The 126650-nt window shown below is 47.8% G+C and overlaps 7 protein-coding genes across 17 annotated transcripts; 4 read left to right on the top strand and 3 right to left on the bottom strand.

The window, feature by feature from the left end:
* Positions 1-28859: 28859 nt before the first annotated feature.
* Positions 28860-33606, bottom strand: Atf5 (activating transcription factor 5). Of its 2 annotated transcripts, none has more exons than XM_004672212.2 (3): positions 33361-33606; positions 31926-32213; positions 28860-30174 (listed from the first exon to the last, which is right to left on the bottom strand). In XM_004672212.2, the coding sequence occupies exons 2-3, from the start codon at positions 32095-32097 to the stop codon at positions 29489-29491; spliced, it is 858 nt and encodes a 285-aa protein (XP_004672269.2). In that variant the 5' UTR covers positions 32098-32213; positions 33361-33606; the 3' UTR covers positions 28860-29488. The 2 variants fall into 2 exon arrangements, with proteins under 2 accessions (XP_004672269.2, XP_044989414.1); XM_045133479.1 differs by lacking the exon at positions 33361-33606 and adding an exon at positions 32483-32758.
* Nup62 (nucleoporin 62) lies at positions 33306-47051 on the top strand. 2 transcript variants are annotated; one of them, XM_004672213.2, is made up of 2 exons: positions 33306-33444; positions 44644-47051. In XM_004672213.2, the coding sequence occupies exon 2, from the start codon at positions 44720-44722 to the stop codon at positions 46292-46294; it is 1575 nt and encodes a 524-aa protein (XP_004672270.1). In that variant the 5' UTR covers positions 33306-33444; positions 44644-44719; the 3' UTR covers positions 46295-47051. The 2 variants fall into 2 exon arrangements, with proteins under 2 accessions (XP_004672270.1, XP_044989413.1); XM_045133478.1 differs by lacking the exon at positions 33306-33444 and adding an exon at positions 38486-38506.
* Il4i1 (interleukin 4 induced 1) lies at positions 33352-62983 on the top strand. Of its 2 annotated transcripts, XM_045133476.1 has the most exons (9): positions 33352-33444; positions 48712-48802; positions 54067-54202; positions 57949-58148; positions 58648-58760; positions 59961-60162; positions 61030-61098; positions 61283-61419; positions 62047-62983. In XM_045133476.1, exons 3-9 carry the CDS (start codon positions 54166-54168, stop codon positions 62975-62977), a joined length of 1689 nt encoding a protein of 562 aa, XP_044989411.1. In that variant the 5' UTR covers positions 33352-33444; positions 48712-48802; positions 54067-54165; the 3' UTR covers positions 62978-62983. The 2 variants fall into 2 exon arrangements, with proteins under 2 accessions (XP_044989411.1, XP_012807606.2); XM_012952152.2 differs by lacking the exons at positions 33352-33444; positions 48712-48802; positions 54067-54202 and adding an exon at positions 57775-57862.
* A 348-nt stretch (positions 62984-63331) lies between these two features.
* Positions 63332-76057, bottom strand: Tbc1d17 (TBC1 domain family member 17). Its single transcript, XM_004672214.3, has 17 exons — positions 75810-76057; positions 75295-75393; positions 75077-75151; positions 71592-71715; positions 70703-70910; positions 70071-70182; positions 69821-69982; positions 68648-68776; positions 68464-68567; positions 67785-67879; positions 67325-67441; positions 67151-67251; positions 66967-67066; positions 65047-65144; positions 64534-64650; positions 63998-64084; positions 63332-63906 (listed from the first exon to the last, which is right to left on the bottom strand). Exons 1-17 carry the CDS (start codon positions 75828-75830, stop codon positions 63709-63711), a joined length of 1947 nt encoding a protein of 648 aa, XP_004672271.1. The 5' UTR covers positions 75831-76057; the 3' UTR covers positions 63332-63708.
* Positions 76058-76155: 98 nt separating this feature from the next.
* Positions 76156-81702, top strand: Akt1s1 (AKT1 substrate 1). 5 transcript variants are annotated; one of them, XM_045133482.1, is made up of 5 exons: positions 76156-76297; positions 78990-79372; positions 80183-80260; positions 80336-80505; positions 80857-81702. In XM_045133482.1, the coding sequence occupies exons 2-5, from the start codon at positions 78997-78999 to the stop codon at positions 80998-81000; spliced, it is 768 nt and encodes a 255-aa protein (XP_044989417.1). In that variant the 5' UTR covers positions 76156-76297; positions 78990-78996; the 3' UTR covers positions 81001-81702. The 5 variants fall into 5 exon arrangements, with proteins under 5 accessions (XP_044989417.1, XP_004672273.2, XP_044989415.1 ...); XM_004672216.2 differs by having other exon boundaries at positions 76161-76900; XM_045133480.1 differs by having other exon boundaries at positions 76163-76681.
* Positions 81703-82913: 1211 nt separating this feature from the next.
* On the top strand, positions 82914-88170 carry LOC101607631 (polynucleotide kinase 3'-phosphatase). Of its 4 annotated transcripts, none has more exons than XM_004672217.2 (16): positions 82914-83125; positions 83608-83654; positions 83800-84111; positions 85505-85584; positions 85670-85727; positions 85833-85940; positions 86142-86213; positions 86706-86754; positions 86825-86892; positions 86961-87053; positions 87141-87237; positions 87320-87381; positions 87477-87586; positions 87660-87747; positions 87862-87923; positions 88003-88170. In XM_004672217.2, exons 1-16 carry the CDS (start codon positions 82975-82977, stop codon positions 88118-88120), a joined length of 1575 nt encoding a protein of 524 aa, XP_004672274.2. In that variant the 5' UTR covers positions 82914-82974; the 3' UTR covers positions 88121-88170. The 4 variants fall into 4 exon arrangements, with proteins under 4 accessions (XP_004672274.2, XP_044990438.1, XP_044990439.1 ...); XM_045134503.1 differs by having other exon boundaries at positions 85854-85940; XM_045134504.1 differs by having other exon boundaries at positions 83986-84111.
* A 461-nt stretch (positions 88171-88631) lies between these two features.
* On the bottom strand, positions 88632-95501 carry Ptov1 (PTOV1 extended AT-hook containing adaptor protein). Its single transcript, XM_012952153.2, has 13 exons — positions 95316-95501; positions 92714-92851; positions 92542-92624; positions 92413-92470; positions 92219-92326; positions 91554-91709; positions 90769-90858; positions 90619-90692; positions 90469-90526; positions 90247-90351; positions 89159-89356; positions 89011-89077; positions 88632-88742 (listed from the first exon to the last, which is right to left on the bottom strand). The coding sequence occupies exons 1-12, from the start codon at positions 95484-95486 to the stop codon at positions 89066-89068; spliced, it is 1251 nt and encodes a 416-aa protein (XP_012807607.2). The 5' UTR covers positions 95487-95501; the 3' UTR covers positions 88632-88742; positions 89011-89065.
* Positions 95502-126650: the final 31149 nt, after the last annotated feature.

Raw genomic sequence — 126650 nt, forward strand, 5'->3', positions numbered from 1 at the left:
ACAAAGAAGACAGCTGAGTGTGGCCACATGCATCTGTAACTCCAGTACCCAAAGTGGCCAAGACCTGACAATCACCTGAGTCACTAAAAGATGGCAAGTTGGTGGCGTGGAGCTTGGGTGGGTGCAGGTGGGGAGCAACGGAGCAGGATGCTCCATGTCCCACTCCAGCCCCTGCAGGCCTCAGGCAAGTGCAGGGGCACCTCAACAGGGGGCACATGCATATGGAGATCCTTTGCAGTGGCTGGAGGCCCTGGCATGCCCATTCTCTCCCAATCTCCCCCCCCTCAAATAAATAAACAAAATTTTTTAAATATTGTTATTTATTTGCAAGCAGAAAGAGATAGAGGCAGAGAGAGAATGGGCACAGCAAGAACTGTAGAGACTGCAAACAAACTCCAAGTGCCAAAACACAAATTTTAAATTGGATAGACTCAATGCATTCCAGTCACCATTGCTACATTGATATCAGCTATACATATTTGATTACATGTATTTGAATGATAAGAAAACCTAAACATATTGCATTGCAAAACAACTCACAGTCAGATTTTTCCCCTATGAAGGTAATATTGAATATTCAAATCTATCTGAATGTTTTCAATGTGCTCACGGATAGAATTGTTATGTTTCTCGAGCATTTTGGAGGGACAGTGTATGTATGATTCATAAACAGTAAAGCACTCAGTCAGGAATTGGTGGGAGCCAGAAATTGGGAACTTATTCGAAGGGCTGAAGTTTGGGGCATATTCTGGGGACTGTGTCTAACTATAACTGAAGGTGTCATGGGCTGATTGTCAATTTTATACTTCCTCAGTAGTAACTGGGAAAAACTAATGTTGAGGGGCTAGAGAGATGGGTCAGTGGTTAGGGGAATTTGCCTAAGGACCCAGGTTTGATTCCCCAGTACCTACATAAGCCAGATGTGCAAAGTGGAACATGTGTCTGGAGTTCATTTGCAGTGGTTGGAGGCCATGGCATGCTCATCCTCCCCCCACCCCCTTATCTGCATCTTCTTCGCTCTCCCAAATAACTAAATAAAAATAAAATGTTTAAAAGAAACTAATACTGGTGAAGGAAAGAGGCAAGATGACCAGAGCCAATAATCTATACTGAGCTGACAATTTTCCTTATGGGACTGCCTGATCCCTGAACTCCGGGTTCCTAGAAGAATGGGTTCTCCCCCATCACATCCCCCACTATCATAGATAGGCCCAATTTCTGTTGCAAATAGAGGTGACATCTTAGGGATGAATGGATGGCTTACTGGTTACATGTTAGTGACTTTGTCTCGTGTATCTGATTTTAGGTATGAATGCGGTCACTGTTGCAGTAAGCTTTGCATTGATGTCAGAAAACTCAGGAGCCATAGATTGTTACAAGAAAATTTTCAGTGCCAGGGATGGGATACCTTCCAGTGAGTTGTTGGCCATGGAGGTCCCTGATGCCCCCAAAACATTACAGGCCATTGCCAAGGCCCTTGGTTTCTCACCAGGAACAGATGGTAAGACCCTATTGCTGAAGACTCCACATACTTGGTCTGCAAGGCCACTGAGAAATCCTGCTGGAACTGAGCTGATAACCTCCTCCATGTAGACCAGCGGACAGAAAGCTGGAAGAAGCCGTTCTGCATGCAGTTAAATGGGAGAGAGTGAAATCACCAGTGAAGATACTCAACAGTGGACACCACAAGCCTTATAATTGGCCAGCCAGGCCAAATGAACCAACAGGTGCAATAGTGGGACATTTGTCATGGTGGAAACCAACTGCCCTCTAATTGGACTGGAGGCCCACTCCATGGGAGGGAATACATCCCTGATACTGAAAACTTAAAACAGGGGTAGTCATGAGCCCTAGGGATGTAACATCTGCTGATGTCTGGATAAATGTATATACTATGCTTATCAAACTGCCCAGTAAGCACTTCTCTTAATATTCATACCCTTATGTTAACGCTACTCTCACTTTGGGTAGAGAATCTTCTCTTTTCAGATGGCAGTGACCTTGGGACAACTCAGAAGGTATCATAGTGCTGGAAAGAAGTGACTGGAGTACTGAGTAACTCTCAATCACACCTTCCAAAGCTCAGGGTCTAATGCAGAAGAGGTGGCAGAAAGAATGTAAGAGCCAAAAGAAGGGTAGGACTCCTTACAACATGCTCCCTCCAGACATAAAATGGCCTGGATATCCATGACCTCATAGTGCCTGACACTACCTACACAAGACCATCATAAGAGGAAGAGAAGATCATGACATCAAAATAAAAGAGAGACTGACTGAGATGGGGTGGGGATATGAAGAAGAATGGAATTTCAAAGGGGGAAGTGGGGGCAGGGAGAGTATTACCATGGGATACTTTTTATACTCATGGAATGTTAATAAAAATTGAGAAAAAAATTAAAAACAAAATAAAATAATAGGGCTGGAGAGAAGGTTTAGCAGTTAAGGCACTCACCTGTGAAGCCTATGGACCCATGTTCAACTCCCCAGATCCCACGTACACCAGATGCACAAGGTAATGCAAGTGCAAGGACACACATGCTCATAATGTGGTTTATGTGTCTGGAGTTTGATTACAGTGGTTGGAGGTCCTGGTGCACCAATTCTTTCTCTTTCTCTCTCCCATAAAAAAGACCAGTCTCTTAGGCTTGACTCAAAAAGTAAAATAATAATATTCTAATGAAGAGGTCCAATAGAAACCCATATCTGCTATGCATGTGTACATCTTTTACTTAAAAGCATGGAGACAGGGCTGGAGAGATGGCTGAGTAGTTAAGGCATTTGCCTGCAAAGCCAAAGGGCCTCGGTTCAATTCCTCAGGACCCACGTTAGCCAGATGCACAAGGTGGCACTTGAGTCCAAAATTCATTTATGGGCCCTGGCGTGCCCATTTCCCTCTCTCTCTCTCTCTCTCTCCCTCTCTCTCTCTCTCCTCCCCCTACCCTCCCTCCCTCTTTCTCTCTCAAATAAATAAATAAATAAATAAATAAATTTTTTTAAATGGATTAGCTGGTGATTATGAATGGTATCCTCATGAAAATATGCAGGCACACTCCTGTTGCTATTGCCCACCTTATGTTGGTCAGGGGGTGATGTCCATCCTCTGCTCATGCCATCATTTCCCCTGCCATCATGGAGCTTCCCCTCGAGCTTGTAAGACAAAATAAACCCCTTTTCCCCACAAGCTGTTCTTGGTTGGGTGATTTCTACCAGCAATGCAAACCTGACTACAACAGTAAAATCGTACCGAGGAGTGGGATTGCTGCTAGACTCCTGACTATGTGGCTTTGGCCTTTTGGAGCTGATTTTCAAGAGGAATGTAGAAGGATTTGAAACCTGGACCTGAGAGACGCCTTGCAGTACTGTAAGTACAGCTTGATGGGCTATTCTGGTCAGAGTTAAAAGACCTGAATGCAGTAAGAACTATGGACTGTGAGATTTGACTTATGAGGATGAGAAAAAGCTTCGTTTGGACTGGCCTAGCAGTTTGTGTGCGAGGCTTATTGTTATGCCCGTCCTGCTCAGGATTGCTTTCTTTAGAAATGAACTGGTGTGAGCAGAGGGATACGACACAGAAAGAAAAATCTGGGTGAACTGCTGCCCATTCATCTGCAAATTGTTTCAAAGATAACAACTATTGAGATTGGGCTAGCTGACCTGCACTGGGGTAACAGGAAGAATGTAGACTCTTTTGGAGAGGCCTGAGTGCTCAAGGAGTGTCCTGTTCTTCAAAGTCTGCTTTATTCCCCCTTGGATTAACAAATTGGCACCCTACCTGGTATTGTGGAGTATAAGAAATTCAGGAAAGAGAGGGTCATTGAGTTGGCAACATGGTCTTGTGTTTTGGAAATGACCATGGGCAATGTGAAGCAGGTTTGCTGGATGCCTACATGGAGACCCCATGGAGCCATGAGGATGAACTGTGGCTTGCAGCGGAGACCCAGTGGAGACGCCGGGACCACGAGATGGCTGCTAAGGAAAGCTGCCGGCCCTCATGAAGTTTTCCAGGACTGTGAGTAGCCTAGCTGAAGGGGCAGAATTGGAATGCCAGAGGCTTGTTCCTGGTTAGAATTATCGGACTTGGAGATTTGTCACTGGTTAGAGTTGTTGGACTTGAAGTTACAGAGTTTGATGTTTACCCTGGTTGTTTTAAATCTTGTATTGCTTGAATATTTCTTTGCTATGCCCAATGCCATCTTTTGCAGTGTATTTATTATGTGACATTATGGGCTTTGGGAGGACTTTTTGGTATTATGGCTTTGTTAAAAGATCTTGGGGGCTGGAGAGATGGCTTAGCGGTTAAGCGCTTGCCTGTGAAGCCTAAGGACCCCGGTCTGAGGCTCAATTCCCCAGAACCCACGTTAGCCAGATGCACAAGGGGGCGCACATGTCTGGAGTTCGTTTGCAGTGGCTGGAGGCCCTGAGGCGCCCATTCTTTCTATCTCTATCTCTTTCTCTCTCTGTCGCTCTAAAATAAATAAAATAACAACAAAAAATTAAAAAAAAAAAAGATCTTGGACTATGGGGATGTTTGAACATCATTGGGATTGATAAAAACTATAGGGACTTTTCAAGTTGGACTGAAAGCCGGGCGTGGTGGTGCACGCCTTTAATCCCAGCACTCGGGAGGCAGAGGTAGGAGGATCGCCGTGAGTTCGAGGCCACCCTGAGACTACATAGTGAATTCCAGGTCAGCCTGAGCCAGAGTGAGACCCTGCCTCGAAAAACCAAAAAAAAATAATAATAAAAATTAAAGTTGGACTGAATGTATTGTATTTTCATCATGTATAGATGTCAGTTTATGGGGCCAGGGCAGAATGTGGTGGTTTGATTCAGGTGTCCCCCATAAACTTAGGTGTTCTGAATGCTAGGTTCCCAGCTGATGGAGTTGAGAATTAACCCCTCCTGGAGGGAGTGTATTGTTGAGGGCGGGCTTATGGGTGTTATAGACAGTTTCCCTTTGCCAGTGTCTGGCACACTCTCTTGTTGCTATTGTCCACCTTAGGTGGCCAGGGGTGATGTCCACCTTCTGCTCATGCCATCGTTTTCCCCTGCCATCGTGGAGCTTCCCCTTGAACCTGTAAGCCAAACTAAACCTCTTTTTCCCAGAAAAATAAAAAAGAAAATATGAAGCAGTATGCAAATAACTTAGTATTCCAAAATGCCATTTTCTAAAGTACTTTGTGTTCAGCTTTAATAAAATCCTATCCTGAAACAAATCAATAAAATGGCTTTGGAATAGATTGGCTAATTTGGCTCTTACCAGCTTATTCCAGAATAAACATGACAAAAAAAAATAATAATAAGCCTAGAGTGATAGCATGCTACACCACTCCCAGCTTCTTTCTCAAATTTAAGACAATGCTCAAAGGCCATCAAAGGGAAGCGTTTGGTTTTGTTGGGGCGGGGGAGTGGGGAGGTGTTTGTATTTTTTATGAGGGAGAGAGAGTGAGAGCGAGAGAGAAAGAATTGGGACACCAGTGATACAGGCACTGCAATTGAACTCCAGATGCCTGCACCGTCTTGTGCGCATGTGCAACCCGCTTGCATCACCAGGTGCATCTGGCTTAAGTGGGATCTGGATAGTCAAACATGAGTCCTGAGGCTTCATGGGCAAGCGCCTCAGCTGCTAAGCCATCTCTCCAGCCCAATTGTGTGCATGTGTGCGTGCATACGGTGTGAGTGTGGAGGTCAGAGGAGCTGCCTGCGCTCCACCTTCTTTGAGACAGTCTCTTACTGCTGCAAAGGAAGCTGGCCAGTGAGCTTGGGATTCTCCTGGCTCCACTTCCACTGTCGTGGGGCACTGGGACCACAGGTGTGCTGGATCACACACACACACACACGCACTCACAAGCACTTCCATTCTCTGAGTTTTCTTTCAGTCCCTTTCTGAATGTCCACATTGGCTAGTGAGTCCACACCCAGCCCTGTATTTTCAGCACTCCACTTGGTCCTCAGTGCTTGGTGGCAGGAAGTTTTCCTCCCAGCCTTTTCTCTGACTCGTTTTGCCCAGGTAAGGATGGCCCAGGTGTTCAAGTGTCTTCCTCAGTGTCTTCCCACATGGGAGGCCGCAGAGCTGCCTTCTGTGCTGTGGTCCGAGTGTAGCTATGACCCCTGGGACCAGACAGCTCAGGCGAAGTCCTGAAGCTTTCTTTACCAGCTAGAGCTGCCCAGCCTGTGAGTCCATCTGTGAAATGAGGGGCACAGAGAACCATGTGAGCAAATACTGACATTTTGAAACTTATCAGGGAGAGAATTTTAGCAGCCTGGGAGGCTGCATGGCTTTCTGAAAAGATCACTTGAAACACGTACGACATGGAGTATGCCTTTCAGCCACACTCAGGCATCAGGATGGGCAGCAGTACACACATCCACGTGCGTGACCATCACTCCATCCATGCCCACAGCCTCCTCATCATCCAAAGCCAAAACTGCCCTGTTCAGTAACCCTTCACCCCCTCCCTGGTGCCACCAGTCTTTCTCTCTGTGAATTTCATTATTCCTGGCACCTCACAGAAGTGGAGTCATACAATATTTGTCCTTTTGTGACTGGCTTAACTCCACTCAGCACAAGGTCTTCAAGGTTCAGTCATATTGTCCTGTGTGCCAGAACTGTTTAAAGGCTTGGTTGAACTTCCGGTTAAGATGGCAGCATAGGTACCACACCAAAGCAGCCTAGGGGGTTAAAAGCCAAAAAAAAAAACTCAGCAAAATACACACTTTTACTAAAAAACGAGGTGTATAGGAAATTGAAATGGCAGCAGAGAAGTAGGAGAGATCCAGAGCATCCAGAGCCTGCACAGGCCGGCAGAAGCAGCTCCTCAGGTCTGCATGCCAGCCAGCCGCCAGGCTCAGCTTGAGCCACAGGAAAAGCCAGGTGAGGGGATTTTCCACTCACACCAGTGCTCTTCACAAACTCAAGAAACGTGAAGGGAGAGCGGCAGTGAACAACGGAGGAGCAGATCACAAGGCAGAAGAACAGCGAGAGAACTAGAGCAGCATCAGCAGCCTCCCCTCCCCCACTGCCAGTGCCCAGCTCCAGCAAACAGAGCGCGGTCCAGGGACCCGGCCACGCCAACTTGAACCAACAGCGGGACCTACGCAGGAGCAGAGCTAACTGGGATTACACCAGGGAAGGGTCTCTCTCACCTGGTCACAAGCTGACTTGGAACCCTCAACAGATCAGAAATCTTAGCCTCCTTGTTGTCAGGATTAAGGGAGTGGTGGGGCACCACACACCCTAAGGGACAGTTAGAGGATCTGGTTGGCATAATACCTACTCTTGGATAAATACTCTGAGCTGTTTTTCACTTAAGGTGTACATTGTTTAGTTAAATTTTAGAAACTATCTGTAGTTGGTTCCACTCAGCCTACTTGAATACTCTCATACCAGGCAGACCCAACACCTAGGGTCACTTTTGTAGATACTCTGAGAGTCTTGAGAGCCACACCTAATGCCTTAAACTCCTACCCTGAAGTTATATAACATCAGATTGACTGATACATCTAATAATACCCAGCTAACTAGAAAATCCAATCATTAAATAATCCAGGGTGCAAAAATATATACATTATAACACAAGAAACACCAAAAATCAAGACAATATAAATCCACCAAAAAGTATTAATGCATCAGAAATGACCTCCAGTGAGAACAAGTTAGAGGAAATGCCTGAGAAAGATTTCAAAAGAGTGATTATAAATATGTTCAAAGAAGTCAAAGAAGAAATCAAAGGAATGAAAGAGAAGCCAGGCGTGGTGGCACACACCTTTAATACCAGCACTCAGGAGGCAGAAGTAGGAGGATCGCCGTGAGTTTGAGGCCACCCCTGAGACTACATAGTTAATTCTAGGTCAGCCTGGGTCAGAGTGAGACCCTACCTCGAAAAAAAAAAAAAGGAATGAAAGAGGAAATACAAGAAATCAAAGAAAACACAGTAACCAATTTAATGAAATAAAGAGGTCAATACTAGACATAAATAATGAAATAGAATAAAGAAAAACCAGTCAGAATTACTAGCAATGAAGAACACAGTTAATGAAATTAAAAAAAAAAAAAACAACTCTGTAGAAAATCTCACCAGTAAAATGGATGAAGGAGAGGACAGAATATCTAAGATAGAAGACCAGGTGGCTGATCTAATACAGTCCAACAAAGAGAAAGACAAACTAATAGAAAAGTATGAGTGGGAATTTCAAGACTTTCAGGACACTCTGAAAAGATCAAACATAAGAATTCAGGGCATAGCAGAAGGAGAAGAATTTCACTCCGAAGGCATAGTAGGCATCTTCAACAAAATCATAGAAGAAAATTTCCCCCGAATTGGGAAAGAGGTGCCAATGCAGATACAGGAAGCCTTTAGAACACCAGCCAGACAAAACCTGGAAAGAGCCTCTCCTCGCCATATTATAATCAAACTACCAAACACACAAACCAAAGAAAAAAATATGGAAGCAGTCAGACAGAAAAAGCAGGTTACCTACAAAGGCAAGCCTATCAGGATTACAGCAGATTACTCAACACAAACCTTAAAAGCCAGAAAGGCTTGGAGTGATGTATTACAAGTCTTGAAAGATAACAACTGTTAAAGGCTTAGTTGACAGTCTGTGGCATTACTGGGAGGTGGTATAACCTAAAGAGGTGGGAATGAATGGGAAGAAGTTAGGTCACAGTGGGAGCAGTGTCATGCTTTGATGAGGGGCATTGACACCCTGCCCCTTTCTGCCTCTCTCTTGGCATATTGACAATCATGAGCGACTGTCTTTATCAATGCTCCCGCCTCGGTGTCCTAGGCTGTCACAGGCCAAAACTACAGGGCCAATAAACCCCTGAAACTACACAACAAAATAAACTTTCCTTCCTTTATTTTTTTATTTTATTAAATGCACCTATCAGATGTCACTCTTCTCCAGATCTTTCAGGTAATATGACCAATGGGACTCTTCCTTATATTTTATTTATTTGAGGGAAAGAAGGAGATGGAAAGAGAGAGAGTGAACATGCCAGAGCCTTCTAGCCACTGCAAAGGAACTCCAGACACATGCATTGCCCTGTGCATCTGGCTTTTGCATGGGTACTGGGGAATTGAACCTGTGTCCTTGGACTTTGAAGGCAAGTGCATTAACTGCTAAGCCATCTTTCCAGCCCCCTTCCCTCCTTTTAAGTTGATTGCCTTGATATTTTGTCACAGGGAGAGAACGCTGACTACCACAGATGGAAACATTTCCTCTGTGCTGTCTAGTGTAGTAGCCAAGAGGCCAATGAGCAGCTGCAACTGACAAATGGATTTTGATTTGTATTTCATTTCAATAACAAAAGTTCCCACTTAAAGAGTCTCATGTGACTAGTGACTACCATCTAGACATTGCGAGGTGGACGGTAATTAACATATATCTTCTTCTAACCCATATTTAGTTTTCTTCTTTTACGTGTGTGTGTGTGTGTGTGTGTGTGTGTGTGTGTGTGTGCACGCACGCACACTGCAAATGAACACCAGACACATGTGCCACTTTTCTACATCTGGCTTTTGTGGGCAGTTTGGGAATTGAACTGGGGCCAGCAGGCTTTGCTGGAAAGTGTCTTTAACCACTAAGCTGTCTTTCCAGCCCCCATATCCAGTCTTATTTTGCTTTCTTTTTTTAAAGATTTTATACATTTTTTTATTTATTTGAGAGAGAGAGGCAGAAAGAAAGAACCAGACAGAGAGGGAGAGAATGGGAACATCAGGGCCTTCAACTGTAAACTCCTGACACACCCACCACCTGATGCATCTGGCTTACATGGGTCCTGGGGAATCAAACCTAAGTCCTCGGGCTTCACAGGCAAACACCTTCTAGAATATTTTCATCACCTCCCCTCAAAAAACAAGATACCTGGACTGCGAGGCTCAGCTTGAGCCACAGGAAAAGCCACGTGAAGGGATTTTACACTCATACTGTAGCTCCTCGCAAACTCAAGAAATGTGAGGGTAGAACCACAGCAACCAACAGAGGACCAGATCACAAGGTGGAGGATCACGTGGACCAGTGGGAGAACTAGAGCCACCATCCACAGCCTCCCCTCTCCCACCACCAGCTCAAGTGCCAGCAAGCACCAGAGACCAGCGATCCAGTGACCCAGCTGACCTACTTGAACCGAGAGCACACCAAAGAGGGACCCAAGCAGGAGCTCAACATAACTGAGACCAAAATCATCCCAAAAGGTAGCTGGGATTACACCAGGTCAGTACCCACCAAATAAGCCTGATATATAGGCTTGAATTGGAAGTGGTAATTGCTCCTTCCATGTCAGGATAAATTATATGTTAAATCTGATGGATGGTCAGATATGCCATTCTTTTTTTTTTAATGTTTTTTGTTGTTGCTGTTTATTTTTATTTATTTATTTATTTGAGAGTGACAAACAGAGAAAGAGGCAGAGAGAGAGAGAATGGGCACACCAGGGTTTCCAGCCACTGCAAAGGAACTCTAGATGCGTGCGCCCCCTTGTGCATCTGGCTAACGTGGGTCCTGGGGAATCAAGCCTCAAACCGGGGTCCTTAGGCTTCACAAGCAAGTGTAGCTAAGCCATCTCTCCAGCCCCAGATTTACCATTCTTAAATGAGCTATATTTTGGGCTTGCTATTTGTTGCTTCCTGATTTATAGTGGCTTTGTTTCCTCTTCTGTTGTTCATTAGGGAAGGGTCTCACTTGGTCACAAACTGACTTGGAACCCTCAACAGACCAGATATCTTAACCTCCTAGTTGAAAGGATTAAGGGTGTGGATGGAGTCAGAACAGGAACATGGGAGGAGTGACAGACTTGGGGCAGGGAAGATCCGTGATCAGGCATTTTCTTTTTCCTTTTTCTTTTTTTTTTTTTTTCTGGGAAAAAGAGATTTATTTTGGCTTACAGGCTCGAGGGGAAGCTCCACAATGGCAGGGGAAAACGATGGCATGAGCAGAAGGGGGACATCACCCTCTGGCCAGCATAAGATGGACCACAGCAACAGGAGGGTGTGCCAAACACTGGCATGGGGAAACTGGCTATAAAGCCCATAAGCCCGCCCCCAACAATACACTCCCTCCAGGAGGCATTAATTCCCAAATATCCATCAGCTGGGAACCTAGCATTCAGAACACCTAAGTTTATGGGGGGACACCTGAATCAAACCACCACATGTACTTTCAGGCCAGGCGTGGTGGCACACACCTTTAATTCCAGCACTCGGGAGGCAGAGGTAGGAGGACTGCCCTGAGTTCAAGGCCACTCTGAGACTACATAGTGAATTCCAGGTCAGACTGGGCTAGAGTGAGACTCTTCCTCAAAAATCAAAAAAACAAAACAAAAAAAAGTGACAGAACTTTGGTATGTACTTTCATCTAAAAAAATTGTAGGGGCTGGAGAGATGGCACAGCAGTTAAAGGCACTTGCTTGTGAAGCCTGGTGACCTGGGTTTGATTCCTCAGTACTCATGTACAGCCAGATGCACAAAGTGACACATACATCTGAAGTTCATTTACAGTGGCAAGAGGCCCTGGCATGTCATTCACACACTTTCTCTCACATATGCTCTGTCTTTCTCTTTCTGCTTGTAAATAAAAATAAATAAATAACAATTTTTTAAAATTTTTTTTGGCTTTTACAAAGTAGTATCTCTCTCTAGCCCAGGCTGACCTGGAATTTACTATGTACTCTCAGAGTGGCCTTGAACCCACGGCAATACTCCTACATCTACCTTCCGAGTGCTGGGATTAAAGGTGTATGCTATCACTCCTGGAAAAAAAAAAAATTAATTGTAAAGGCCATTTGCCTTGATGTGGAAAATTCTGGAAGGTCAGGATGAGGCCAATATAGATTTCTGTAATGTGGAATATCCACTATCATGCTAGGTGCTGTGTGAGCAATCCCTCCTGAGTACCCTTGACCATCCCGGTCAGTGCGTATGTTCTGTCCTGGTGAAGCACAGACCTCGAGAAGACGTGATCAGGCATTTTCAAAGGATGTCACATCTGTGCACAGAGACAGATGACAGCTAATGTGCTGCACCGGACTCATCTCGCTTCACTGTCATAAGAGATGCATGAGGAAAGCACTGTCGTTCTCGTTATGCAGGAGAGGAAGCTGCGGCCATAGAAGATCAGTCATGGCAAAGCTGAGCTTCGAGCCTGAGTCTATCCTCGGGTTAGGCCGGGACAGAGGATTCAGTAACTGTCTTGTCAGGAGTTTCCAGGGCACCCTGCCCGCTTCCTTCTGGACTCTTTCCTTCCAGGTGGCGCTCGCCATGCCCGCGTCCTCCACTGCCCGCCACAGCTGACAGGCTGGGGTAGAGTCTGAGCCAAGGACCCAGGACAGCTCCAGGTTCTCTCTCCTGGAGTCTAAAACTTCACCCAGGGACTCCGGGCTGCTGACAACAGGGCAGGACAGGGACTGAACGTGCTGAGCCTGGTCCATGCCTGTGGTGGTTTGATTCAGGTGTCCCCATAAACTTAAGTGTTCTGAATGCTAGGTTCCCAGCTGATGGAGATTTGGGAATTAACGCCTCCTGGAGGTAGTGTATTGCTGGGGGCAGGCTTATGGGTGTTCTAACCAGTTTCTTCATGCCAGTGTTTGGCACACTCTCCTGTTGCTATGGTCCACCTTATGTTGGCCAGGGGGTGGTGTCCACCCTCTGCTCGTGTCATTATTTTTCCCTGCCATTGTGGAGCTTCCCCCTTGAGCCTGGCTTAGCAGTTAAGGCCTTTGCCTGCAAAGCCAGAGGATCCCAGTTCAACTCTCCAGGACCTACATAAGCCAAAATAAACCACTTTTATCCCCACAAGCTGCTCTTGATTGGGTGATTTCTACTAGCAATGCGAACCTGACTGCAATAATGCCCTTGAAGTCTAGGGTGGAGCAGTGACCCAAGAAGGCCATTGGCTATCAAACTGGTCAAGTGTATTTACTGACAGAGAGATCAGCCTATGACACAGCACAATGCTCTCTGGGACTTCTGAGAAGTGACATTGTTGTTTGAGTGTAGAATGTCCCCCATACACTCATGCATTGAGAGAGGGGGGATGACGGGCACCCCAGGGCCTCCTGCCACTGCCAATAAACTCCAGATCATGTGACACTTTGTGCATCTGGCTTTACATGGATACTGGGAAACTGAACCCAGATGATCAGGCTTTGCAAGCAAGCACCTTGATCTGCTGAGGCATCTCTGCAGCCATTTTGAAGTCTCAGACATGAGCCTGGCCTCTAAAGCCACAGTGGAAGGCAAGTCTGATCACTGCCTTCCCCTTCCCACCCTATGTGCTTACCCGCAGGTCAAAGAACTTCCTGCAGCGCTGGTAAATGACCTCTGCAGAGCTGCTGGACCACGTGACACAAATGATGTAGACCTGCCAGGAGGGAAGGAGGGGATGGGGCGAACCCCAAGGCATGGGACATGGTTTGGCCTAGCTCTCCTTCATGTTGGGCACTTCATCCCCAGTGAACAGTGTCAGGAGGACTGACATTTAAGAAGTCCTTAAATTGTGCTGGAGAGATGGCTTAGCAGTTAAGGCCTTTGCCTGCAAAGCCAGAGGATCCCAGTTCAACTCTCCAGGACCTACATAAGCCAGATGCTCAAGGGGGCACACACATTTGGAGTTCATTAGCAGTGGCTGGAGGCCCTGCATGCCATTCTCTCTCCCTCTCTCTCTCTCTCTCTCTCTCTCTCTCCTCCCTCCTTCCCTCTCCCTCTCTGCCTCTTTTTCAATCTCAAATAAATGAATAAATATACTAAATATAAAGTTTAATAAAAGAAGTCCTTAAATAGATTAATAATATTCTCTCTGAAGTGGGTTCCCTATCATGAGAGGGTTTGTTATAAAAGTGAGTTCAGCTGCTAGAGGAAAAAGTAGGGGAAACCCTTCAACATGTTGGTCTTGGCAAAGACTTTCTGAATACAACCCCAATTGCTCAGGCAATAAAACCACAGATTAATCACTGGGACCTCATGAAATTACAAAGATTTTGCACTGCAAAGGACACAGTGAAAAAAGCAAAGAGGCAACCTACAGAATGGGAAAAAATCTTCGCCAGCTATATATCTGATAGAGGATTAATATCTAGGATATACAAAGAACTCAAAAAGATAAATAATAAGGAATCAAACAAGCCAATCAAAAAATGGGCTGTGGTGCTAAATAGAGCATTCTCAAAGGAAGAAATACGAATGGCATATAAGCATCTAAAAAAATGTTCCACGTCACTAGCCATCAGGGAAATGCAGATTAAAACTACTTTGAGATACCATCTCACTCCTGTCAGATTGGCTACCATCAGGAATACAAATGTTCATAAATGTTGGCGGGGATGTGGAAAAAGAGGAACCCTTCTACACTGCTGGTGGGAATGCAATCTGATCCAGCCATTGTGGAAATCAGTGTGGAGGTTCCTAAAACAGCTAAAGATTGATCTACCATATGACCCAGCTATAGCACTCCTAGGCATATATCCAAAGGACTCATCTCATTTCCTTAGAAATACGTGCTCAACCATGTTTATTGCTGCTCAATTTATAATAGCTGGGAAATGGAACCAGCCTAAATGTCCCTCAACTGATGAGTGGATAATGAAGATGTGGCACATTTATACAATGGAGTTCTACTCAGCGGTAAAGAAAAATGAAGTTATGAAATTTGCAGAAAAATGGATGGACCTGGAAAGGATTATACTAAGTGAGGTAACCCAGCCCCAGAAAGCCAAGCGCCACATGTTCTCTCTCATATGTGGATCCTAGCTACAGATGACTGGGCTTCTGCGTGAGAATGAAAATACTTAGAAGCAGAGGCCAGTAAGTTAAAAAGGAGACATAAAGGGAAGAGAAAGGAAGGGAGGAGGGTACTTAATAGGTTGATATTGTATATATGTAAGTACAATGATTGTGATAGGGAGGTAATATGATGGAGAATGGAATTTCAAAGGGGAAAGTGTGGGGGGTGGGGAGGGAGGGAATTACCATGGGATTTTTTTTATAATCATGGAAAATGCTAATAAAAACTTTAAAAATTAAAAAAAAAAGAAGTAAAAAAAATAAAAGTGAGTTCAGGGCTGGGGAGATGGCTTAATGGTTAAGGTGCTTGCCTGTGAAGTCAAAAGACCTAGGTTCAATTCCCCAGTACCTACATAAGCCAGATGCACAAGGGGGCACATGCATCTGGAATTCATTTGCAATGGCTAGAGGCCCTGGCATGTCCATTTTCTCTGTCTCCTCTCTCGCGCTCCTTGCAAATAAATAATTAAATTAAATTAAAAATTGTTTTGTTGCCTCCCAGCCAGCCCGCCCTTTGGTGCAGCTGCTTTTGTACCTTCGCCCCGCTCCAGACTGCGCTGCTGCCCCCCCGTTTTTTAAGACGACCAGCTTGGCTTGGTTTCTTTTGGTCCTCGTCGAGTCTCGGTTGCCCAAGGCGTCTTCAGTGAAGGAACTTTATCACATGATAAATATTTTCCTGACCTTGGGTGCTGTTATATTTATCTCAAAACAAAATTCTGAACTCAGGACATAGAAAGAAGCATGTCTTCTCAGTAGCTAGTCCTGATTCTTTAATCCAGCCACTTTCCCTGGTGAAATGTGGGTGTCTCTCGACATATTACCTCATTGGTTTGGAAGAGGAGGATGGCTTTTCTTTTGTCTCACCTCAGATTCAACACAGTGAAGCCCTTAGGATGCAGTTGTTCTGATAGCTTCTCCAAGAAGAAAAAACACAGCTGACCTGGGTCTTATGTTAAACTTGGCTATGGAAGGAATTTGAAACAGTTACTTACGTTGTGATCATTGCGAATTCTTTGCTTTGCTCCAAACAAGATGACTAAACAAATACTAAAAATGAGTAACTCTAGTTTGTTTTTAAAACGTCTTCCAGCTAATGTGATAAGTACAATTGAGACTGCAGCAGTAAATCCCAAATCTTCACCATAATTTGAAATGAGAGAAGCTATATATATCTTGGATCCTGGCTCATCTATGACACAGGTTTACCTGACAAGAACAAAATCTTGATGTGATAAAGCAGCAGCAAAACAAGCTACCAATGTTCACTTGATATGGGAATGAAACCACCAGGGTTTGTGTATAGACACACATTTTTACATGTGTAAATCCATTTTATTAACAAAAGGAGGGATTTTTCTCTTGGAAGCTGTTGTTAACTTTTCAGAAGGCCTTGGAAAAATTTTTGTCCTTCTTCTAAGGAAGGATCAGCTATCGTTGTGAACACATACTTGCACTTAGTAGAAAGAGTTTTACAAAAAAAAAAAAAAAATACAGGTGGTGCTGGCTTTGTAATTCCAATTTTAATATCAAGAGGATCAGAAGTGGGCTGGAGAGATGGCTTAGCGGTTAAGCGCTTGCCTGTGAAGCCTAAGGACCCGGGTTCAAGGCTCGGTTCCCCAGGTCCCACGTTAGCCAGATGCACAAGGGGGCGCACACGTCTGGAGTTCATTTGCAGTGGCTGGAAGCCCTGGTGCGCCCATTCTCTCTCTCTCTCCCTCTATCTGTGTTTCTCTCTATGTCTGTCGCTCTCAAATAAATAAATAAAAAATGAACAAAAAATAAATAAATAAATAAATAAATAAATAGAGGATCAGAAGTTTCAGGCTAGCCTGGGCCACTTGGTAAGATCCTGTCTCAAAAAAAGGGCTGGAGAGCTGGAGAGATGGCTTAGCGGTTAAGCGCTTGCCTGTGAAGCCTAAGGACCCCGGTTCAAGGCTCGATTCTACAGGACCCACGTTAGCCAGATGCACAAGGGGGCGCATGCGTCTGGAGTTCGTTTGCAGAGGCTGGAAGCCCTGGCGCGCCCATTCTCACTCTCTCTCTCTCTGCCTCTTTCTCTCTCTGTCACTCTCAAATAAATAAATAAAAATGAACAAAAAAAGTTTAAAAAAAAAAAGGGCTGGAAAGATGGCATAAGGTGTTTGCCTGTGAAACCTAAGGACTTGGGGTTTGATTCCCCAGTGCCCACATAAGCCAGCTGTACAAGGTGGAGCATGCGTCTGGAGTTTATTTGTAGTGGCTAGAGGCCCTCCGGCACACCCATTTAAAAAAAAGAAAAACATTAAAGGAAAATGAAAAAGTTTTCAAGTATAGTTTTGATCCAGATCTGATCATCTCCCTAATGAGAGAGGCTGCTGTGTTATAATTTGTTACACCTTTTTTCATGGAGTCATGAATATCATATGGGACTTTGGTTTTTCTGTTAAGGTGTGTGATGGATCCTCTAGTATTACTTGCCTTCAACTTAAAGAGTGGAGGAAAAATAAGAACCTTCCATAAAAATCCTTTCTTCTAAGAAAAGGAAGCAAAAAAGTCTTAAGTAGCATCATCTTGACTTTTTGCATTTTTACACTGTGTAGTTGCATTTTTATGAATGCATATATAACCTTCAGCCTAATGGTGGATAGTTGGATGTTTATTTTTCTAGGTGATTAATGTAACAAGGTTAGGCTGAAATGCTTGGACTCAGGTCACTTTCCCCTGTTAGAAGTGAAGTTTCTCCTCAGAGAATGGGCCTCACAAGTTATGCTCCCAGTTTACCAGCAGGTCATGATTAGACTTAGAAGAAATTCAGGATCTGAACAGAACCTCAAGTGTGGGTATTGTCGTTAAGTCACTGTAAATTTAAAAGAAACTCAGTACCTGGAGAAAAAAAAAATACTAAAAACTTATTCCAGTAAGAATTGATCTTTTTTTATAAATTAGATTGTTATGCTTTATGATAAATAGACTATCATGGAAACCTGCCTTGCTCCCCAAATCAATAGCGGTCCATTAATGAGATATCAGGTTTTTACATAAGAGGGAAACATTTATTCAATTCTTTGTGAGTAGAGAAAAACTTGTTAGATGAAATTAGGAAAGATAGCTTCGATCATGTCACTTCTGGAATAGTTGCCAAGAGCTGTGATGCAAGGGACATAAGGCAGATTTACCAAAACTTCAGTGATGGAAATGAGCAGAAGTAGGAATGGTCAGCAATCTAATGATTAGTCAGATTGGGCAACCAATGTGATTTGAATGAAAAGCTTTCCTACTATATATAGTACATAATGTAAATAACCTTTTTGTAAGGACATTTTGTGGTAAAGCATGAGAAGTTTGGATGATGGTGACCTAATTTGCTGGGCATGGTGGAAACACCTGTAATCCCCGCTGAAGGCTGGGGTACCTTGTGTGACCATCTAGAAAAATGAAAAAAAGTAACCTAAGTTTTTTTCTTAAGTACCTCTGCTCACTTCCTTTTATAAGACAAAAATAGTCTCCTGGTAAGCAGAGAATGTTACACAGATGCATCTGTCACCCATCACCCCCTTAGGCAACATTTTGGGCAAGGCAGGGGATATCAGCATCAGTGAAATCAGCTTTGGTCCACCTTTTTGGACAGATGTCAAATCCACTTCCTTTAGATGTTTCATATTTTTTTAGCTTAAAGCTCAAAAACATTGTGTAGTGTTCTTTTTCAAAGAAATCATTCTTATATATCATGCATGGTTGACATCAGATGGCATTTGACAACATGGGTATATTTCCATTTGTAGTTGCCCAGTATGTAATAATTTTCTGTTTCCTGGTGTGTTTTGGTTCTTTTTTCTTTATAGCAAAAAACTATAATTTTAGAACTGAAAAAAAATTGTTTTGTTTATTTTTATTTATTTATTTGAGAGCAACAGACAGAGAGAGAAAGAGGCAGAGAGAGAGAATGAGCGTGCCAGGGCCTCCAGCCACTGCAAACAAACTCCAGATGTGTGTGCCCCTTGTGCATCTGGCTAACGTGGGTCCTGGGGAATCGAGCCTCAAACCAGGGTCCTTAGGTTTCACAGGCAAGCACTTAACCGCTAAGCCATCTCTCCAGCCCTAAAAGTTATTTTTAAAGTGAGTTCAGCCTACTTGTCTTCTCTCCTGTTCTCATCCTTCCACCTGCTGGATGGGTTATGCACCACAAAGGACTTTGCCAGATTCCAGCCCCTTGATCTTGGCCTTCCCACCGTGTCAGAAATAAATCTCCATTCCTTACCAATTACTCATCTGTGGTAATCTGTTACAGCAATCCAAGTAAGACTTAGAAAGGGCTTTCATCTCTGGGACCAGGGGTGGTGGGAGGCACGGTCAGAAAGTCCTGTGCTTCGATTTCAACTCGTCCAGGGGCCAGACAGACCAGTCCCTTGCTGTCTCCAGGCCTTCAGCCCTCCTCAGAAATATGAGGTTAGTAGCCCCTTCCCACTGCAGAGCTGTGTGAGGACACGCAGAGGATACCAAGCACGTAGCTGTGACAGCCCAGCGCCAGCTTGGGGACAGCTGCTACTTTCCCGCTGTGAGGATATCTGGCTCCCCACACAGCTCAGAAAGCGACAGGGCTGGCCCCTCTGTCAACAGAAGTCATCAGAAGCCAGGGAGCCTGCGCCCTTAACCTCTTCCAGGTCCTGCACACTGAGCCACCCTACCAATGAGGGCCCAGGAAGAGTCAAATGTTCCCTCTGGGTTTTCTGCCATTGTTGCATGTTAATGCACATACAGGAAACAATACACAGATCAGAAATTTGGGGACACAGAGGTGTTGGCGGTCAGACACACATATCTCGATGAAGGTGATAACATTTAACAGGCTGGGGAGAAGGCTCAGTGGATAAAGACCTTGCCACAAAAGCATGAATACCTGAGTTTGGATCCACAGACCCCAAGTAAAGCTGGGTGCTACAGTGGGTGTCTGAAATCCCAGCACACCTACAGCAAGAAGGGAGACAGTGAATGGAGAATCCCCCAGAGGCTCTGAGCCAAACACAGGGAAAGAGGCAGGTGGAAAGAGTGAGTATGGGCACCCCAGGGCCTCCTGCCACTGCAGACGAACTCCAGAAGCACGTGTCCCTTTGTGCATCTGGCTTAACGTGGGTACTGGGGGATAGAACACAGGCCATCAGGCTTTGCAAGGAACACAAAACATCACAAATGAGTTCACTGCATTTCAAATAGTAGCTTGGGAAGTGAGAGACCCTGCCTCAAAGTGGAAGGTAAGAACCAACACCCAACGTTGTCCTCTGACTTCTACGCATATGCTGGGGCACACACAGGAACACACACACAAGCAGTGGGCCACCTGCTAGCTTTGCCCCATACTGATCTAGAACATTTCTCCTAGGGACCCCTTTCCCTAGCTCACCCAGACTCTCTTAGAAGAGGTATCATGTGCAGTGATTGGAGCAGAGGTGAGCATGTGCTGTGAGTCGAGCCAACCAGACAGCCTGTAAAAGTCAGCCTTGAGCCCTGTGTGGTGGTGCATGCCTGTAATCCCAGCACTGGGGAGGCAGAGGTAGGAGGATCACCATGAATTCAAAGTCACCCTGAGACTACAGAGTGAATTCCAGGTCAGCCTGGGCTAGAGTAAGGCCCTACATCAAAAATTTTAAAAATTAAAAAATTAAAAAAAAAAAAAAAAAGAGGACAGGGAAGGCACAGTAAGAGCAGCAGCTCTCATCTCATCACCTCAGCGAGGAGGAAGCACAGGGAAAGAGAACAGCAAGCAGGTGGGCTGTAGGACCTCAAGGCTCACTCCCAGTGACACCCTTCCTCCAGCAAAACTCCACTTCCACAAGGCTCCTCAAAATTCACAAACAGCACCCCCAACTGGGAATCAAGTCTTCAAGCACATGAGTTTATGGCGGACATTTTATATGCAATCACCCACACCAGGGTAGCTGCTAATGCATCTACATTGCATAAGACATTTACCCATAACAGGATTATTCTGACCCAAAACGTGAGCAGTGCCATTACTGAGAGAACAGACCTTAAAAAAAAAAAAAAAAAGGTCTGGAGAGATGACTTAGCAGTTAAGGCGTTTGCCTGCAAAGCCAAAGGATCCTGGTTCGACTCTCCAGGACCCACATAAGCCAGATGCACAAAGGGGCACATGCACCTGGAGTTCATTTGTAGTGACTGGAGATCCTGGTGTGCCCGTTCTTTCTCTGTCTCTCTAATTAATAAATAAAAATATTATAAAAAGAAAGAAAGAAAGAAAGAGGAAGAGGATCACAAGGACCAGCGGGAGAACTTCAGCCACCATCCACAGCCTCCCCTCCCCCACTGCCAGCACAAGCGCCAGAGACCTGGGGAAGGGAGCCCACCTACACAGCACCCACCCAGCACAGGCGATCAGAGCAGCAACCCACCGACCCAGCCAACCTACCTGAGCCCACAGCACAGCAGAAAGGGTCCCAAGCGGGAGTGCAGCACAACTGAGACCAAAACAATCACAAAGGTGAACTGGGATTACACCAGGTTAGCACCGGCCAAATAAGCCTGGTATGCACGCTTGAATCCGAAGTGCTGATTGCACCTCCCATGTCAGGGTAAATTATATGTTAAATCTGATGGATGGTCGGATTTGCAATTCTTAAATAAGCCATATTTTGGGCTTGTCATTTGTTGCTTCCTGATTTATAGTGTCTTTGTTTTCTCTTCTGTCCTTCATTGGGGAAGGGTCTCACTTGCTCACAAGCTTACTTGGAACCCTCTACAGACCAGAAATCTTAGCCTCCCAGTTGACTGGATTAAGGGTGTGGGGCAACACACATCCTTAAGGACTGTGACTTTGTTAGAGGATTTGACTGTCATAACACCTACTCTTGCATAAATACTCTGTGCTGTTTTTCATTGAATGTGTACAATGTATAGTTAAATTTTAAAGTTTGCCTGTATTTTGTTCCACTCAGCCTACTTGAATACTCTCATAGCAGGCAGACCCAACACCTAGGGTCACTTTTGTAGATACTCTGAAAGTCTTAAGAGCCACACCTAGCACCTTAAGCTCCTACCCTGAAGATATATAACATCAGACTGATTGATACATCTAATAATACTGCAGATAATTAGAAAATCCAAGCATTAACTTAATCCAAGATGCAAAAATCTCTACATTATAATACAAGAAACACAAGAAATCAAAACAATATGAATCCACCAAAAAGTATTAATGCATCAGAAATTACCTCCAGTGAGACTGATTTAGAGGAAATGCCTGAGAAAGATTTCAAAAGAATGATTATAGGGCTGGAGAGATGGCTTAGCGGTTAAGCGCTTGCCTGTGAAGCCTAAGGACCCTGGTTCGAGGCTCAATTCCCCAGGACCCACGTTAGCCAGATGCACAAGGGGGTGCACGCGTCTGGAGTTCATCTGCAGTGGCTGGAAACCCTGGCACACCCATTCTCCCTCTCTCCCTCTTCTCTGTCGCTCTCAAATAAGTAAACAAGAATGGAATTTCAAATGGGAAAGTGTGGGGGTGGGGAGGGAGGGAATTACCATGGGATATATTTTATAATCATGGAAAATGTTAATAAAAATTAAATAAATAAATAAAAATAAAAATATCTTGCCGGGAAAAAATAAATAAGTAAATAAACAAAATTTTTAAAAAAGAATGATTATAAATATGTTCAAATAAATCAGAGAGGAAATCAAAGGAATCAAAGAAGACACAGGAAACCAATTTAATGAAATAAGGAGGTCAATACAAGACATAAATGAGGAAACAGAAATAATAAAGAAAAACCAAGCAGTTATCAAAAATCTCCCAACTAAAAAAAGTTCAGGCCCAAATGGATTTGAACCCAGGTTCAATTCTCCAGGTCCCACATTAGCCAGATGCACATCGTGTCACATGCCTGGGAGTTCGTTTGCAGTGGCTAGAGGCCCTGGTGTGCCCATTATCTCTCCCTCTGTATCTAATAAATAAATAAAATCATTTTTAAAATAGTTGTTTAAAAAAGGCAGAAAGAAATGTGGTGTGGTGGCTATATTTTGAGTTTCAGGTTGGCCTGGGCTACAAAGTGAGTTGGAGGCCATTCTGAGTTACACAGTGAGTCCTTGCTTCAAAAAAAATAGGCCATGGTGATGGCACACACCTTTAATCCCAGCACTCAGGAGGCAGAGGTAGGATAGCTGTGAGTTCAAGGCCACTCTGAGACTACACAGTGAATACCAGGTCAATCTGGGCGAGATCGAGACCCTATCTGGAAAAAAAAAAAAAAAAACAGTACTGGGGAGATGGCCCAGTGATAAAGCATTTGCTGTGTGTGGTGGTTTGAATTAGGTGTCTCCCATAAACTCATGTGCTCTGAATGTTCAGTCCCAAGATGATGACAATTTGGGAATTGGATCCTTACTGGAAGAGGTGTTTTGTTGTGGGCAGGCTCCCAGGTGTTATAGCCAACCTCCCCTTGCCAGTGTTTGGCACACTGTCCTGCCATTACTATACACCTGATATTGTCCAGGAGGTGATGTCCAACCTTTGCTCACACCATGCCTTCCCCTACCATCATGGGATTTCCCCTCAAGTCTGTAAGCCAAAATAAGTTCTTTCCTCCCATCAGCTGCTTTTGGTCAGGTGCTTTGTGCCAGCAAGGCAGTGACTACAACACTGTGTAAGCATGAATACTTGAGTTTAGTTCCCCAGAGCCTTCATAAAGCCAGACACCATAATGGGCACCTGTAAACCCAGCATGTCATGGTAAGATGGGAGGCAGAGACAGGAGAATCCCTTGGAAGCTCACTGGCCAGCTAGCCTGGAGTCTGCTAAACACAGAGGGTGAACAGTGACAGACCCTGCCTCAAACAAGGTGGAAGTTGAGGACCGACATCCGAGGTTGTCCCTGTCTGTGGCACACACACACACACACACACACACTCAGGTGCATGCACACAAAAGCAAAGATTTATTCTGGAACATGATTTGAAAGGTTTCAGTTCATGGTCACTTTATTCTATTTCTGGCCCTGTAATAAGAAAGAATGGGTCAGCAAGAATGTGTGACAGGAAAGCTGCTCACCTCATGGCAACCAGGAAGCAGACAGGCAAGCTATACCCTTCAATGTCACATCCCCAGTGACCTACTTCCTCTGGCCCTGTCTCCTAATAGTCCATGCAGATATGAATTTGAGATTAGGACTCTCATGGAATGGAGAGATGGCTCAGCAGTTAGAGGCAGTTGCTTACAAAGCCTGATAGACTGGGTTTGATTTCCCAGTACCCACATAAAGCCAGATTCACAAAGTGGTACATACATCTGGAATTCATTTGCAGTGGCAAAAGGCTATGGTGTTCCCATTCTTATCCCCCCTTTCTCTGCATGCAAATAAATAAGATATATAATAAAAAAGACTTCATAGAGGAATAAACTATCAAATTAAAGTTTTTTTCAAAAGAAAAAAAAAGACTTCAGTCCTAATCCAACTATGACATTAGGACTCTTATGATCCATATTAGTTAAGTTTCTTCTCACTTGGACCAAATATCTGATGAGAAGCAACTTTAGTGAGGATTTTTAAAAATTATTTTATTTGAGAGAGAAAGAGGCAGAGAGAGAGCAAGCGAGCCTTCAGCCACTGCAAGTGAACTCCAGACACATGTGCCACCTTGTGCATCTGGCTGACCTGGGTCCTGGGGAATCAAGCCTGGGTCCTTTGACTGTGCAGGCAAAGGCAAATGCCTTAACCATTAAGCCATCTCTCTAGCCCAAGGATTTTTTGTTGTTGTTCATTTTATTTATTTATTTAAGAGCAACAGAGAAAGAGGCAGAGAGGGAGAGGGAGAATGGACGCCAGGGCCTCCAGCCACTGCAAACGAGCTCCAAACGCGTGCGCCCCCTTGTGCATCTGGCTAATGTGGGTCCTGGGAAATCGAGCCTCAAACAGGGGTCCGTAGGCTTCACAGGCAAGCGCTTAACCACTAAGCCAACTCTCCAGCCTGAAGGAGGATTTTTTTTTTTTTTTCGAGGTAAGGTCTCACTCTGGCCCAGGCTGACCTGGAATTAACTATGTAGTCTCAGGGTGGTCTCAAACTCACAGCAATCCTCCTACCCCTGCCTCCCGAGGATATTTTTCTTATTGACAAGTTTCATACTTACAGACAACAAACCTTGATTCCATCCCCTCCCCCACTTTCATCTTCACAAATCTACTCTCCATCATATCCCCTCCCTTTCTCTATTAGTCTCTCTTTTATTTTGATGTCATTATCTTTTCCTCCTTCCTTTCCTTGTGAAGATAGTACTAGGCACTGTGAGATCATAGATATTGAGGCCAGTTTCTATCTGCATGATTGCATTGTAAGCCACCTTTTCCACAATGGGCCTTAAGCCTTGGAAGGTGTGGTAGAGAGGTTTCAGTGCTGAGCACTCCTCCATCACTTCCTCTCAGCACTATGTTGCCTTTTGGTCATCCCAGGGGTCACCACCATCTGAAAAGAGAAGCTTCTCTAATCAAAAGTGAAGATAGTATTAATGTATGGCTATGAACATAAAAAGTGCTTACAGAGCAGTTTAGTGAGCATAATATATGCATTTAGCCAGACAAGAGCAGGTGTTAAACTCTAAGGCTCAAACCTCCCCAACATAGGCTTTTGATTAGGTTTTCAGTACCAGGTATGTATTCCCTCCCATAGAGTGGCCTCCAGTTCAGTTAAAGAGCAGCTGGTTTTCCCCGTAACAGACATTGCAGACCTGTTCAGTCTTTTAGCTTGGTTGGCCATACTTGAGGTTTGCAGTGACCACTGTTTTCACCGCTGATGACTTGTCTCCCATAGTGCTGCATGCATAGCTTTTTCCAGCTTTCTGTCAGCTTGGTCTACAAGGAGGTGGTTTTCAGTGCAGCTCCAGCTTGATTTCTCACTGACCTTGAAGCCCAGGCATGTGGAGTCTTCAGCAATAGGGTCTTACCATCTTTTTCTGGTAGGAAACCAAGAGCCTTGGCAATAATTTTAGGGCCATCAGGGACCTCCCTGACCAACAACTCACTGGAAGGTATACCATCCCTGACACTTAAATTTTTCTAGTAAGTCTATGGCTTCTGGGTGGAGGATTTATTTTGACTCAGCTTAGAGGATACAGTCCATCTTGGTGCTGGTAATGTCCACGGTAGTGGGAGTGTGAGGCTGCTTGCTCACATCTCTCTGGATCTGGAAGCAAAAGGAGCTTAGGTGGAAGTATAACCCTCCTCCCATCACTTTCAATCTCTGCCCCTACAAACCTATATCCACCAGCTAGACCCAAATCCAAAAGGTCCTACAGGCTCTCAAACCAGCTGGGGACCAAGTGTTCAAACACATGAACCTGTCGAGTATATTTCATATTAAAATCATGATGTGTGCACATTACCTCTCAATGACTCCCCCAGCTGCAGCCAAGCCTTCAATACATGAGCGTGTGGAGACATTTAATACCCAACCATCACAGCCAGACTCTTCAATTCTCTGCCCACTCCATCCCCACATCATTCTCTCTTTATCTCCTCCCCTCTCTCTCCTCCTTGGCCTGTGTCATATGAGGACACTTATGTTGAATTTTGGCTCAGAAATGGCAGGGGCCCTGAAAGGAGCTGTTAAGTTTCAATAAGAATTTTTCATAAATTCCTAAATTTTTAAAAAATAGTTTATTTTTTGAGAGAATGGGCATATCAGGGACTCTAGCTACTGCAAACCAGCTCTAGATGCATGCATTACCTTGTTCATCTGGCTTTATCTGGGTACTGGGGAATCGAACCTGTGTCCTTAGGCTTTGCAGGTAAGCATCTTAATCACTGAGAAATCTATCCAGACCCCCTTTGTGTGTGTGTTTGGGGGGGGGGGACAAAGAAAGAGGGGGAGAGAGAAAATGGATGCACCAGGGCCTCCAGCCACTGCAAACAAACTCTAGACGCATGCACCCCCTTGTGCATCTGGCTTATGTGGGTCTTGGGGAATCAAACCTGGGTCCTTTGGCTTTGCAGGCAAATGCCTTAACCGCTAAGCCATCCCTCCAGCCCCTTTGTTTTTTTAAGGTAAGGTCTTACTTTAGCCTGATCTGGAATTCATATGTAATTTCAGGGTGGCCTTGAACCCACAGCAATCTTCCTACCTCTGCCTCCCAAGTGCTGGGATTAAAGGCATGTAACCAACTTCTGTAGCCCTTTTTAATTTTTTTTTTTTTTTTTTGAGAGAAGTAGGCAGATTAAAAAAAACAATGGGCATGTTGGGTCCTATAACCACTGCAAAGGAACTCCTAATGCATATGCCACCTTGTGTAACTGGTTTTACATGGGTACTGGGGGCTCAAACTCAGGTCATAGGCTTTTCAGGGCAAGTGCCTTAACTGCTGAGCCATCTCTCCAGCCCAATCCCTATGATTTGTGTGTGTGATGTCTATGTGTTTATATGCAGGTTCATGTACATAGGCACATGTATATATGGGTGTGAGCATAAGTATGGAAGCAGGAGGTTAATGTCTGGTATCTTTCTTAATCACACTCCACCTTATGTATTTACTTATTTATTTATTTGCAACTTGAGAGAGACAGAGAAGAGAAAGAGGGAGGGAGATTGGGCATAACGGCCTCTAACCACTGCAAATGAACTCCAAATGCATGTGCCACTTTGTGCATTGGACTTTACCTGGGTACTGGAGAACGAACCCAGGCCATCAGCCTTTGCAAGCAAACACCTTAATCACTGAGACATCTCTCCAGTCTCTATCTTATTTATTATTTTTGGTTTTTCAAGGTAGGGTCTTGCTCTAGCTCAGGCTGACCTGGGCCAGGAATGGTGGTACATACCTTTAATCTCAGCACTCTGGAAGCAGAGGTAGGATCACCATGAGTTCAAGGCCAGACTGGGACTACAGGGTGAGTGCCAGGTTAGCCTGAGCTACAGTGAGACCCTACCTTGGGGAAAAAAAAAAGTGTTGGGCATGTGATAAGCATTCAACACACACACACACACCTTGCCACTATGGCGCTGTGGCAACCTCACATGCATGTGGACCCTGCCTCCAGGGGGCAACACAAGAGTCTTGTTAGAACTTAGTAAAGAGGAAGACAGGGGACTCCTTGGTAGCAGGGTGCTCTACAACTCTCACCACACCTGTCCAGATCCTCTGCTGTCTTTACTGGTGTGACAGGACCACCTCTGGCTTGTCCTTTTTGTGCTGCCAATGGACATAAGTGCCTCAGTCACCAAGTTGATCTTCAATCTTTCCTGGCTTAATTATTCCCATCTCACCTGTGTCTTGAAGGTGTATGTACGGACAAAGAATTACTGGTTAGCTTTTTAAATTTGTCTGTGTTGCCGGGCATGGTGGTGCACCCCTTTAATACCAGACCTCGGGTGGCAGAAGTGGGAGGGTTGTCATGAGTTCGAGTTCATCCTGAGAATATAGAGTGAATTCTAGGTCAATCTAGGCTAGAATGAGACCCTACCTCAAAAAAAAAAAAAAAAGGGCTGGAGAGATGGCTTAGCAGTTAAGCGCTTGCCTGTGAAGCCTAAGAACCCCGGTTCGAGGCTCGGTTCCCCAGGACCCACGTTAGCCAGATGCACAAGAGGGCGCACGCATCTGGAGTTCGTTTGCAGTGGCTGGAGGCCCTGGTGCGCCCATTCTCTCTCTCTATCTGCCTCTTTCTCTCTGTCTGTTGCTCTCAAATAAATAAATAAAAAGAAAAATAAATTAAAAAAAGAAAAAGAAAACGTTTGTGTGTGTGAATGCACACATGGCACGTATGCACCACTTAGAATCCAGCTTTACATGGGTGCTGGGGAGTTGAACACAAGCCAACAGGCTTTGCAAGCAAGTGTCTTAACTACTGAGTCATCTTCTCAGCCCTGGTTTGTTTTCTGTGTGTGTGTAGGGGGTATGTTTTGAGACAAGGTCTCAGTAACACAGGCTGTCCTGAAACTATGTGGCCCAAGTTAGCCTTAAACTCAGAGCAATCCTCCTGCCTCAGCCTCCCAAGTGATAAGAACACAGGCAGCCTCTATGCCTTTTCTAAATCTAATTTGTCTTTGTGATTGCCCTAAGGCTCTCTCTTCCCAACAACTCCCTCAAAGACAAGACGCACAGGCCACAGGCAATTCTGCATTTTATTTCTGCCCACAATCCCTGAAAGATCAGCCCCCTCACCACAATGCACCCCTCCCCCAACACCTTCACAAAACACTGATTCTCTCCCAGAGCTAAAATGACCCTCTAGTCACCAACTATAGCCACCCTTTCCTCCCCCTTGGCCTGCATATCCACTTGTTGCACATTCAGCTCCCTCCCTGGGTACATGTTCCCAAGGACCCTTGGCTGGCTTCTCATTTGTATTCTATGGGTGCCTTCCTTTAAACCCTCCCTGACTAATGTTTCCATGGGTACAGTCATCCTGCAGGGCTTCCTGCCTCACTTCTCAGCCGGGCCTAGTGGGCCAACTAGAACCACCTGCAAGAAACACTCATTTTAGATTCCAGGCACCAGGGCTTTGGCTTGCTCTCTGAATTCCTTGAGTGCCTCAGTTCCTCAGCTGCATTGAACAGGTGAAGATACAAAGGCCAAACATCTCACAATGAGGAGTGGGGGATAAATCCAGAAATGGATAAAAGATAAGACTGAACAGAGTGAATGGAGGCAGAGGGACAAAGGGGTCTTGCCTCCACAATCCTGCCAACAGCCTAGAACATGAGGAGCCCCCTCAGGACCTGTTCCCTGACCCTTAGCTGCTGCGGGTCCTCTGGCTGCGGGCCTTGTACACCTCAATGAGCAGGTCCTTCACATACTGAATCTCCCGCTCCACTGACTCAGCCCTCTCCCTCAGCTCCCGATTCCGTGCCTCCAGCCCCTGGCACTCGCCCTCCAGGGCCTCGCCCTCTGCCCTCTTCCTCTGGCGGTACCTCAGAGCTGCAGATTTATTCTGGTCTCTCTTCTTTTGCTTGCGGTCCCCTCGGACAGTGGCAGGACTGGGGTAGGGGCCTGGGCGGGAGGGTGGAGGTGGAGGAGCAGAGAGCTGCTGGGGCTGCTGTGGGGCGGGCAAAGGTGCCAAGCCTGTATCTACTGGCCCAGGCTCACTACGACAGTAGATAGCTAGCAGGTCCAGGTCCAGGGCAGGGGGCTGGGGGAAGTCAAAGGTAGGCAAGGGCAGGGGCAAGGAGGCCATGGGTGGTGGTGGTGGTGGTGGAGGAGGAGGAGGAGGGGGAGGAGGAGAGGGTGGAGGGAGGAGTGGGGCATCCAGAAAGAAGTCTTCCATTTGCTCCAGTTCCTTCTTGAGCAGGGAGGCCATGGCTTCCAGGTCAGGAGGGGCTGGGGAGGGTGAGGGGAAGGCACCTGAGGGCAGGGGGGACTCCAGAGGGAGGAGGGCCGTGAAGTCAACGCGCTCTGTCATCCAGTCAGAGAAGCCATCACCTGTGGGTGAGGGGACATAAAGACTCCTGAGTTGTGTCCTCCACCCACATGGGGTTCACTCATGTCTGTCCCAGTCACATGTTCAGTCAGTGGAAGAAGTGACCAGCAAGGCAATCAGCAAGCTCATAGGCCTGTGAACCACGGAAGGTAACCATGAGCCAGGCAACCAACTGACCCACTAACAACCAGTCAACTCATCAATCAATGAAACAACCAGTTCACTAGCCAACCAGTCAACCCACCAGCCAACCCTAACTAACCAACCAACCAGTTCAAACAATTCACATACCAATCAGCCAAACAACACAACAGCTCATCAGCCAACCAACTAATCAGTTTACCACCTAACTAACCAATAATCAACCAGCCAATGACCCACCCAACAATTAATAGTCAACTATTTCCTTAACAACCCTTGCACCATCTTAACTGAGTATCTTCTATCTGTCCTTTCTCTTGTTCATTTTATTTTATATTTATTTATCTTTGGTGTTTTGAAACAGGGCTTCATGTAGCCCAGGCTGGCCTCAAACTCCAAGTGTAGCCAAGGGTGACTCTGAACTGACTCCCCTGCCTCCACCTCCCAAAAGGCTGGAATGCACCACCACACCCAACCTTCATTCACTATTTTTGTTTGTTTTGTTTTCAAGGTAGGGTCTCACTCTAGCTCAGGCTGACCTGGAATTCACTATGTAGTCTCAAGGTGGCCTTGGACTTATGATGACCCTCCTACCTCTGCCTCCCCAGTGCTTGGGAATAAATGAAGGTTGGGTGTGGTGGTGCATTCCTGTAAATGAACAAGAGGTAGGAGGATCACCATGAGCTTGAGGTCAGCCTGGGCCAGAGTGAGATCCTGCCTCAAATAAACCCCAAAATAACTGTATACAAGTGTGTTGGATGAAGGTGCTGGACAAAGGGGTTAGAAGAGACTGACCCCAGATTTCCCATTAGTAACAAAATACACCGAACAGGCATGAAGATAAAAGTGCCACCATGCCCAGTTTTGGCCTTCATTTATTCTTAAAAAGCAAGCAAATAAGCAAGATCTCTCATACACACACCTCCTGGCCCATCTTTATTCATTTTTCTTTCCAGTTTCTTTTTTTTTGGGGGGTGGGGTTCAAGGTAGGGTTTCTCCCTCTAGCCCAGGCTGACCTGGAATTCACCATGTAGCCTCAGGCTGGCCACAAACTCATAGCAATCCTCCTACCTCTGCCTCCCCAGAGTGCTGGGATTAAAGGTGTTCCGCCACCATGTCTGGCTGTTTCCAGTTTTTGACACAAGGCCTTGCTATGTTGCCCAGGCTAAACTCATGCTCCTGAGCCTGAACAGTCCTTCTGCCTTGGGGTCTCAACAGCTGGGACTGTACACATGAGTTACTGAAAACCCACTGTGCAAGTGTTTTAGCAATAGTAATAAATTACTGTCCCAGGACCTGTAAACTGAGGCAGACCCTTATACCTTTTCATGGCTCCTATTTTCTCATTTGTAGGAGTCCTCAATCCAAATTTTACCTTACTGGAGAAGTGATCCTGGATAGATGAACTCTGAACTAGGTCCCTTTGTCATTTTGAAGCTCAGCTCTTGCCTGTCTCCCAACTATTTCATTGAGCTTAGGGATCAGTTGCTTTTGCTCCCAGTTGTATCCCCAGAACCTCAAATACGTCTCTCATGAATAAGTGAATGATTTTTTTCTTTTTCCTGCTCCCCACCCACAGCATTCTCCACTTCCATTCTCCACCTGCTCTTACCTGCCAGGGGCTCTCCCCCCCCTGGAAGCCCGCCCTCCAGGGCTCCCCCAAAGACTTCATAGGGGCCCAGAGGGGCAGGGGCCAGGGGGAGTTTTCCATAGTCTACGAGCCAGCCCAGCCCGCTAGCTGGGAGCAGGGCCCTGTCCAGCTCCAGGGTCGCCAGGAGTGACATGACTGAGGCACAGTCGCTGGGCTCCGATGGTAATAGGGGCTGCACCAGGAGCTGGGAGGCAGCTGGGGAGATTGCTCAGCTGGGTAAAGACAGGCACCAAGGCAAAAGTGGAGGACCTATGTACGAGACAAGAAAGAGCAAGGTTAGTGGCCACTTCATTCACCAGACAGCCGTAAGAGCATGCCTGTTGGGTGCACCTCCTCCTATAACCATGGCTTGGAATCAAGACTTGTCCTCCCAGAATCCTAAATCCACCCTTCTCTCCTCAAATCCTGAACTTCACACACTCCCGAGGGAATTCTGTACTCTGAAACTCCGCAGTCCCTCTTCCCTCAATAAACCAGTAGGTTTCCCAAGGGAATTAACTTAAGTCCCTCCTACCCACCTCATCATGTTCCTCTTCATAAAATAATTAGTCCCAGGAGAATTTTCTTCCGACCACGCCCTTTTGCAAAATATTCTTTAGGCTCCACCCCTTCTCCACATTAGTTCCCAGGGGAATTCACCCATGTTCGGGTCCTTCACCAATACCACCCACTCTTCCTTTGAAAGTTTAGGGTGGCCTTTATTGTCCCTACAAGTAGCCCCCCACATTTTTCCCTGTCCGGAGACCTCAGTTCCCGCTTCGTTGTAGGGGTTGGACTCTTTACGCCCTGCCCCTAACTAGGCCCCGGCTCTTAGATTGAAGCCCCACCCACTACCAACCTTCTTCCCTGCCAATCTAAGCAAGGCCCCACCCCACCAGGTTCCTGATTAGAGGGAAGGTTGCTATGGTTCCGAGCTGGAGAGGGCGGGAAAGGGCTCCTGACACCCTCCCTTTCTAGCGGCTCTCCTGAGTGTGAAAGCGCATGCTCCAACCTGGAGCAGTCCATTGCTAAGCCCCAGCACGCCTGGGGATCAGTGCGCATGTGCACACAATTATGGGCAGCCCTTTATTGCTCAGGACTAGGTTAAGATAATGCGCATGAGCAACAGAGTGTAGACTGACGTGGGGGGGGGGGGTGAACCGGAGAGAGGGATTGGTGCGCAGGCGCAACCCCACGCGTCAGACAACAACTCGCCGAGCACCGCCCCCACCCCTGCCACGGCTCAGTACGCATGCTCAGTTGCATGTCGCCCGCCATCTTTCCTCTCCTGCGCCTGCGCGAGACCGTGATTCCTCACTCACGTCTCTCCAACCCCAGGCCCGGTAGGGAGGCCCCCGCGAGCTCTGTGAAAGGGCGGGAAAGGCGGTTGAACAGGGAGGGGCGAACGGTTACTCACTCCATGGCTGCGGAAAAGAGAGGCGGCGAAGGCAGCGGCGGCCTCGTTTGAAGAGAGACGGTGGAAGCAGAGAGCGCAGGCGCGGTGAGCGCAGAGACCGGCTGGGGACACGACGGGGTCGCGGCTACAGAGCCATGGCTGGGGCTGTGCGGGCGGAGGAGGCGGCTTCGTGGCTACGGGAGGAGAGACGGCGATGTGAGGTCGGGGAATGAGGCGGCCCGGGGGACCGGGCACTGATATACCAAGGGCGGCGCAGCACGACCCACCCGGATCCCTCCGCGCCCCGCCCCACGTGGCCCCGACGGGGAGGCGACTGCGGGCTCCGCGGAGACCGGAGACCGGCACCCGGAGGTCGCCCTCTGCGAGCTCAGCTCGGGGCATCCGGCCCCATCGTCCTCCCTCAGACCGCGCTGTATTCAAATTACGGCGCCACCAGGGTGGCCTTGGGCAATTGTGAAGTTCTCGGGCCTCATATACCACTGCCAAGTGAGAAAAATCTATTCTTTGGTGGTGCAGCCCTGTAACTCTAGCACGTGGGACAATGAAGCAGGAGGTGGTAAAGTCCCAGGCTAGCTTAGGCTAGGTAGCAGTTCAAGGACAGCGTAGGCTACATAGTGAGACACTGTCTTAAAACACACACCTAACCCTGGTGGGGAAACTAGGCCATGAGGCCCTAAACACAAAGCTTTTATCTTCGTGCCTGTTCAATGTATTTTGTTACTAATGGGAAATTTGGGATAAGTCTTTCCAACACACTTGTATACAGTTATTTTGGGGTTTATTTGAGGCAGGATCTCACTCTAGCCCAGGCTGACCTCAAGCTCATGGCGATCCTCCTACCTCGGACCCCCAAGTGCTGGAATTAAAGACATGAGCCACCATCCCTATTTGTCCCCATTCCACACTGTCCTTTTCTTCAGCCCTGAGGGACCTTCCCTCATCACTCCATTGGCCAGATAGTTCATTGCTCTGACTTCAGTCCTTGTCCCTCTGCTGCCCCCACTGGATAGGAATTCTGTCCCAACCTTCCCAAAATGGGGCACTCAGTAAAAGAGCTTGATAGCCGTCCTGCATCACCCTAGTGTGTTTTCTGTGTTACAGAACCCTCTCTACTTTTCACCCTTAATCTTTACTAAGACCTCGAACTCGGAGGTCAGCTTCTGTGGCAGTTAAGAAAGTGAATCAAGGGCCAAAGAAGTAGTTACTGATGTATCTCACTGTAGAGTGCATGCCTACATGCATGATGTCCTGCGTTCAATCCCCAGCACCACATAGTCCAAACATAGTAGTGCATGACTGTAGTCCCGACACTCGGGATGGGGGTAGGAGGATTAGCAGTTCAAGGTATCCTTCACTATATAGGGAGTTTGGGGTTAGCCTGAGCTATATGATAGCCTTCAAAACAAGGTGGGGTGCCAGGCGTGGTGGCGCATGCCTTTAATCCCAGCACTCAGGAGGCAGAGGTAGGAGGATCGCCACGAGTTTGAGGCCACCCTGAGACTACTAGTTAATTCCAGGTCAGCCTGGGCCAGAGAGAGACCCTACCTCAAAAAAAGGGGGGGATGAATCCAAAGAAGGGCAGGGCTGTTATTCTAGCTACTCATGAAGCCAAGAGCATTGCAAAAGTTTAAGGTATGCCCAGGATACTTTACAAGACTCAATAAAATTAAAATGAGTTAGGCATTGTAGTTCATTGATAAATTTGCCTTGTATTCACAAGTCCCAAGGTTCTGTCGCCGGTATTAAAAAAATAAATCCAATCCAGGGATGGTGGTGCATGCCTTTAATCCCAGCATTTGGGAGACAGATAGGATTGCTGTGAGTTCAAGTCCACCCTGAGACTACATAGTGAATTCCAGGTCAGCCTGGGCTAGAGCAAGACCCTACTGGGGGTTGGGGGATTCCAAAGCAGTTGGGGGAAACCTTATCTCTCAGTTGTATGCAGGCTGCCTCATCCACTCCCTTGGCCACTAAACTGTATAGAGCAGAAGTCAGGAGCACAGGATCTGGAGCCAGGTTTTTGTTTGGTTTTGGTTTTTCGAGGTAGGATCTCATTCTGGTCCAGGCTGATCTGGAATAACTATGTAGTCTCAAGGTGGCCTCAAACTCACAGCGATCCTCCTACCTCTGCCTCCGGAGTGCTGGGATTAAAAGCGTGTGTCACCATGCCTGGCTATGGAGCCAGTTTATTTATGTGCAAACCTCTCTTTGCTAGGTGTTGTTCCCTGACAGTTTTCCTTCTCTGTGTCTCAGTTTCCTCTGTGGTAAAAGGTGACATTGAAAGGAGCTGCCCATCCAGCCCCCCCCCCCCCGCAAGGTAGGGTCTCATTCTAGCCCAGGCTGGCCTAGAATTCACTATATAGTCTCAGGGTGTCTTCAAACTCACAGTGATCCTCCTACCTCTCCCTCCCAAGTGCTGGTATTAAAGGTGTGCACCACACTCATCCAGGCTTTTATAAGAATTAAATGAGTTCTTCCATGTGGAGAACTTGGACTAGCACCTGGCACTCAGTAAGTACAACATAAGGGTTTCCACTATTGTGGAAGTTCTATTTCACAGTGGTGTGCTCCAAATCAGTGAGTGCTTGAAAATTGTCACTAATCTTCCACTTTTTCCTCCTTTTTTTGCCATGCTGGGGATTGAATTTAGGGCCTTGCACATGCTAGGTAAGCACTCTGCTGTTGAGCTACATCACTAGCCTATAGTTACTTTTTAGAATAAACTTTTCTTTGGGAATAATTTTCAATGTGCAGAAAACTTGCAGTGAATTTCTTGGGTCTCCGCCTGACTTTCCCCATGGTACATAAGTCACAGCCAAGGGACCCTACACCAGTTACTACTTAACTACAGAAATTAGTATTCTGATTTCACTGACGGTTGTCCTTATGCCCTTTTTCTGGTCCAGATTCCCATCCAGGACACCTTGACATACCATACAAAGATGCCATGTTTGCATAGCCTCTGGTCTTTGGCACTGCCTTGGACTTGCCTTGTCTGTCATGGCCTTGAAATTTATGACCAGTGCTGCTTTATAACATATATTTGGTTTTGTATCCAAGGGGTTGTGAGGTTTTGAGGGATAGGCTTTGCTTTGTTCTGTCTTTCAAGGTATGGTCTCGCTCTAGCCCGGGCTGACCTGGCATTTGCTATGTATTCTCAGGCTGGCCTTGAACTCTCAGCAATTCTCCTACCTCTACCTCCCCAGTGCTGGGATTAAAGGCTTGTGGCCAGCTGAGGGATGGTTTTTAATAATGAGGTGACTTTGCTCACTGGGTGAATCCTACTGCTGGTTACTTGTGGCATATGCTGACTGGGGGCATCTGTGTAGGGACTCACACAAGCCAGTGCCCCACTCCAGCTTGACTCTGAATGTGTGCCATTCTGTGTTAGCTGCCCTTCCCTTCTCAGTTGGTGACTGGTGGCTCATCCATGGCAGTGTCCTACCCCAAATCTCAGCATTCTTAAGCCTTGGTCAGTACCTAGCCCCAACCCAGGCTTGTAGCCCCTCCAAGGCTCTCAGATAGCCTCCCCCAGTCTTGAAAAGTTCTCCAGTAACTGACCTTTTCCACACAGCTGGGACTAAAAGCAAGGGTGGGGCTGCATGGAACTCTTTTCCAGAGCGGAGGGGCCTGGCCAGGGGAGTGAGGCGGCAGTTACATGCAGTTGCATCAGCTTTGTCTCTGATGGGGAGGGGGAGTGAGGAAATTCTCTGAGGGCCTTTATGCACCTGGTAACAGCTCCTGGATAGGAGGCCCAGCAAGTGGGGAGAGCCAGCCACCTGGACAGAGAATTTATGGCAAGAAGGGGCCTAGCATCCCAGAGGCCCCCAAATGTGGCCTGAGAAGGAGTGGTGTATGAGCACACAGCTCCTTAAAGCAGCCCTCCCCACACTAGTTTTCAGGGTCCCAGGAGACCTCCAAAGCCTAGACTTTCACCCCAGACTTGCTGCCCATCCCAGCCTGCCCCAGAGACCTACCTCACCTGTATCTTTGGTTTTTTGAGGTAGGGTCTCACTCTAGTAGCCCAGGCTGACCTGGAATATATTCTTTTGTCTTGGGGTGCCCTCAAACTCATGGCTTTGTTAGTATTTTTGTCAGTTTGCAGAGAAATGGGTTTGATTGTCCTTTGTTCTTATGCAGCCTCCCCCTCTTGCTGGTGTCCTTCCTCCACCATCACCTGCCCTATTGCAGCAACTTCTCACTTTCCCAGTCAAGGGACCAACCCTGCTCCCAGCATAGTGAGAAAGTCTTGTCAGATGGGGACAAGGACCTGACTGCATCTCAGCTGCTTTCTCCGTAGTTGGTCTCAGCTAGCCTAACAACAAATCCCAGACACCACTGCAAATGGTATAAGTTCTAGTTCATATTCCTAAGAGGATCTGCCTTGGGGTACAAGGCCTGAGTGAACATTTGTCAGTGCTCACTGTAGGACTCAGGGTGCTGGTGAGGGACTTAAGGAAGTGGCCAAGGGAAAGCCCAGCTTTTCCTAGGAGCTCAGAGTCTGCACATGGTGGTTTCTCTTGTGTCTTGAGCTTTCAGAGCTGCCTCACAGACTTGCTGTCTGTTTGGTGACTATCTGACAGCATGGAAAGGACAAGGTCGGGACCTTCCTCTTTCCCAGAATAAGTTGTACATACACAGAGGCAGAGGAACTTGACACGTGTGTCCATTGTACAACGCTAGGGAGCCAATGTGACTGGGGCACAAAGGCCAAGGGACATGAGTTGGAATCGGGTGTCCTGGCAAACAAGGGCAGGAAGGCCAAGGCTGGCTCAGGTAGGGAAAGGGCAGTGCAGTAGAGCAGAGGACAGTGCCACGTGGCCAGAGGCTCAGAGTCCTCCAGACTCCCTACCCTGCCCTTGTACCACGATGTCCTCCCTAGCAGAGGCCACAATTGGCCTTGTGCTGTGACGGCTGTAAAACTTAATGGTGGGTTCTACTTTGGGCTCTCATGGATGATATTACTATCCTGTGAATGCACACACATAACCACATGCATGTGTACATGTATTCATTTGTTCATTTCTCAGGGTGCTGCCCGGGAGTAGGATTGCTACAGAAGCTCACATTCCCACCAACAGTGAGCACAGACTTGTTTCTCTGCTTGACCACACTTGTACTTCTACTGTGGTCTCCCCTAAACAGTGTGAGTACAGGAGTCTCATTATAGTTGGATTTTCCAGAAGGCTAGTAGTGGTGCTGGGCTCTCCACATTTGTGTATCTTTGACATCCTCTGGTCAGTCCCCAAGGCAGCAGATGTCTGCAGGAAAATCTTGAATTTCAAGCCAAGACCTTAGTCCAAAACAAAACAAAATAATGCAGTTGAGCAGAGGGGGAACATTTTTTTCATTGTGAGAGAAAAATGTTTTGCTTATTTTGTTTTTCAAAAAGGTAGGGCTCGGCACTAGTGATACAACCTGTAATGCTAGCACTTTTGTGGCTGAGAGAGGAAGATGGCCAAGTTCTAGGCAGATAATGCTTAATTGAAAGATCTGGACTCAAACACAAAGATACATCTAGACCCTCCCTGGGAACTGGTGGGTGGTGAGTACCTGTGATGAGGACTCTGGCAGCCAAACCCAGATTGCCTGAGCCTAGAATTTCAAGATCCGCCTGGGCTACATAACCAGACCCTATCTTTCCCCCTCTCCCAACCCTCCCTTAAAAAAAAAATTACATGGAAAAGTGTGGGGAGGGAGGGAATTACCATGGGAAATATTTTATAATCATGGAAAATGTTAATAAAAATTAAAAAAAAAATTACTACAGAGCATGTGTAAACCAGTTGGGCTTCCCAGGGGGAAGAATTGCTGTTTGTCTTACACCTGAGCTCCTGGGTGTTGCGGGTCCCAGGAGTGAGGAGAGTGTGTTGCTAATTAACTGGGAGGTGACTTACTGGTTAGAGAGTATTTTCAAAGAAAAGAAATATGAGCATGTCATGGTGGCACACACCTTTAATCCCAGCATGTGAGAGAAGAACTTGCTGCAAGTCCAGTCATCTAGGCACCACAAAGAAGGCAAGCGACAGGAGCACAATTTTTTTTTTTTTTTACCCCAAGGGAGGGTCTCACTCTGTTTCAGCCTGACCTGAAACTGGTTCCAGGCTGGCCTCAAATTCACAGTGATCCTCATATCTTTGCCTCCCAAGTGTGGGATTAAAGGTGTGCATGCCCAGCTAGGAATATTTTATTCATGTATTTGAGAAAGAATGGGCACACCAGGACCGCTAGCCACTGCAAACAAACTCCAAATGTACATGCCACCTTGTGCATCTGGTTTATGTGGGTACTGGGGAATCAAACCTGGGTCCTTAGGGTTCACAGTCGCATAAGCACCTTAGCAGCTAAGCCATCTCTTCAGCCTAAGAGCATGATTTTAAAGCCAGTGCCTAAGTGAGGGCCTCAGTTTCCTTCTGCCTAGCAAAGAAAATATGTCTGCTACTTTTTTTGGTTTTTCAAGGTAGGGTCTCACTCTAGCCCAGGCTGACCTATGTAGTCTCAGGGTGGCCTCAAACTCTCTGTGATCCTCCTACCTCTGCCTCTTGGGTGCTGTAGTTAAAGGCGCACACCACCATGCCTGGGTTCTCAAATAATTTTTTTTTTGGTTGTTTGAGATCTTGTTTGGCCTTGAACTCCTAATCCTTCTGCCTGTACCTCCCAGGTGCTGGGACAACATGTGTGCTGCCATATTAGATGCAAAAGATAACTGTATAAACATCTTTCAGTGGGAGAAAAGCAAAGTGAGACAATGGGGGAATTCTTCCGGGACCATATGGTAAATATCCATGATTATAGCTGAGTGAAGACCTTCCAGAGGGAAGCTCCAGTGTCTTATCAGCTGATGCTACACCTTTAGTTCTGGTCAAGAAAGGAACCGCAGTTAATGTTCCTTCTCTCCCTCATGTTTCACCAGAACCTAAGCCACCTTCATAATTCTTCTCTATAATAGCTTCAGAAAACTCCCCATCTCTCACTCACAGACCGTTGAATACACTTCCTATAGGTCAAGTCAAACTCATGGTCGGGTTAGCTGACCTAATAGTGGTCATATGCTGCATGTGGTGATATGGTTAGCATATACATGCAGTTCATGGTACCTTGGTCACAGCCCCACTATGGATGGCAGGAGGCTGGTCATGAATGCCAGGCTTGAAGACAGTGTGGCACTAGTCCCAAACTCAATGCCACACTTTCTCCTAGTGATGGCAAGAGGCAGTATTGACACCAGGCACCAGTAACTTTCTCAGATATGTTGAATAAAGAATAGTGCATGTAGTATGCTGCCTTTGTGTTCATATAGGCAAATGCACAGGCCCTTTCTGGAAAAGCTGTGCATGCTGGAACACACCTGTGATTACAACACACAGGAGATGGAGGCAAGATAAGGAGTTCAAGGCCAGGTGGGGCACATGAAAGTCTACCACTCAAAAAAAAAAAAAAAAAAATGTGTAGAAAAAGGCACGAGTAAGAGCCTGTCTCCAGAGACAAAAACATGTGGCTTGAGATGAGGACCACCATGTTCCTTTTGAACAAGAAACTGAACCTGCCGTTTACTCACAATTTTGTCTTTTAAAAAAAAGGGGGGGGATTTTACTCTAGCCTAGGTTAACCTCAGTCTGTGTTTCAGGCTGGCCTTGAACTCAAAGGTAGTTCTTTTACCTCAGCCTCCCAAGAGAGGCATGTGCCAATGAGTTGGTTGAGAAGGGGACAGGTGAACGCTTACACATGCAGCAGTTTCCTGCATGAAAAGACAGTGCCCACGATCTAGTTGTGTGGGGGGTTCCCAGTAACTTAAATATCAGATGTACTTGTCTTCCCTGCCTCCACCACTCTTCTAATCCTTAATTTTTGACTTTGGGGAGGTAGGTGGGCTAAGGTCTTGCTCTAGCCCAGGCTGACCTAGAATTCACTGTGTAGTCTCAGACTGGCCTTGAATTCACAGTGGTCATCCTACTCAGCCTCCTGAGTGCTGGGATTGAAAGCATGCACCACCACACACAGTGTTTTTTTGTTTGTTTGTTTTCACTTTTGTTTGTTGTTGTTTTTCAAGGTAGGGTCTCAGTCTACCTCAGGGTGGCCTCGAACTCACAACAATCCTCCTACCTTTGCCTCCTGAGTGTTTTTTATTTTTTGAGGTAAGGTCTCACTCTAGCCCAGGCTGACCTGGAATTCACTGTGTAGTCGGTTTTCATTTTAATATTTACTTATTTTGAGGGAGAGAGCGAAGGAGGCAGATAGAATGGGTGTGTGTGGGCCTCCAGCCACTGCAAATGAACATCCACATGGACGTGCCACCTTGTGCATCTGGTTCACGTGGATACTGGAAAACTGAACCTGGGTTCTTAGGCTTTGCAGGCAAGCACCTTAACAGCTAAGCCATCTCTCCAACCTGATTGTATTTTATTTTTTTTGAAACAGTCTCTAGCTCAGGTAGGCTTGGAGCTCACTATGTTTTGTGGGAAGGCAAGCTTGCAGTGCTGTGTCTGGAAGCTAAAAGGCCTCAGGCTGTGCTTGGAGGGGAAAGAAATAGTTGAACACCTGTAGGATCTCTGATCCCTCACCCTCCCACTGTTCAGGGATACCCTATGCTGTGGAGGAGCAGTGTCTTCAGAGCACTTTGAGTGTCGGCAGAAGTCTCTGCTGTTGGCTAGTTCAGGGAGGGCTCATGAAATCCCCCCCACACACACACCCAAGGTCTAGAGGCAGTTGATAGTTAATAGGAAATAGAGACATCTTCTTCAGTGGTACTAAGGAGTTGAGCCTGGATCCTTAGGCTTCACAGGCAAGTAAGTGCCTTAACTACTAAGCCATCTCTCCAGCCCCCTGATGAGCTTGTTTTTGGTTTTTTGAGGTAGGAGTGCACTCTGGCCCAGGCTGAACTGGAACTCACTCTGTAGTCTCAGGATGGCCTCAAACTTATAACCATCCTACCTCTGCCTTCTGAGTGCTGGGACTAAAGGCATGCACCACCACGCCCAGTTCCTGATGAGCTTTTTTATAGACATTCTTTTGTTTTTGTTGTTGTTTTGCTTTGTGGTTTTTCTAGGTAGGGTCTCGCTTTAGCACAGGCTGACCTGAAATTCACTATGTAGTCCCAGGCTGGCCTTGAACTCACAGCAATGTTCCTACTTCTGCCTCCCAAGTGCTGGGATTAAATGCATGCGCCACCACGCCCGTCTCACTTTTTTTGGAGAGGGGGGTTCGAGGTAGGGTCTCGGTCTAGCCCAGACTGACCTGGAATTCAGTTTGTATTCTCAGGGTGGCCTCGAACTCATGTTGATCCTCCTACCTCTGCCTCCCGAATGCTGGATTACTATCTTTTTCCCAAATTATTTGTTTGTTTGACAGAGAAAGGGGGGAGAGAGAGAATGGGTGTGCCAGGGCCTCCAGCCACTGCAGGCAAACTCCAGACATGGTGATAACATGGGTCCTTTGGCTTTGCAGGCAAACACCTTAACCTCTAAGCCATCCCTCCAGCCCACTCTAAAGTTTTTGATTGTTTGAAGCAGGGTCCCACTCTAGCCCAGGGTGGTTTTTAATTCACAGTGACCTTCCTACCTCAGCCTCCTGAGTACTGCAATTAAAGAGGCATGAGTCACCACACCTGGCTTCTGAGGAAGTTTATTAGTAGCAAAAGCTCTTCAGCAGAGTTCTTGAGAACTGAGACTTCAGTTCTAGCTGGTTGCATGCTTGGGGAGCTGTAACACACCTGACTGAAGTAGCCTACCGCTGAGGAGTGTCTGTCCCGCTAGAGGAGCTCATATGTGCAGGACTCACTTGACTAGAGACCCATAGCTAGTAAGGGCAAGGGTGGAGTTCACAGCAGGTCTGTTGTGGGCAGGAGGTAGTTTAGTAGCTGTGCTTGCGCTGCTGCTTTCAGTGAAGGAAACATAGAACAAGCAGGGTCAGGTGGAAGCTGAAGTACAGGATGGAGGCCGTGTGCAAGCAGGTGGGCCATTGTCATAAGGATTATCTAGTGCTTTCCCCTGAGTCTCATCCACATCTGGGAAGGGAAGTTTGTGGCACTCTGTTGCCCATGCAAAGTTTTTAGGGCTGAGGCTTGCTGCTCAGAAACCTTCGCTGGTTAGACTTACCACTTCTTGTCTCTTTGGTCTGTGGGGTAGTGGTGGCAGACTGAATTCATAGTAAACTTGTCCACAGCCTCGACTTGCAGGAACTCCACAGCTGTGTGGGGAAGAGCTGAGCTGAGAGAGGCCCTGTTAGTGAGAAGGAAGTGACAGAGATGCCCATATTTCCGCTGCCCTTTCTACTACACGTCCATATTTGTTTGCTCTAGCTGCTCTCACACATTCTCCAAACCTTTGTGTCTTCAAGAAACATGTGTGGGTGGGGTGCCCTAGAATCTCCACAGTGGGGAGTTTGGGGCCTGCCTGGCCTATCTGGAAGGACAAAAAGCCTATCTGGAAAGACAAAAAGCCAGCACTGCCAGTAATGCCTCTTCACGCAGAAAGAGCATTAGGAAACTTCTAATTAAAAGGGAGGCAGCCCTGTCACCTCATGGTGGCCACAGCTGAGGTCATAATGCACTGAAAAGGGTACATTCTTTGCCATCTGTCATTCTCCCACCTACCATGGCTGGCCTATGTGCCTGTGGAGTCATGTTGTGTTTGTCTCACTGTCCCACTATGAGTTGGAGAAGTGCCCTGTTTGTTCTCTGCTGGTGAGGAGACCTGTGAATTGGGGCAATGGAAAAAGTTCCAGAAATAGTGCCACTTTAAGCTTGAGCAGGGTGTCCTTGCTCTTAGCCCTTGCCATTCACCACTGATGGATTTTTGCCTCCCTCTGCAGGTGGCTGGGAAGATGCCTAGCTGTATCCATGATCTATAGCTCCACCTATAGGTGGTAGGTCCCTGCCTCCACCTAGAAGAAAACCCTAAGATATTTGAGTTTTTTTAGCCCTGTCCCTAAGTGGTGAGGGTGTCTGGATACATTTATTGGAATCCTCACCTCCTGCTGAGTAAAGACTAGCATGGCATTCAGAGCGGTATCAGATATGCTGCTCCCTACAGCTGGCAGAAGCAGGTCCCAAGGGTGTTGTAGTCCCAGTCACTGAACCTCCCACCAGGGGTGCTTCCACCTTCTTGGCAGAGAGTTGCATGTGCCTAGTACATCCGTGCCTGTCCCAGGTCTCGGGCTCCCCTCCAGCCCCACTGCTACCTCTGCGTGTTCAGCCCACACCCTCCAAACTGAGCATGCTCTGCCATGTCACTGAGGTCATTTGTCCCAAACCATCATCTGATCGTGTCACTTCCTCTGCTCTAGACACCTCCCCAAGGTTGCAGACACCAACGGATTTGCCTTGGAGCCGAAGCAGCTGTTGTCACGAGAGTCTGCAGCCATGAGCGGGTTTAATTTTGGAAGCACCGGGGCCCCTACTGGTGGGTTCACATTTGGCACTGCAAAGACATCGACCACCACACCCTCGGCTGGGTTTTCTTTTTCTACTTCCAGCACCGGAGGGTTTAATTTTGGGACTCCCTCGCAGCCTGCTGCAACAACCCCTTCCACTGGCCTCTTCTCACTTACTACCACCCAGGCTTCAGCTGCACCAGCCACACAGGCCCCAGCTGCACAGGCACCAGGGTTCAGTTTCGGTACAGCCACTCCTGCTTCCGGAGGAATGGGCTTTTCCTTGGGGATCAGCACCCCAAAGCTAAACTTGACCAACTCAGCTGCAGCTCCAGCCACCGCAAGCACCAGCAGCTTTGGGCTTGGCAGCAGCACCCTCACCAATGCCATCTCAAGTGCCGTCACCTCCAGCCAGGGTACGGCCCCCACTGGTTTTGTGTTTGGTGCCTCTACCACCTCCGCTCCATCCACTGCCTCTGCAGGCTTCTCGTTCACCACAGGCAGTACATCCCAGCCGGGGACCTCTGGCTTCAGCATTGGCTCCATTGGCAACTCAAGCTCAGCCCAGCCCACAGCACTCACTGGCTTGCCCTTCACTCCAGCAACCACTGCAGCGGGAGCCACACAGCCTGCCATTGCTGTACCTGCTGCTACTACCACCAGCACAGGGTCCACACTTTTTGCCTCCATAGCAGCTGCTCCCACCTCATCTGCTGCCACAGGACTCTCGCTGTCCACCCCAGCCTCCACTGCTGCAGCTCCTGGGGCTGGGACACTGGGTTTCAGCCTGAAGGCTCCTGGACAAGCTGCTAGTACCTCCACTGCTGCCACCACCACCTCTGCTACCTCCACCACCACCAGCTTTGCCCTGAGTCTAAAACCCCTGGTGCCAGCTGGCATCCCCAGCAGTACAGCAGCCACCGGCACCACCCCATCTGGCACCAGTGCAGTGGCTGGGACCACCGCCAGCCCCACAATGACCTATGCGCAGCTGGAGAGCCTGATCAACAAGTGGAGCCTGGAGTTGGAGGACCAGGAGCGGCACTTCCTGCAGCAAGCCACACAGGTTAATGCATGGGACCGTACGCTGATTGAGAATGGTGAGAAGATCACCAGCCTGCACCGTGAGGTAGAGAAGGTGAAGCTGGATCAGAAGAGGCTAGACCAAGAACTGGACTTCATCCTATCCCAGCAGAAGGAGCTGGAGGACCTGCTGAGCCCACTGGAGGAATCTGTGAAGGAGCAGAGCGGGACCATCTACCTGCAGCATGCTGATGAAGAGCGGGAAAAGACCTACAAGCTGGCCGAGAACATCGATGCACAGCTCAAGCGCATGGCACAGGACCTCAAAGACATCATTGAACATCTGAACACAACCGGAGGTCCTGCCGACACCAGTGACCCGCTGCAGCAGATTTGCAAGATCCTCAATGCACACATGGATTCACTGCAGTGGATTGACCAGAACTCAGCTCTGCTTCAGAGGAAGGTGGAGGAGGCTAGCAGGGTGTGTGAGGGCCGGCGCAAAGAGCAGGAGCGCAGTCTGCGTATTGCCTTCGACTGAGACTGGAGGGTGAGGCTGTGGTGTTTCCTTTGGGTTTAAGGCATGCTTGCTTTTTTCTTTAGGATGACTGTGCTGCTGAGAGGACTATTCTGTTAGCAATAAAAAGTTTTCTACTGAGATATGGTGGCTCGTGACTAAGGAAGAAGAGGATCACAATAGAAAATACTGTCTCTAGTCCAGGCAGGATCCTGGTGTGTGGCTTCGTGGCCTGTTTTATCTGTGTATCCTTGGCCCAGGACATCTGTTGCAGCTGCCCACTTCATCCTCTACCTCCAGCCAAGGGACAGCACTGCTGTGAGAAAGACAGGCTAAATATTGTCTGCAGAGCAGCTGCATAGTCTCAGGACAGGGTGTACACTTGTGAAATTCCTGGGACACAGAAATCATGGCTAGGATGGAAAGCTCCAGAGGAGATGGTGGCTGTCCTGGGTCCCGTGGGACACTGAATCACCAGCTGGGCTGTTTGGAGCCAATTGCTTCTCTCACCTGTAGATGGTGAACTGGCAAGGGCTGCCTTTTCCCTGTGTGTTCCCAGCTTGGTGACAGCCCACAGAAATGACTGCTGAAGTGGCCTCAGGGCCAAAGGTAGCCACACAGGTTTGTTTCTGAACATCCCAGTGCCACAGCTAGCTTAATTACAGTAAGATCTCTGGGGTCACGAAGACCAAAGCCAGCCGTCTGTATCCAGTGTCTTTTGTCCTCTGAATGCCTAATTGTATGTTTCTTTCCTAAATAAATAAAGTGTGTTACAAAACCACCCCTCTGTGAAGTTGGTCATGTAAGAAGCAGGTCTGTAAGAAGAGCAGTTTACATTAGACTCAGTGCATCCCAGGCTATTGGGCTGAAAGGCAAGTGCAACTCAAAGCCTCTGACTAAGGGAGCTACACCCAGGCCCGGTCTTGTCTTCCTGGGGTGGGTGGAGCTCCAGGTGCACAGCAGAATCCTGTCCCTTAGTTTGTTCCTGTGGCAAGTTCCTGAAACTTTCTGGCACATGGCCCCAGTGGATGTAGCTGTTATCCAGCTCCAGGGTTCTGGTGTGATGCAGGTTTGCATGGAAGGGTTGTTTCTAGATACAGGCTCACATGCCTCAGTCCCAGCCACTCCTCCAGGGTACACAGTCTGGAGCAGCAGCCTGTCCCATGCCAAGCTGGGTCACATGTTCTGGAGTTTGTAGAGGTCTTCCAAAGTTAGGATCAAGAGTTAACTTCCTTGGAACACATTGGGCTTCCAAACAAGAGTTTTGTTTCAGCAGAACCACAGGAGAAAGCCCAGCATTTGGGAGGTAGAAACGAGAATTCATTCAAGATCGAGACCATTCTGGGCTAGGGAGATGGCTCAGCCTTTAAAAGCACTTGTTTACAAAGTCAGCTGGCCAAGATTCAATCCACCAGTATCCACAAAATGGCACATGCATCTGGAGATTATTTTGCAGTGGCAAGAGGCTCTATTGTGCTTGTACTCCCCCTCTCTCAGTACCCCCAGAGGAGAAAGGGGAATGAAATAGAGGGACATCCTGAGGACCCCAGAGGTCATTGTCGCCTGGCAGTAGCCTTTTTCTACAGCTGGTGTTCGTTGTTTTGTTTTGGGTTCGCATTAGAGTCGTTAACACATGTCAGAAGCTTCTGATTCCTACCAGACCCTGATCAGGCATGGAGCTGGAAGCAGGCCTGTCGCTCAGTAGATTGCTTCTTATGAAAGCATGAGCACCTGAGTTTGATCCCCGGTACCTATGTGAAAAAGCTGAGTGTGATGGCACACATCACATGCCTTTAATCCCAGGGAGGCAGAGGTGGGATCAGCATGAGTTAGAGGCCACCCTGGGGGAGGTGCTGAGTATTGAATCCTGGGCCTTATGCATGTTAAGTATACACTGTCCCTGAGCTAAATAAAAGTCCCAGCTGTCTTGGTTTTAAAAAATAATAATAGGGGCTGGAGAGATGGCTTAGCGGTTAAGCGCTTGCCTGTGAAGCCTAAGGACCCCGGTTTGAGGCTCAGTTCCCCAGGTCCCACGTTAGCCAGATGCACAAGGGGGGCGCACGTGTCTGGAGTTCGTTTGCAGAGGCTGGAAGCCCTGGCGCGCCCATTCTCTCTCTCCCTCTATCTGTCTTTCTCTCTGTGTCTGTCGCTCTCAAATAAATAAATAAATAAATAAAATTTTAAAAAATATTTAAAAAATAAATAATAATAAAGTCCTAATGTTTTCCTCTCATACCCTCAGGCTGTGGGGCACCCCACTCTGAAGAACACAAGTCATCAGAATAGATCACTGCATAGTGCTCTGGGTCCATGGGAGGAACACTCCAAGACTCCCTGGAGGAGTCAGGGAGGGGTCCCCAAATATGGTAGTGGGTTTACTGTGCCAAGTGCCACTCTGAGATGGTGGTTCCATTACAACTGCAGTTTGTTTCCCTTTCCAGGAAAAGCACAGGCAGACAGACGCGCTTTGCCAGTCCAGGCAGTTGGGCCTCTGGTTAAGTTCCTCTCCATCACAACATGAAGCCAACAAAGGTGACTGCATTTCAAGTCAAGAGATAAAGCCAAGTCCATGACTTTGATTCCCCACCCTGGTCTACTGTGAGACCCTGTCTCCAAAAAGGGACAGTGGTGTGATATATGAAAATATTAGGAAGTGGTGAAATGTTTGGCTGAGGAGATTGTTCAGTTGATTAAGTGCTTCCCTCCCAAGCATGAAGACCTGAGTTTGACCACCAGAATCCATTGCAACATGCTCATAATCCCAGCACAAGCAAATATGAATCAGGTGTGCTCTAGGTTCAGAGACCCTTTCCAATAAAGTGGAAAGCAATGGAGGAAGACACTCAGCATCAACTGTTGACTTCCACATGGCTGTTCACCCCTACACATGAACATACACATACATGCAAAAGGAAAAAAAAAGATGGGCTGGAGAGATGGCTTAGAGTTTGAGGCATTTGCCTTCAAGGCCAAAGGACCTCAGATTTCTCAGGATCCTTGTAAGGCAGATGCACAAGGTGGCACATGCGTCTGGAGTTCTCAGTGGCTGGAGGACCTGCCATCCCCATTGTCTCTCACTCACTTGCTCTCTACCTCTTTCTCTCTCAAATATTTTTTTAAAAAAAGACTGAAGCTGGGCATGGTGGCACAAACTAATCTCAGCATTTAAGAGGCAAAGGAAGGAGGATCCCTGAGTTCTAGGCCACCCTGAGACTACATAGTGAATTCCAGGTCAGCCTGGGCTACAGTGAGACCCTACCTTGCAGAAAAAAAGACTGGTTTACAGGTGTAGTGGTGTGCTCATAGCACATGGGAGGTGGAAGCACGTAGAAGTTCACAGGCTAACCTCAGCCAGCCTGAGTTACATGGGACCCTGTCACTAAACAGAAAAAAGAAAAAAAAAATGGCTTACCAAGCCAAAAGAGCCCTGAAGATTAAGTAAATTGGCCCTAGCACACCACTGTCCCAAATAAACCCAAGTTTGGATATATGGAAAGCCTGCCCTCCAAGTCTGAGGGTAGCAGCTCTGCAAACCTCCCAAGAAGTGTAAAGTCCCTGGACATCAGCCAGTCTGAAGCCAGAGTGCAGTGACTGAGCTGTCCTACAGCCCCATGTGCCTAGCCAGACACTGGGTACTTCCCATGTAGTGACTTACCCTGCCTCACCTCCAGATACCATCTAATTTACCCTCCTGTGGCCAGATGCAGATGAGCTTCCCCATGTCCTCAGTGCTCTTGGGTCAATGAGCCCCTGTTACATAGTCAGCTTCACATTGCTGAGACGAACTTGCAAACCAAGCACAGTTTATGGGAGGAACAAGGTTTTTCTTGAAGCTTACAGATCCAGGGTAAGTTCCATAATGGCAGAAGTGACCCAGGCAGAACTCAGAGATTCTGCATATCTTTAGGCTCCTGGAATGCCAGATCTGCCCCCAAATATACCTTAGGTCTGGATCCTAGGATTCATCCACAGTGACACCTCCAGCCAGGCAGCTAGAAATCCATTTAATAAAACTGAATCTATTGGGGGTCATCCATTCAAACTACCACATTTTGTCGAGTCGAACTTCAAGTCGTCTTTTTTTTTTTTTTTTTTTTTTTTAATTTTTCAAGGTAGGGTTTTGCTCTGGCCCAAGCTGACCTGGAATTTACTATGATGTATCAGGCTGGCCTCAAAACTCACAGCTATCCTCCTTCCTACCTCTACCTCCCAAATGCTGGGATTAAAAGTGTGCACCACCATATGCAGCAAAGATCCCTGTAGTCTTTACCAATTTAAGATAGCTCCAAAATCCCAAGTCTTATCTGAGATTTAAGATTGTCCCTTAGTTGTGAATCTTGTAAAATCAAAACAAGTTACATACTTTCAACATATAAATGCATAGGGTAAACGTTTCCAGCGGCTATAAGGCATAACAAGGAGCGACCATAACAATGCAAACTCAACAACCATCAAGCAAACATCAGACATCTGCAGTGCAAGTCCAATATCTATGACCAGTCTGGATTTTTACAGTTTCACCCCTCCAGCTGGGCTGACTAGTCAGGGGAAACCCATCCCAAGCCAGCAGTGCTCCGTGGTAGCCTTTGCACAGTCCTGGTATATCCAAAACATCTTTGGGTCTCCATGCAAACCACAGTCCATCTTCCAATGGCTCCACTATCCTATCAGTCATCACACCCTGCCTGTATGCTGCATCTTAGCAGCAGCTCCTGGAACCGTATATGCACTTCATGACCCACTGCATGCATTTTTCATGGTTCCAAAATCAACGCCAGGTGTGCAGGACACAGCCATATTCTTACTTCAGGGATGAGATAAATCGGGACCTTGAATAGCAAGTTTCTTTCAGTCAACTCCTTACTAAAGAGTTTGCATTTCTACTATTCAGTCTTTCCTCAGGCATCCTTTCCATTATTTCAATGTAAAGTAGTTGAGCCATCTTCCTTTAAAAAAAAAATACACACACACATATACATATATATAATTTATTTATTAGAGAGAGAGAGAGAGAGTGGGTGTGTCAGGACCTGCAGCCACTGGAAACAAACTCCAGATGCATGTGCCACCTTGTGCATCTGGCTAACATGGGTCCTGGAGGGCCGAACTGGGATCCTTTGGCTTTGCAAAACTGCTAAGCAATCTCTCCAGCCCCCATCATCCTTTTAAGTGGTAATGTATTTGACAATAGCAGCTTCAGTAATCTAAAACTAGTCTTTGTGCCAGTAAGTTTTAAACTTGAATTTTTCCAACTTTAAATCTTAAAATTCTCAGTTTCATATCTTTAGCCAAGCACATCAGTCCATTACAAATTTAACCTTGATCAAACTCTGGGCATGAGCAGCAGAATGCAGCCAGTAGCCCAGTTCCAACAAAGTTCTCTGCAGTCTTTCCTTCCCCCCTTAGAAAGTTCATTAACAAGCTGGGTATGGTGGTTCATGCCTTTAATCCCAGCCCTCGGGAGGCAGAGGTAGGAGAATCACTGAGTTCAAGGCCACACTGAAACTACATAGTGAAATCCAAGTTAGCCTGGGCTAGAGTGAAACCCTACCTCAAAAAAAAAAAAAAAAAAAAAAAAAAAGTTCATTAGCAAAGCCTCCAAATAAAATTCTCTCTGCTCCTTAGCATTTTCAAACTCTCACCAGAATAGCCCATAAAATTTAGCTTACCACCCTGGAAGTCATCTTCAGTTGCAAGTACCAAGTCAATGCCAATTCCTCCAAAACTAAAGTTCCAAAAGATCAGAATCCACATAGGTAGATTCATTACACAGCAGCCTCTCACTCCGGTACTAATTCTTTCATAGTCAGCTTTACATTTCTGGGATGAACTTCCAAACCAGACACAGTTATGGAAGGAAAGAAATTTATCTGAAGCTTACAGATCAAGGGAAGTTCCATAATGGCAAAAGAGGCTGGCCTCCTTTCAAAGGGCCATGCAGAGAGAAAATACCACCAGCAGCACCATAAACTAGCATACTCCAGAAACCCCAGGCAGAACTCAAGCACTCTGCATTCCTTAGACTAAAAATTAGAGCTCCCCTCCCCCAGACACACCTCAGGGCTGGACCCTAGGATCCACCCACAGGGACACCTCCAGCTAGGCAGCTGGAAATCTAATAAGTTACAAGTTTTAATAAACTCCTGAATCTGTTACTTTGTGATGTGGGGTCTGATTTGAGTCCATTCACAGAGATGGAAAAATCATAAGTTAATTCAAAAGATGTGACCTTGATTGTGTGTGTGTGTGTGTGTGTTTTCAGATTGGGTTTCAGTAGCCCAGGCTGTCTTGAACTCAGTATGTAAACCCGGCTAGCTTTGAACTGGTGGTGATTCTCCCACCTTGGCCTCCTGGGTGAATACCAAGGTGGGAGTCTACCGTGCCTGGCTCAATTTTGATTTAATAATATGAAGGGCAGAGCTGGAGAAAGGGCTTAGCAGTTAAGGTACTTGCCTGTAAAGCTAAAGGACCCAGGTTCAATTCTCTAGGACCCAAGTAAGCCAGATGCACAAGGTGGTACATGCATCTAGAGTTCGTTTGTAGCCACTGGAGGTCCTGGCATGCCCAATCTCTCTCTCTCTCTCTCTCTCTCCCCCTCTCCCTCTCCCTCTCCCTCCCTCGCTTTCTACCTCTTCTTTCTCTAATAAATATAATAAATATGAAGGGATTAAAGTAAACTAGTCTCAAACTACCTGTGTAACTAAGAATAACTTGGTGGCCTTCAACTTCTCCTAATCTTGCCTCCACCTCCCCATTGCTGAGAAGTGCCAGTATTTTGCAATGTTAAGAAACAAACCAGGCTTTTGCATGCTAGGCGAGCATCCTACCAACTGAGCCACATCCCAAGCCCAGTAGTTTTATTTATTGATTGATGGTGGGAAGAGGGCACATCAGGGCCTCACTGATCCAAACAAACTCCTATCCAGCATAATATAAGTGGCTGGGGAACTGAACCCAGGCTAACAGACGTTGCCAACCATCTCCCCAGACCCTAGTTTTATTTATTTTGGTATTTTTTGAGGCAGGGTCTCACTTTGGCCCAGCCTGACCTGGAATTCACTCTGTAATCCCAGACTGGCCTCTTAATTCACAGCATCCACCTACCTCTGCCCCCCCCTCCCCCAGTGCTGGGATTAAAGGTGTGCGCCACCATGCCCAGCATTTTTTTTTTTCCCTTTACTATGTAGTCGCAAGGTGGCCTCGAACTCAGTGATCCTTCTACCTCTGCCTCCTGAGTGCTGGGATTAAAGGCACATGCCACTATGCCTGACTCTCACCCCTGGCTTTTTATAATTTTTTTTTAAGTTTTTTATTTATTTATTTGAGAGCGACAGACACAGAGAGAAAGACAGATACAGGGAGAGAGAGAGAATGGGCGCGCCAGGGCTTCCAGCCTCTGCAAATGAACTCCAGACGCGTGTGCCCCCTTGTGCATCTGGCTAACGTGGGACCTGGGGAACCGAGCCTCGAACCGGGGTCCTTAGGCTTCACAGGCAAGCGCTTAACTGCTAAGCCATCTCTCCAGCCCCTGGCTTTTTAAATATGTTATTTTTACTTATTTGATAGAGTGGAAAGGAGGGAGGATGGGTGCTCCAGGGCCTCTAGCCACTGCAAATGAACTCCAGACATATGTGCCACCGGTTTACATTGATTCTGGGGAATCAAATCTGGGTCCTTAGGCTTCACAGGCAAGTGCTTTAACTGCCAAGCCATCTCTCCAGTCCAGAAAGTTCCCATAATTTTGAGAAGGGAGGCCCTGCCCTCCACAGCCTCCAACCCCTGTCACCCCACATCAGGACCTGGTGTCTCTGGCCTAACAAGGGCAGCAGGACAAAGCCACTCCAGTTCTACGTGCACCTGACAATGACTTCTGTCCCAGGCTGACCAGAAAGGCCATGGGCGCTGAGAGAGCCCCCCAGAGTCTGACATGCAGTGAGTGTTCTCCACCCGGGGTTTGTGGGAGGAGGGACTGGTTTCTGGGAAAGGGACCCCTGGCTGGGGTCAGGCTAAAGGTCAGGGGAGTCCATTCTGCCCCTACCCAGGCCTGGGTCACTAGGCAGCCTTAGACTTCTAGGCTGACCATTATATCCTCAAATATTCAGCAAGCAACACACAATGGTGTGGCCCTATCAGCTTTGCCCCTTCCCTGGGCAGCCTCCAGAGGCCTGAACCAGGTCTGGCTGCTGTGGGCATGCCCAAGAAGCCCCACGAGAATCATTACTGTGGCTGGCAGTAAGCCACAATGGGTAGGGCTTCCCAAAAAATAATTTCTGCTAGAAGGTTGAACATGGTTTACTAGAAACTCCCTCATGAAGCAGAATTTCTGTAAACTGACTGAAGCAAGCAGGTGCTTCTGTGACCATGCCTCACAACCATCTGCCCACACCCACACACAGTACTTTCCTGACTAATGTCCTTCTCTGTCCCTTCACTGTAGGACACTGAGCCTTGCCTACACTGCTCTTCTTCCTGCCTTCCTGATTCCCTCTCCCCTCCCCCAAACATACACACATGTGGTCTGTCCTGTCCTATTGTGACCCCATCTCTGCCTTTCCTAACTGTGGGCCCCAACAGGTATGTTCATCCCTCTGATAGTGCCACATAATGCTGTCATCTACAACATTCACACTCAAGAACTGCATCACCCAGTTTTTTTAAAAAAAAATGATTTTGTTACTAATTTGGGAAAGAAAGAGAACAGGAACAACAGGGCCTTTCTGCCAGTGCAAGTGAATTCCAGACACATGCACTACTTTGCATCTGGCTTTAAGTGGGTACCAGGGAACCAAACCCAGGCCTTTGGGCTTTGCAAGCAAGTGTCGTTAGCTGCTGAGCCATATTTGCAGCCAGATTTTCTTTTTCCTTTAATTTTGTGGTGCCAAAGATAGAACTGAGGAGCTCCCAATGCTCCTGCCTTAGCCTCTTGCATGCTGGGATTACAGGTGTGAACCACCATATCTGGCTCTGGGATTTTTCTTTACTAACAAAAATGAAGATAGAACTAAGGAAATCGCTCAGTGATAAAGTGCTTGCTGTGAAAAAATGAGGACCCAAGTTCAGATCCCCAGTTCTCAGGTCAAATACCAGGCATGGTGACATGTGCCTGTAATTCAGCCCTGGGGAATTGGAGACAGGGGTTTGCTGGCTGGCTAGTCTAGCAGGATGAGTGAGCTCTAGGTTCCCTGAGAGACCCTGTCTCAAAGAATAAGGTGGAGAATGATAGAGGAAGACATCCAACATTGATCTCTGGCTTAAACACACATGTATGCATATGAACAGACATATATACCCAGAGAGAGAGAAAGGGAAAAAGTGAAGGTAGCTGGGCATGGTGGCACACGCCTTTAATCCCAGCACTCAGGAGGCAGAGGTAGAAGGATCACTGTGAGTTCAAGGTCACCCTGAGACTACATTGTGAATTCCAGGTCAACCTGAGCTAAAGTGAGACCCTACCTCAAAAAAAAAAAAAAAAAAAGGTGAAGATAACATGAAATTAGAAAACAAAGCCTTTCCCCAAAGGCTTCATATCCTTCTGGCCCCCCAAACACTCCCACAGGGAACTCTGCCATGAGGCAGTGACACCAGCCTGGCTTTGGTCCACTAGCACTGAGTCCCTGTCCCCTGAACACACATGTGGTCTACTGATAGTTGGTTGGGAGGTGGGTACTTTGGCTAGTCAAGGACAGCTGCCAGAAGTGCAACTGCCAGCCTAGGACAGGTTTGCTGCCACAGTGCTAGGGTAGAGACCCTGTTGCCTGGCCTGGCCTTGAGCTGCTTCCTCAAAGCAGAGCCCTGGCAGGCATCAGGCTACAGGTGTTACTGCCAGCAGATGCCTTACCCAGGCCTCAGTTTCCCCCTCTGTAAATGTGAGCAGTGCTCAACATGGCAGAGCTGTTCCTGGAGGACATGAGGGAAGCCACTGGCTCTGGCACCCCTGTCTGAGCCTGTGCAGCTCCCTCTCCTCCCTACAGTCCCCCAAGCCTATGACAGCTGGGAACCCAAAGGCTCGCTCCTGCCTCCACTAGTACTCTCATTTTAAAAAAAAATTAACTTTTCTCTTATTTGGCCTTCAGCCACTACAAATGAACTCCAGACACATGTACGACCTTGTGCATCTGGCTTACTTGGGTCCTGGGGAATCAAACTGGGTCCTTAGTATCCACAGGCAAGCGCCTTAACCACTAAGCCATTTCTCCAGCCCAGACCCTCAGTTTTGTGGCCTCCACCTTGTCCCATGGCTTGCTGAAGGAGCCAGCCAGATAGGACCCTGTGAAGCCCCTTAGTGCTATGGCTTCTTTTGTGGGACTTTAGCTAAGTCTGTTCCCTCTGAGTCACAGTGATCTGTCAGCTGAAGAGAGTTACAGAGATTCAAGCCCTGAGCACAGTTGGGTGGTCGAATCCTCTTGGTTCTCCAGGGCTCAGCATGGCCTTGCTCCTCTGACTGCTGTGTGCCTGCCCAAGGCGTAGGTGTTCAGCCAAATGCAAGCACACAGGCACCAACCACCTCCCCCTCCATGGGCCATGGAATTCCCCCACCTGACCCCTCCCAGTGATGCCTCACCCTGGCTTTCCTCCCCATCCCCTGCTGCTGTCTTCCGAACCCCAAGGAAAGTCCCTGTACACCCACTATTTCACTCCTATAGGCTTCAGGAGTGTCATTTTGTCCTCACTGCCCACAGCCTGATGGTCAGAGGCAGAGGACCATTTTTCTGAGGCGCTACCCCATGGTGTGGCTGCCCAGTGGTTCTCAAGACAGGGACAGGAAATAGAAGCAAATGGCTATTCAGCTACTTCTCCCCCCGCCCCCTGGTGTCCCCACAGCACGTTCTAGGCTTGGCTAACTGCCGCTTGCATGCAGGTCCTGACCTGGCTCCACTCCTGCAATATTGTCTTTTGACAGCAGCAGACCATGGAGGCCAAGAGCCAAGTCCCTGCCCAGGCCCCATGCTGTTCACCCATGAGCCAGTGTTGCACCCATCTCACAGAACAAGAGACTGAGGCCTGGCCTGGAGTGGCAGGGAGGAGGGGAGCCACAGAGTGACTGGAGAAAGGAGGCCTAGCACAGGGAGGACCCTCATCCCCCTGTCCCAAGAGTCTAGAAACAGTCAGGCCTCCAGCCACCATGGTTGGGCAGTCCCCCACCCTCAGCACTTATTTCTTGCCCCCCAAATGTCCCAAAACTATTTAGGGCAGGAAGAAGAAAATAAAGTTACTTCCTCCAGACACTCCCCATCACCACAGCATCTGACCTGACTCCAGGAGAGAACTTTCACTTCCTCAGGGTGGAGGGAGGCGGGGCCAGCCACTTTAAGGGGAGAGCCTGCATCAGGCTCTGCTGCCCAGTCCGAGAAGAGCCAGTGTGGGGCCAGGGACACCCAGAGACCAGGACTGTGAAGAAAGAGGGAAAGTGGGTGGGATTGGAAATAGAGAAGGTCACAGGGGTTCTGAAGGTTCCAACTGGGGGAACACATGCCCAGAGGAAGGTGGGCACTGTCTACTTGGAAAGAGGTTGGGGAGACACTGGCCTTTTCACAGTAGCCCCCACTTCTCCACCCCAGATACCAGCTGTCCCCCAGGTCATGATCTGCCTGGGTAAGTAAGCAGGTTGGGGGCTCAGGACAGTGGGTGACTCTCTAACCACCTACTACCCATGGACTGACACTGTTGTCTCTGTGCAGCTTTGAGTCTCGTCATCCTCAGCCTGGCTGCCTCCCTGGACCCCTTGGAGAAGTGTACACGGGACCCTGACTACGAGCAGCTTCTCAGAGTGGTCACCTTGGGCCTCAATCGGACTGTGAAGCCCTACAAGGTGATAGTAGTTGGTGCTGGTGTGTCTGGGTTGGTGGCCGCCAAGGTGCTCAGCGATGCTGGACACAAGGTGAGAAGTGCTGCTTGGAGTCTACCTGGAATCCCTCCTGCTGATGGTGGGCAGTACTGGGTGGAGGGAGGTAGAAAGCAAGCTGCCTGTCATGGAGCCCCCTGCTCCACCTGTCTCTACTGAGAGGGAAGTCCCAGTCCCTCTAAATGAAATGACTAGGTGGAGCCAGGATGGAGATCTGTGTTGTCGAGGGTCAAATTCCCAAGAGGAAGTGTGCCCTGAAGCCTAGCCCACTGTCCCCTTCATCAAAATTCAACAATGAGACCAGGTCTTCTACGAATACTGGGAAATCATCCCACTTCTTCCCTAAACAGGGAAGTCCCCCCCACAATCCAGCCCTCAGCCTTCCCGCTGCAATCTGTATACTTCACTTTCTGTTCTCCCAGCAGCCCGCCCCATAAGGAAGGGTCCTAGTTAAAGTGTGCTCTTCTGTGGGAGTAAGGCAGGCAGAGGCACTAGCGTGAGAGCTGTGAGGCCCTGATTGTCCCCCATTCCTCAGGTCACCATCCTGGAGGCAGATAACAGGATCGGGGGCCGAATCTTCACTTTCCGAGACCAGAAGACAGGCTGGTCAGGGGAGCTGGGGGCCATGCGAATGCCCAGCTCCCACAGGTGAGGACTAACCTGGCTAGCCCAGCCCACCTTTGTACCCAGGTTCAGCTGGAGCCCTTTTCCATCTCCATCCAGGCTCAGCAATCCCAACCCTATCCCTTATCCAGTTCTGTCCTTCAACAAGTCTCAGACAGTACCAGCCCCATTCCCACCTCAGGTTCAGCCAGAACCCAACTTCAACTAGGATCCAGGCCCAGCCTTGGTCAAGATCTGACACTGGGCTCCAGTATCTTTGTCTGTGGTGCTGGAGATGGAATCCAGGGCCTCAAGCTGCACCCCTACCCCCTGCTCCAGTGTCTCACCCCCAAGCCCAGACCCTGGTCACAAGTGGAGTGTAGACCCCACCTCCACCTTAGTCTGTAGTCTCCCTGACACAGCTAGACTCAGTGCAACTCTTCTAGCCACACCCTGTGCTGCCAGCTCTGCTTTCTAGAGAGGAGAGGCCCTCAGAACCCCATTCAGGTACTCACTCACCTCCCTGATCCAGTCCCTAACCTACAGCCTGCCTGAGGTCTGTCTCCATTCCCAGATGAGCCTGGAATTTTCACTTGGTTTTGCTTTAAAAAATAAAATAAGAAGAAGAAGAAAAATTAGGGCTGGAGAAATGGCTTAGCGGTTAAGTGCTTGCCTATGAAGCCTAAGGACACCAGTTCGAGGCTCGATTCCCCAGGACCCACATTAGCCAGATGCACAAGGGGGCGCACGCATCTAGAGTTCACTTGCAGTAGCTGGAGGCCCTGGCACGCCCATTCTCTCTCTCTCTCTCTCTCTGCCTTTCTCTCTGTCTGTCGCTCTCAAATAAATAAAAAATGAACAAAAAAAAGAAAGAAAGAAAGAAAAATTAAGCCAGGTGTGGTGGTGCATGCCTTTAATCCCAGCACTGGGAGGCAGAGGTAGGAGGATCATCCTGAGTTTGAGGCCACCTGAAGCTCCATAATTAGTGAACTCCAGGTCAGCCTGGACTAGACTGAGACCCTACCTCGAAAAACAAAAACAAACAAAAAAAAACAGGCCACTTGGTGCATCTGCTTTATGTGTGCACTGGGGAATCAAACCCAGGCCATCAGGCTTTGCAAGCAAAACCTTTAACTCCTGAGCAATCCTTTCCACTCCCAGTGCTGTCCTCATCTTTCCCACCTCCTCTGTCCCCTGCCATGAGTCCTGCCAGCCTGGCTCATGCAGCTCCTGCATTGCCCCCAGGATCCTGCACAAGCTCTGCAAAAGCCTAGGCCTCAACCTAACACAGTTTACACAGTATGATGAGAATACATGGACTGAGGTAAGCAACATGAAGCTGCGGAAATACGTGGTGGAAAAGATGCCGGAGAAGTTAGGCTACAACCTGAGCTCTCAGGAGAGGGGCCACTCGCCAGAGGACATCTATCAGATGGCTCTCAGCAAGGTACCACTGCTCTCCCTGGCCACCCACAGCACCCTCCAGTTCCATATCTACTCCTGGGTCCCCATCTCCCTCAGCCCTGTTGCAGGCAGACCCTCAGGAGTCACCTCCTCTCCCCTCACCGCCTGCTCCCACCTTGCTCTCCCTGGGACCCACATCTTTTGCACAGCACAGCCTTCTGTCTCCCTGCCTCCTGAACAAAGTCCCAGACCTTCAGGCTCAGGTCCCGGCCCTGAATACCCTTTCCTACCCAACCCCAAATGTGCCTGATAATCCAGTCACATTCTGCTCTCTGCTTATTCATCCCCTTGCCCAGAGACCTTCCTCCCAGAGCACTCAGGAGGGCTGGGAGAGGGAAGAAATCCCACCCATGGACAGAGTGGTTTCTGGATGGAGGGTTGTGCTGGGCAGGTGGGAGAGCCTGTGTGCAGGGGGAGGAGGGGAGAGTGGCACGGCCCTTAAGACTTCTGCAGAACCACAGCCATCCCCAGAAAGGGTGACTGACTCTGGGATGCCAGGCTTAGGGCTTGGGCACTCCCTCCAGGCACCCTATGTGCGTCGGCTGGAGGAGGGGACCCTTAGCTTTTGTCCATGCCCACAGCCTGCAAAGATACACACATAATTTTTGAGTTCCACAAGGACAGAGCATGATGGAAACCCCCTCCTCGCCTTCCTTGTGCTCCTAGGCCTGCACACAAACCGGGAGATGCCCCCATAGCTAGGTGGACCAGAGGCAGGAGATGTGGAGAAGTCAAGGGAAACTTGGGGGAAACGCAGCGTGGGCCAAGACCAGGGACTGAAAGGGAGATAACGGGCTGTTGGGGCAGGGTGGGGCGTGCAGACCTCAGCTGAGGCCCTCTTTCATTACAGGCCCACCAAGATGTCAAGGCCTTGGGCTGCAAGAAAGCCATGAAGAAGTTCAGTAGGCACTCACTCCTGGTGAGTGAGAACCACGGAGGATCCCGGGCCCCAGGACGGCTATCCTCCCCACTTGGCCCAGGGCTGGACATCCCCTTGCTGGACCTTAGCTTCCCTTTCCTGTCACAAGAGATCACTGAGGTCCAAGACACAGCTTCGGAGGCCCAGCGGGGCCAGCTTTGACCTGGGCTCGCCCGCCCCACAGGAATACCTCCTTGGGGAAGGCAACCTGTCCCCATCAGCCGTGCAGCTTCTGGGAGATGTGATGTCCAAGGACGGCTTCTTCTATCTCAGCTTCGCTGAGGATTTGCGCGCACACAGCTGCCTCAGTGACCGGCTCAGGTGAGCAGCAGAGACTAAGGTGGGCAGAGAGCTCAAATATTATGGGTGGGGGTATCTGGATGCTGCATAACCTGGTGAAGGCTCCTGGAAGAAGGTGTGGCCAGGGAGGTGTAGGGCTCCCTTTCACCTGTCTGGGTCCCAGAGAGGGGTGGAGTCGGTGAGTGGGTGGTGGCAGAGGGCCATTACTGAAGGTTACACGGAAGAGTAAGACCTGCAGGTGAGGACAGGATTCAAAGGGTGCCCAACCTGTCCCTGGCCTGCAAGCTCCCAAGGTAGCTGCAAATCCAGCCCAACACAATTGTAGGTCGCATGTGTCACCATGACAAAAGAGTGGAAGCTGGGCGTGGTGGCACACGCCATTAATCCCAGCACTTGAGAGGCAGAGTTAGTAGGATCACCAGGAGTTTGAGGCCAGCCTGGAGCTACAGACTTAGTTCCAGGTCAGCCTGGCCTAGAGTGAGACCCTACCTCGAAGAAAAAAAGGTTGGCATCCCAGAGTTGGGACCTCAAGTTTGGACTGGCTTCCTAGGTTGGGGGGGGGGGGGGGCAGGGTGTGGCCAGAGAGGAAGCGGCTCTCCCGGGACTCCACGAGGGCCGGGACCTGCATCACGCCTCACCCGCCCACAGGTACAGCCGCATCGTGGGCGGCTGGGACCTGCTGCCGCGCGCGCTGCTGAGCTCGCTATCGGGGCCCTTGGTTCTGAACGCACCAGTGGTGGCAATGACTCAGAGTGTGCACGAAGTCCGCGTTCACATTGCCACCCCGCGCCAGCCGCGGGGCCTGAAGACGCTGACGGCCGACGTGGTGCTGGTGACGGCCAGCGGCCCCGCGCTGCAGCGCATCGCCTTTGTGCCGCCGCTGCCGCACAGGCGACAGCAGGCGCTGCGCAGGCTGCACTACGTGGCAGCTACCAAGATTTTCCTGAGCTTTCGCCGGCCGTTCTGGCAAGACGAGCACATCCAGGGCGGCCACTCGAACACCGACCGCCCGTCGCGCATGATATTCTACCCGCCGCCGGGCGAGGGCGCCCTGCTCCTGGCCTCGTACACGTGGTCTGACGCTGTGGCCCCGTTCGCAGGCCTGAGCATGGATGAGGCGCTGCGCCTGGCGCTCCAGGACGTGGCTGCCCTCCATGGGCCGCTCGTGTACCAGCTGTGGGACGGCACCGGCATGGTCAAGCGTTGGGCAGAGGACCCCCACAGTCAAGGTGGCTTTGTGGTGCAGCCACCTTTACTCGGGCAAGCGGACCAAGACGACTGGTCTCTTCCCCATGGACGCATCTACTTCGCTGGTGAGCACACGGCCTATCCACACGGCTGGGTGGAGACTGCCGTCAAGTCGGCGCTGCGGGCGGCTTTGAGGATCAACAACCCTGAGTTGCACGAGCACAAGGAGGTCAGCTCCAAAGAGGGGCACACGCAGGAGGCGGCCAGCGTGGAAGGGCAGGGGCACGTGCGCACACAGGCTGCTCACTCACCGTGCATGGGAGGAGGGGAGACCCAAGCCCTAAACCAGCTCTCTCCCCAACACACTGCCCAAAAGAAGAGACCACATTAAAGTATTTTTGGAAAAACTGCAATGGCCTAGCCCCTCCATGCCTCAGCTGCTTCCCCAGCGAGCCAGGGCACAGGCTCCCAGGTCTACAGTTACAAAGTTGGTTCCGGTACCCATGCCTGACCTTGACTTCTTCGTGCACTGGGGAAAAAGAGGGGTGCCACACCAGGACAGACACTGCCCAGCTAAGTAGTAATCACAGAGGCCACCCAGGCTCTGGAGGCTGAGGTACAGGTAGGTCTGATTTGAGAAACAAAACCCTACAGCCTCAGGCAGAGCTTCAGGATGTGAGTTCCAGACCAGCAGGGGCTACAGGGCAAAGTCCTGCCTCCAAAACACCACGTGTGTGCCAACAGATTAAACAACAGATGTTTATTGTCTCACATAAGGTTGCTGCTGGTAGGCGAGATTCTAGAAGCCAGGCTGGGCAGGCCTTTGATTTGAAATCTGCACTAGCTACTGGTGAGGCACCCTCCCCCCAAAGCTGCAACCCAAGCAGGCTGGGCAGTCTTCCCCCATTCAACCTCAAGGGCCCTCCTCTACTACTTCATTGGCAGGGTCAGGGTCACCTGGTTGTGTTTGGGCTCTGAAGACAAACCAGCATCTGTCCAGACAAGGCCAGACCCAGTGGGGGCCTCCAGCCCCACCTTCCTGGTAAGACCCCTGCTGGAACTTGTCAGTTTAAGGAAGCCAGCTCATGGGGACAGACCACTGTGTGGCCACCGACCACGGGCCTAGGAGTCAGCACCATCCTCTTCCTCGGGCAGGATCTCCAGACTACTGTCAGGCTGTGGGGCTGTGTCTGCATGCAGCAGTGGAGCTGGCGGGGCCCGGGTGGGTGACAGCGGCAGAGGGGAGGCTGGGGGTGAGGGGCTGTTGAGCTCTGTAGGTGGCGCCAGCCCCAAGACCTCCTGCACATTGTGTGGCAGCTCCTGCGGGCAGGAGGCCAGACAAGAGTCAATGGGAGTCAGCAGAAGCTGCTGGGATAGGAGGACAGAATAGGAGTGGGACACTCGGGCTCACCGGGCAGGCAGTTAGCTGGCGGTACAGGGCCTCGGCCCGCGTCAGTACATCTTCCACACTCAGCTTCATGGTCAACTCATTGATGTGCTGTGGGAGAGGGTGGGTCAGGATGTGCCCTCCTCACACCCACATGACAAGCGAGTCTCTCCGCAACCTGCCTTGTGCAGGAGATGGAAGAAGGGAATAGGGCGTGGCTGACTCCCTCCCCCCAGGGAGCTCATGGTCCGCCTGGGAGGTTGGTCAGCCTTCCTGGCCTGCAAAAATGCAGAGTGCTCCCTGTTCTCAGACCCAGATGCTGGAGGGGGAAGGAACCCAGATTCCTGCAGTGGAGAAGGAGTATGACCCCACTGGGCTGCTCTAGGGGTGCAGAGCTAGCAGCCTGCTATAAGGGATGAGGGAAAACGATGGTCCTACCCACCAACCCCATCCACCTGGGGCTCACAGTTCACCTATGTGTTCTATAGTCCTCAATGCTAGCACCAAACACTGCAGGTACACAGACTGCACATGGGGGCGGGGGGCCTGCCTCACCTCACCTTAAGGATCTCATTGGAGCCAAAGCCTGACAGCATGAGGGTGTCCCGCTCCATGTCCAGGATGGCACAGGCCACCAGCAGGTGTAAATTTGGGCCAGGAAGCCCAGTCCATAGCACCTAGGAATGTCAAAATGAATCTCTAGCTGGGCATGGTGGCACACACCTTTAATCCCAGCGCTTGGGAAGCAGAGGTAAGAGAATCACCATGAGCTTGAGGCTACCCTGGGACTAGTGAATTCCAGGTCAGCCTGGGCTAGAATGAGACCCTACCTCAAAAAACCTTAAGCATGGTGGCACATGCCTCTAATCCCAGCATTTGGGAGGCAGAGGCAGGAGGACTGTCATGAGTTTGAGGCCACCCTGAGACTTCATAGTGAATTCCAGGTCAGCCTGGACAAGAGTGAAACCCTACCTCGAAAAAAGAAAGAAAGAAAGGCACCACTCTGGTCATCCCAGCTCCCTTCAACCTCCCAGCACCTCCAACAGTCTTTCCACCCAAGCATGCTGACCCACCTCCCACAGCCGCAGGATATCAGGGAAGGGGAACTCTCTCTTGAACCAGATGAGTAGCCACCGGAAGCAGAAGCAGAGTGAACCGGAGTCCTGGGAGTCTGCAAGGATGGTAGGCTAGATTTAGCCTACCTGTGTCCCAGTCTGGGTCACTACAGTAGAACCAAGTGCCAGAAACCCCAGTGCAGACAAGTGGCATGCATAGCTGAACCTGGGACCTGTCCTGATGCCACCACTGGGACTTCCCCTCAGACTAGCAGAGTTAGGGAGAAAGACCACTACACCAAAGACCTTAGCCTTGTGCTGGGAATGGTAAGCACCTTGGCACCTCAATCTACTGTGGCCAGCCAAGATGTCAGCAGCTGTGAATAAACTGCAAGGCAGTGATAACAAGCTGCAAAAGCACGTGTGGCCGTAGACTCCTAGAAGTGTAACTTAAGCAACACTGGACCATGCATAATCAGAACAACCAACAAGTGGGCCAATCAGTCCTAGAGGTCCTCCAGAGCTGCACTTCAGACTTGACACAGGCAGTTGTGTGCCTGTGCCCTGGGAAGTAACATTGCTTTTTTCTTCTTTTTGAGGTAGGGTCTTGCTCAGCCCAGGCTGATCTGGCACTCACTCTGGCCTCAAAACTCACAGCGTTCCTCCTACCTCAGTCTCCTGAGTGCTGGGATTAAAGGCATGTTCCACCACACCCAGAAGAGAAAATAGGTCTGCCAGGGCCTCCAGCCCCTGCAAAGGAGCTCCAGAGGTGTGCACCACTTTGTGTCTTGATCGCTATCTTTCCAGCCCAGTATTGCTTTTCTAAGGCCTTTTACTTCCTTTTCAGTGAGGTAAGGCCAGGGATATGCCACCTCATAGCTCAGCATGTTCCTAAAGCTTCCTTAAGGTAATGTCCATAAAAAATTGTATTTAGGGGCTGAAGGGATGGCTTAGTAGTTAAGGCATTGGCCTGCAAAGCCAAAGGACCTAGTTTCGATTCTCAAGGACCCATGTAAGCCAGGTGCACAAGGTGGTGCATGCATCTGGAGTTCATTTGCAGTGGCTGGAAGCCCTGGCACACCCATTCTCTCTCTCTCTCTCTCTCCCTTTCCCTCTCTCAAGTAAATAAAAATATTTTTAAAAAATTATATTTAGCCAGCATGGTAGCACACGCCTTTAATCCTAGTGCTTGGGAGGCAGAGGTAGAAGGAGCACCTTGAGTTCAAGGCCACCCTGAGACTACATACTGAATTCCAGGTCAGCCTGAGCTAGAGTGAGACCCTACCTCAAAAAACCAAGATAAATAAATAAATAAAAATACACACAGAACACACACACACACATGCATGCCAGATGTGGTGGCACACACTTTTAATTCAGCACTCAGGAGGCAGAGAGAGAAGGATCACTGTGTTTGAGGCCAGTCTGGGACTACAGAGTGAGGTCCAGATTAGCCTGGGCTAGAGAGAGACCCTACTTCAAAAGAAAAATCATGTGCGTGTGTGTATGTGCGCACATGAGCACACCACTTTGATCCAGCTTTACATGGGACCTGGGAAATTGAACTTAGTTTGGCAGGCTTCTTAAAAAAGGGCCTTTAACTACTGAGCCACCTCCCCATTTCTCCAGCACTTTATAACTGAACAGGTAATGACAAAGATCCCCACTGAGAGACAGAGAACAAGTCTCACCTGACCAAAGTGACAGGTCATTCCTAGAAAGTACTGGGCAGGTGAAGGTGGACATAAAGGACAGAAGGGGGACAGAATGAAGCTAGTACCTACTATGAAGATACTCCCTCCACATAGGCTTTCGGTGCCAGGTTACACAGGATGTTTTTCTCCTTCAAATCAGGATCAAATGTCCTGGATGTCCTCTGTGATTGCCCACAGAGAATCCCTTCTGGCCCACGCCCTTCCTGCCTCCACCAAGACATACCCAGGAAGTCACAGAGTGGCTGGTCCAGCACCCTCAGCAGCAGCAAGAGCTGGCCAAGCTGCCGCTTCATGGTCTCCTGGCTCTCTTCAAAGTTCCCATGCTGGGGTGAGGTGGCAGGGTGTTAGGAGCATACATGATTCAGTGCCTGGAACACACCCTGCCCTGTACCCCCACCCCAACTCACCACAAGCTCCATGAAACCACAAAAACACCAGAAGGCATCCACTTCATTCTGAACAACGAAGAGGATTGGGGACAGGAGGTCACTCATGCCCTGGACATAGCCTAAGGAGACAATGGGGTAAGTGCTGGTGTTCTAGGCACAGGGTGCCCAGCCCACCCCCAACACGGCGCGCACCCAGGTCAAAGTGGTACATGCAGTAGGTGAGGAGGATGTCATTCAGCAGGCCCAGCCCTGGGTTCTCCGGGCCCTCATAGAATTTGTTGGTCCTGTCCGTGCGGCTCACGTCTCTCTCTGCAGTGACCAAACAATGCCAACATGAGAATAGTATGGATGTCCTCACTGGCCCCCGCATCAGCCTAACTCTTCTGCTTGTAGGCAGCCCCTAGCTTTGGGCTTGTGCTGGGAAGGGAGTGGGGCTGCACCCTAATAACACTGATGCTGTTGAGGCCATGTCTGTAAGTGAGGAAACCAAGGTTCAGGGAAGCTCAGCCACCTGCTACAACTTCCATTGAAAAGTTGGAGGGCTGCTGCTTGACCCCAAGGCCTCTTCCCACTCAGCACCCTATCTCCCCCACATGTCCTCCCTAGATAGTTGTCCCAACTATTTTCCCTCCTATCTTCCCCTCATGCCCACCAATGAGGCTGCGGTATCCATGCAGAAGTGAGTTCCTCCGCTCCTGCTCAGGACTCACGGATTTCCACTGCAGCTTCATGCGGAAATACTCATCCCTAGGGTGAAGGGAGAACAGCCACTATAGCCCTCACCAGAGATGGCATAAAGCCTAGGAAGCCCTACTTGCACCCTGGTCACCCCTGCCTTGATCACACAGATGTAGGTGAGCCACCTGTTCCTTCTTGTCACCACCCTTTTCTTTCACCCTTACTCATATATCAGATTAGACCACCTGGGGAGCTTTTGGTAAATATGTCCTCCCTGCTGGAAAAGACAGGCACTGAGACACCTGCAGAGCCTTACAAGGGGCCAGATATGGCAGGTGCATGACACCAGGAATGAGCCAAGATGGGCCCCAAGTGCAATGCAAAGCTACAATTACTCCAATAGCATGATGGCATGATGTCAGAATGGAAAGGGCCAGATGGGTCTGGATTAACTGCCATCTCCCTGAACAAAAGGGTTTCCAGCCTAGAGCCATAAAAGTAACCTAAACACTGCTCATGCTGTCTGTCCCCAAGAACACTGTTGCTATGATGGCCCAAGGGGACCCACTGATCCAACTTAAGCAATGGGGTGACATCAAGGCCAGAGTTGCATAAGGCAGAGATGTCCAAAGAACACAGGGGGCAAGACTCACGTTTTCTTGCGTATGTGGGCTTTGTGCTCCTCTGCAGAATCCTCCCAGCTGAGGTAACCCAGGAGGAACTTCCAGGCCTCCCTCCGCAGACCAGGGCTCAGACCCTGGGCACAGCGAACAGATGAGTGAGGGACCTCAATTTAGCCATTCACCAGTGTCCTATCTTCCACCCACCAGCACTCACCCCTGAGAAAATCCGGTTCTTCAACTCTGGGACTTGCTGCAGGCGGCCCTCAGGACCCATGTGACGGGCCCACTCCTCCTCTGTAACTGGAGGACCCCGCTCCACAGCTGGCCGTGGCCCCAGTTCCACCTGTGGAGATACAGGGTAGGTGACAGACAAGATAGGAAGTTTGTCTCACCCAACCTCCATTTGAGTGCTGGGCCCTTTTTGGCCTGAGGACCACTAAGCAAGTAGAGGCAGAAAGCATCCCCTTCTCTGGCCTATAGCAAAATGGCCCCAATAACAGCCACCACAGCCAGGCCTATACTCCCAGCCACTCAGGGGGCTAAGGCAGGAAGGTCAAAACTTCAAGGCAACTAAGCAACTGAGAGACCCTGTCTCAAAAAGTAATGAGGGCTGGGCGTGGGAGTGCACACCTTTAATCCCAGCACTCAGGATGCAGATAGGAGGATTGCCATGAGTTCAAGGCCACCCTGAGATGACATAGTGAATTTCTGGTCAGCCTGAGCTAGTGCAAGACCCTACTTTGAAAAACCCCAAAAAAAGTAATGAGGGTTGAGAATGTAACTCAGCAGTACAGCTCCTGCCTAGAATCCACAGTGAGGGGCTGGAGTCATGGCTCAGAGGTGGGGCTCCTGCCTAGAATCCACAGTGAGGGGCTGGGGGCGGCTCAGAGGTGGGGCTCCTGTCTAGAATCCAGTGAGGGCTGGGGGCATGGCTCAGAGGTAGCGCTCCTGCCTAGAACCTAGTCAGGTGCTGGGGGTGTGGATTAGAGGTAGAGCTCCTGCCTAGACTCCACAGGGAGGGGCTGGGGCGTGGCTCAGGGGTAAAGCATAGCATAGCATACACAAGGCCCTGGATGGTGCACACCTTCAATCCCAGCACTCAAGAGGCTGAGGTAGGAAGGCTGCTGTAAGTTCAAGACCAGCCAGGGACTACAAGATGAATTCCATGTCAGCATCGGCTACAGCAAGACCCTACCATGAAACAAAACACAACCCTGCCACCAGGTGTGCTCAGTGTCTGGCCCAGTGATCAAGCTTTCTGTGAAGTCACTTTGTATGCAGCCCCAGCAGGGAGGTACTACTACCTTCTCCATGTATCAGGGAGGAAACAGAGGCTGATGTCATATGCCCCATGACACAAGCCCCAAGAGAGTGATTTGACACTCACACAAGAGATGACCTCGAAGCCAGGCTCAGGCTCATCATCAGGTGGTTGGGGGAGGTCAGGGGAGGAGGCACCTTCAGTGTGTGGCTGCAGGGCTCCCCGGAAGAAGTTGGTCACTCTGGAGAAGCTGCTGAAGGTGGTGGAGTAGGGGTCCTGAAGGAAGCGCTGGGAAAGGGTGACAGTTGTCACAGCTGTCTGGATACAACCCCCATACCTCAGCCCTACCCAGCTGGCCAGTGCAGAGGACACTCACTGACACCACGTTGGAACTGTCCTGATCAAAGAGCTGCAGGTGGTGAAAGGAGTTGGACAGGGCAGAGGAGTCATGTGGAAAGACAAGGTAAAGTCGGGAGTCCTGCGGAGAGCTGCAAGGAGGGGATGCACAGGTGACCACAGGTGGACAGACCTTGTATCTTTATGTCCCTCCTGCCTAAACTTGCTCCAGGTGTAGTATCCCATTCTCCAGACTTACCACAGGGAGAGGTCTAAGAGCAGAGTTGGGCCTCTGGGTTGACATATGACCCAGGGCTTGCTTCCAAGCTAAGATGACTGCCTCAGGGAGGAGACAATGAAAGGCCTTGTTGGGATGAGAGGGGTGATACTTTCTATGCATCTGGTAACCACTACTACTTTGAATTCCTGCTTGGATGTGCCAGTCCCTCCCTCCTCCTTTCTTCCCTACTTTTGAGAGTCTCTTGTAGCCCAGGCTACCTTGAACTCCCAATTCATGTGCCACAGCCTCCTGAGTACTAGAACTACACGCATCATGCTAATGTCTTTTTAGTTTTCTTAACTCAAAGGGACCTGTGCTTCAGTCATCTCTCTAAGCTCTAGCTGTAGAGGGATAGGGTCTTCAAGAAGTTCTAGTGCAGGGAAATGACTCACCTGGCTAACAGCAGGTAGCGGCTGAGGACACGGAGAAGGGCTCTGGTGCCACCACGGTGGAAGTGCAGAGCAGGCAAGGAACCTCCAGCCTGTGTCACCAGGACCAAGTAGGCCCAGCTGAGGCCTGGTTTGGACCGGCGGATAGACTTGAGCTCCCCTAGGCTTACAGAGAAGGCCCAGGGGCCCCGGGGGGAGCCAGGCTCTGCACCTGTGGGACAGTACTGTGTTTGGCACAGATTGGGAGGCTAGGTCCTCTCAATAGCTTGGTCTCCTGAGGCTCTACCTAAATGTAACCTTGCCCCAGTCTCTGTGAATTCTGGACTACATAAAATGTACAGAAAGCCTGTAGACCTGAGCATGCTTCTGCCTAGGTTCTCCATGGCCTTTAGTTTAAAGCCAGTATTCCTCAATCTGATATTCAAGGTCCTACAGGTCTGTTCTGACCCCCACCCTATCTCATCTCCTACTCCCTCTTTGTTCCAAACTCTATTTGAGCCATGACAAAAAGGTTTGGACACTCCCAATGCCCCTGGCAGCCTCCTCTATGCTGGTACAGGAAACTGCTAAATATCTTTCAGAGGGGAAGTTCTGGTCTGTATGTGTCATTCCTTCCTGAATGATGTCCTTCTCAGAACTCTGACCCTTTCTTTCTCTTGGTTTCCATACTTCTGACTTCAGCATGGTACAAACAGCCCTGTATATAGCTGCTTCCTGCCCACCAGCTTGGAAACCTTCAGGACAGAGTTTATAGAGGTACCCAGAGGTGGTCACTCCAATCTCCTAGCCCAAAAAGGTAGTATCTGGCAGCTATCTTGCTAGTGGGCAGCACTGACCACTGACAGTAAAATGTACCCCTACCTAACTCCATCACAGGCACCATTCCACTTACCTCTCCTGGGCTCTGAGTGATGGGGCCATGGCCGCACCGTGCTGATGACAGCCCAGTCAGGTTCATAGCCTGGGTCAAAGGTGGGTTCCTCTTCTGAGGTGGTAGATTCAACCCCACTGGAGTCCTTGGAAGAAGGAGAAAGAATGAGGGGCTGTGGACTCACAGTTTGCAGCTTGGAGCTCCAAGGCTCCATAAGAAGGCAGTACTGTGGAACAGAGAGGAAAACAGGCACAAAAAAGGCACCACACTTGCTCAGGGTACACTAGGGAAGTCACGGATGAGCCATGCCTGGAATTCAAGTTTCTCAGAGCACAAGAAGACAAGCACTACCTGCCAGGTGGCACTGCTGAGAGACTGGCTGAAGTCACAGGGCTTAAAATAAGCTGTGAGTATCTGGGTGTGATGGCACATGCTTATAGCACCAGCACTCAGGAGGCAGAGGTAGGAGGATCGCCATGAGTTCAAGGCCACCCTGAGACTACATAGTGAATTCCAGGTCAGCCTGAGCTAGAGAGAGACTCTGCCTAGAAAAACCAAATAAAATAAAATAATCTGTGAGTATACAGTGAAATAGACAAAACATTTCCCGGGAACCATAATTGAGTCACAGAGACAGAAGTCAGGAACACCAGCAACGATGCAGAGGAATGAGAACCTGCACACACTGCTGGTAGACACACAAAATGTCACAGCTTCTAGAAAAAATAGCAAGGTAGACACTCAGAAGACAAATGTTAGCCCAAGGAGCAGCTAGGGATGTGGTGAGTGGAAGAGCTTCTGCCTAGAGTTCACAGTGAGGATGGAGGCATGGCTCAGTGGTAGAACACTTGTTAACAGTATGCACAAGTCCCTGGGTTCAATCCCCAGCTCTGAGTTATCAGCACAAAAACACACCTAATTTCTTACAAGCAATATCACTCATAATAGCCAAAAGTGGGAACAACCCAACTGTCTTCCACTTCTGTGGGATGGTTCAGCCTAACCCAGGAATGAATTGCTGATACCAGTTATAACATCGAGAGACCTTAAAAACCGCAAAGCTGGGCTACAGGGATGGCTTAGCTGTTAAGGCATTTGCCTGCAAAGCCAAAAGACCCAGGTTCAGTTCCCCAGGACCCATGTTAGTCAGATGCACAAGGGGGAACATGCATCTGGAGTTCATTTGCAGTGGCTGGAAGCCCTCCCTGGTGTGCCCATTCTCTCTCTCTGCCTCTTTCTCTGTCAAATAAATAAATAAAAATTTTAAAAAGTAAAAAGAAAACAAAAAAAACACAACGCCATGGGCTAGAGAGATGGCTTAGTGGTTAAGGTGCTTGCCTTCAAAACGTTATGACCCAGGTTAGGTTTCTCATTACCCACATAAGCCAGATACACATGGTGGCACATGTATCTGGAGTTTGTTTGCAGTGGCTAAAGACCCTGGCATGCCCATTCAGTCTCTCTTAAAAAATAAAATAAATAATATTTTTTTAAGCAAGAATCTGTTGCAAAACAAACTTAAGAACAATTTTATCTGCCCGGCATGGTGGTACACACCTTTAATCCCAGCACTCAGGGAGCAGAAGTAGGAAGATCACTGTGGTGGTTTGAATAGATGGCCCCCAATATATTCAGTTCTTTATTGTTTGTAGTTTGCATCTGCTGGCTACCTGGCTGGAGGCAATGTCACTGGGTGATCTTAAGGTGTGGTGGAGGGTTTCTGATTTCAATCTAAAGATATGCAAAGTGTGCCTAGCTGGAGTTCCTGAAGTGTGTTGTGGCTTTTGACCTTTTAGGCTTGTGCTTCTTCTCTCTCTCTGCTTGGGCATGTGAAGGCAGGCCAGCTTCTTCTGCCATTATGGAACTTCCCCTGGATCTGTAAGCTTCAATAAATATCCCTTCCTCCATAACTGCGCCTGGTCTGGAAGTTCATCTCAGCGAACCTGAATCTGTCTGCTACAATCACCATGAGTTTGAGGCCACCCTGAGACTACATAGTGAATTCCAGGTTAGCGTGGGTTACAGTGAGACCCTATCTCAAAAAAAAAAATCTACATTCTTGTGTTGGGGGTGGGGGAGGGTGCCCAGGGTCTTCTGCCACTGTAAATTGGCACCAGATACTCACAACCATCTTTTTGTTTGTTTTGAGGAAGGGTCTCACTATAACCCAGGCTGACCTGGAATTCACTCTGTAGTCTCAGGATGGCCTCAAACTCACCATAATCCTTCTACCTCTTCCTCCTGAGTGCTGGGATTAAAGGTGTGCACTACACTTGGCTGCAACCACTTTTTGCATCCAGCTTTATGTTCATGGCGGGAAAAGTTGAACCTGGGCCAGCAGGTTTTGCAAGCAAGCACCTTTAACCACTGAGCCATCTCCTCAACCCCTCAAAAAACTTAAATATTCATGGGCTAGGTAAATGGCTCACTGTTCATTTGCAAAGCCTGCCAGCCTGGGTTTGATTCCCCAGCCACTCATATAAAAGCCAGATCCAAAAAGTGGCATACATTTCTGGTATTCACTTGCAGCAAGAAGAGATCGTGGCATGCCATAAACACCCACAGGCAAATAAGTTTAAAAAAATTTAAATTCATTATTATTTATTTCTTTGGTTTTTCAAGGTAGGAGTTTGCTGAAGCCCCCACTGACCTGGAATTCACTGTAGTCTCAGGGTGGCCTCGAACTCATGGCAATCTTCCTACTTCTGCCTCCTGAGTGCTGGGCTTAAAGGCATGTGCCATTTCGCCCAGCTGACACTTTTAGATTTTTAAATTGTATTATAAAGTAAATTTTGCCGGGTGTGGTGGCGCACGTCTTTAATCCCAGCACTCGGGAGGCAGAGGTAGGAGGATCGCCGAGAGTTCGAGGCCACCCTGAGACTACATAGTGAATTCCAGGTCAGCCTGAGCAAGAGTGAGACCCTATCTCTCGAAAAACCAAAATAAATAAATAAAATAAATATAAAGTAAATTTTCATCATAAGTGAGTTACCAGTTCTTACTGTGGGTACGTTGTGCATACAAGAAAAGCTGCTGGTGATAATCTATGAAGGACAAGAGGGAACAAAATGTGTAAGAACCCAGGGAGAGGGAATAGAGGTGGCAGCCTCAGGGAGACAAGTCCTCTGTAGGAGACTGAAAATACATCAAAACAGGCCACTCCCTTCAGGAAAATGGCACCTATCTGCTTAGGATGCAGAACTCCCCCAGGGAGTAGAGTAAGCGGGCTTCTGCTCATTTGACAGAGAACAGGAGACACATGGAGACAAATGGAAAGAGAGGCCCTACCAGGCTTCCAGCCAGCCTCACACTTTTTTTTTTTTTTTTTTTTTTTTCAGAGAGAGGGAGAGAGACTTTATTTATGCGCAGACCTCTGCTGGCTGATGAAAAAACCTGACAGATGCCCTGGACTCAGACTGCAGCCTCACACTTTTATGTGGAAGGGCTTCTCCTTCCACTGCCCACCAGGACACATGACTGAGGGAGGGGAAGTGTGGGGAGCTTACCTTCTTGGAGAAGAGGATCTGAGTGGGGTCACCAGCTTCCTCTACGGGAGCCCAGTGCAGGAGGACGTCACTGTCCTGAAGGAAGAGGGAGAAATCAGTAGGTGCGATCAATCCTCCCCGCTTCCCTTCTGCAGTTTCCGCTTCACAGCCCTCATTCCAATTCCACCCTAGCCATTAGTAGTTCTGAAAGATGTTGTCTTCATCCCGCTGGGGCTCACCTTCTCCACGACACGAATGACACCCGCAATGAGGGAGTCTGGGTCCTGGTGCTTCCGGGCGCTGGTGTGCAGGTACACGCCTCCCTTCTCAAACACCACCTAGGGGAAAAGTGGAAGCCAATGGGGCCAGGGGGCGTGGCAAGAGTGGCAGCCAATAAGGGCAACACCCAGTAGAAGCTAGTCTAAGGGGCGGAGCCATGGTGGGAACCAAAGGGGGCAAACAGTTCCCAGGTGAGGTGTCCTGAGACCCTGACCGAGGGGCTGGCGGGGTGAGCCCCGGAAGATCAGCCTGGCACGCCGTTCGGGAGTGGGTGTGCATTCCACGGGGGCGGGGCCGAGATAAAGTCCCCTTTGGGATGGTGGCGGGCAGGGTGACAGTGCGTTTATGGGGAACAGGGCTTGGTAAGGCGCTGCCAGGACTGCGAGTGCCCCTGCACAGCGGGAAAAGGAAGCCCACCATCATGAGGAAGCGCTTCGTATAGACAGAAGCGAGGGAATTGGTCCCGAGTACTTACCCTGTAGTCGGATCCTTCCATAGCCGCAGCCGAAGCCCCACTGCCCGCCTCCTTTTCCGGGTCAATGTGGTGTTACTTCCGGAAAGGACATTCCCACTCAATACCAGATAATGGTAGCGACCGTACCCAGTTAAAGAGCGAGTGGACGAAACCATCCTTCAGAATGGGGTAAACTATAAGAGTTCAAAGTCACATGGCGTCAACCGTGAGGCAGAGATGGATAGCTTAGAGGGCGCAGGCGCAGCGTGCCACTTTGCACCGCGAAGTAAACAAGTAGGAGGGCCCCTGAGCTGCACCCACTAGCTCGTGATCCCCGGGAACGCCCCCAGCTCCATATTTTATAGTGGCAGCGAAGTCCATAAGGTCCCATTTTGCTCGAGGGCACGGCCGTAGCGGGTTGGCAAGGGCCATGTTAATGCGGGGCACTACCATATCTCTGTTGGGCGCGACAACCAAGTGTTGGAAAAGAGGAACAGCGAAAGGACAAGGTGAGAGGAGCGGTGCATCACCAGAGGCGCTGAGGGAATGGGGATAATGGGATGAAGCCTTCAGTACCCCCGGAAGCGAAGCTGTCCCATGCGATTTCCTGAGTCACCGTTGGAGACAAAGTGGGCTGAGACGCCATTTTGAAGCTGGGCAAACCGAAGCAAGAAATGCTGCCATATGTAGGTTGGCGGGAGGGAGAGCCCATATGCATCAGAGGCATATGAAACCAGACTTTCGGTCATATCGTGAGGAGAACCATTTTCCTCTACTTCTGTGGAAGAAGTTGATTTCGAATGAGGGACGTCAGGTCGCTTTTCTTAGTTCGTTATCCTCAGTGAGCCTGGAAGGACAGCCATATTTGTTGAGGGCAAGTTGAAATTGTATAGGTAGGTTTCTGCGTTGGCTTTCACCATATTTGTTACGGGCACACTACTGTTACGATTGGGACGAAGCCTCTCGTTGCCATTTTCGTTTTTGGCGCTCAGGATAAGGGAGGAGGAGAGTACAGGATGGAGGCGGTGCGGCCTCACGGACGTGACGCAAGGCGCCGCCATGACTTTTGAGGGCGGCGACGGCGCCGGGCCGGCCATGCTGGCTACGGGCACGTGAGTGCAGGCGTCGTTGTGGACCGGGCTGTGGGGAGGGTTTGGCCTCCTGAGGCTGAGGGGCGCTGGGAGGGCGAACGGTACCTGGTGGGGTACGGCCTGCAGAAATCGGCAGGTAGAGATCGCCTAGCGGCCCTTGACTGAGCCCTGGAAAGGCGTCTCCCGCGGGGACCGTCAAGTCTGACCCAAGGCAAATCTTAGACACGCCTTATCGTCCGCGGTGCAGACCGACCAGGGTTCCTACCTTAGCCGTGGACCAAGTCCACGGGGTTCCAGGGTCGCTCCAGTATTCGGGGCGCCCTCACCTGCCCTAGGGCGGGACTTCCGGCCCTGGCCCCCACCTGGGCGGGATTTCCTGTTTTCTTCCTGGGACAGGGTCCTGTGGACCCCGGGTGTAGTTGGGCTCTACACCCAGCAGTTCTTTGTGGCCACGTCCACGTTAACAGGCGGGCCGTTAACAACCCCGATTCCTGAGCGGGGGGGAGGGGAGGTTCTGTTTTGTGCCCTGTCCTGAGAGGCGCTCTTGCTTACTGCCCGCCTGTCCCATTGTCTCAATTCCTAACAGGTGACAGGCCTTGGCAGAGGTCCAAGTAAGTCCCCTCCATTGCTGCCTTCACCAGTCACTCACCTCTTATTTCCACACTGCAGCCCTGTGGCTTACTCAGAAAATATATCGTAGGGCCTACTGTCTTCCACCCCTTCCCCTCTGCTCAGACTAGAATGGGCCAGGCCGTATGACCTTGGACGAGTCAGTTCTTTGCCCTGATCCTCGATTTCTGTCCTCCATTCAGATAGGAAGGACATGAGGTGTGTGTGGGAATCGCTGGCCACCTCCTGGTGTTCTAGAGCCTGGAGGTTTAGCACACAGCATCAACCCCACTTCTGCCTTGCAGCTTGCATGCCTTCTGACAGGTGTCTCCAAGTCGAGATGGGAAGACGGGAGATCACATCGGCTGAGACAGGCAGGGTGGTGGTCAGATTGCCAGTGGTCTGTTGGATCCAGACTGCCTGAGGTCCAGCTCCAGCTCTGCCTGTGACCCCAGAGTCTCAGTGCTGAATCTCCCTGAGTCCAAGTTTGCTACTGTAAAGTGGGGTGATAACTGCTGCTCCTTCATAGAGGTGGGAAGGATAATGACCCCTCGCCCTACCTGGCAATGAAATACTAGGCAAATCCTCTCTTCACCGTGGGCTGGGGTGCTCACTCTTCATCTTGGTGTGGAATCCCTGCATGAGTAGACTCAGCAAGAGCAAGCTGCCTTCTATGGGTGACTGACATGGGGCTTGCAAATTGAACTCTCTGCTTCCTTTCCCTGTGGCCCTGGCGGCCTTGAATTCCTCCAGTAGCAGATGTGCTCACTAACTCCAAGGAGGCTCCGCAGCTGTCCTGCAGTTCTAGCTCATCCCCTCTGGGTGAGTGAGTGGTCCAAGGTCACACTTTTGAGCCAGGGTGGGCACCCAGATCTCTGTCCTTGAGGAATTCAGTCTGATGGGAGGATGGAGGTGGTGGTCTAACTGTTACGTGCTTGAAAGGAGGGAGCCTCTGGTTCCTCTGGAAGGTTTCTGAAGAAGCCCTAGACCACATGTTGAGAACCTGTCTCAAATCCTGAAACCATGGGCTGGGGTCAAAGCCCTAGGCTTGATTCCCAGCACTGAATAAACTAAGTATAGGGGTGTACAGCTGTAATCCCAGCATTGGGGAAGTAGAGGCAGGAGGATCAGGAGTTCAAGTTCTTCCTTGGCTACATTAGGAATTGGAGACTAGCCTCTGCTATATGAAATGTAGACCTTGTCTCAAAACAAAAAACAAATAAACATGGTTTTAATGCTCACAACAAACCACATGCCAGGGACTTATGACTTGGAAGTGGAACAGGGAAATACCAAGAAGTGGGGCTAGAAACAGTAGGGCCCAGTGAGGTGTGGGAGGCAAGACATCCGAAAAGTACCAGGCTTGGGCAAGGCATCCAGCTCAGCTAAGACAAAGTGGATTGGGGGGCAGGGCAGGAGTGGCACCAGTGCATGTGGTCTCAAGATGAGGGGACAGTGTGGCAGCCAGACCTCAGCCCCTCTGTCCTGCTCTGGCCCACAGGGCGCGGATGGCGTCAGGGCGGCCAGAAGAGCTGTGGGAGGCCGTAGTGGGGGCTGCAGAGCGCTTCCGAGCTCGCACTGGTACGGAGCTCGTGTTGCTGACTGCAGCACCACCACCACGTCCAGGGCCCTGTGCTTATGCAGCCCACGGACGAGGGGCCCTGGCTGAAGCTGCCCGCCGCTGCCTCCACGACATCGCCCAGGCACACCGGGCAGCCGCTGCCGCCAGGCCTCCAGGGCCCCCACCAGCACCACAGCTACCCAGCCCTGCCCCGAGCCCTCCACGAAGGCTAGCCCTGGCCAGGGAGGATGATGAAGATGATGAGGATGATCCCACAGAGACGGAGACTTCTGGGGAGCGGCTAGGTGGCAGTGATAATGGAGGTGAGCCAGCGGGGAGGGACTGCAGTGATACCCACCCAGTGAGCTGCCCACAGTTCTCTGTCCTGGAGGTAGAACTGCTGGTCTCTGGACAATTGTCCCAGGGCATGCTGTGCACCCTTAAGACAGTCATTTCTCTCTCAAGCTCACACCAGGTCTGGAGACATCTGTGTGGGAGCATTGAGGGGTTCTGGTCTAGCTAAGTGGAGCACCGCACAAGACTTCCTGGGAGCTGTGGGGGACACCTGTTTCTTAGGAGGGAAGGGTAGGGGCTGGAGGAGAGCTGAGTCACCAGTTAAGCAGCTTCCTTACAAAGTCTGACAGACTAGGTTCAATTCAATTCCTGAGTATCCATATAAAGCCAGATGGCACAAAGTGGAATATGCATCTGAAGTTCACTTTCAGTGACAAGTGGTCCTGGTGTGCCCATTCTCTTGCTCCCTCTCTGCTTGCAAGTTAATAAAAATTGAAAAAGCAAAAAGGGAAGGAGCCAGGCATGGTGGCTCACTTGCGAGGCAGAGGGAGGTAGGACGGTTGCTTTGAGTTCAAGTCCAGCCTGAACTACAGAGTTCCAGGTCAGCCTGGGCTACAGTGAGATCTTATCTCGGAAACAAAAAGGGGGGGGGTACTGTTTCCTCCCTGGGAGGTTTGGGTCATATGTTCCCAGCAAACCTTGGAGGTACCACGTTTCTTCAGCGGTTGTTGGCACCTGAGGGTGAGGATGTGGCAGAGGTACCCTCAGGCCATGGTGACTGTTGTTGGCCTCATGGAATGGGACAGAGACCTGACTGGCTGGACCTGTCCCTCCTGCAGGACTCTTTGTGATGGACGAGGATGCCACCCTCCAGGACCTTCCCCCCTTTTGTGAGTCCGACCCTGAGAGCACAGATGGTAAGTATCTAGGCTGGGGGTGGAGGCGGCTGGGACAGGGGCAGGGACTGAGACTGAAGTTCCCCTGGGTCACAGATGGCAGCCTGAGCGAGGAGACTCCTGCTGGCCCTCCAGCTTACACAGTGCCCCAGGCCTCGACGCTGCCCACCCAGCAATATGCCAAGTCCCTGCCCGTGTCCGTGCCAGTGTGGACCTTCAAAGAGAAGAGGACAGAGGCACGCTCCTCAGACGAGGAGAATGGGCAGGTAAGGCAGCAGTGGCGACAGTTTATAGAGAGGTGCTGCAGGGCCCGGGGCTCCTTCCGAGTCACGCTCCAAGGAAGGCTAAGCGTCCCTTCCAGATGGGGTAACTGAGGCTGAGACCACCCCACCCATGTCTGGTCCCTTCCAGGCTAGCCTTATTGTACTGTAAGTCCTGGAAGCAGGGTGGAAAAACGGGCCTTGAGAATGGTGGACTTCTTGAAGTCTCTGCTGGAGCCAGGAAAGAGGCCCCTTCCCCTGGATCAGATCAGTATTGGGTCTTCCCACCTGGAGAAGGGCTTCTAGGACGTCTAGCTAGAAGGGCAGATGCCTACCCTCCCCATTGGCTCTCTGCAGCCCTCCTCCCCAGACCTGGACCGGATCGCGGCGAGCATGCGCGCGCTAGTGCTACGGGAGGCCGAGGATACCCAAGTCTTCGGGGATCTGCCCCGGCCACGGCTGAACACTAGCGACTTCCAAAAGCTGAAACGGAAATACTGAGCCTCGGGCCAGCGCCGCGCCTCACAGGAGCCGCCTCCCCGCGCTGCTGGCACAGCAGCAGAGCCGCTAGACTTCGGCGCCCTTCCATCCCCAGCCTTCGGGGTCTGGATATGTCGCTCCTTTCTCCGCCCAGCAACAGATTTATTTTTTAAGGGATTGGCCCACTCCCAGGGCGGAGCTAGTTCTAACCTTCTAATAGGTCAGATCTGTTTCTTGTCTAGCAGCAGAAACGTTGCTTGCACGGCATTGGCTCTGTCAGGATCCTGTCAAGGGCTCGATCAATCAACCACCCCAGTCTCTACCCTCAGTTGCTGAATTCTCCTATCTGATTGGTCCCAGCCTCATGGGGGCGTGGCCAAGACCGCCTCCAACCCTGAACTGGCCGAAGCCTTCAGTTTCTGTCTTTACACTACTGGACCAGGTTTCCCCGTTGATAATTGACCTTCTGAAGCCCACTTAGGGATGGCCTCGTCCAGTCCCTGCGTTTGACACCTCATTGGTCCCCTCCATGACAGCCTGTCCATCGAAGCCACCTGGCACGTTACCAGTTCCCTCCCCATCCCAACAGGTGCCTTAAAGGGCTCTCTGTCCCACCCGCCGCCGTGGGGCTCTGGCCTGGCTCTCCAGCCCTGGTGCGGGGAGAATGCAGTGGGCACCGGGAGTCGGGAGGGCGCTCTGGAATTAAAAGAGTTTTCCCTCTGATGGGTGAGCTGTGCTGTGGGTGTTCACTGCAAATCTGGACTTAGTTTAAGTTTTACGAGGTAGAGTCTCTAGCTCAGGGTGGCCTGGAGCTCATGATGATCCTCCTACCTCTGCCTCTGAGTGCTGGGATTAAAGGTGTGCACCATCACGCCCGGCAAACCTGGGTCTATTATCCCCATCTTACAAGTAAGGAAAGGGGCATTCATAGGGACCCCAGTCTTCGCCGGATGAGTGCAGAAGCCAGGACTAGGGAGGCCATCGCCTGAGGCAGCCGCCGTGAAGGAGAGATTTAAGAGCAAGGTCTATCTACACCCTTAAGCTATTGGCATAGATCTAGCTCACTGTGGCTGGCCTCCAACTGAAGATCCTTTGCCTCAACCTCCTGCTTACTGAGATATTGGCCTACACCTTGACCCCAGAAAGTAGAAGCGACTTCTCCACTATGCATACAAGAAAGCTGCAACATCACGGGAAAAGCAGAAAGACGGGTGCATGGTCGGTGTGGTGGGAAATGGGCTTCATGCACCCCCTCAGGAAGGCCAGCTTCTCATTGTCATCCCAGCGCTTGGGAGGTCAAGGCGGGAGGATTAGGGATTGATTTATGGTCAGCCTCTGCTATGTGGTAAATTCCAGGCCAGTCTGAGCTACATACATAAAACTTTGTCAAAAAGAAAAACCTGTAGGGCGAGGTGGCTAACACCCTTAATCACCGCACTCGGGAGGTAGAGGCAGGAGGGTTGCTGTGAGTTCAAGGCCACCTTGAGAATACACAGTGAATTCAAGGTCAGACAGGACCAGAGCGAGACCCTTCCTCAACTAAATAAATAGCCGGGCGTGGTGGCGCACACCTTTAATCCCAGCACTCAGGAGGCAGAGGTAGGAGGATCAACACGAGATCAAGGCCACCCTGAGACTACACAGCGAATTCCAGGTCAGCCTGAGCAAGAGTGAGACCCTACCTCGAAAAGCCAAAAGTAAATAAATGATTAAAACCCAGGTAACAATAGCGAAGATTAGATAGATGGGGAATATGCGCCCCATGCTGGCGCAGAACCTCCGGTGGAAGGAGCCGGGATCACTACCCTTTCCTGTAGATGCGTCACTTCCACGCCAGGGGGCGCAGATTGGAATTGGTGGGGTCGCCTGAGAAACAACGAGCCCGGCGAAGGCGGGCGGGACTTCCGGTGGCCTGGACGAAGGCGGGACTTCCGCCCAAAAAATGAGGCTTGTTCGTTCACACCCGGTGCGGTTTCATGTAGACCTACAGCTAGGATGGCTGCGGCGGAGGCCCAGGGTCGCCTTTGGCTTGAGAGCCCTTCTGGCGGGCCGCCTCCCATCTTTCTGCCTTTGGATGGCGAAGCACTGGTCCTGGGTCGGGGACCCCTGACCCAGGTGACGGACCGGAAGTGTTCCCGAAAGCAAGGTAGGTGTAAGTGCGGCAGCGGTGCGATGGGGACCGTGCTTCTTCATCCCTGAGAGCACGCGTCGCCGGCCGAATGGCGAGGTGGACAGGGAAGAGGCAGGAGCTCCCAACCTGCACTTGGTCTGGCCCTAGTCACGGAGGAAATGGATCCCACAGATTATGTCCGTCGTGCTACCCAATGAGCCAATCCCATTTAGAAATAAATCCCCTCCAGCCTGGGTGTGGAGGTGCAGGCCTGCCATCTCAGCCCTTGGGAGGTGGAGGCCGAATGAGGAGCTCGAGGTCAGCCTCAGCTACATAGTGATTTCCAGGCTATCCTGGGTTACATGAGAGCCTGTTTTAGAAAACAAAAGTAATGAAAGAGGAAGGAACTACTTCCTATGGATGGGTGTTATGGTCAGCAGCTGGCCAGGCCTCACTAGCAGGAAACCATTCGTATGTACACTTAATACAAATTGTGACTCCACCTCATCATCCCTCAGTGGAGCTGCTGGCCGACCCCAAGACGCGGACCGTGGCGGTGAAACAGGTACTAGAATCTTAACCCTGCAGGAAACAGAAGAGGTGGGGCTGAAGGCTCCTATTGGTAGGTGAAGAAAGGAAGTTGACACTGGATTGGAGGAAGTTCCAGCTCCTACTCCATCCTCCCTCCCTCCCTCTCTCTCTCTCTGCAGCTGGGAGTTAACCCTTCTACTGCTGGGGCCCTGGAGTTGAAGCCAGGGTTGAAGGGTTCTCTGAGGGTAGGGGACACGTTGTATCTGGTCAATGGCCTTCATCCCCTGACCCTGAGATGGGAAGAGATCCAAATGCCAGGATCCCATCCAGAAACACCACCTGGCACCCCTTCACCGACCCCAAAGGAAGAAGAGGCAAAGGATGGGGCTACTGAGCCTCAGAAAAAGCGGAGGCGAAAGTTCTCTTCTGGCTGGAAGAATTTGGAGAAGTTGCTGGTGTTTACTGCACCTGGAGTGAAGCCCCGGGGCAAGGTGAGGGAGCCCAGCACAGCTGAGCATCAAATCTGAAGTTTGCTGTGCAGCCCTAGACTACTCTGTCAGCGTTTCTGAGCAGAGGGGCTAATGAGAAACCCAGGGGTAGCTGTAAGTACTGAGTATCGGATGTATGTCAGGCCCCGTTCCCCACAATAACCGTTATAAGTGCCCAGTAATAAGTGATGACCAGACATTTCAGCATCTTATTTGACATAGACAGGGTGAACGGGTGTGCCAGGGCTCCAGCTACTGCACATGAACTCCAGATCCATGCACTACTTTCTGCATCTGGTTTCACATGGGTACTGGGGAATTGAACCCGTGCCACCAGTCTTGGCAAGCAAGTGCCCTTAACCACCGAGCCATCTTTTCAGTCCCCATTTCAGCCTTTTTTTATTTTTATTTTTTTTTATTCATTTATTTTATTTTTTTTTTTTTTTTGAGGTAGGGTCTCATTCTAGCCCAGGCTGATGACCTGGAATTAGTCTTTTAGTCTTTTGGGCTGGCGTTGAACTCACAGTCATCTTCCTACCTCAGTTTCTCCACCATGCCTGGCTCAGCACACACTTGGCAGAGGTAAGAGGATTGCAGTGAGTCTGAGGTCAGCCTGGGCTAGAATGAGGCCCAACCTCAAAAAAAAAAAAAAAAAAAAAAACAGGTGTCACCACACAGGTGTTGTTTGGTTTGGTTTGGTTTTTTGAGATAAGGTCTCACACTTCAGCCCAGGCTTACCTGGAATTCACTATGTAGTCTCAGGGTGACCTTGAACTCAGAAATCCGCCTACCTTTGCCTTCCTAGTGTTGGGATTAAAGGCGTGCACTACCACACCTGGTGGGGTTGTTTTTAATTACTTGCAAGCAGAGAGATAGTGAAACAGACAGTCACAAAGAATCGGGGGGCATCTGGCTTTTACTATGTAGTCTACTCCCAGGCTGGTCTTGAACTCACAGTGATCCTCCTACCTCTGCTTCCCAAGTGCTGGAATTAAAGGCATTGCCCACCATGCCCAGCTTGACAATGGTCATTTTCAAGACTGGAAAACCGGAGATGTGGAAGACAGGAGTGACACTGAGGATTCAGGCTCCATATAGTTGTCAGGGCCTCAAACTGCTCCCTGTGGACATAGTAGGGCTTGAGGGGGAAGGCAGAGCCCTTCCGCTGGCTGGCCTGGCCGCCATAGGGATACCTGTAGCTGAACAGGACTATATCAGACACTGAAGTGTGAGAGGAAGCCAAAGCCAGATGCTCTGTCAGAGGCTGGGGCCTGGGTGAGGGGTTAGACATGCAGGCTGTGACTGGGTTTTCCCATCCCAAAAAGGAGGGTGGACCTTGCCTCAAGAGTTGGTGGCAGAGGCGTGACAGTGCTATTGCCCCTGTTCTTGGAAACAGGTAGCTGCCTTTGATCTGGACGGCACTCTTATCACCACCCGCTCTGGGAAAGTCTTCCCCACTGGCCCTAATGACTGGAGGTGAGGTGGACAGGCAAGGGAATGGGGACTCCTGGAGGCCTCCAGGTCCCTATACCCTCCGTCATGGGCTGCTTCCGCCTATTAGGATCTTGTACCCAGAGATTTCGAGGAAGCTCCAGGAGCTGGACACTGAAGGCTACAAGGTGTGTGTGGCACCACTGTGTGTGTGTGCTTGTGTCTGCACATGTGAATGTGGAGGTCACACAAGGCTCAAGTGAAGGCCCCCAGTGATCTCATGTGCCCCACAGCTGGTGATCTTCACCAATCAGATGGGCATCGGGCGAGGGAAGCTGCCAGCAGAGGAGTTCAAAGCCAAGGTGGAGGCTGTGTTGGAGAAACTGGAGGTCCCCTTCCAGGTAGAGCCTGCAGCATGCTGGGGCCCATGTGGGGACACAGATCTGGGTGAGTGAGTGCCTTGGGTTATGAGACAGATCTCTACTGGGGTCAAACTGTCACGAGCTACTGTCCCACAAATGCTTCCCATGGGCTGGTGATAAATGGTCCAAACCATTTGGTGATGGGGGGACCTGAGGACTCTGGCCCGGCCACTTCCATAGGTGCTAGTGTCCACGCATGCAGGCCTGTACCGCAAGCCAGTGAGCGGCATGTGGGACTACCTTCAGGACCAGGTAAGCACCCACTTTCCCTGCCCCAGCTCTTTGAACCCTGTTGGGAACCTTGCTGTCCTGCCTTGCCAGTTGTCACATCCCAGGTGGGACATGAGAATAGCGCTCTCAGACACTGAAAAGTAGAAGAGCTGAGTTTGTTCTCTGTCACATGCTCACATGGGTCACTCGAGCTGAACACGTTGGGGGAGGCACGTGTGGGTGCCCCCCATGTGCTTCCAGACCTAATGGCCACTGTAAGCGTGGATAGTGGGAGAAAGCAAAACATAGCCAAGTAGAAGCCTGAGAGGTCAGAGGTGGGGGAGGCATCTCGTAGGTATCAGGGAAGTGATGTGGGTACCACCAGGTAAGTGCAGCCTGCATGTTCAGGATGGACAGGGTGGCAGCAGGCATGAGTGCCCTCTGGCTGGCTGTCCAGGTTGTAGGGGAGGAGCAGAACAAAAAGTGGGGGAGGGGGAGGGACAGTTAGGGGTGTCTTACGTCCTGTCTCTGCAGGCCAATGAAGGCATGCCCATCTCCATCAAGGACAGCATCTTCGTGGGAGGTAAGGAGCTTGGGGCTGCTGGGGAGGCTAGGACCCTCTGAGCTCGGGTAGACAGTGTGTCCCATTACAGATGCAGCTGGCCGCCCGGCCAACTGGGCTCCAGGGCGGAAGAAGGACTTCTCATGTGCAGACCGACTGGTGAGCCATGTCCTGGCCCTGCCCAGCCTCACCCAGCCTTCCCCCACTGACCTCTTGCTTCCCCCCAGTTCGCCCTCAACCTTGGTCTGCCCTTCTCCACACCAGAGGAGTTCTTCCTTAAATGGCCTACTGCACGCTTTGAGCTCCCAGCCTTTGATCCGGTGAGGCCCCATGAGACCTGGGGGAAGGGGTGAGGGTTGAAGGCCCAGCTATCTCACACCTGGTCCATCCCTGTCTGTCTCTGCCAGAGGACAGTATCCCCTGCCGGGCCTCTCTGCCTCCCAGAGTCCAGCTCCCTCCTCAGCTCCAGCCCAGAGGTGGTTGTTGCTGTGGGATTCCCTGGCGGTGAGATGATCCCACTTCTGACCCCTTAATCCCTCCTGGGTCCCCTCTTGAGTGCCCATTGACACCAACATTGTCCCACTAGCTGGCAAGTCCACCTTTCTGGAAGAACATCTTGTGTCAGCTGGATATGTCCACATCAACAGGGTGAGTGGAGCAGCACTCTTGCGAGAGCTGGACACTGCAGCCCCATTCCTCCCCTTGGTCACCAGTCCCACGTGTAACCTGCCCTGGGTCCCCAGGACACACTGGGCTCGTGGCAGCGCTGTGTGAATACCTGCGAGGCAGCACTGAAGCAGGGGAAGCGGGTCGTAATTGACAACACCAACCCTGACATCCAGAGTCGTGCCAGGTACTGGGTCTCCAAGGGAGCCCCTGAAGGGTGTGCAGTAGCACCCAGTGACAGCTAGCACCTTCCTGCACAGGTACATCCAGTGTGCCCGGGATGCAGGAGTGAGCAGCCGCTGCTTCCTCTTTGAGGCCTCTCTGGAGCAGGCTCGCCACAACAACCGGGTCTGTCCCACACCCTCCCCTCACCCAGGCCCCATTCCTTCTTCCCAGACCTCCTCCTGCCCCCTCCCCTGTCCCTGCCCTCTGACAGAGCAGTTGGCTTTGACTTCCTCACAGTTCCGACAGATGACTGGATCCTCACACCCTCCAGTGTCCGATGTAGTCCTGTTCAGCTACAGGTATGGATACCCCCTCTGGTGGGCCAGGCCAACCGGTGGAAGGGCTCCACCTGCCCCCTCAACCCTGCTGTGCCCACAGGAAGCAGTTTGAGGCCCCAACGCTGGCAGAAGGTTTTGCAGAGATCCTGCAGATCCCATTTAGGCTGTGCCTGAAGCCTTCCCTTGAGCGACTGTACCGCCAGTTCTCTGAGGGCTGAACCAAATCCGCAATAAATGCTGCCATTCTACTGGCTAACTTGCTGGGGCATCCTGGGGAACATGGCCTGTCATTCCACGGTGGGGACCTTGGACCAGCATGTAGTAGGCCCACTAACAGTTTACACGTGCCTCAGGGCCTGTGCAGGGACAACAAGCAGGCTTCAAGACCTGACTGTGAGCTTGACTGAGATGGTCCATGAGGACAAAACCTGAGCTCAGACTGTGGAATTCTAGAAGGGCCTGGGAAGCTACACATACCCTTTTCATGGGGAGGCAGAGAGCTTGAAGGGCCCTAAGCGGTCTTGTGCTTACAGTTGCACCAGGCCACTTACAGAAAGGTCACCAACACTCACCACGCCTGCTTTCCCTGCCAACGTGGAGACTTCAGGTGTGATGCACAAGCACATCTACAGACTCTAGGACACTCATCACAGATGGCCCCCCTCTACCCCCAAATGCAGGACCATGCCAACCGCACCAGCCAGCCTGCAAAATGAGCAGGAAGGGGGCTCATGGGTTAAAAGACTTGACTTTATTGGGAAAACATACAGGGGCAGGGACATCCTTGGAGACAGGATGCCATCCTCCATGTTGCTGGGCAGTTGCAGTTCCCAGGGGCCCCTATTCAGGGGAAGAAAAAAAAAATCTGACCTGAGAAGCAGGGGGACAGTAGGAGTGGTTAGAGTGCAGGCCTCCAGCAGCCCCTGGGGTGGAGAACATAAGCTCTACCCTGCAACATGTAACAGGAACCCTCAGGAAGACGCACGCCCTTACTGTGCCTAAGTCCTGAGGCCCTGCCCTAGGACTGCATTCCCTGGTGGGAATTCAGAGAGGCAATGCACTGAGGTCTTCCTAAGGTCAAGAGTCACTTCACAGTGGTACCACTCACCAGTCTCCATGGGACCTTGACTGGGATGGTGGTGGGCCCCACCTGGAGGGGGCCACTAGCCGCCCATCTGCAGAAAAAGTCAGGGAGTAAGTCAATCAGGACAGGGTGCGGTAGGGTGGAGCAGTACGTACATGTGGGGCAGCCTCACCCCTCGCTGCTGCTGCTCCTGCTCCAGGCTCCGTTGCAGGACCTGCTGCTGGTTGACAATGACACGCCTGATACCGTTGACGAAGCTGCTCTGGTCGTGTGGGATGAGGCCAATGAAGATCTTCTTCTCCGAGGAGTACAGGAGCATGAGCACGCGCACCTCGCTTGAGGCCTTGTAGGAGAAGTGCACGCAGCCCGCCTGCAGTGCACACGGGCAGGCGTCAGTTCTGCCCGCTGGCTGTCCCCTTGCCCCAGCTGGCGCCATAGGGCTGCAAACCTGGACTGCCTTCATGCTGTCCCTTCCCCGGGAACAGAGACCAGCCAAGAGCAAAACACACACTGTGCAGCCAGCTCCTGGGGTCTGGGACACCTGAGCAGTGCTAGGGGCCTAAATGCTGCCTACCAGAGCTGGCACCACACTAGAAAAGCCTTCTTGGGTCCCACCAGCAAAGGTAAACCTAGGGCCAGCCACCAAGCCTTGGGTAGGTGTGGAACCTGGCCAAGCAACACTGGATGACCAAGACTCCTTATGGCTGTCCCGAGGCATCTCGGTGGATTCTCACGGGGGCTAGACCCTTTACAGGGAAATTGAGGACCAATGGGAAGGGCTGGGTCTTAGCCCTAGGTGCCAAGCATCTGGGGCAACCAAGCTTGGGAATGAGAACAGCCAGAAGGGGAGGGTAGCTTGGTGCTGGGCCAAGTGGGTGGGGACCTAGGGACATGAGGTTCTACAGCTTCTGGGGATCTGTCAGGAGGCTGAGGCCAAACCAGAACACAAGCAGACCCAGTGGGTCCTGCAACTTGGCCAAACACAGGCACCCAGAAAAAGTGGCTGACATTGACATTGCCAGCCAAGAATTCAGAGACCAACCACATCCTCATACTGATGCCCCAAATGCTAAGACAGCATGACCCAGACTTTAGAACCTCAGTTCTCCATGGGATGGAGCCAGGGAGGGCTCATGTAAGGGAGCACTCCAGGCATAGGTGCCCCTTGAGTTTTTCAGAAAGGCTTCTGCCAACCACCCAACTAGCAGCTAGCCTGGCCCTAGCCCTCCGCCAGCCTTTCCCAGGTGACCCGCCACTCACGAAGCCATTATCCATGACGCGGCACAGGCTCTTAAGTGTCTCCACATCCTTGGTGAAATGGAATTGTACCAGGCGAGAGTTCCGGAACAGCGGCACCAAGGTGGTCTGTGAGAGGCCCAGGTCATGAACCTGGCTTTGAGCCTGTGCTGTCCACACCAGCCCACAGGTCCCAGCTGCCTGTTCACCCAGGATGGCCTCCTCCCCAACTGGGCCCGCCCTCACCAGCAACTGCTGTGGGATGAGCTGCATGTAGAGTTTCCTTGGCCACTGTTCTGTCCTCCTGCCACCAGACAGTAAGCATCAGGAGAGCCCATGTGACCCCTGCCACCCACTTGCCCACCCCACCACCAGCTTGCCCACCCTGGCACTCACAAGATCTCCCCTTGGTTCACGTAGATGTGGGATGGCAGCCACCTCTTGGACCGGCTGTTGGGCTCAGGCCTAGGCTTTGGGGCAGAGTGAGAGGGCACTTCAGGGATCGGTGGTACAGGTACCAGCAGCCCACACAGCCCCGCCGCTCACCTCCTGCCACTCCAAGACTCCACTCCACGCCAGGAACTTGTTGTTGACAATCTGCACAGGGCCAGAGTGCACACCACCTGGGCCCACAGCCTGCAGAGAGAACACAGCGTTCCAGGAGCTAGAGAATCCTCCACCACCAACCCCTGACATCAGCCCTCGGAGTCCTAGAGCTGGCCCTCCCCTCACCAGCCTATGACCTTCATACACTCCTTAAGTCCCAGCCTCTAGCCTGGGTGGTTTTTTCTTTTCTTTTCTTTTCTTTTTTTTTTTTTTTTTTTTGCTTGTTTTTCCCGAGGCAGGGTCTCTAGCCCAGGCTGACCTGGAATTCACTGTAGTTTCAGGGTGGCCTCGAATTCACAGTGATCCTCCTACCTCTGCCTCCCAAGTGCTGAGATTAACGGTGTAGGCCACCACACCCAGCTAGTCAGGTATTTAAGGCCCAGTGTGCTGACTCTAACAGCTGGGTACCATGTAATGAGGGGAACAAGGCAGGGTCCCAAACAGGTGGCGCCAAAACACATGGTCACCCTCCAAAGCCTTCAAGCACCATACCAATAGGCAAAACAACCCACTTCCTACTGTCATAGGACACACCCTCTTGTTCCTACAGCCCTCCAAAGACACTTTCTCATCAAGTTACATGGAATAAGCTATTGCTTCCACACACTCCCTTGATGCTCCCTGCCCCTGCCATCACATTCCAGTTCATCCCAGGAATGCAACTGCTGATGTTCACTGACTGGGGTCCAAGAGCCAACATGGAATAGCTGCACTCGCTGGCACACCTGTTTCCGGGTGGTGATGACCTGCCGGATAGCATTGACGAAGCCACTCTGGTCATAGGGGATGAGGCCCATGAAGATCTTCTTCTTGGACGAGTACAGGAGCATGAGCACGCGCACCTCGCACGGGGAGATGTGGGGAAAGAGCATGCAGCCCGCCTGGGGGGACAGTGCCGCAGGTCAGACCCCCTTGCCCTCCAAGCTAACATGACCTTCCCACCTTGAGTCAAAATCAGCATCGGAGCCTCAAGGCTTTTCCAAGAACTGGTGACAGGTACCCCGACACCTAAGCCTGGAAGACTCACAGGTGGAGCCCGAGACCCTGCTGGCGGGGCTCCTGCTTACAGGCTCAGCTCTGTATCCTCTTAACAATGCCACTAAAGCAAGCTATCTCCTGTCTCGGGGGGGGGGGGGGGTCTCAGTTTTCCCACCTATGAGGCACAGCAGCAAGACGTGGGACATGCTACATGCAATCGCTGAGGTATCTGTCTGAGCAGCTCACATACTGAACACCCCACCTGGTCTGTCCCAGGTTTGTAGCCTCATTCCCACAAGGGCCCTGGGTCCCTTAATGCTCTTAGGGGTTGGGAGACCACTGGTGGGGGAAGATGCAACCCTCCCCCCACAGCTGCAGTACAGCCAGAGCGTTCCCAGCCCCACAGACTCACGAAGCCGTTCCCCATGATGCGGCAGAGCCCCTTGAGTGAGTCGCAATCTCTGTTGGTAAAATGGAACTGGGCCAGCTGAGAGTTGCGGAACAGGGGGCCCAATGTGGTCTGGGGGTGACAAGAGGGAAGCTGTTGACACACTGCTGGAGTGAGGCCCGGGAAGGGAAGGGAGGGCAGGCAGGGCTGGGCCTCACCAGCAGCTGCTGAGGGATGAGCTGCATGATCAGCTTCTGTGGCCACTGGTCGGTCTCCCTGCAGGGACGGAAGGGAAGGTCAAGTCAGGAGTGCCCTTGCACACGCACCACCCACCCTCCCAGACTCACAAGTTCTCTCCCTGGTTCACGTAGGCCTGGCAAGGCAAGGTGCGCTTCAGCTTCGCCGTGGAGTCCGAGTAGGGTCTGCGCTTCTGTAGTGAGGGGACAGTACAGGCTTAGCCAGGTGCCCAAGCCCACAGGCACCCACCCATGGGGACAGCGAGCAGTCTGCCTGGCTCACCTCCTGCCACTCCAAGACACCGCTCCAGGCCAGCAGCTTGTTGCTAAGCCGGTGCTCATTCACAGCCAGACCCCCTAGGGAGAGCCCAGGGGAGGAGGGCCCAATGGGACCCAGAGCTCCAAAGACTCGAGCACCTTCCTGTGGCAAGAAGAGGACATGGGCTGGAGAGATGCCTTAGCGGTCAAGGTGTTTGCCTGAGCAGCCTAAGGTCCCAGGTTCTATTCTCCAGGTCCCACGCAAGGCAGTTGCACAGGTGGTACATGTGTTTGGAGTTCGCTTGCAGCAGCTAGAAGTCCTGGTAGGCCCATTCTCTCCCTCTCCCTCTCCCTCTCCCTCTCCCTCTCCCTCTTTCTCTCAAATTAAAAGAATATTTAAGAGAGAGAGAGAGAGAGAGGACAATGAACCAGAGCCCTGAGAGGAGGATAGACCCTACACACACGCCAGAGGAGAAATCCCCAGGTCCAGACCCCAACCGAACTCTCCTCTATAGTGAAGCCTCCAAGGGCTACAGCTCAGCAGGGTCCTGCTAGCCCCAAGCCTGCCCCTAGTAGACCACCAGTCTGGACTGATTTGTCAGCCCCAACTCTGAAGACCACTGCCTGCAGGGCATCCTCAGAGGACTGAGGCTGCTGGCACCCTAAACAGGAAGCTCATGCTTGGCCTCCAGCAAAGGATGGTCTTGCCTGTGGACCAGGAAAGGCAGTGAGAACAAAGAAAGGACCAGTGCAGAGAAAGATGGAGGGACATGACACGAGGAAGAGGGAAGTGATGAGGCTCAAAGGATGTCACTTGCTCTGGAATGTTCAGACATATCACCATAGGAAGCCACAGATCCTCCACATGGAACACCACTAAACTCTGGAAACATCTCCCAAGCAAACAAGGACAGCTTTAGAGCAGAACAACACTCCCCACCCCACCCACAACCCAGCATCTCATCTGCAAGCACTTCCAGGCAAAAACACATTGGCTTATTACCACCACCATGTGCTTTCCAAATTTCTTTTTAAAAAATTATATATATATATATAATTTCCCCTGCTGAGGCAACCAAATGCCTGGGCTTTACACCAGTGTTTGGGGGATTGAACCCAGACCAGTAGGTGGTAGGGTCTCACTCCAGCCCAAGCTGACCTGGAATTCACACTTGGCCCATATTCTTATAAAGTACATGAAACCTTTATTCCCAGAATGAGCAGGAAAGTTTTTGTTCTTGAGGCTTAAAAAGAATAAAAACTGCCGGGCGTGGCAGAGTTAGGAGGATCGCTGTGAGTTTGAGGACATTCTGAAACTAGAGTGAATTCCAGGTTAGCCTGAGCTACAGAGAGACCCTACCTAAAAAATAAAAAAAGATAAAAAAAAATTGAAATCAGCAAAAGGGCATTCTAGGTTGTAAACACTCTCAGAAGAACGTGGGAATGTGTTGATGCAAGAAAGGACTGTTTGTATGAAAGTTGAGAAAGGGAGGCAAGGCCCCCAGTTTGCAAATACACCCCTGGGTGTTGGGACACCTGGACAAAGGTAGTTAAAACAGCTGAGAGTGGACTTGCAACACATATAACAACTGAATTATGGCCCACTTGCACCTGGGCTGTAGACACTACGTGCAAATCTTGGGACACTATACATGGCCACACGTGTATCCATTTCTTGCCGTGAACATGGTCCTAAACTAAAATGGAGCAAATACTTCAGGGCCCACCCTAAGAATCAGTTACACATTCAACAATTGCTTGTATGGGGGAGGAAGAAACATTGCAAATTCCGAATTTATTTGGATCCCTGACAGGCACACTTCTACATCCATGTAACAGCAGGGGAGCACTTCAGAAGTGGGGGGGGGGACAATGGTTAGGGCCTATATCAAACTCCGGAGAACAAAACTGTGCAGAACTGTGTGACGCCCAATCATATCTGCAGGGAAGTTTGAAGTTTTGCTGTGCTCGTTTAAGGACCCAGGGAGCACTTCTAAACAACTAACAGGAATGCTTCAGGCCCCATAGGCGGAAAACCGAGGGGTGTGTCTGCGTTAGGGAGTGTCAGGTGGTGTAAGACTAAGGCAGTCCAACCTCAGCTCTACTGAGGACATCGTTGCCAAAGGGTGCTGGAGAAGTGTCCAGAGCCAAACTGGGGGAGACATCTAAGCAAGCATGCGCACGGTTTGGCAGAGCGTGAAACGTCACGATGGGCAGTGTGGCCGTCCCAAGAAAACCTCTCCAAGATGTCTGGAGAAGTGCATACTTGTCTGGGGTATGAATAAGCGAAGACAGACAGCCCGATGCACCTACAAGGGCTGACTGTTGACCTCTAAGGTCTGGGCTATCTGCAAACGAGGGGGGCACACCACAATCATCGCTCCAGGCCAGAGAGGGACGCCTGGGCACCAGCCTACCAACTCGTCCATTCTCAGATCTAAGCCCTCAGGCAGACAACTTTGCACAGGGAAACCCAGCCCGCTGCGATCCCCGCCCGGGCCCCGCATGTAACAAAGGGGCGGACCCCGGGGACCTGGAAAGGCGCCCCAAGCGCAGCGCCAGCGGACAAAGGCGCGAGCCCGGGGGCGGGGCCGGGGAAGGCTCTGGAAGCAGAGCGGGGGGCTCACCATGGGAGGGGCCGAGCGCGCCCGGATCCGCGGCGGCTGTGGGCCTCGAGGGCTGGCCGGCCAGGAGCGCGAGCGCACGGCGCGCACGACGAGGGGTCGCGGGGCTCGGCCGCGAGTCCCGAGGGGGCCCCCGGCGCCGGAGCGGTGCGGGGCGCGGCGCGGACGGACCATGGCGGCCGCAGGCCACACGGGGGGGGCTGCGGACTCCGCCTGCGGAGGGGCGCGGGAGCGCGGCTGGAGAGGCTGACGCGTCGAGCCGTACCAAGCGCGGGGGACGCGCCGCCACGGGGGTCGCCGCGGCCGTACCAGGCGACCGGGGGAGTCCGGCGCTACCAACGCCGGCCGCAAGCGGGGGAGCTCGGCGCCACCAAGGCCTGCCGCGAGGGGGCTCGGCCGGAACGAACCAAGAGGACCAGCGGGAAAGGGCACTCGGATATACCACGGGGGGCGGGGCCGCGGTGCGTGGCAGGCCGTACCACTGGGCAAGGGGGTGAGACTAGACGGTACCAAGTGCTCCCTGCTGAGGGGGGACGCCAGGGGGCAGAGGATAAGGCAAGAGGGGGTGGATGGACTAATTGGAGGGATGACGGAACCTACTAAGAAGCTAGGAGGAAGGGACCGGCCCGCGCAAGAAGTGGGCTTCAGGACCGTGGGCGGTGACGTGGCTGGGCTGTCGTGGACTACAACTCCCAGCGACGTGCGCGCGGCACCGGCCTTGGAGACCGTCCCAGGCTTACCCGCGCAGAGCTTCGTTCCCACCCAGAGCCTCGCAACTGATTGCTGTTAACCGTTTGTTGGTTCACAATTTCTCAAATAAAATTAAATGCGCAGTCACTACTTGCTTGTGTACTAATTTTTTTTTTTTTGTTTCGAAGTAGGGTCTCACTCTAGCCCAGGCTGACTTGAAGTTCACTGTGTAGTCACTGGGAGGCCTCAAACTCATGGTGATCGTCCTACCTCTGCCTCCTGAGCCCTGGGATTAGAGGCGTGGGCCCAGCCTGCGTAGCAATTCTTGTTCTGAGCTTTTTGCTTGCTGTGTGATAATTTTTGCCTTGGTTTGTTTCTGTAATGTGACAACATCCGGTTTTAGAGTGGCTTGGACTGGGGAGATGGCTCAATGGATAAAGCAATCACTGCTCAAGCTGGAAGATCTGAGAACAATCCCAGACCCCACATAAAAAGCAAGAATGAGCTTCTGTAATCCTACCATGGAGACAGGAGAATTTTCCAGAAACTTGTAAGACGCATAGCACAAGCCCTGCCTGAAATAAGGAGGCCAGGCAAGGACCTCCATATGCAAGCCATGGCATTAGGGCACCCATCCCCCCCACACACACACACATGAACACACGAATATAAAATAAGTTTATTTAGAAAAAAATTATATGACTTGCATGATAACTACTCAAATGCTAGCGTTTACTTTTTAATATTTTGTTTTGTTTTTGTTTTTCAAGGTAGGGTTTCACACTAGCTCACTGGAACTCACTATGTAGTCTCAGGATGACCTCGAACTCACTGCGATCCTCCTACCTCTGCCTCCCGAGTGCTGGGATTAAAGGCATGCACCACCACCACGCCCAGCTAAATTTTATTTTTAGAGGTGGGGGAGAGAATTGGCATGCCAGGGCCTCAGCCACTGTAATCAAACTATAGACATTTATGCTAACTTTCATAATTATAGAATAAACTGTGATAATTCCCTCCCCCATTACTTGTTTTTTAAAATATTTTATTCTTATTTATTTATTTGAGAGAGAGAAAAAAATGGGCATGTTAGGGCCTCTAGCCACTGCAAATGAACTCCAGATGCATGTGCTACATTGTGCATCTGGCTTATGTGGGTACTGGGAAATCAAACCTGGGTCCATTGGCTTTGCAGGCAAGTGCCTTAACTGCTAAGCCATCTCTCCATCCCAATTTTAAATTTTTTTTAATATTTTATTTGCAAGCAGAGAGAGAGAGAATGGGTGCCCTGCCAGGGCCTCTAGCCACTGTAGACAGCTCCAGATGCAAGTGTCACTCTGTGCACCTAGCTTTACATGGGTACTGAGGAATCAAACCCAGTTTGTTAGGCTTTTGAGGCAAGTATCTTAACCACTGAACCATCTCTCCAGCTCCTTATTTTTAAATGAGATAGGGTCTCATGTAGCCCAGGATTGCCTCCAATTTCTCTTTATTTTTTAAAATATTTATTTCATATATATAGAGAGAGAATGGGCATACTAGGGCCTCCAGCCACTGTAAAGGAACTCCAGACACATGTGCCACCTTGTACATCTGGTTTACATGGGTACTGGGGAATCAAACCTGGGTGTTTTTATTGTTGTTGTTTATTTGTTTTTTGTTTTTTCGAGCTAGGGTCTTGCTCTAGCCCAGGCTGACCTGGAATTCACTATGTAGTCTCAGGCTTCCATCTTCTTTTTTTTTTCTTTTTCAGTAAATAAGATGCGGGGCTCAGAGATGGCTCAGTAGTTCAGTAGTAAAAGGCAGTCTATAAGCCTGCCAACTGGAATTCAATCTCCAACACACATTTAAAGTCAGACCCAAGGGCTGGAGAGATGGATTAGTCGTTAATGCACATGCCTGCAAAGCCTAAGGACCCACATTTGACTCTCCAGGTCCCACATAAGCCAGATGCACAAAGGTGAGGCAAGCACAAGGTCACACATGCCCACTAGGTGACACAAGCATCTGGAATTCAATTACAGTGGCTGAGGCCCTAGTGCACCATCTCTCTCTCCTGCTCTCCCTCTCTCTCTCCCTCTCCTCCCCCCATCCTCCTCTGTCTCTCTGTCTCTATCACTCTCACTCTCTCCAAAAAAATAAAAATAAAAAGTCAGACCCAGGTGGTACCCTTGTCTCAATGGCCAAAAGTCTGACCTTCCCAGTGGCACATGTGTACACACACAAACACAACACATACATGTAAAAGTTAAAGCAAGAAGGGCTAGAGAAATGGCTTAGCGACTAAGGCATTTGTCTGCAAAGCAAAAGGACCTCAGTTCAAGTCCCCAGGACCCATGTAAACCAGCTGCACAAAAATGAAGCATGTAGAAAAATGGATGGACCTGGAAAGGATTATACTAAGTGAGGTAACCCAGGCCCAGAAAGCCAAGCACCACATGTTCTCTCTCATATGTGGATCCTAGCTACAGATGATTGGGCTTCTGTGTGAGAATGAAAATACTTAGTAGCAGAGACCAGTAAGTTAAAAAGGAGACATAAAGGGAAGAGAAAGGAAGGGAGGAGGGTACTTAATAGGTTGATATTGTATATATGTAAGTACAATGATTGTGATGGGGAGGTAATATGATGGAGAATAGAATTTCAAAGGGGAAAACGTGGCGGGGAGGGAGGGAATTAACATGGAATTTTTTTATAATCATGGAAAATGCTAATAAAAATTAAAAATAAATAAATAAAAATGAAGCATGTGCCTGGAGTTTGTTTGCAATGACTGGAAGCCCTGGCACACCCATTCTCTCCTCTCCCATCCCACTTTAATTCTTGCTCTCTCAAACAATAAAATTTATTTTAAAAAATTAAAGCAAGAGCCAAGTGTGGTGGTGCACACCTTTAATCCCAACACTTGAGAGGCAGAGGTAGGAGGATTGCTGTAAATTTGAGGCCAACTTGAGACTACAGAATAAGTTCCAGGCTAGCTTGTGCTAGACTGAGACCCTAACTGGAAGACAAACATAAAATAAATAGGGATGGAGGGATGGCTTAGAGGTTTAGGCATTTGCCTACAAAGCCAAAAGACCCAGGTTTGATTCCCCAGGACCCATGTAAGCCAGATGCACAAGGGGGTGCGTGCATCTAGAGTTCATTTGCAGTGGCTGGAAGTCCTGAAGCACCTATTCTCTCCCTCTCTTTTTCTCTGTCAAATAAATAAATAAATAAAAATAGGGCTGGAGCCAGGCATGGTGGCACATACCTTTAATCCCAGCACTCAGAAGGCAGAGGTTGGAGGATCACCATGAGTTTGAGGCCACCCTGAGATTCCCTAGTGAATTCCAGGTCAGCCTGGGCTAGAGTGAGACCCTATCTCAAAAAAAAAAAAAAAAAAAAAAAAAAAAAGGCTGGAGGGATGGCTTAGCAGTTAAGGCATTTGCCTGCAAAGCCAAAGGACCAGGTTCAATTCCCCAGGACCCACGTTATTAATGCCAGATGTGCAAGGGTGTGCACAGAGTTCATCTGCAATGGCTGGAGGTCCTGGCATACCCATTCTCTCTCTCCCTCTTTCTCTGTCAAATAAATAAATTAATAAAAATAATTTTTTTTAAAAAAAAATCAAATAAATAAAAAATAACATGGCACCTGCACTAGAATGAGACCCTACCTGTCTTTTGATAAGGGGGGGGGAGGGGGGGAGAAAAAGAAAAAAAGAAAATAACATGGCAGAGCCAGGTGTGGTAGTACACGCCTTTACTCCCAGAACTCGGGCAGCAGAGGTAGGAGTATCACCATGAGTTTGAGGCCACTCTAAGATTACTTAGTGAATTCCAGGTCAGCCTGGACTAGAGTAAAACCCTACATCAAAAGAAAAAAAGAGAGAGAACTGGACTAGTGGTGAACACCTAGGGTCCCAGAATTTATATGAGATGGAGGGTCAGAACTTGGAGGCCGTCATTGCCTAGGCCCCTGGTTTCCCACCAGGAATAGATGGTGATACCCTATTACTGAAGACTCCATATACTTGGGCTGCAAGGTCACTAAGAAATCCTGCTGGAGCTGAGCTGAAAACCTCCTCCATGTAGACCAAGTGACGGAAAAGTGGAAAAAGTCATACTGCATGCAGTTCAATGGGGGAGAGAGAGAAATCACCAGTGAAGATAAACAACAGTAGACACCTCAATCCTTATATTTGGCCAGCCAGGCCAAATGAGCCAACTGGTGCAATAGTGGCATGTATGTTATGGGAGAAACTAACTGCCTTGTAATTTGACTGGAGGCCCGCTCCATGGGAGGGAATACAGCCCTGGTACAGAAAACCTACAACAGGGGTAATCATGACCCTAGGGGTGTAACACCTGCTGCTGGATGGCTAAATATAGATACTATGCTCACCAAACTGCCCAGCAAGCACTTCTCTTAATGTTCATACACATATATTAATGCTACTCTCACTTTTGGTTAGAGAAGCTTCCCTTTTCAGATGGCATTGACCTTGGGATGACTCAGAAGGCACTATGGTGCTGAGAAGTGACAGAGGAGTGCTCAGCACTGAAACATCTCTATCATACCTTCCAAAACTCAGGGTTCATTGCAGAAGAGGTGGCAGAAAGAATGTAAGGGCCAAAGGAAGGGTAGGACTCCTTACAATGTGCTCCTCCAGACACAAAATAGCCTGGATATCCATGACCTCACAGTGTCTGACACTATCTACACAAGACCATCATAATAGGAGGAAAACAACATGACATCAAAATAAAAGAGAGACTGATTGAGATGGGGAGGGGATATAAGGGAGAGTGGAGTTTCAAAGGGGAAAGTGGGGGCAGGGAAGGAATTACCATGGGATATTTTTTACAGTCATGGAAGTTATCAATAAAATATAAAAAAAAAATAAAATAAAAAGACAGGCATGGTGGCACACGCCTTTAATCCCAGCACTCGGGAGGCAGAGGTAGGAGGATTGCCATGAGTTCCAGGCTACCCTGAAACTACATAGTGAATTCCAGATCAGCCTGGACTAGAGTGAGATCCTACCTCAAAAAAACCAAAAAAAATAAAAATAAAAATAAAAATAAATAAATTAATTGATTAAATAAAATAAAAAGAAGTTGGAGGCCGGGGCTGGAGAGATGGCTTAGCAGTTAAGGCATTTGCCTGTGCAGCCAAAACATCCAGGTTCAGCCAGGCACGGGGGCCCACATCTTTAATCCCAGCACTAGAGACCCTGAGACTACATAGTGAATTACAGCTCAGCATGGCTAAAGCGAAACCCTACCACAAAAAAGAGGAGGAGGAGGAAAAAGAAGAGGAAGAGGAAGAAGAAGATGGACTGGAAGGATAGCTCAGCTACTAAAGGTGCTTGTGTGCAAAGCCTAATGACCTGGCTTTGATTCTCCAGTACCCACATAAAGCCAGAGGCACAAAGTAGCCCATTTGTCCAGAGTTCATTTGCAGTAGCAGAAGGCCCTGGCACTCTGTACCTCTTTCTTTCTCTCTGCCCCCACCCCTCTCTCTCTCCCCCTCTCTCTCAATACATCAAAGGGAGGGGGAAGATAGGCATACCCTCCTTCCCATTTTATTTTTTTCTGGGTTTTCGAGGTAGGATCTCAGGCTGACCAGGAATTCACTATGTAGTCTCAGGGTGGCCTTGAATTTATGGCAATCCTCCTACCTCTGCCTCCCAAGTGCTGGGATTAAAGACATGCGCCACCATGCCCAGGCCCTTCCCTTTTTTTATTTTTATTTCTATTTTCATTTTTTTTTTATTAACAACTTCCATGACTGTAAATAATATCCCATGGTAATTCCCTACCTCCCCCTCCTCACTTTCCCCTTTGAAACTCCACTCTCCAACATATCCCCTCCCCATTTCAATCAGTCTCTCTTTTATTTTGATGTCATGATCTTTTCCTCCTATTATGATGGTCTTGTGTAGGTAGTGTCAAGCACTCTTAGGTCATGGATATCCAGGCTATTTTGTGTGTGGAGGAGCACATTGTAAGGAATCCTACCCTTCCTTTGGCCCTTGCATTCCTTCCGCCACCTCTTCCGCAATGGACCATGAGCCTTGAAAGTGTGATAAAGATATTTCAGTGCTGAGCATTCCTCTATCACTTCTCAGCACCATGGTGCCTTCTGAGTCATCCCAAGGTCACTGCCATCTGAAAAGAGAAACTTCTCTAACCAAAAGTAAGAGTAACTTTAATATATGGGTATGAATAATAAGAGAAGTGCATACTGGGCAGTTTGATGTGCATAGTATGTACATTTAGCCAGACAGCAGCAGACATTACACCCCTAGGGCTCATGAGTACGCCTGTTGTAGGCTTTCAGTATCAGGGATGCACCCTCCATGGAGTAGGCCTCCCATCAAATTAGAGGGCAGTTGGTTTCCCCCATAACACATGTGCCACTATTGCACCTGTTGGTTCATTTGGTCTGGCTGGCCAAATATAAGGCTTGCAGTGTCCACTGTTGTGTATCTTCACTGGTGATTTCTCCCTCTCCCATTGAACTGCATGCAGCATAGCTTTTTCTAGCTTTCTGTCAGCTGATCTATATGGAGGAGGTTTTCATCTCAGCTCCAGCAGGATTTCTCAGTGACCTTGCAGCCCAAGTATGCAGAATCTTCAGCAATAGGGTCTTACCATCTATTCCTGGTGGGAAACCAAGGGCCTGTAATGTTTTGGGGCACCCGGGACCTCCCTGGATGACAACTCACTGGAAGGTATCTCATCCCTGGCACTGAAAAATTTCTAGTAACAATCTATGGCTCCTATGTGTTCAATTGTTCAAAAAAGTAGGATTCCATATGACTTATTTATATCTTCTTAGATTTTGATTAGCTCTCCCTCCACCTTTCCTTTACTAAGTCTCTTCCCCTGACCTCACTTAGACCTTTTCACACCCATTAATCTGTTCTTCTACTTACATATATACAATGCCATCCTATTAAGTCCTCCCTCCCTTCCTTTCTCTTCCCTTTATATCTCTTTTCTAGCTTACTGGCTTCTGCTACTGAGTTTACTTCCTACTCACACAGAAGTCCAGTCATCTGTAGCTAGGATCCACATATGAGAGAAAACATGCAATGTTTGGCTTTCTGGGTCTGGGTTACCTCGCTTAGTATAATCATTTCCACACCCATCCATTTTCCAGCAAATTTCATAACTTCATTTTTCTTTACCGCTAAGTAGAAGCCTATTGTGTAAATGTGCCATATCTTCATTATCTACTCATCAGTTGAGGGACATCTAGGCTGGTTCCATTTCCTAGCTATTATGAATTGAGAGGCAATAAACATGGTTCAGCAAGTATCTCTAAGGTAGTGAGATGAGTCCTTAGGATATATGCCTATGAGTGCTATAGCTGGGTCATATGGTAAATCTATTTTTAGCTGTCTTTGGAACCTCCACACTGATTTCTACAATGACTGGACCAAATTGCATTCCCACCAACAGTGTAGAAGGGTTCCTCTTTTTCCACATCCTCGCCAGAATATAAGGTCATTTGTTTTCATGATGGTAGCCAATCTGACAGGAGTGAGACAGAATCTCAACGTATTTTTTTATGGTAACTAACTTTATTGATCATTATATCTACACACTGAGATTTTTTTCTTTTTTAATTAATTTTTATTTTTAAAATATTTTTATTGACAACTTCCATAATTATAAACAATATCCCATGGTAATTCAGTCTGTCCCCCCACTTTACCCTTTGAAACTCCACTCTCCATCAAATCCCCTCCCCCTCTCAATCAGTCTCTCTTTTATTTTGATGTTATGATCTTTTCTTCCTATTATGATGGTCTTGTGTAGGCAGTGTCAGGCACTGTGAGGTCATGGATATCCAGGCCATTTTGTGTGTGGAGGAGGACATTATAAGGAGTTCTACCTTTCCTTTGGCTCTTACATTCTTTCTGCCACCTCTTCCACAATGGATCCTGGGCCTTACCAGTTGTGATAGAGATATTTTAGTGCTGAGCACTCCTCTGTCACTTTCAACATACTTTGAATCTGAATTTCCTGGATGACTAGGAATGTAGAACATTTGTTTAGATGCTTATATGCCATATGTATTTCTTCTTTTTAGAACTCTCTATTTAGTTCCACAGCCCATTTTTTAATTGGGTTGTTTGATTTATTATTTAATTTTTGAGTTCTTTGTATATCCTAGATATTAATCCTCAATCAGATGTATAGCTGGCAAAAAAATTTTCTCCCACTCTGTAGGTTGCTTTGGGTAAGATTGCCATTATCACAATATTGAGTCTTCCAATCCAAGAAGAAGGGATATCTTTCCACTTCCTAGTGGCTTCTGTAATTTTCGCTTGACTGTTTTAAAATTTTCCTAGTAGAGATCCTTCACTTCCTTAGTTAGGTTTATTCCAAGGTATTTCTTTTTTTAACTTTTTTATTTTTTATTTTTATTTATTTATTTGAGAGCAACAGACAAAGAGAGAAAGAGGCAGATATATATAGAGAGAGAATGGGCGTGCCAGGGCCTCCAGCCACTGCAAACGAACTCCAAACACATGAGCCACATGAGCCCCCTTGTGCATCTGGTTAATGTGGGTCCTGGGGAATTGAGCCTTGAACCACGGTCTTCAGGCTTCACAGGCAAGCACTTAACCACTAAGCCATCTCGTCAGCCCTCCTTCTTTTACTATTTTATGGAAAACTTTAAGAAGCATTGGTGTGTGTGGGGAGGAATACATCCCTGATACTGAAAACTTAAAACAGGGGTAGTCATGAGCCCTAGGGGTGTAATATCTGCTGATGTCTGGAAAAATGTATATACTATGCTTATCAAACTACCCAGTAAGCACTTCTCTAAATATTAATACCCTTATATTAACATTACTCTCACTTTGAGTAGAGAATCTTCTCTTTTCAGATGGCAGTGACCTTGGGATGACTCAGAAGGTGCTGGAAAGAAGTGACTGGAGTATTGAGTAACATCTCGATCACATCTTCCAAGGCTCAGGGTGTAATGCAGAAGAGGTGGCGGAAAGAATGTAAGAGCCAAAGGAAGGGTAGGACTCCTTACAACATGCTCCTCCAGACACAAAATGGCCTGGATATCCATGACCTCACAGTGCCTGACACTACCTACACAAGACCATCATAAGAGGAGGAAAAGATCATGACATCAAAATACAAGAGAGACTGATTGAGATGGGGAGGGGATATGATGGAGAATGGAATTTCAAAGGGAAAAGGGGGGAGGGTATTACCATGGGATATTTTTTATAATTATGGAAAATGTTAATAAAAATTGAGGGGGGGGGAAGAAGAAGCATTGGTATTAGTTCTTCCCTGAAGGTCTGGTAAAATTCACCAGTGAATCTATCTAGGCCTGGACTTTTTTTACTTGGGAGATTTTTGATAACTGCTTGGATTTCCATACTTTATATAGGTCTATTTAAGTGATTAATCTCATCTTGATTTAATTTAGGTAGGTCATATAAATCAATTAAATCATCCATTTCTTTCAGATTTTCAAACTTAGTGGAGTATATGTTCTTATAGTATGTCCCTATGATTTTTTTAATTTCTCTGGTATCTGTTGTGATGCTGCCTTTTTCATCTCTAATTTTATTAATTTGTGTCTGTCTCTCTTTCTTTTGGTGAGATTTACTAAAGGCTTATCAACCTTGTCTATCCTTTCAAAGAACCAACTCCTTGTTTCATTGATTCTTTAGATTGGCACTTTTTTTTCTTCTATTTCATTAATTTCCGCCCTAGTCTTTATTATTTCTTCCCATCTACTGATTTTTGGATGGCCTTGTTCTTCTTTATCCAAAGCTTTAAAGCAAAGCATTAATTTGTTTAATTGTGACCTTTCTAATTTCTTAATATAGGCACTTAAGGCTATAAATTTCCCTCTGAGAACTGTCTTCATTGTGTCCCAAAGGTTTTGGTATGTTGTGGTCAATTGTCATTTGACTCTATGAATTTTTTTATTTCCTTCTTGATTTCTTCATTGACCCATTCACCATTTAGTAGTGCATTGTTTAGTTTCCATGAGTTTGTGTATGCTCTATAGCTTTTCTTGCTATTGATTTGTAGTTTGATTCCATTGTGATCAGATATGATGCAATTTTTCTTTTCTTTTTTTTAATTTTTATTAGCATTTTCCATGATTATAAAAAAATATCCCATGGAAATTCCCTCCCCCACACACACTTTCCCCTTTGAAATTCCATTCTCCATCATATTACCTCCCCATCTCAATCACTGTACTTACATATATATAATATCAACCTATTAAGTATCCTCCTCCCTTCCTTTCTCTCCCTTTATGTCTCCTTTTTAACTTACTGGCCTTTGCTACTAAGTATTTTCATTCTCACGCAGAAGCCCCATCATCTGTAGCTAGGATCCACATATGAGAGAGAACATGTGGCACTTGGCTTTCTGGGCCTGGGTTACCTCACTTAGTATAATCCTTTCCAGGTCCATCCATTTTAGAATGCAATTTTTCAATTGTTCTGTAATTGTTAAGATTTGTTTTGTGTTCTAATATGTGGTCTATTTTAGAGAATGGTCCATGTGCTGCTGAAAAGAATGTGTATTCTGCAGCATTTGGATGAAATGTCCTGTTTATATCTGTTAGGTCCATTTCTTCTATAACCTCATTTAATTCAGATCTATCTCTTTTTATTTTTTGCCAGGATGACCTGTCAATTGATAAGAATGGGATATTGAAGTCACCCACTACAACTATGTTTGGTGTTATCTGTGACCTTAGTTCTTTTTTTTTTTTTTTTTAACCTGCTGATAATGCCTTTCTTGTTTTGTTTGTTTATTTTTATTTATTTATTTGAGAGTGACAGAGAAAGAGGCAGATAGATAGAGAAAGACAGAGAGAAAGACAGAATAGGTGCACCAGGGCCTCCAGCCACTGCAACTGAACCCCAGATGCATGAGCCCCCTTGTGCATTTGGCTAACGTGGGTCTTGGGGAATTGAGCCTCGACTCGGGATCCTTAGGATTCATAGGCAAGCACTTAACCACCAAGCCATCTCTCCAGCCCATGACCTTAGTTCTAACAGCATTTGTTTGATTAAGTTGGAAGCCTCTATGTTAGGTGCATATATGTTTAGGATTGTCATGTTCTCCTGTTGGAGTGTGTCTTTAATCAAGATAAAGTGACCTTCCTTATCTTTCTTAACTAATGTTAGACTGAAGTCTACATTGTCACATATTAGGATAGCAACCCCTGCTTTTTTTTCTAGGTCCATTTTCTTGAAACACCATTTTCTAACCTTTCACTTTAAGATAGTGTCCATCCTTTGTAGAAAGGTGAGTTTCTTGGAGGCAACAAATTGAAGGATCCAGTTTTTTTAAATTTTTTTTATTTTTATTTATTTAGTTGAGAGAGACAGACAGAGAGAGAAAGAGGCAGATAGAGAGAAAGAGAATGGGCACGCCAGGGCCTCCAGCCACTGCAAACGAACTTCAGACGTGTGCGCCCCCTTGAGCATCTGGCTCACGTGGGTCCTGGAGAATCAAGCCTCGAACTGGGGTCCATAGGCTTCACAGGCAAGCGCTCAACCACTAAACCATCTCTCCAGCCCAGTGTGTTTATTTTTGCCATTTTTCTTGTTTTGTAGTTATTCTGGTTTTATCCTTGCTCTCTTGTATTAACTAGTATTTGAGTAGTGCTTGTTTTTTCCAGATTCCTTATATATGAGCTTTTCTTTCTCTTCAGCATGGAGGATCCTTTCAAATATTTTCTGTACAGCTGATTTTGTCTTCAAATATTCCTTTAGCCTGGTTTTGTTGTAGAATGTCCTTATTCTCTGTCTGTTTGAATGGATAGATTTGCAGGATAAAGTGATCTTGGTTGACAGTTGTTATCTTTCAGAATTTGTAATAAATTCTCCTTCTAGTATACCCTGAATTCTTATGTTGGATCTTTTTTTATTTTTATTTATTTATTTAAGAACTGACAGAGAGAGAGAGAAACAGGCAAAGGGGGGCGGAGAGAATGGGCTTACCAGGGCTTCCAGCCACTGCAAACGAACTCCAGATGTGTGTGCCCCCTTATGCATCTGACTAACGCGGGTGCTGGGGAATTGAGCCTCGAACCACGGTCCTTAGGCTTCACAGGCAAGCGCTTAAATTGCTAAACCATCTCTCCAGCCCACTTATGTTGGATCTTTTCATCCCGAATATCTTGAAATTCCCATTCATACTTGCCTATTAGTATGTCTTTCTCTTTGTAGGACTGTATTAGATCTGGCACCTGGTCTTTAGTTTAGATATTCTGTTCTCTCTTTCATACATTCTCCCGGTGAGATTTTCTGCAGAGTTTTTAATTTTATTAACTGTGTTCTTCATTGCTAATAATTCTGATTTTTCTTTTTTATTTAATTTTTGTTGTTGTTTATTTTTATTTATTTGAGAGAGATAGACAGAGAGAGAAAGAGGGAGGGGGGGTGTGCCAGGGCCTCCAGCCACTGCAAACAAGCTCCAGATGTGTGCGCCCCCTTGTGCATCTGGCTAATGTGGGTCCTGGGGAAGAGAGCCTCAATCTGGGGTCCTTAGGCTTCACAGGCAAGCTCTTAACTGCTAAGCCATCTCTCCAGCCCTGATTTTTATTGTTTCTATTTCCTTATTGATGTCTTGTATTGACCTCTTCATTTCATTAAATGGTTTCCCATGCCACCTTTGATTCCTTTGATTTCCTCCTTCATTCCTTTGATTTCCTATTTGACTTCTTTGAGCATATTTATAATCATTCTTTTGAATTTTTCTCAGGATTTCCTCTAACTCATTCTCACTGGAGGTCATTTCTGATGCATTAATACTTTTGGTGGATTTATATTGTCTTGATTTTTGGTGTTTCTTGTGTTATAATGTACATATTTTTTCATCTTGGATTAACTTAATGCTTGGATTTTTCTAGTTAGCTACAGTATTATTAGATGTATCAATCAAGCTGATGTTATATATCTTCAGGATAGGAGCTTAATGTGCTAGGTGTGGCTCTTAAGACTCTCAGAGTATCTACAAAAGTGGCCCTAGATGTTGGGTTTGCCTGCTATGAGAGTATTCAAGTAGGCTGAGTGGAAAAAAATACAGGCAGGTTCTAAAATTTAACTAAACAATGTATGCATTTAATGAAAAACAGCACAGAGTATATATGCAAGAGCAGGTATTATGACAACCAGATCTTCTTTAACTATCTTTTTTTTTTAATTTTTATTTATTTTTATTTGAGAGCGACAGACACAGAGAGAAAGACAGATAGAGGGAGAGAGAGAGAATGGGCACGCCAGGGCTTCCAGCCTCTGCAAACGAACTCCAGACGCGTGCGCCCCCTTGTGCATCTGGCTAACGTGGGACCTGGGGAACCGAGCCTCGAACCGGGGTCCTTAGGCTTCACAGGCAAGCGCTTAACCGCTAATCCATCTCTCCAGCCCGACAACCAGATCTTCTAACAAAGTCACAGTCCCTTAGAATGTGTGTTGCCCCACACCCTTACACCTGTCAACAAGGAGGCTAAGATTTCTGGTCTGTTGAGGGTTCCAAGTCAGCTTGTGACCATGCTTCCCTAACAAATGACAGAAGAGGAAACAAAAGCACTACAAATCAGGAAGCATCAAATGACAAGCCCAAAATATAGCTTATTTAAGAATGGCAAATCTCTTCCGGTTAAGATGGTGGCATAGGAGCCACGCCAAAGCAGCCTAGGGGAGAAAAAGCTAAAAAAGAAAAAGAAAAAGAAAAAAAAAAACAGCAAAATACACTCTTCTACTAAAAAGTGAGGAGTAGGGCTGGAGAGATGGCGTAGCGGTTAAGCACTTGCCTGTGAAGCGTAAGGACCCCGGTTCGAGGCTCAGTTCCCCAGGTCCCACGTTAGCCAGATGCACAAGGGGGCGCACGCGTCTGGAGTTCGTTTGCAGAGGCTGGAAGCCCTGGCGCGCCCATTCTCTATCTCTCCCTCTATCTGTCTTTCTGTGTCTGTCGCTCTCAAATAAATAAATAAATATTTAAAAAAAAAAAGTGAGGGGTATAAGAAATTACCAATGACAGCAGAGAAGTAGGAGAGATCCAGAACATCTAGAGCCCATATAGGCAGGCAGAAGTGGCTCCAGCAGCCGTGGCACCAGGTCCGCGGTGGCAGCAAGTCCGCAGAGCCACAGCTGCAAGGATCAGCTTCAGCGGCAGGAAAGGCCTGGTGAGGGGATTTTCCACTCACACTGGAGCTCCTCTTCATAAACTCAAGAAACATGAAGGGAGGACAACTCGAACAACGTGAAAAATGGAGGAGCAGATCACGAGGTCGAGGATCATATGGACCAGTGGGAGAATGAGAGCCACCATCCACAGCCTCCCCTCCCCCCCCCACCAGTGCAAGCACCAGCAAGCACCAGAGACCTGGGGAAGGGAGATCCCAGCACCCAGCACCAGCGACCAGAGCAGCAATCCAGCGACCCAGCCAGCCTACTTGAACCCACAGTGCACCAAAGAGGGACCCAAGCAGGAGCTCAGCATAACTGAGACCAAAATCATCCCAAAAGGTAACTGGGATTACACCAGGACAGTACCCACCAAATCAGCCTGGTATATAGGCTTGAATTAGAAATGCTAATTGCACCTACCATATCAGGATAAATTATATGTTAAATCTGATGGATGGTCAGATTTGCCATTCTTTTTTTTCTCAATTTTTATTAACATTTTCCATGATTATAAAAAATATCCCATGGTAATACCCTCCCTCCTCCCATTTTCCCCTTTAAACTCCAACCTCCATCATACCACCTCCCCATCTCAATCAGTCTCTCTTTTATTTTGATGTCATGATCTTTTCCTCCTCTTATGATGGTCTTGTGTAGGTAGTGTCAGGCACTATGAGGTCATGGATATCCAGGCCATTTTATGTCTGGAGGGAGCACGTTCTAAGGAGTCCTATACTTCCTTTGGCTCTTACATTCTTTCTGCCACCTCTTCCGCATTACACCCTGAGCCTTGGAAGGTGTGATCGAGATGTTACTCAGTACTCCAGTCACTTCCGTTCCAGCACTATGATACCTTGCGATTCGTCCCCAGGTCACTGTCATCTGAAAAGAGAAGATTCTCCACCAAAAGTGAGAGTAGCATTCATATAAGGGTATAAATATTAAGAGAAGTGCTTACTGAGCAGTTTTATAAGCATAATATATACATTTATCCAGACATCAGCAGATGTTACACCTAGGCTCATGACTACCCCTGTTTTATGTTTTCAGTATCAGGGATGTATTCCCTCCCATGGAATGGGTCTCCAGTTCAATCAGAGGGCAGCTGGTTTCCACCATGACAGACGTGCCACTATTGCACCCATTGGCTCATTTGGCCTGGCTGGCCAATTATAAGGCTTGCAGTGTGCACTGTTGAGTATCTTCACTGGTGGTATCACTTTCTCCCATTGAACTGCATGTAGAATGACTTCTTCCAGATTTGTGTCAGCTGGTCTACATGAGGGAGGTTATCAGCTCAGTTCCAGCAGGATTTCTCAGTGGCCTTGCAGCCCAAGTATGTGGAGTCTTCAGCAATAGGGTCTTGCCATCTATTCCTGGTGGGAAACCAAGGACCTTGGCAATGGCCTATAATGTTTTGGGGGCATCAGGGACCTCCCTGGCCAACAACTCACTGGAGGTATCCCATCCCTGGCACTGAAAATTTTCTATCAATGATCTATGGCTCCGAGTGTTCCATTGTCCAAAACTGGAGGATTCCATATGATTTATTTGTATCCTCTTAGATTTTGATTAGCCCTCCCTCCACCTTACCTTTACTCAATCTCTTCCCCTGACCTCACTTTGGGCCTTTTCACCTCAATTAATCTATTCTTCTACTTACATATATACAATACCAACCTATTAAGTACCCTCCTCCCTTCCTTTCTATTCCCTTCATATCTCTTTTCTAGCTTACTGGCCTCTGCTACTGAGTTTTTTCCTTCTCACACAGAAGCCCAATCATCTGTAGCTAGGATCCACATATGAGAGAGAATATTTGGCGGTTGGCTTTCTGGGCCTGGGTTACTTCACTTAGTATAATCCTTTCCAGACCCATCTATTTTCCTGCAAATTTCATAACTTCAGTTTTCTTTACCTCTGAGTAGAACTCCATTGTGTAAATGTGCCATATCTTCATTATCCACTCATCATTTGAGGGACATCTAGGCTGGTTACATTTCCCACCTATTATGAATTGAGTGGCAATAAACATTGTTGAGCATGTATTTCTAAGGAAATGAGGTGAGTCCTTAGGATATATGCCTAGAAGTGCTATAGCTGGGTCACAGGATAGATCAATTTTTAGCTGTCTTAGGAACCTCCACACTGATTTCCACAATGAATGGACCAGATTGCATTACCACCAACAGTGTAGAGGGTTCCTCTTTTTCCCTGCCAGCATTAATGACCATTTGTTTTCATGATGGTAGCTAATCTGACAGAAGTTAGATGGCATCTCAATGGAGTTTTAATCTGCATTTCCCTGATGACTAGGGATGTAGGACATGTTTTTAGATGCTTATACGCCATCCGTATTTCTTCTTTTGAGAACTCTCCATTTAGCTCCATAGCCCATTTTTTAATTGGCTTGTTTGATTTCTTATCATTTAACTTTTTAAAAAAAATTTTTATTAACATTTTCCATAATTATAAAATATGTCCCATGGTAATTCCCTCCCTCCCCACCCCCCCCACTTTCCCATTTGAAATTCCATTCTCTCATTTAACTTTTTGAGTTCTTTGTATATCCTAGATATTAATCCTATATCAGATATATATCTGGAAAAGATTTTTTCCCATTATGTAGGTTGCCTCTTTTGATTTATTCACAGTGTCCTTTGCAGTACAAAATCTTTGTAATTTCATGAGGTTCCAGTGGTTAATCTGTGGTTTTATTGCCTGAGCAATTGGGGTTATATTCAGAATGTCTTTGCCAAGAACAATATGTTGAAGGGATTCCCCTCCTTTTTCCTCTAGCATTTTCAGAGATTCAGGTCTGATATTAAGGTCTTTATTTGGACTTAATTCTTGTGCATGGAGAGAGAGAGAAGAATCTATTTTCATCCTTCTACAAATACATATTCAGTTTTCCCAGCACCATTTGCTGAAGAGGCTGTCTTTTCTCCAATGAGTATTTTTGGCATTTTTATTGAATATCAGGTGGCTATAGCTACCTGGACTTATATCTGGGTCCTCTATTCTGTTCCATGGATCTACATGTCTGCTTTTGTGCCAGTACCATGCTGTTTTTGTTACTATGGCTCTGTAATATAGATTAAAATCAGGTATGGTGATACCACCCGCTTTATTTTTGTTGCTCAGTATTATTTTAGATATTCGAGGTTTTTTGTGATTCCAAATGAATTTTTAGATTGTTTTTTTCTATTTCCATGAAGAATGCTATTGGAATTTTGATGGGGATTGCATTAAATGTATAGATTGCTTTTGGTAAGACTGCCATTTTCACAATATTGATTCTTCCAATCCAGGAACAAGGGATGCTTTCCACTTCCTAGTGTCTTCTGCAATTTCTCGCTTGAGTGTTTTATAGTTTTTTTTTTTAAGTTTATTTATTTATTTGCAAGTGACAGACAGAGAGAAAGAGGCAGTTAGACAGAGAGAGAATGGGCACACCAGGGCCTCCAGCCACTGCAAACGAACTCCAGATGCGTGCGCCCCCTTGTGCATCTGGCTAACGTGGGTCCTGGGGAATTGAGCCTCGAACTGGGATCCTTAGGCTTCACAGGCAAGCGCTTAACCACTAAGCCATTTCTCCAGCCCATGTTTTAAAGTTCTCATTGTATAGATCCTTTACTTCCTTAGTTAGGTTTATTCCAAGGTACTTTATTTTCTTTGATACAATTGTGAATGGGAGTGATTATCTGATTTCATCCTGTGTGTGTGTGTTGTTAGCATATAGGAAGGCTACTGATTTCTGTGTAATTATTTGTATCCTGCTACATGGCTATAGGTGTTTATCAGCTCTAACAGTTTTCTGGTAGAGTCTTTAGGGTCCTTTCTATATAGAATCATGTCATCTGCAAATAATGATACCTTGATCTCTTCCTTTCCAATTTGTATCCCTTTTATGTACATCTACTACTTATGTGCCTTACTACTTATTACTTATTATGGCTAAGACTTCCAGTACTATATTAAATAAAAGTGGGGACAGTGGACACCCTTGTCTTGTTCCTGATTTTAGTGGAAAAGCTTCCAGTTTTTCCCCATTTAGTAATATGTTGGCTTTAGGCTTGTCATAAATAGCCTTTATTATATTGTGGTATGTTCCTTCTACTCCCAGTCTCTGCAGTACTTTTATAATGAAAGGATGTTGGATTTTGTCAAACACTTTCTCTGTGTCTAATGAGATGATCATGTGATTTTTGTCTTTCAGTCCATTTATATAATGTATTACATTTGTTGATTTGTGTACGTTGAACCATTCCTGCATCTCTGGGATAAAGCCTACTTGGTCTGGATGAATGATCTTTCTGATATATTCTTGTATTCTGTTTGCCAATGTTTTATTGAGAATTTTTTTGGTTTGTTTTTCGAGGTAGGGTCTCCCTGTAGCCCAGGCTGACTTGGAATTCACTATGGGGTCTCAGGGTGGCCTTGAACTCACAATGATCCTCCTACCTCTGTCTCCTGAGTGCTGGGATTAAAGGTATGCGCCACCACACCTGACTTGTTGAGAATTTTTGCATCTATGATCATGGGGGACATTGGTCTGTAATTTTCTTTTATTGTTCTATATTTGCCTGGCTTGGTATCAGGGTGATGCTGGCTTCATAGAAGGAGTTTGGTAGGATTCCTTCTTTTTCTATTTCCTGGAAAAGCTTAAGAAGCAATGGTTATAGTTCTTCCCTGAAGGTTTGGTAAAGTTCACCAGTGAATGTGTCTGGGCCTGGACTTTTTTTAGTTGGAAGATTTTTGATAACTGCTTGGATCTCCATGCTTGTTATAGGTCTATTTAAGTGATTAATCTCATCTTGATTTAATGTAGGTAGGTCACCTAAATCAAGGAAATCATCCATTTCTTTCAGATTTTCATACTTTGTGGAGTATATGCTTTTATAGTAAGTCCCTATGATTTTTTGAATTTCTCTGGCATCTGTTGTGATGTTACCTTTTACATATCTAATTTTATTAATTTAATTTGTGTCTCTTCTCTCTTTTTGAAAAAAATTTTTTTGGTTTATTTTCATTTACTTATTTGAGAACGGCAGACAGAGAAAGAGGCAGAGAGAGAGAGAGAGAGAGAGAGTGGGAGAGAGAGGGTGCACCAGGACCTCCAGCCACTGCAGACGAATTCCATATGCATGCACCCCCTTGTGCATCTGGCTAACCTGGGTCCTGGGGAATCGAGCCTCGAACCAGGGTCCTTAGGCTTCACAGGCAAGCGCTTAACCGCTAAGCCATCTCTCCAGCCCAGTTCTCTCTTTTTTCTTTGGTCAGATTTGCTAAGGGGTTATCAATCTTGTTTATCCTTTCAAAGAACTAACTCTTTGTTTCATTATTTGGATTTATTTTTTTTTTTTTGCTTTCTATTTCATTAATTTCTGCCCTAATCATTATTATTTCTCCCCACCTACTGATTTTTGGTTTGCCTTGTTCTTCTTTTTCCAAGGCTTCAAGGTGAAGCATTAGGTCGTTTACTTGCGACCTTTCTAATTTCTTAATATTGGCACTTAAAGCTATAAAGTCACCTCTTAGGACTGCCTTCATTGTGTCTCAGAGATTTTGATATGCTGTGTTCTCATTATCGTTTGACTCTATAAATTTTTTGATTTCTTTCTTGATTTCTTCATTGACCCATTCATCATTTAGTAGTGTGTTCTTTAAGTTCCATGATTTTGTGTATGCTCTATAGCCTTTCTTGCTATTGATTGTAGTTTGATTCCATTGTGGTCAGACAGAATGCAAGGAATTATTTATTTCAATTTTCCTGTATTTTTTAAGATTTGCTTTGTGTTCTAATATATGGTCTACTTTAGAGAATGTCCCATGTGCTGCTGAAAATAATGTATTTCTGTAGCATTTGGATGAAATGTCCTGTAGATATCTGTTAGGTTCATTCCCTCTATGACCTCATTTAGTCCAGATGCCTCTCTGTTTATTTTTTCCTGGGATGACCTGTCAATTGATGGAAGAGGGGTGTTAAAATCACCCACTACCACTGTGTTTGGTGTTATCTGTGACCTTAGTTCTAATAGTGTTTGATGAATTTGGGGGCCCCCATGTTAGGTGCATACATATTTATTATTGTAATTTCCTCCTGTTGGAAGGTGCCTTTAATCAATATAAAGTGGCCTTCCTTATCTTTCTTAACTAATGTTGGACTGAAGTCTACCTTGTCAGATGTTAGGATAGCAACCCCTGCTTGTTTTTTAAGCCTATTTGCTTGAAACACTGTTTTCCAACCTTTCACCCTAAGATAGTGTCCATCCTTTGTAGAAAGGTAGGTTTCTTGGAGGCAACAAATTGAAGGATCCTGCTTTTTAATCCAGCCTGCAAACCTATGCCTTTTGATTGGGACATTGAGGCTGTTGATATTAAGAGATAATATTGAAAGGTGTGTATTCATTATTCCATTTTTTTTTGTAGTTCTTCCTGTTTTACCTTTGCTCTCTTGTGTTAGCTAGTATTTTAGTATTGTTTGTTTTCCCCCAGTTCCTTATATGTGTGCTTTTCTTTTTCTTCAGCATGGAGAATTTTTTCAAGTATTTTCTGTAGAGCTGGTTTTGTCTTCAAATAATCCTTTAGCTTGCTTTTGTTGTGGAATGCCCTTATTTCTCTGTCTATTTGAATCGATAGCTTTGCAGGGTAAAGTAACATTGGTTGACAGTTGTTATCTTTCAGGACTTGGAATACCTCACTCCAAGCCCTTCTGGCTTTTAAAGTTTGTGTTGAGTAATCTGCTGTAATCCTGATGGGCTTGCGTTTAAAGATAACTTGATTTTTCTCTCTAACCGCTTTCAATATTTTTTCTTTCATTTGTATATTTGGTAGTTTAATTATAATATGGTGAGGAGAGGTTCTTTCCAGGTTTTGTCTGGTTGGTGTTCTAAAGGATTCCTGTATCTGCATTAGCACCTCTTTCCCAATTTGGGGGAAGTTTTCTTCTATGATTTTGTTGAAGACGCCTACTATGCCTTTGGAGTGAAATTCTCCTACTATGCCCTGAATTCTTAAGTTTGATCTTTTCATAGTGTCCCGAATATCTTGAAATTCTCATTCATACTTTTTTATTAGTTTGTCTTTCTCTTTGTTGGACTGTATTAAATCTGCCACCTGGTCTTCTAGTTTAGATATTCTGTCATCTCCTTCATCCATTCTACTGGTGAGATTTTCTACAAAGTTTTTTATTTCATTAACTATTCTTCATTGCTAGTAATTCTGACTGGTTTTTCTTTATTATTTCTATTTCCTTATTTATGTCTTGTATTGACCTCTTCATTTCATTAAATTGGTGTCCTGTGTTTTCTTTGATTTCCTCTTTCTTTTCTTTGATTTCTTCTTTGACTTCTTTGAGCCTATTTATAATCATTCTTTTGAATATTTCTCAGGCATTCCTCTAACTCATTCTCACTGTAAGTCATTTCTGATGCATTAATACTTTTTGGTAGGTTTATATTGTCTTGATTTTTGGTGTTTCTTGTGTTATAATGTATATATTTTTGCATCCTGGATTATTTAATGATTGAATTTTCTAGTTAGCTGGGTATTATATGCATCAATCATTTTGATATTATATAACTTCAAGGTAGGAGTTTAAGGCACTAGCTGTAGCTTTCAAGACTCTCAGAGTATCTACTAAAGTGACCCTAAGTGTTGGGTTTATCTGCTATGAGAGTATTCAACTAGGCTGAATGGAACCAAATACAGATAGTTTCTAAAATTTAACTAAACAATGTACACTTTCAATGAAAAACAGCTCAGAGTACTTATCCAAGCGTAGGTATTATGACAACCAGATCCTCTGTCTGTCCCTTAGGCTGTGTGGTGCCTCACCCACTCCCTTAATCCTGACAACAAGGAGGTTAAGATTTCTGATCTGTTGAGGATTCCAAGTCAGTTTATGACCAGGTGAGACCCTTCCCTGGTGTAATCCCAGTTACCTCTGCTCCTGCTTGGGTCCTGCTGTCGGTTCAAGTAGGCATGGCTGGGTCCCTGGACCACTGCTATGGTCACTGGAGCTGGGCACTGGCAGTGGGAGAGGGGAGTCTGCTGATGCTGCTCTAGTTCTCTTGCTGTTCCACGTGTTCTTCTACCTTGTGATCTGCTCCTCCATTGTTAACTGCCGTTCTCCCTTCACATTTCTTGGGTTTGCGGAGAGCTTGGGTGTGAGTAGAAACTCCCCTCACCTGGCCCTTCCTGCGGCTCAAATCGGGCCTGGCAGCTGGCTGGTGCACTGCTGCTGTTGCAGTCCGCAGACTTGGCGGAGCCACTTCTGCCAGCCTGTGTGGCCTGTGGACGCTCTAGATCTCTCCTGCTTATCTGCTGCCATTTCAATTTCCTATACACCTCAGTTTTTAGTAAAAGTGGGTATTTTGCTGGTGGTTTTTTTTTTTTTTTTTGCTTTTTCCCCCCTAGGCTGCTTTTGCATGGTACCCATGCCGTCATCTTAACCAGAAGTCAGTTTTGCCGTTCTTAAATAAGCTATATTTTGGGCTTGTTATTGCTTCCTGATTTATAGATTTCCCCTTCTGTTGTTCATTAGGGAAGGGTCTCACTTGGTCACAAGCTGACTTGAAACCCTCAACAGACCAGATATCTTAACCTCGTAAGGATGTGGGGCAAGACACACCCTAAGGGATTGAGACTTTGTTAGAGGATCTGGTTGTCATAATACCTACTCTTGCATAAATACTCTGCTGTTTTTCATTGAATGCGTACATTATTAGTTAAATTTTAGAACCTGCCTGTATTTTTTTCCACTCAGTCTACTTGAGTACTCTCATAGCAGGCAAACCCAACATCTAGGGTCACTTTTGTAGATACTCTGAGAGTCTTAAGAGCCACACCTAGCACATTAAGCTCCTATCCTGAAGATATATAACATCAGCTTGATTGATACATCTAATAATACTGTAGCTAACTAGAAAACCCAAGCATGAAGTTAATCCAAGATGCAAAAATATGTACATTATAACACAGGAAACACCAAAAATCACGACAATATAAAGTCACCAAAAAGTATGAATGCATCAGAAATGACCTCCAGTGAGAATGAGTTAGAGGAAATGCCTGAGAAAGATTCAAAAGAATGATTATAAATATGCTCAAAGAAGTCAAAGAAAAAATCAAAGGAATGAAGGAGGAAATCAAAGGAATTAAAGAAGACACAGGAAACCATTCAATGAAATGAAAAGGTCAATACAAGACATAAATAAGGAAGTAGAAATAATAAAGAAAAACCAGTACGAATTACTAGCAATGAAGAACACAGTCAATGAAATGAAAACCTCTGTAGAAAATCTCACCAGTAGAATGGATGAAGGAGAGGACAGAATATCTAAACTAGAAGACCAGGTGGCAGATATAACACAGTCCAACAAAGAGAGAGACAAACTAATAGGAATGTATGAATGGAAATTTCAAGATATTTGGGACACTATGAAAAGATCAAACATAAGAATTCAGGGTATAGCCAGGCGTGGTGGTGAATGCCTTTAATACCAGCACTTGGGAGGCAGAGGTGGGAGGATTGCTGTGAGTTCGAGGCCACCCTGAGACTCCATAGCGAATTCCAGGTCAGCCTGGGCTAGAGTGAGACCCTATCTCGAAAAACCAAAAAAAAAAAAGAAAAAAAAAGAAAAAGAATTCAGGGTATCGTAGAAGAAGAAGAATTTCACTCCAAAGACATAGTAGGCATTCTCAACAAAATCATAGAAGAAAACTTCCCCCAAATTGGGAAAGAGGTGCCAATGCAGATACAGGAATCCTTTAGAACACCAACCAGACAAAACCTGGAAAGAACCTCTCCTCACCATATTATAATTAAACTACCAAATATACAAACAAAGGAAAAAATATTGAAAGCGGTTAGAGAGAAAAATCAAGTTATTTTTAAATGCAAGCCCATCAGGATTACAGCACATAACTCAACACAAACTTTAAAAGCCAGAAGGGATTGGAGTGATGTATTCCAAGTTCTGAAAGATAACAACTGTCAATCAAGGTTACTTTATCCTGCAAAGCTATCCATTCATCTAGATGGGGAAATAGAGACATTCCACAATAAAAGCAGGCTAAAGGAATGTTTGAAGACAAAACCAGCTCTACAGAAAATACTAGAAAGAATCCTCCATGCTGAAGAGAAAGAAAGCACACATAAAGGAACTTGGAAAAAACAAACCATATTCAAATATTAGGTAATACAAGAGAACAAAGATAAAACCAGAAGAACTACAAAAAATGGCAAAATAAATACACACCTTTCAATAATATCTCTTAATATCAATGACCTCAATACCCCAACCAAAAGACAGATTTGCAGACTGAGGATCTGAGTCGGGTATGGTGGCACACACCTTTAATCCCAGAACTCGGGAGGCAGAGGAAAGAGGATCACCATGGGTTCGAGGCTAGCCTGAGACTACATAGTGAATTCCAGGTCAGCCTGGGCTATAGTGAGACCCTAACTTGGAAAAAAAAATACCAAAAAAAAAAAAAAGAATAAATAAAGTAAATAAATAAGTAAAAAGCAGGATCCTTCAATTTAGTGCCTCCAAAAAACTCATCTTTCTATAAAGGGTGGACACTATCTTAGGGTGAAAGGTTGGAAAACAGTGTTTCAAGCAAATAGGCCTAGAAAACAAACAGAGTTTGCTATCCTAATATCTGACAAGGTAGACTTCAGTCTAACATTAGTTAGGAAAGATAAGGAAGGTCATTTTATCTTGATTAAAGGCACACTCCAACAGGAGGACATTACAATCCTAAACATGTATGCACCCAACATAAAGGCTTCCAACTTAATCAGACAAATGCTATTAGAACTAAGGTCACAGATAACACCAAACACAGTTGTAGTAAGCGACTTCAACACCCCACTCTCATCAATTGACAGGTCATCCCGGCAGAAAATAAACAGAGGCATCTGCATTAAGTGAGAGGCATCTGCATTAAGTGAGGTCACAGAAGAAATGGACCTAACATATCTACAGGACATTTCATCCAAATGCTGCAGAATATACATTCTTTTCAGCAGCACATGGAACATTCTCTAAAATAGATCATATATTAGGACACAAAGCAAATCTTGACAATTACAGAAAAATTGAAATAATTCCTTGCAGTCTATCTGATCACAATGGAATCAAACTATAAATCAATAGCAAGAAAAGCTATAGAGCACACAAAAAAAAAAAAACATGGAAACTAAACAATACACTACTAAATGATGAATGGGTCATGGAAGAAACCCGAAAGAAATAAAAAATTTATAGAGTCAAATGATAATGAGAACACAACATACCAAAACATTTGGGACACAATGGAGGCAGTCCTAAGAGGTGAATATATAGCTTTAAGTGCCTATATTAAGAAATTAGTAAGGTCTCAAGTAAGCGACCTAATCCTTCACCTTAATGCCTTGGGAAAGAAGAACAAGGCAACCCAAAAATCAGTAGATGGGAGGAAATAATTAAGATTAGGGCAGAAATTAATGAAATAGAAACCAAAAAAAAATCCAAAGAGTCAATGAAACAGAGTTGATTCTTTGAAAGGATAAACAAGATTGATAAACCTTTAGCAAATCTGACCAAAAGAAAGAGAGAAGAGACACAAATTAATAAAATTAGAAATTAAAAAGGCAGCATCACAACAGATACCAGAGAAATTCAAAATGAATCATAGGGACATACTATAAAAACAAATACTCACCAGGCCTGGTGGCACACGCCTTTAATCCCAGCACTTGGGAGGCAGAGGTAGGAGGATTACTGTGATTTCGAGGCCTCCTTGAGACTCCATAGTGAATTCCAGGTCAGCCTGGGATAGAGTGAGACCATACCTCGAAAAACCAAAAAAAAACAACAACAACCAAAAAAACACCAAATACTCCACTAAGTATGAAAATCTGAAAGAAATGGATGGTTTCCTTGATTTAGATAACCTACCTAAATTAAATCAAGATGAGATTAATCACTTAAATAGACCTATATCAAGTATGGAAATCCAAGCAGTTAACAAAAATCTCCCAACTAAAAAAAAAAAAAATGTCCTAATTAATAAGTCCAGGCCCAGATGGATTCACTGGTGAATTTTACCAGACCTTCAGGGAAGAACTAACATCATTGCTTCTTAAGCTTTTCCATAAGATAGAAAAAGAAGGAATCCTATGAAACTCCTATGAAGCCAGCATCACTCTGATACCAAAACCAGGCAAATATAGAACAAAAAAAGAAAATTACAGACCAATCTCCCTCATGAACATAGATGCAAAAATTCTCAACAAGTTGGGCATGGTGGCACATGCCTTTAATCCCAGCACTCGGGAGGCAGATGTAGGAGGATCACCATGAGTTCAAGGCCACCCTGAGACTCCATAGTAAATTCCAGGTCAGCCTGGGCTAGAGTGAGACCCTACCTCAAAAAACCAAAAAAAAAAAAAAAAAAAAAAAAAAAAAACTTAACAAAACATTGGCAAACAGAATACAAGAATATATCAGAAAGATCATTCACCCTGACCAAGTAGGCTTTATCCCAGAGATGCAGGGATGGTTCAATGTACACAAATCGATAAATGTAATACATTATATAAATGGACTGAAAGACAAAAATCACATGATCATCTCATTAGACACAGAGAAAGTATTTGACAAAATCCAACATCCTTCATGATAAAAAGTTCTACAGAGACTGGGAATAGAAGGAACATATCTCAATATAATAAAGGCTATTTATGACAAGCCTAAAGCCAACATATTACTAAATGTGGAAAAACTGGAAGCTTTTCCACTAAAATCAGGAACAAGACAAGGGTGTCCACTGTCCCCACTTTTATTTAATATAGTACTGGAAGTCTTACTATTACTATAGTAATAAGGTAAGAGATGCACATAAAAGGGATACAAATTGGAAAGGGAGAGATCAAGTTATCATTATTTGCAGATGACATGATTCTATATAGAAAGGACCCTAAAGACTCTACCAGAAAACTGTTAGAGCTGATAAACACCTATAGCCACGGAGCAGGATATAAATAAATAAGTAAATCACTGAAATCAGTAGCCTTTCTATAGCCAACAACAAACACACAGAGGATGAAATCAGAGAATCACTCCCGTTCACAATTGCATAATAAAATAAAATAAAACAAAATAAAATAAAATACCTGGGAATAAACCTAACTAAGGAATTGAAGGATCTCTACAATGAAAACTTTAAAACAGCCAAGCAAAAATTGCAGAAGACACTAGGAAATGGAAAAAACATCCCTTGTTCTTGAATCAGAAGAATCAGTATTGTGAACATGGCAATCTTGCCAAAAGCAATCTACACATTTAATGTAATCCCCATCAAAATTCCAATGGCATTCTTCACAGAAGTAGAAAAAACAATCCAAAAATTCATTTGGAATAACAAAAAAATCTCGAATATCTAAAACAATTTTGAGCAACAAAAATAAGACTGGTGGTATCACCATACCTGACTTTAACCTATACTACAGAGCCATAGTAACCAAAACAGCGTGGTACTGGCACAAAAACAGACATGTAGATCAATGGAATGGAATAGAGGACCCAGATGTAAGTCTGGGTAGGTATAGCCACTTGATATTTGATAAAAATGCCAAAAATACTCATTGGAGAAAAGACAGCCTCTTCAGCAAATGGTGCTAGGAAAACTGGATATGTATCTGTAGAAGGATGAAAATAGATTATCCTCTCCATGCACAAGAATTAAGTCCAAATAAAGACCTTAATATCAGACCTGAAATTCTGAAAGTGCTAGAGGAAAAAGTAGGGGAAACCCTTCAACATATTGGTCTTGGCAAAGACTTTCTGAATATAACCCCAATTGCTTAGGCAATAAAACCACAGATTAACCTCTGGGACCTCATGAAATTACAAAGATTTTGTACAGCAAAGGACACTGTGAATAAAGCAACGAGGCAACCTACAGAATGGGGAAGAATCTTTGCCAGCTATACATCTGATATAGGATTAATATCTAGGATATACTAAGAACTCAAAAAATTAAATAATAAGAACTCCAACAACCCAATTAAAAAAAGGGCTATGGAACTAAATAGACTTCTCAAAAGAAGAAATGTGAATGTCATATAAGCATCTAAAAAATGTTCTACATCCCTAATCATCAGGGAAATGCAGATTAAAACTCCACTGAGATGCCATTTCACTTCTGTCAGATTGGTTACCATCATGGAAACCAATGACCATAAATGCTGGCGAGGATGTGGAAAAAGAGGAACCCTTCTACACTGTTGGTGGGAATGCAATCTAGTTCAGCCATCGTGGAAATCAGTGTAGAGGTACTTAAGACAGCTAAAAATAGATCTACCATATGACCCAGCTATAGCACTCATAGGTATATATCCTAAGGACTCATCTCATTACCTTAGAGATACTTGCTCAACCATGTTTATTGCCACTGAATTCACAATAGCTGGGAGATGGAACCAGCCTAGATGGCCCTCAACTGATGAGTGGATAATGAAGATATGGCACATTTATACAATGGAGTTCTGCTCAGCGGTAAAGAAAAATGAAGTTATGAAATTTGCTGGAATGGATGGATCTGGAAAGGATTATACTAAATGAGGTAACCCAGGCCCAGAAACCCAAGTGTTGCATATTCTCTCTCATATGTGGACCTAGCTACTGATGATTGGGCTTCTGTGTGAGTAGGACAAAAACTCAGTAGCAGAGGCCAGTAAGCTAGAAAAGAGATATAAAGGGAAGAGAAAGGAAGGGAGGGGGGTACTTAATAGGATGGTATTGTATATATGTAAGTAGAAGAATAGGTTAATGGGGATGAAAAGGCCCAAGTGAGGTCAGGGGAAGAGATTGAGTAAAGGCAAGGTGGAGGGAGGGCTAACCAAAATCTAAGAGAATATAAGTAAATCATATGGAAACCTCATTTTTTGGACAATGGAACACTTAGGAGCTTAGATTGTTATTAGAAAATGTTGGAGGGAGGGCTAATAAAAATCTAAGAGGATATAAATAGGTCATATGGAAACCTACTTTTTTGGACAATGGAACATTCAGGAGCCATAGATCATTGATAGAAAATTTTCAGTGCCAGGGATGGGATACCTCCAGTGAGTTGTTGGCCAGGGACGTCCCTGATACTCCCAAACATCATAGGCCATTGCCTAGGTTCTTGGTTTCCCACCAGGAATAGATGGCAAGACCCTATTACTGAAGACTCCACATACTTGGGCTGCAAGGCCACTGAAAAATCCTCCTGGAACTGAGCTGATAACCTCCTTCATATAGACCAGCTGACAGAAAGCTGGAAGAAGCTATTCTGCATGCAGTTCAATGGGAGAGAGAGAAATCACCAGCAAAGATACTCAACAGTGGACACTGCAAGCCTTATATTTTGCCACCCAGGCCAAATGAGCCAACAAGTGCAATAGTGGCATGTCTGTCATGATGGATACCAACTGTCTTCTAATTGGACTGGAGGCCTGCTCCAATGGAGGGAATACAACCCTGATTCTGAAAACCTAATACAGGGGTAGTCATGAGCCCTAGGGGTGTAACATCTGCTGCTGTCTGGCTAAATCTATATACTATGCTCATCAAACTGCCCAGTAAGCACTTCTCTTAATCTTCATTCAATGCTACTCTCACTTATGGTTGAGAACCTTCTCCTTTCAGATGGCAGTGACCTTGGGATGACTCAGAAGGAATCATGGTGCAGAGAAGTAACAGAGGAGTGCTCAGCACTGCAATATCTCTATCATACCGTCCAAGGCTCAGGGTCCATTGTGGAAGAGGTGGCAGAAAGAATGTAAGAGCCAAAGGAAGGGTATGACTCCTTACAATGTGATCCTCCAGACACAAAATGGCCTGGATATCCATGACCTCACAAGTGACTGACACTACCTACCCAAGACCATCATAATAGGACGAAAAGATGATGACATCAAAATAAAAGAGAGACTGATTGAGAGGGGGAGGGAATATGGAGAATGGAGTTTCAAAGGCAAAAATGGGGGGAGGGCATTACCATGGGATATTGTTTATAATCATGGAAGTTATTAATAAAAAAATTCAAAAAAAAAGAATGCCAAATCTGACCATCCATCAGATTTAACATAATTTATCCTGACATGAAAGGTGCAATTAGCACTTCCAATTCAACCTATATATCAGGCTTATTTGCCAGGTACTTACCTGGTGTAATCCCAGTTATCTTTTTGGATGGTTTTGGTCTCAGTTATGCTGTGCTACTGCTTGGGTCCCTCTTTGCTGCACCATGAGCTCAGGTAGTCTGGCTGGGTCGGTGGGTCACTACTCTGATTGCCTGTGCTGGGTGCTGTGTAGGTGAGCTCCCTTCCCCAGGTCTCTGGTGCTTGCTGGGGCTTGTGATGCCAGTGGGGGAGGGGAGGCTGTGGATGGTGGCTGATGTTTTCCTGCTGATCCTCT

The sequence above is a fragment of the Jaculus jaculus genome, chromosome 14 (assembly GCF_020740685.1).
Source record: "Jaculus jaculus isolate mJacJac1 chromosome 14, mJacJac1.mat.Y.cur, whole genome shotgun sequence".
NCBI lineage: Eukaryota > Metazoa > Chordata > Mammalia > Rodentia > Dipodidae > Jaculus > Jaculus jaculus.

What these genes read in the sequence shown, in the direction of transcription:
- Atf5 (XM_004672212.2), bottom strand. Translation starts at nt 32,097, where the DNA reads ATGTCACTCCTGGCGACCCTGGAGCTGGACAGGGCCCTGCTCCCAGCT. An exon ending in GGGGGGAGAGCCCCTGGCAG is followed by an intron (nt 30,175 to 31,925) that starts GTAAGAGCAGGT and finishes CCTCACCCACAG; the next exon opens with GTGATGGCTTCTCTGACTGG.
- Nup62 (XM_004672213.2), top strand. Translation starts at nt 44,720, where the DNA reads ATGAGCGGGTTTAATTTTGGAAGCACCGGGGCCCCTACTGGTGGGTTC.
- Il4i1 (XM_045133476.1), top strand. Translation starts at nt 54,166, where the DNA reads ATGGGCGCTGAGAGAGCCCCCCAGAGTCTGACATGCA. An exon ending in TCAGTAGGCACTCACTCCTG is followed by an intron (nt 61,099 to 61,282) that starts GTGAGTGAGAAC and finishes CCCGCCCCACAG; the next exon opens with GAATACCTCCTTGGGGAAGG. An exon ending in TGCCTCAGTGACCGGCTCAG is followed by an intron (nt 61,420 to 62,046) that starts GTGAGCAGCAGA and finishes ACCCGCCCACAG; the next exon opens with GTACAGCCGCATCGTGGGCG.
- Tbc1d17 (XM_004672214.3), bottom strand. Translation starts at nt 75,830, where the DNA reads ATGGAAGGATCCGACTACAGG. An exon ending in AGAACCGGATTTTCTCAGGG is followed by an intron (nt 68,568 to 68,647) that starts GTGAGTGCTGGT and finishes CGCTGTGCCCAG; the next exon opens with GGTCTGAGCCCTGGTCTGCG. An exon ending in ATATCCTGCGGCTGTGGGAG is followed by an intron (nt 64,651 to 65,046) that starts GTGGGTCAGCAT and finishes TGACATTCCTAG; the next exon opens with GTGCTATGGACTGGGCTTCC.
- Akt1s1 (XM_004672216.2), top strand. Translation starts at nt 76,848, where the DNA reads ATGACTTTTGAGGGCGGCGACGGCGCCGGGCCGGCCATGCTGGCTACG. An exon ending in GCCATGCTGGCTACGGGCAC is followed by an intron (nt 76,901 to 78,989) that starts GTGAGTGCAGGC and finishes TCTGGCCCACAG; the next exon opens with GGCGCGGATGGCGTCAGGGC. An exon ending in CGACCCTGAGAGCACAGATG is followed by an intron (nt 80,261 to 80,335) that starts GTAAGTATCTAG and finishes CCTGGGTCACAG; the next exon opens with ATGGCAGCCTGAGCGAGGAG.
- LOC101607631 (XM_004672217.2), top strand. Translation starts at nt 82,975, where the DNA reads ATGGCTGCGGCGGAGGCCCAGGGTCGCCTTTGGCTTGAGAGCCCTTCT. An exon ending in TGCTGTGGGATTCCCTGGCG is followed by an intron (nt 87,238 to 87,319) that starts GTGAGATGATCC and finishes TTGTCCCACTAG; the next exon opens with CTGGCAAGTCCACCTTTCTG. An exon ending in GACATCCAGAGTCGTGCCAG is followed by an intron (nt 87,587 to 87,659) that starts GTACTGGGTCTC and finishes CTTCCTGCACAG; the next exon opens with GTACATCCAGTGTGCCCGGG.
- Ptov1 (XM_012952153.2), bottom strand. Translation starts at nt 95,486, where the DNA reads ATGGTCCGTCCGCGCCGCGCCCCGCACCGCTCCGGCGCCGGGGGCCCC. An exon ending in GTGTCTTGGAGTGGCAGGAG is followed by an intron (nt 92,625 to 92,713) that starts GTGAGCCAGGCA and finishes CCCTCACTACAG; the next exon opens with AAGCGCAGACCCTACTCGGA. An exon ending in TCATCACCACCCGGAAACAG is followed by an intron (nt 90,859 to 91,553) that starts GTGTGCCAGCGA and finishes TTCTCTCTGCAG; the next exon opens with GCTGTGGGCCCAGGTGGTGT.